The sequence below is a fragment of the Sarcophilus harrisii genome, chromosome 5, assembly GCF_902635505.1.
Source record: "Sarcophilus harrisii chromosome 5, mSarHar1.11, whole genome shotgun sequence".
Lineage (NCBI taxonomy): Eukaryota > Metazoa > Chordata > Mammalia > Dasyuromorphia > Dasyuridae > Sarcophilus > Sarcophilus harrisii.
This window is the reverse complement of record NC_045430.1, coordinates 186,876,295-187,020,473: the sequence shown is the minus strand read 5'-3', so window position 1 is coordinate 187,020,473 and position 144,179 is coordinate 186,876,295. Positions and strand designations below refer to the sequence as shown.

General features: G+C 35.2%; 1 protein-coding gene across 1 annotated transcript; it reads right to left on the bottom strand.

Annotated features, from left to right (window-relative positions):
* Positions 1-72,235: 72,235 nt before the first annotated feature.
* AKR1D1 (aldo-keto reductase family 1 member D1) lies at positions 72,236-143,915 on the bottom strand. Its single transcript, XM_012551055.3, has 9 exons — positions 143,776-143,915; positions 130,714-130,881; positions 123,651-123,767; positions 105,892-105,969; positions 103,047-103,169; positions 102,572-102,681; positions 82,176-82,341; positions 80,576-80,658; positions 72,236-72,575 (listed from the first exon to the last, which is right to left on the bottom strand). The coding sequence occupies exons 1-9, from the start codon at positions 143,860-143,862 to the stop codon at positions 72,533-72,535; spliced, it is 975 nt and encodes a 324-aa protein (XP_012406509.1). The 5' UTR covers positions 143,863-143,915; the 3' UTR covers positions 72,236-72,532.
* Positions 143,916-144,179: the final 264 nt, after the last annotated feature.

Genomic DNA, 144,179 nt, shown 5'->3' with positions numbered 1-144,179 from the left:
TCTTTTCATTTGATTCCATTTTGTAAACGTGGAATATAATGCAAGTGTCCTTTGAGGCATAGCAAATTGGACAGGAGATAAGCTATTAATGGGAAGTAGGGACTGAGCCAAATTTGATAATTTAATAAAATAGCCTGTGATTGATGTATTTTAAAAACTAAATCAAAAGAGCTGAACTAGAACCCCAGACCAACCCACAAGGGCAAGGTTGGACAAAGGAAGCCTAGAATGTTGCAGCTATAGGGTGCAGATCACCACCTGGTGGTTCATGCAGAAATTGTACTCCAAGTAGCTAGTCCAGTCAACATTCCTGGGAGACTTAATTTGCTGCGATTAGTGCCCTTGAAAGTTAGTATTAGTGTAAAGAGGAAATAGATAGAACTTTATATTAAAGAAAACCAAGGGTTGAGACTGCTCATGCCATTTGACTGTCAATCTCTACCCTTCTCTCCAATATCAGTCATTCATCCATTTTTTAATTCAATATTTTATTAAGCCACAACTATATGGAAAGCATTGATTTGGTATTAGGTAGATACAAAAATAATTAAGACATTTTCTCCACACTCAAATTGCTTTCAGTTTAGCAAAGGGACTGTGACTAACACATACCATCTACATTAACTATACAAGCCAAAATAAGATATCTGTGGTAGAGTACTATGTAGAGTTCAAAAAAGATAAGATTATTTATAACAAATAAAAGCTTTGTGGAGCAAGTGGCATTTAGGTGATGGAGTCAGGAAGAGCAGAGTTCAAAGCCAGTCTCAGATACTTACTAGGCAAGTCACTCAATCTGGTTTGCCTCAATTTCCTCATTTATAAAAAGAACTAGAGAAGAAAATGGCAGCCACTCCAGTATCTCTGTCAAGAAAACTCCAAATGTGGTCATGAAGAGCCAGACAGGACTGAAACTGAACACAACAAAGAATTTAAACTGAGTCTTTGAGGATGAATGTATTCCATCAACGTCTCTTGAGGAAGAGGGAACTATACCAGAAAAACCGCAGAGACAGAAAAGTATGGGACCAGTACAAGAAATTACAAGAAGCCCAATTTGGCTAGAGCATAACCCACCATGTTGGGGAATATTGAGAGACAGAACCAGAAAAGTAGGGAAATGTGAGGTCCTGTGGTTCTCTGAATGTCAGCTGAAGAATTATGGCCTTTATTCATTAGGTAATAGGGAACTCTTGGAAGGATTTCAAAGAGAAGACTGATCTGATTTCTACATGAAGAAGACAAATCTACTTAACTGTGATTAATTAAGTAGGTTAAGGACAGATAGGAAGAGGGACAGATTGGAGGCTTACGATCCCACCAATCAACTTAAACTGTTCTTTTCAAAATAAGAAACAAATCTTTTAATTGCTAAGTTCCATGATCTTTTCTCAGTCTTCATCTTTTTTTACCTTTCTGTACTCAACTTTTGAACTTGAAATATGTGATCCTCTTCTTCCTTGATTTTGTGATGCCATTTTCTTCTGGCTCTTTTGCCTGATCACTTCTTCTGGACCTCCTTTTCTAGATTATCATTCTTTTTTTCTCTCCAGCTATGGGCAAATTCTGCTCTGGATACTTTTCCTCTCTGTTTTCTTGATGATTTTAAAATATATATTATATATATACTAACTGCCACTCTCTAAATGACCTAGCAATGTGAGAATGACAGTAGCATTCCCAACAAGATAGTGGTGATTAGGTTGAGCTCAGTCAAACTCCAAGTCCCATTCTGATATCTAACTTTGTAGAGAATCTGGCTTAAGATGGATCTAAATCTTTGATGTCCATCTTTTGGAATTTGTCATGAAGGGCGAAACTGTCAGAATGAACTCGTCTCATATTCTCCTTGTTCCAATTGCCAGGGATAGTTGGGATTTCATGACCAGGCCTTGTACTTCATGCTACCCCCTCCACCTTTCCTTCTAAAGGTATAAAGGACTTATCTAGGGGTCTATAATTTGGGAAAATTCACTGGACATCCTCCAGGATGTTAAATTTGCTACTCTTATCTCAATTAAAGATGCTTTATTCCTCAACTCATGATTTTGATTTATTTCAGGACTTGACAAACTTACTGGCTGTATCCCTAATTCTGAATCTATTCCATCTCCTGACTCTATGATTGTATAGCCATTCTATAAATCTGGAATGTACTTTGTTATTTTGTGGACCTTTTAGCATCCTTAGCTTACTAATTAATAAATATAATATCAATGAATTAAATAAAGCAGAAAAACTTACTTTAAGCTCCACCTTCTGTAAGAAATCTTTCCTGATTCCCCCCCCATCCAGACTCTAGTTGTTAGTACTCTCTCTGATCAAATTATTTATATTCATCTTTTTACATGTTGTATCTCATAGTAAACTGTTTTGTTTTTTGTCTTTGTATCCCAGCATAGGAGTTTATACATAGGAAACACTTAATAAAAACCTCTTGAATTGAATTGAGGCTGTTAAAAAGCTTTTGCAGTAGTCCAGAGTGGTGATAATAAAGGTTTATACCAAGATGGTGGCTATGGGAATAAAAAGGATGGCACAAATGTGAGACATTATGGCATAAAAGGGATTTGTGGGGCCTCCGCTGCCAATTGTATTAATCCTGGAAGCTTGCCCTCTAGTTGAGTCATCCTCTATTCATGTCTTCACATACCTTTTCTATTCATCAACAGTGGTGGGACCAAGATGAGCTCCTCAATGCCTTTCTTTTCTTCCAGTCTTAGTCACAGCTGGCTGATTTCAGCAGGCTGTTACACAGTCTTAGAAAACAAGTTAGAGGGAAGCCTTTCTAACTCACTCCCTTCCTTCTCACCCTGCTAGGACTCTCCAACAACTCCTCTCTTTTGCAGGAAAATTCACCTACCATGTAGTAGTTTACTTAAACTCTTGACTATTTGTTCTTTTCTCACCCACTGGTGCTGAAGTAAGTTGGAAAGAGACAGGCTATGATGGCAAGACTGACCATTCTATTGGCAATCCCCAAGGTTCCTTTTAAATCTACAGGCCTAAAAGGAACCAGCTGTTTCTTAGAATAGGAGTTTCCTCCAACCTGACCCAAACCCAGGTGCACCTGTCAATGGAGAGAGAACCTCCAAGCCAAGTAAAATTATGCTATTGTAAAACAGCATTATTGTAATGCTAGTGTTAAATCTATTAACCTTTTTAATGAATTGGAATCTTTTCAATTCATGATTACCTCTGGCTAGTAAGAGGGAGCTGCATTAGTATAAAAATTCAAACAGCTATGAAAGGCAAGCCCACTCAGAAATGAGAAATCAAAGTATTTGATTATCTGACATTAAACATGGTTGGAGAGAGTCTCTTGTAATTTTCATTCCCCCAAATATGCAATGCTTTAAGATCATCTCATTAAATATATTCTAGTTACTAATAAATAACAAATAAAGAAAAACCAAAACTTCTTGAAAAATGCATCATCAAAGAGATTTTATTGTCCTACAATATGCCCTATGTCTGCAAGCTGCCGGCAGATCATTTTTACCACCTGGGGAGCTGCCTTCAATTGTATTGACTTTCAGTGACCTTCCTTTCTCATGCAAAAATATGGCCCTCTGTACTCTGCGCATTGTGTCCTCCACAGTCCCGGCAGATGGTCATTACTCTTAGTAATTGAATGTCAGGATCAGAACTGGGCACTAGCTTTTCAACTCTAAAAATCTGGTCCAAGGTCCCAGGATAACACATTAGTCACAGTTAGTAGATGTCTTCAGTTAATTCAGAAATAGAATTCCCATTTTGGAAGCTTTGAATGTTTTCAAATCATAGGTGGGGTTGTTTTGAAATAGTAGACAATAGTTGGCTTCAAAACCCAAGGACTTTTTAAAAAATATATTTAATAAAATTTTATATGATTCCTGTAATATCAGTAAATTAAGCAAAAGAAACAAGCAAATAAAATTAGAAAGTTAAAAATATTATTTTATTGACTACAAAATGACTGAACAAACTGGAATATGCACGTAGTAGAATATCATTGTGTAGGAATCAGTGACAGATAGGAATAATTCAGAGAAACATGGGAAGATTTGGATGAACTGATGTAGCATGAAATGAGCAGAATCAGAAAAAAACAATATTTACACCAACTACAATAATATAAATAGAAACATCCCTAAAAAAGAATTGTAGTCTGAGTAAATTGAAATAGGTAATTTTATTTTTGGAAAGTGAGTAAGAAAAAGGTTGTGTGATGTGTTGGAACTAGTGAATGTATTGGTTGTTTTTATCTTAACTAGTTTTCTTTGTTACCAGTGAAGGTTCAATTGGAGGAATAGGAGATTATATTTAGAATTGACTATAAGGTAAAAATAAAAGGCATCAAAAATGTATTTAAATGTTTTTAGCTGTAATTCTAGGACCTGAGGAAAAAATAAATTTAAATGAATAAAGAAATTTCAGTGGAAATTTTAAAGATATCTCCTGAGTACTGTAGGAACTTTAGGGATTATTAACATCAGTTCAAAGTTTCTGGATAGCCTTTATTTTTAAGAGAAAGGCAGACAGATTCGGTGTTTTCAAATGCAAAGAGCATCAGAAGACCAGAATTCTAATCTTTGAATTATTACACATACAAAAGAGACCTATCAAGTCACTTAACTTTTCTGGGCTTCAGTCTCTTCCCTAAAAGGAAGCTGAATTAGATCAAGAATTCTTAACTCTTTTTTTTGCTTATAGACCTGTGAGAAATGGATGGGCAGTTGGTTCCCATAGTTATGAAAATTAAATTGGAGAAATGAAATTTAAATTACAAAACTGAAATCCACCAGGACATCAAAGAATAATTAAGGGTAGAGTTTATCTCCCTCCCTCCTCCCCCCTCCCCCCCCCCACAAGAAAGTAAATTCCTGGAGGCAGGGACTGAGTTTTGTAATCCGGGGTGGCTGCATGATATTTGAAGGAAATCTTTTGTTCTTTGCCTTTAGCCCTAGAATGTAAGCTCCTTGGGAGCAGGGACTAGCTAAATTAATGAATGGTGGAGATTTAAGTCATGTACTTCTGTAACCTCCAATTAAAGAGAAATCAGGGGAGGGACTTGGATTTCAGGATAAAAAATAAAATGCAGCCTTTGGAGTTTCAAAGTTGTGTCTACTCACTTAGGCTTGCAAGAATGTAAAATAAATCTTTCCTGTATTCGTCAGTGAATCAGTGGAGTTATTAGTAAGATACTTTGTTTCTTAAAGACCTCTTTGGCAGTCAGATGAAGTCTATGGACCAAGTTTCTTAAAATCATGTTTTTAAATGCATAAAATCAAAGACATATAGAGAGTTACAAAGGGTAGTAAAAAATGAAAATGTAATTTTTTATCCCCATACAAACTTATGCACCTCCTGAAATTTAAAAATAGATACATTTAGGGAAGTCTTTGGATACAGACTGAGATAAGAGCCCCTATACTAGATGATTTCTTGAGTCAGTGATTCAGGGTACACTGAGTTTTGTATGTATGGAAAGGCTGACAAAGTTCTTGAACAGATTGACTTTGTTTTGTATTCACTGATTTGAGTTTTATAAATTTAATAAATAAAAGAAGCATGATATGCTAGATAGAATGTTGTACTAGGAAGCAGGAATAGGGATTCATGTCTCTCTTCTGATATTTACTAGCTGTTGAGGACGTGTGTTAGGTATGGTTGGTTAGCAGAAGAATTGATCCCTGAGCCAGGCAGGTAGGCAGAAATCTCTAATAGAGATCAGTTTAGTTCCATGGCCCCACCCTTTTAGGAGGTCTTCCAGTCTGAAGTCCAAGATAAAGTCAAACTCCTGAGACCCACCCTCTGTAGAGATCTCCAGCAATCTTAGCTTGCCATGCCCTATCAGGAATCTCAGTCATGTCACTGAAGTTAAATTTTTCCCTATAAAATCTACTTATGGGCCCTCCCATGGCTGCTGCCTTTTTTTGGGTCAGTTTGCCACAGCATTCTGCCTCATGATATCTTTCTTTTTAACCCTCTCCCCAAGCCATGTGGTATCTCCCCTTACCCTACGAGGCTGCTCAACCCTATTTCTCCTCTTTACAGCTAACTGTGAGACAGTGACCCTTATCTACTTTAAAATCAGAGACTCTCAATGCAAAAAAAAAAAAAAAAAAAGAATTACGATCTCGCAAGATGGAGGGTGGGACAAGAATGGAGGAAATGCCCACACACCTTTGAATCAGAGTCTTTGTAGTTAGGCACATAACAAAAGGAGAGAAACTAGGATAGTATACTCAGCCCTCATCTAGAATCTTGGGACTGCTGTCTCACCTGGATGTCAGCTGCTTCTGGATCCATACTAGCTGAACCTTGAGGTCCCTAGAGGATTCTGCCATTTACTCAAGAATAAGGATCAGGGAGTCCACACCCACAAGTTTGACAGCTGTTGGAGTAGTCAGAAGGAACCTGCTGCTTCTTGTCAGTATAGCAGAGACCTTTATTTAAAAGTCTCTAAACAACACATAGAAATGATCCAGCCACATAGAGCTAGGTTTAAACAATGCAATAACATTTTCCCCGCAACTCCTATAATTGCATAATTATGTTAAGTCAGGTACAGACCATTATTCCCTTGTGATTTTTGTCTTTATAACCTCCGCTGCTTATGACCACCCCTAGTTCAGATCTAATTGCGTTCCTAAGGATATTGTTAAGCCCTGAATAAAAAAAGTAAATCCCAACCCCCTTCCTTGCCATAAGGACCGAAAAACCTTGAAACTTTGACTGCCCTTACATACCACTGATTCATAAATCCCAGATGTTTTATCTCAATCCTTGCTAGGAAAATTCCCCCTCCTTTTGAGTATTGCCCCTCATCTTGCTGTCTCCTGTCCATAACCTTCTTATCTTGACCTCTATCCTGTTAGGATTAAGTTATGACCCTTTCCTGGAATTATGGCTTGTCTATCTTCCCAGTGTCCTCACCCTCCTTATCTGCCTTTGTTAAACCCTAGTTAGCTAAAACCATATATAAGTTCCCTGCCTCAGTTTATCTGTGCTGACTGCTTTGGACAAGAGTCCCATCCTGCTAGCTAATTTAAAATTCTTCACATTAAAAGATTAAAAACCAATCTTTGTCTTGCCTCACTTTCTCTATTATTACAATTCTTGTTTGTCTTCTTAAGAGTAATAAACTATGGTTAAACCCTAATTTTATTTGTCTTTCTAAGATCAAATTCTGAAAAAGGTTGACACTTACAAAGGTACTAGTGATGAGTAGGGCAGGGCAAGGAGTTGTGGGAACCCCCTTCTGGTGGTGCAGGTACTTTGTAAATGAATTTGCAAACCCGAAAAGTTAAACTGGCAAAAGAAGTTTATGATTAAAGATCTAGCAGAGAAGATTTCTAGCAGAGAAATGCAGACTGAGAGGTGAATAGGGTCATATTAGGGAAATGGGTGAGAGAGATAAAGAGAGGATAACGCTGAAAAAGAGAATGTCTTTCATCAGGCAGAGAGTCCCTCACAGGTAGCTATGCCAAGGGAGGTCCCTTGGCCTGGCATGATTCCTGTTTTGAGGTACTATGCTGCAAAGAGCCTTAAGATTAGCTGCTTCCCAATAAACTGGGAAAATATTTTTACAGTCAAAGGTTCTGATAAAGGCCTTATTTCCAAAATATATAGAGAATTAACTCTAATTTATAAAAAATCAAGCCATTCTCCAATTGAAAAATGGTCAAAGGATATGAACAGACAATTCTCAGATGAAGAAATTGAAACTATTTCTTGTCATATGAAAAGATGCTCCAAGTCATTATTAATCAGAGAAATGCAAATTAAGACAACTTTAAGATACCACTACACACCTGTCAGATTGGCTAAGATGACAGGAAAAAATAATGATGATTGTTGGAGGGGATGCGGGAAAACTGGGACATTGATGCATTGTTGGTGGAGTTGTGAACGAATCCAACCATTTTGGAGAGTAGTTTGGAACTATGCTCAAAAAGTTATCAAACTGTGCATACCCTTTGATCCAGCAGTGTTACTACTGGGATTATATCCCAAAGAGATTATAAAGAAGGGAAAGGGACCTGTATGTGCACGAATGTTTGTGGCAGCCCTTTTTGTAGTGGCTAGAAACTGGAAACTGAATGGATGTCCATCAGTTGGAGAATGGCTGAATAAATTGTGGTATATGAATATTATGGAATATTACTGTTCTGTAAGAAATGACCAACAGGATGATTTCAGAAAGGCCTGGAGAGACTTACACGAACTGATGCTGAGTGAAATGAGCAGGACCAGGAGATCATTATATACTTCAACAACAATACTATATGATGACCAGTTCTGATGGACCAGGCCATCCTCAGCAACGAGATCAACCAAATCATTTCTAATGGAGCAGTAATGAACTGAACTAGCTATGCCCAGAAAAAGAACTCTGGGAGATGACTAAAAACCATTACATTGAATTCCCAATCCCTATATTTATGCACACCTGCATTTTTGATTTCCTTCACAAGCTAATTGTACAATATTTCAGAGTCTGATTCTTTTTGTACAGCAAAATAACGTTTTGGTCATGTATACTTATTGTGTATCTAATTTATATTTTAATATATTTAACATCTACTGGTCATCCTGCCATCTAGGGGAGGGGGTGGGGGGGTAAGAGGTGAAAAATTGGAACAAGAGGTTTGGCAATTGTTAATGCTGTAAAGTTACCCATGCATATCCTGTAAATAAAAGGCTATTAAAAAAAAAAAAAAAAAAGATTAGCTGCTTCTTTTTATAATTGGAACCTTGGCTAGAAGCTGGGGACAGCCTCTTGGTAGGGAGCAGTTTGAGTTGGAATCAAAATAGAGAAACTTGGAATTGAATGACTGTCTCTGACCCAATAGTTGAGTCTCCAACTCAATAGGGTTGAATAGAAATCTTAATCTCCATCTCAGGCTAAGTAGGAATGGTCCTGGACATAATTAGTCCCACCCAAGTAGCAGAATGAAACCACTTTATCTTGATTCCCTGGGGCAGGTCTCTTAGGGAAGAGCTTAGCATTCCCCCCAAAGTCAGAGAGAAAGAGAAAGAGTTTCAGGGCTCCCCTCGTCACTAGGAGAGCACATCCTCACTTTCTCAATATGACCAGCCTATTTTTTTTTTTTATTTCTTTGATAATAATCCTTATAGTGGTTCTTCATAATTCCTTTTTTGCTATATGTTCATATACTTGCATTCACCATATAACTCTCAGTTATCTTTTGAATGATGCTGATTCTTAAATCTTTGTAGACAGTAATATTCAATGGGCCATACCAATATAATAATAGTGGAATAACTTCAGTATTAAAAAGTATTAAAAAGGTGGGCCCTCATCTCAGGAAAACATTTGGGATCATTAAAGGAGCTCTGCAATTTCCCAAAGGCAATTCAACCTGTTTTTCTCCTCCTATTTAATTATAGGCTTCACTCATAGTACATTTGCAGTGCCTCCTAGAATACATTTACACATAATAGGACTAACATTTATATAGCACTACAAGATTTAAAAAGCATTTGAAGTATGTATCTGTACATGTTTTTATGTGTCTATATATCAATCAATAATTTATTAAGTACCTACTTTGTGACAGGCACTATGCTAAGCACTGGGGATACCAAAAGAATCTTTGATCTCAGCAATTTACAGTCTAATTGAGGACATAACAGGCTAACCAAATGTATACAAAGCAAGCTATATACATGATAAATAGGAAATAAATAAAAGGAAGGCACTTAAATTAAGAAGGATTGGCAAAGGCTTCCTATAGAAGGTAGATTTTAATAGGAACTTAAAGGAGGGGGGGAAAGAGATGGGGTCAATGGATTGGAAGAGAGAGCATTCCTATTATGGGGGACAATCATAGAAAATGCTTGTAGCTAAGAGACGAAGGGTCTTGTTTATGGAACAGCCAGGAGGCCAGTTATACACACAGACACACAGACACACACACACACACACACACACACACTGATGAATAGGTTCTACAGGTTTCATAACTACATGTCCTAATCTGGACAATGGACATTCCTTGTTTACTTGATTTTTTCCTAACCATCTGTGTGGATAGTTAGGCTAAACTAAACTCTTTAGAGTGGTTTTGGATTTCTTCCAGGAGGCTCTGTAATGTTCCCAAGATTTAATGATGCAACCTGCAGTGTGTCATGTACCAACAATAATACCTGGAGTTTCTCATTATAAATTGTTGTTGTTGTTCAGTCACAGCTGACTTGTTATGACCTCATTTGGGGTTTTCTTGGCAAAGATACTGGAATGGTTTGCCATTTCTTTCTTCAGATCATTTTACTGATGAGAAATTGAGGTAAATAGGGTTAAGTGACTTGCCTAGGGTCACCCAAGTAGTAAATGTCTGAAGTCAGATTTGAATTCAGGGAGATAAGTCTTCCTGATTCCGGGCTTGGTATTATGTACTCTATTACTTGACTATCTATATAATTTCTATCATCTATAGAATTTCTTTTTAATCACTGTACTCTGTAGTCACTGCCAAGTGACTGTAGCATGAGCATCTTTGATGAGCATCTATTTTCCTGTTTTAAGGACAACCTAATACTATTGATCAGTCTGAACAAAGTTATCTCTGTTCTTTCAAGAAATCTTGCACAATTTTGGTGTGTGGTGCATGGGAAACACTTTGGTGTAAAAGAGCATTTAAGGTAGCGTTTTGGTTCCAAAAATCAACTACATTTTATAATCAAGAAGCAATACACATGAGGTTTGCATTTGCTACATCTTTCAATGAATTGTATATATCTATAAAGATGTATTCTTCTGTGGAATACTGTAATGTTCTTGGTGGGTTTTCCTGGAGGTCTTTGGGCAGGCTTTGTTTCAGTAGATTAATCACCACAAGAATAGCCAGATGTTAAAGTCCAAAAGTCTTTATTGTCTCCTTCGCCTGGTGCTCAGCTAGCTTTCTTGTGGCCTTCAGAGGGGACTTGGTTTCAGTGGAGAAAATGCAGGCGGACAGGCCACCATGGTGGTGTGAGATGAAGTGAGTCTGAGTCCAAGGGTTTGTGTTTTAGCCTCCAGCCACCATAAAGGTGGCCGATGGAATGAATCTGTCTCTGTTTCCTTTGGCTGAGTTTGTCTCAGCTTATATACTCTACACTGAGTATAAACCAATCATTAAATCACTGGGAAACCATTATTTGTTGTAAGATTAAATCAATCATCCTGAACTTAGAGAACTATTAATCACCATGCTAATGTAGATAACCATTGTCTTATCAACTCCACTGACTTAACATCTTATAAGAATCCTTGTTTCAGAGTTCTGACCCAAAACAGAATATCACTTATAAAAGTAGAGCTGTTCCCTAGTAAGAGTGTCCTCACTGAAGATGTCTTTTAGACATGTATATTACATTTTTATATAAGTTATATTTATATTGGAAAGTAGGTATGATCCAGCAGTGTTTCTACTGGGCTTATACCCCAAGGAGATACTAAAGAAGGGAAAGGGACCAGTATGTGCCAAAATGTTTGTGGCAGCCCTGTTTGTAGTGGCTAGAAGCTGGAAACTGACTGGATGCCCATCAATTGGAGAATGGTTGGATAAATTGTGGTATATGAATGTTATGGAATATTATTGTTCTGTAAGAAATGACCAGCAAGATGAATACAGAGAAGCTTGGACAGAATTACATGAACTGATGCTAAGTGAAATGAGCAGAACCAAGAGATCATTATATACGTCAACAACGATACTGTATGAAGATGTAATCTGATGGAAGTGGATTTCTTTGACAAAGAGACCTAATTCAGTTTCAATTGATCAATGATGGACAGAAGCAGCTACACCCAAAGAAAGAACACTGGGAAATGAATGTAAACTGTTTGCATTTTTGTTTTTCTTCCCGGGTTGTTTCTACCTTCTGAATCCAATTCTCCCTGTGCAACAAGAAAACTGTTTGGATCTGCACACATACATTGTATCTAGGATATACTAGGACATATTCAACATATATAGGACTGCTTGCCATCTAGGGGAGGGGATGGAGGATGGGAGGGAAAAATCGGAACAGAAGTGAGAGTGAGTGCAAGGGATAATGTTGTAAAAAAAATTACCCTGGCATGGATTCTGTCAATAAAAAGTTACTATAATTTAAAAAAAAAAAAAAAAAAAAAAGAAAAGAAAGTAGGTATGTTAGACTATGTATTTGGTGGGATATTTTTTTTTTTTTTTAGTTTCAATTTTATTAATCTCTCCTTTGAGTTTCAGAATTTTTAATTTGGTATTTAATTGGGGGGTATTAGTTTGCTCTTTTTCTAGCTTTTTTAGTTGTATGTCCAATTCATTGATCTCATCTTTATTTTATGCATATAACTGTTTAGAGATATAAAATTTCCTTAAAAACAGCTCTGGCTATATCACAGAAGTTTAGATAAGTTATCTCATTGTCATTCTCTTGAATAAAAGAAACTGATTGTTTCTATAATTTGTGGTTTGACCCACTCATCCTTTAGAATTAGATTATTTAATTTCCAATTGGCTTTTAGTTTATCTTTCCCCAGCCCTTTATTAAATATAATTTTTATTGCATTGTAGTCTGAAAAGGAAGCATTTATTGTTTCTGCATTTCTGTATTTGATTATGAAGTTTTTATGCTCTAATACATGGTCAAGACAAGGCATAGGTGCCTTGCACTGCTGAGAAAAAAAGGTGTATTCCTTTCTGTCCCTATTCAGTTTTCTCCAGAGTTCTATCATATTTGTTTTCTAGAATTTTATTAAACTCCTTGGTCTCTTTCTTGTTTATTTTGCGGTTAGTTATCTAATTCTGAGAAAGGGAGATTGAGGTCCCTCACTAATATAGTTTTGCTGTCTATTTCTTCCTATAATTGGTTTAACTTCTCCAAGAATTTGCATGCTCTACCACTTGGGGAATATACATTTAGTATTGATATCACTTCAATGTCTATAATACCTTTTAACAAGGTTGAGTTTCCTTCCTTATTTCTTTTAATGAGCTCTATTTTTACTTTTGCTTGATCTGAGATCAGAATTGCTATCCCTATTTTTTTGTTTTTTGTTTTTGCTTTGGCTGAAGCATAATAAATTCTGTTCCAGCCTTTCACCCTTACTCTATAGGTATCTCTCTGTTTCAAATGTGTTTCTTGTAAATATATTGTAGGATTATGGTTTTTAATCCATTCTGCTATTTGTTTCTGTTTTATGAGAAAGTTCATCCCATTCCCATCCCAGTTATGATTACCAGCTCTGTATTTCCTTCCATCCTATTTTCTTCCCTGTATATACTTTTGTTCTCTCTTCCCACCCTGTTCCATCTTAGTGGTGTTTTGTTTCTAACCACCCTGCCTTCTTCTTGCTCTCTCTTCTATCATCCCTCTTCTCTTCTCTTACTCCTTTCTCCTACTTCCTTATAGAATAAGATAAATCATTGTGATTACGTTATTCCTTCTGTGAGCCAAAACTGATGAGATTAAGCTACAGACAGTTCCTATTCCCCCTCCCTTCTTTCTCTCTATTGTAATAGGTCTTTTGTGCCTCTTTAAGTGATTTAATTTGTTACATTTAACCTCCCCTTTCCTCTCCTTCCAGGACAGTCCTTTTTCTACCCTTATGTCTTTTTCTTTGATAACACATCAAAGTCCATTCATATCCACACCCTCCATATATGCCCCCCCTCTAACTGCCCCCAAAACACATATAGTTCTCATGAGTTATAGATATTATTTTCCCATCTAGGGATATAAATCATTTAGCCTTTAAATAATATATATTTTCCTTATATTTATCTTTTTATGCTTCTCTTGAGTCCTCTATCTGTAGATTAAACTTTCTGTTTAGTTCTGGTTTTCTCAATAGGAATGATTAAAAGTCTCTCATTTCATTGAAGATCCATTGCCTCCCCTGAAAGATGATGCTCAATCTCTCTAGATAGTTCTTGGTTGTAACTCCAGGTCCTTTGCCTTTAAGAATATGGTATTCCAAAATTGTGGTATATGAATATTATGGAATATTACTGTTCTGTAAGAAATGACCAACAGGATAATTTCAGAAAGGCCTGGAGAGACTTACACGAACTGATGCTGAGTGAAATGAGCAGGACCAGGAGATCATTATATACTTCAACAACAATACTGTATGATGACCAGTTCTGATTGACCAGGCCATCCTCAGCAACGAGATCAACCAAATCATTTCCAATGGAGCAGTAATGAACTGAACCAGCTATGCCCAGAAAAAGAATTCTGGGAGATGACTAAAAACCATTACATTGAATTCCCAATCCCTATATTTATGCACACCTGCATTTTTGATTTCCTTCACAAGCTAATTGTACAATATTTCAGAATGATTCTTTTTGTACAGCAAAATAACGTTTTGGTCATGTATACTTATTGTGTATCTAATTTATATTTTAATATATTTAACATCTACTGGTCATCCTACCATCTAGGGGAGGGGGTGGGGGGGTAAGAGGTGAAAAATTGGAACAAGAGGTTTGGCAATTGTTAATGCTGTAAAGTTACCCATGTATATATCCTGTAAATGAAAGGCTATTAAATTAAAAAAAAAAAAAAAAAAAAAAAGAATATGGTATTCCAGGCCCTCCAATCCTTTATTGTAAAAGCTGCTAGATCCTGGGTAATCCTGACTGTTGTTCCTCGATATGCTCCTCAATATTAGAATTGTTTTTGTCTGGTAGCTTGCAATATTTTTTCCTTGAGATTATACTTCTGGAGTTTTGCAACAATGTTCCTTGGAGTTTTCCTTGTGGGATCTCTTTCTAGAGAACTTCAGTTCTAGTATATCAAGGAAGTTTTCTTTGATGATCTCTCTAAAAATGTTATCCAGGCTCTTTTTTTCTTGGTCTCCGCCTTCAGGTAGATCAATAATTTTTAGACTATGTATTTGTTGATGTTCTTTTGGGATTCACATATTCACATATTAGAATGTGATACTAGAATCTTACACTTTCCTTATTAATAAAAAGAGTTTGTTATAAAAAAACTATGGAAACTTTGGAAGTTATAAAAACTCCTTCCAGTTTTAACTTTAAATGTCCTATTTGATTTTACTTACCTTCCAAGTACTTTTTCTACTGATTTTATCCTACTTCTGCCTTTTTTATGCAAAGGTCTGACTCATAACGTTGCACCATGTTTCTCTGTAAGATGTAAGGAATTAGATTATGTTCTAAAAAGATATTATCCTTGGCTGCCATATCTCTTCTCTTTGGTCAATTATTCAATGATTTGTTGACTGAGGCATTTTAAAGGCTCTTTTGGCTTTCTTGTTATAATAATTGAAGTTTTCCATAGATAATAGATCTATAATTGAAGGAGACTTCAAAAGCTATCTAGTCTATCCTCTTTCATTTATAATAGAAAAAACTGAAGTCTGTGGAGATAAATGAACTTCCTTAATTTTCTACAGAGAGTTAGCTTCAGTGGTAGGATATGGACTTTCCTCCCTCTCAGATTCCCAATTTTGTGTTCTTTCCACTGTATCATATAAACTGCTTCCTTCAATTTGCATTGGCTAAAGTTCAGTATGAAACTGTTGTACTTTGTGCACAAGTAATTTCTTCTGTCTATATCCCATTTTTCATCATCAAAAACTTCTTTAAATAGGTCAGGTAGAAGTTACCTCAAGTTTAGTCTATATCTTGTTTCTTTTCTTTTCTTTTTTTTTTTCTCTCTTCTGACTCTTCTGAATTTGTACTAATTTTGACTAATTTTGATCACTTATCAGTTTGATTGTTAACAGACAACTGATTCAGGAATGACAGAACCTTCTAATTCCTTTTCAGAAGAAAGTATTTATAATTGATAGGTGTAAACCTTCTGTATAGTTTAGGAGGCTTTGGATTTTCTCATTCCTTATTTCTGAAACATATTTTCTCATGTATTTCTTTTTTCCCAATTCCAAACTTTTGCTTTGAAGCCCCTGAGTAGCTGGATATACAGTTATTTAATTGGGAGGATCTTAATCAAGTTCATTCTCTGTGATAAATATTGGTACATAAATGTCAATTACTTTGATAATGGCCTCTTTGCAAATACCTATAAGTACACTGATATAAGGGGAGACCAAATGTCCCATGAAATGGTGTTTCTTGTTATTGTTCAATCATTTCAGTCTCCATGGTCCCATTTGGGATTTTCTTGGCAGATAGCCAAATGCCTTGCTATTTCCTTCTACAGCTTATTTTATTTGTCCAGGATCACATGGCTAGTAAGTTTCTGAGGTTGGATTTGAATTCAGGAAGAAGAATCTTCCTGACTTCAGTCTTGATGTTCCTTTCACAGTGCCCTTGCTGCCTATGTGTGCACATTAAAACTAATTCTGCCGACAATTTTTCTTCTCCAAAGACAAATTGTGAGCCATCCTTCATTTAACTCAGCTTCCTTCTGCCTTCTGGTGTCCTTTACAATGAGAATGTAAAGATTGATTATGTAGCATGTCTGTTCATTGGTTATTAGACCAAGAAAAATCTATCAGCATCATCAACAAGCAATGATTAAGTGCCTTTTGTACACTATGCACCCATTTTAGAAGTTCACCTTCTAACGAGGAAGACAATATGCAAACAATTATGTTCATATGAGAAAAATTAATTTTAATGCTATCTCATTTGAAAATTAATACTAAACAGTAACATTACCTTCTCTGTCAAAAGATTATCTCTTATTGTAGCTTACAGAGAAAACTCACTTGATCCATTCTAATCGAGAAATGTCCTCATCTTCCAGCTTTTCTGGAGAGGCTTTGTTTTTCTGTTTGTCTTGAAAACAGAAATTAAACTCAGCTGATCTTATGACCCTGGTCCCTTCATTAGAGGTTGGGTTGGGCTCACTCACAAAGGAGAAAAAAATATCAGAGAGGTCAGGATCTGATGATTTCTGTTGTCCAGATGACCACAGGCAGCTGACTCTCATGACTAGGGCAGCTCTTAGCAGGAAGCGCTGAGAACTTTTAAACTACCTCCTCATTAAATGTCTACTAATCAAAGTTGCTTTTCCTTGGCAGGGTAAGTTCCTGTCAGAAGGAAAAGATCAGATTAAAAGTGTCTCACTTTCCATCTTTCATCACTGGAGAGATTACTGACCATCAGTTTACTGATTATTGGTTAGTCTAATTGATAAATTTATCTTTCATACCCAGAACTCTGTTTCTTTGAATTTTATTTGGGACACAATATAGATAATAAAAATGAGAGGAAATCATTCAAGGTGGGGGAGGGAAGACTGAAAAATGGAAAGGAAGCCAGGGAAATCTGGGGACAGACCACAGGTGAGGAGGTAGAACATTCCAGGTATGGTGGACATCCAGTAAAAAGACACAGATTTGGAAATGGGAGGTAGTGTCTAAAATAGTTGGATTGTAGAGGTACAGGAAGGGCAATAAAATATAAAAAGGCTGGAAAAGAAGGAAGGGACCAGATTGCAAAAAGTTTAAAATGCCCCAAAGAGGATTTTATAATTAATCTTGGAGATAATATGGAGTTATTGAAGTTTATTAATTAGGGAAGAGATGATATAATCAGACCTTTATGAAGATCAGTGGTAGTCAAGTGGAGCGAAGCTTCAGCTAAGCTGAAGTTTATATTTAGTCTAAAAAGCTGATTTTAAAAAAAAGGATTCTCTGTTCCCTTTCACCCCATTCTTTCAGTATTACTATAGAAGTAGAACAGAGCTGAATAAGATTAAATATTATTTATATTTTTCTTTTTTTAATGCATTGCCATGACCAAAGAATTCATCACTAAATGGATAGTGTACTGGTGATGACCCTCTCCATCCTTAGCTCTATACTTAGTCTGATAATTGTGTAAAGTATAAACTCTGACTCTATTTCCTCAGAATTAGGAAAATTATATTGCCTCTAAGAGTTGTTGGGTACTGAGAGATTTCTGGGGTATCTTGTTCTGTATTCTCATTAGCTCAACCCCCCAGTAGCTATCTATGTTCTATTCATTTAACTTCTCTTCCCTTCCTTGAATTGTTAACTGTGTCCCATCCCCCCTCCCCCCCAATGACTAGCATTGCAGTTCCATTTTAATCACTTAGCATTGATTAGCTTATTTAAAAGGATATTTACTTATTAGTAACCACAAAGAATTGGAAATTGAGGGGATGCCCATGAATTGGGAAATCGCAACAAATTGTGGTATATCATTATGATGGAATACTACTGTATTATTAAAAAACAAACAATGAGGGGATGGTTTCAGAGAAATCTGGGAAAACATCTTAATTGATGCAAAATAAAGTGAGCAGAACCCAGAGAATCTTGTGTACAGTAACAGTAATATTGCACAATAATTCAAAACAATTCCAAAGAACTCATGAAAAACACTATCCATCTTTAGAGAGAATACTAATTAACTCTGGGTACAGATAAAAACATACTTTTTTCACTTTATTTTTCTTGCTTTTTTTTTTTTTTTGGCAATATTGCTAATATGGAAATATATTTTGTGTGACTTCACACGTGTAAGTAATATATTGCTAGCTTTCTCAGTGACTGGAGGGAGGGAGAGAATTTGGAACTTAAATTTTTTTTAAATGTTAAAAATAAAGGAAAAAAAGAAAAAGAATGTTTACTTTAAAAACACAGAATAAACATATGATCATTTTCCAAACACTTCTAAGACATACTCTATCTTACATCAGTCTCTTAGGATAGTAAGATAAATTTTTCTCATTTCCTCCAGAGCACTGGTCCTACCAAATTTTTGTCTAGATGTAGCATGAATGCTGGACAAGACTCTATCTCAGGTCCTTTTAACCCAGGGTTCCAAAGGTTTGGAACTCCTTGTTTCTCATGACATTAATGCAGTACTGGATGTGAAACTCAGTCTCTAGAATAAGAGGATGCTGAAAAATGCTCTGGACTTTTTGAATTCTCAAAGTTAGAGATTCTATCTATTCTTTTTATCAGATGGTTTAAGGGAAGAAGTTCTCAAACTCTCCTAACCCCATCTCCAACAGCAAATGAGACACAAATAACAGATGAAGCTGATAGGCCTTTATAACTGCCATTTCAATCAAATAATCTCCTTTTCAGCCAGTGAGAAACAGTTATGGAAAGTTTATGAATGTTGCACACTTTCTCCAAAATACTTCCCTTCCATTATACCATGATTCTCCTGGAAACAGCTTTCTAGTTTGTCCCATAAGGAACAATGCCACTTTCTCTTTGGCATCCTCCACATGGGTACACCATCTGAAGTATTCTGAGCATGTGCTGAACCCAAAGCAGATTCATTCTGCTGCTGGGATCATACACTAAGTCATTCTAGCTTTGTGGAAGTGGACAATGCTTTTGCTCCCATGGGATAGACTATCGAAAATCTAAGGTCCCCTCCATATCACAATGATGAATGAGGGTAAGGTTTCTGGGGTTATATAAATAAATGTCAATTGTTATTTGTATTATTTATTTTCTTATTCTTAAAAATAATAATAATAATTTTAAAAAATATTACATGGTTGTTAATCACAATCTAATTTCTCCCAATATGACTTAGCCTGCTGTGACACTATTTGCTGATGGTGGTAGGCTGAGCAGGGTTTGGGGTATTTAGAAAAGCTTTTCAGCTAATATTCTATTGCTTCAAGGTCAGTGAGTCATTTAGTTTGCTTTTCCTTTGTTTTTTAAGAGAGAGCTACAAAAGGATTTCATTAAGTTTAAGAATGCTGTGATACTCAATTCTCAAATGCTATTGAAACATAAAGGAAAAACTAGAGAAATTTCTTTAATGTCTTCGTATTATTTGGGGGATTTTGCTTTATTTAACTTTAAGTACTTTGGAAATAAGGAATTTTAATCTGATTATCCTTTTTAAAATGCATGGGCCTTTTCACATCAAACAACAAACATAAAGCACATTTTGCTTAAAGAAAAAAACAGACCACAAAACACGAGATTTTTCTCTTTTTCTAAAAAAGAGAAAATTTATCCTAATGAAATGAAAGATTTGATTATACTCTATCTCTTAGAAACTGGAATGTTTGGAAAAATGATTTTGGCATGTGGTGATTTGGCATTTAGTGAGAAGACTCAAAGTTAGGAAGGTTCTTAGAATTTGTCCTCCTTTTTTGATAGATAAGGAAACTAAAACCCAGAGAAGTCAAGTGGCTAAATTAACACCACAGAGCAGTATAGTTTTTACATTTAGATCTGAACTTATTTTACCACATGACAATGAGTAGCCATGACAGATTCTGTCATTCTGTGCTTGATGCTCTCATTCAGTATGCAAAGTCCTTTACTATCTGGCCCTATCCTATCACTCTCTGCTCCTTCACCACTGAATCCAGACAAATTGATGACACTCATTACACCTCAACCTTTCAAAGACAATTTTGCTCCTGAACTTTTGTTTATACCATTCTCCCTGCTTGGAATGCCCTCCTTACTTTGCCTTATTTCATCCTTAATTTTATTCCAAGGCATAATTGGAAGTAGATTGTATGTGAATTATACAGCTGGGTTTGGGTTTTTTTTTGTTTGTTCATTTGTTTTATTTTTTACTGGAAGCAATATCTTTGTGCTTACTTCAAAATAAAAATCTGAAATATTAAAAACAAGCTTTGCCATTGCTTTTATTAAACAGCGTAGTCTTCCAAATCTAGCCTGCATATATAGTGTTCCAACCCTGAATAATGGCTGAAATAGATGTCTCTAGTGGCTCTGAGATGAGGCTTCAGAAATGGAAATTGATCATATTGTGTCATTGATAAAATGATACGGTAGGATATTAGCATTGGCACCAGCTATGCTGAGAAGAAATTGTGAGTCTTGCCTATGCATACTGAATTTCAAACAAGTGGTTCTCTAGGAATACAAGGGGTTTTGTATGGAGCTGAATGAACCTTCCACTGTCTGAAAGCCCATCTTCAGGAAACAAATATCCTGTTGCCATGGAGATGCTCAAGGTGGGTGAAGCATGGATTAATCAAAATACAGTAAATCCCTTATAGGAGGTTCATAAGAAATCCAGTGAGGAGTGAACCTTCTGGTTTTTTTCCTCCTCCTCCTATTCTCCCTTCCATCATTTGGGAAATCCACCAGTGGAGCACAGGGACCCTTGTTTATTGAGCTGCTTAGTGCCCTGACGCTGCCTGAATGATGCCCTCTGTTGCCTGTAGCATCAAAGTAAAGAAATGCCCAGTTAGAGAAATGATCATATAACAAAGGCTTCCAAAACACTGAGGGCTTTATTGTTGTTGTTGTTGTTTTTTAAGTATAAGAGAAAGTTTAAGAAAAATGTAGCTTAAACCATCTGCCATACTAGGGAGGGAAGTTAAGATTGTTAGAAACAGCATCTGTTTTCCCAGCTGATATATATATATTTGCTATTTACAACTGCCAGAGTCATGGTTCCCAAACTGCAAAGCTTTGAGGACATTAAATGATCAATGCTAACTTATTGGTTTCATTGTGCCTTTCTCCAATTATCAGCTTATTTGACCATAATTTTGATTATTCAGCTTAGTCAAAAAGTCATTCAACTCATTTCAAGTTAAGATATGACATTTCCCCCCACGATTCTTGAACCAGTTTGTTTTACACAATAGAGGATTATCCAATTTCAGATGTAGACTAGGAAATAACTGGAGAAGTCAATGAGTCTAACCCCCTCATTTTATAATGAAGAAAATTGAAGCTGAAAAATGTTAAGAGTCTCACTTGAGATCGCTCAGTGGCAGAAGTAAACTCAGGTTCTACAATTCCACTCTATCAAGGTTCCATTGTCTTGGGACATTTCTAATTAATTATTGAAAAGCCAGGACAGGTCAGAAGAGGACACGTGGATCTAGGAGTAACTTAGAGCTGTAACTAGAGTGGCCACTGGGAATTTGGCCCAGGATGAAGGCAGTAAAATGAATAGTACATGCATATAGCCCCAATTTACATGTGTAGTGTGTAATGATTCCCAGCTAGTGTGATAGGAAACAAACATTAGGCTTATACTTCTCAATGCATACAATCAAACTTTACAAATCAATCCATGCAATCAATCATGCATCGATCTATGTTCTCAGCTAAGAACAAGCCACTGACGTGAGTCTTAGAGATTCTGTTACAGTTCTAATTAGATTTGGGAATGGAGCAGATTAAGACATTTCATTTATTTTAATAATCCTATTGCTATTTATTTTTGTAGATGGCTTAATTTTACTTTTAGCTTTGTTTTTGTTCAGTCATTCGGTCATATCTGACAGGTTCAGTGGTCTATCCACTGAGCCATCCAGATGCCCCATAGTTTTCGTTTTTTTAGCTTTAGCTTAGATTTTCTGTAAGCATTTGAGTCTTCTTATAAAGTCAGTAATTGTAGTTATTCCTGGGGTGTTCTGTAGTCAGTTGAACTCGTTAATTTTCAACGTGAGCATTTAGATATCAGAAAACAACAATACTATCAATCAAGGTTTGATTTATTGCTTTGTTGTCGGTCTAGATTTAAGATTTAAGGATGCTATGGAGTAAATGTTAGTAATTCAGATAAAACTTTAAAGTGTGATGTTTGTATATTTTTCCCCCAGAGCTGGTTGTTAAGTGTTTATCAGCATACCTCTGATTTTTATAGGCATTTATAAGCATTATGTGGGATTTGGATGTTAGTCTTTTAAATGATTCTATAATAAAACTTGTTAAAGTTCTGCTTTTATGAATTAATGTATGTACTTCACACCTCTCAGATTGGCTAAGATGATAAGAAAAGATAATGATAAATGTTGGAGAGGATGTGAGAAAACTGTGACACTAATGCATTGTTGGAGTTATGAAATGATTCAACCATTCTGGAGAGCATTTTGGAACTATGTTCAAAGGGCTATAATGCTGTACATACGCTTTGATCCAGCAGTGTCACTACTGAGTCTATATTCCAAAGAAATCATAAAAGAGGGGCAAGGAATCATATGTGGAAAAATATTTGTAGCAACTCTATAGTGGCAAGGAACTGGAAATTGAGTGGATGCTCGTAAGTTGTGGAATAGCTGAATAAGTTATGATATATAAATATAATGGAATATTATTATTCTATAAGAAATGATGAGCAGGCTGATTTCAGAAAAGCCTAGAAGGACCTACATGAACTGATCCTGAGTGAACTGAGCAGAACCAGGAGAACACTGGATATAGTAACAGTAAATTATGTGATGATCAGCTGTGATGGACGTGGCTCTTCTCAGCAATGCAGTGATTAAAGACAAGTTCAATAGACTTGGAATGGAAAATGCCATCCTCATTCAGAGAGAGAAATATGGAGACTGAATGTGGATTGAAGCATTGTATTTTCACTTTAATTTTTTGTTTGCTTACTTTTTTCTTTTTCATGGTTTTTCTTTTTTGGTCTGATTTTTCTTGCACAACATGACCAACATGGAAATATGTTTAAAAGAATTACATGTGTTTAACTTATATCAGGGAGGGAGGGAGAAAAATTTGGAACAAAAATTTATCTAATTCTGAGAGGGAGAGGTTGAAGTCCTCCACTAGTATAGCTTTGCTATCTATTTCTTTTTGTAACTGACTTAATTTCTCTAAGAATTTGTATGCTCTACCAGTTAGTGCATATGGATTGAGTATTGATACCACTTCAATGTCTATGGTACCCTTTAACAAAGTTGAGTTTCCTTCCTTATCTCTTTTAATGAGATCTGTTTTTTACTTTTGCTTTATCTGAGATCAGGATTAGTATCCCCACTTTTTTTTTGCTTTGACTGAAGCATAATAAATTCTACTCCAGTCTTTCACCCTTTCTCTGTATGTTTCTCTTTGTTTCAAATGTGTTTCTTGTAAACAACATATTGTAGAATTGTGGTTTTTAATCCATTTTGCTATTTATTTCTGTTTAATGGGAGAGTTCATCCCATTCTCATTCCCAATTATGATTACCAGCTCTGTATTTTCCTCTATCCTATTTTCTTCCCTGAATGTACTTTTGTTCTCTCTACCCTGTCCTCCTTAGAAGGATTTTGTTTCTAACCCATCCCACTCTGTTCCTGCCCTCCCTTCTATCACCCCTCCTCTCCCTTTTCTCATCCTTTTCTCCTAGTATTTCTGCCCTCCCTTCTATCTGTTCCCTCATTTTCCCCCTTTCTCCTCCTATTTCCTTACAGAGAAAGGAAGAATTCTAAACCCAACTGAGTAAATGGTATTCTCTTTTTGAGCCAAACTGATGAGATTAAGCTTCAGATAATACTCATTCCCTTGCCTTCTTTCACTCTATTGTAATAGATCTTTTGTGCCTCTTCATGTGTTTTAATTTATCTCATTATACCTCCTTTTTTCTCTTTCCCACTCCTTAATGCTCTTTTCTTTGATATCATCACATCAGAGTCCATTTAAAATTACACTCTCCATCCATTTGATGCTCTATCTGCTCTGTCTGCCCCAATAACATACAATTCTCAAGAGTTACAGATAGTTTTCTCATTCAGAGATGTAAACAACTTAATCTTTAAATATTATGTATTTTTTCCCCTGCTTACTTTTTCATGCTTCTCTTGAGTCCTATGTTTGAAGAGCAAATTTTCTTTCTTTCTTTTTTTTTAATAGCTTTTTATTTACAAGATATATGCATGGTTAATTTTACAGCATTGACAATTGCCAAACCTTTTGTTCCAATTTTTCCCCTCCTTCCCCCAGATGGCAGGTTAACCCATACATATTAAATATGTTAAAATATAAATACAATATAAGTATACATGTCCAAACAGTTATTTTGCTGTACAAAAAGAATTGTACTTTGAAATAGTGTACAATTAGCCTGTGAAGGAAATCAAAAATGCAGGAGGACAAAAATATAGGGATTGGGAATTCTGTGTAATGGTTCATAGTCATCTTGCAGAGTTCTTTTGCTGGGTTAGCTGGTTCAATTCATTACTGCTCTATTGGAACTGATTTGGTTCATCTCATTGCTGAGGATGGCCATGTCCATCAGAATTGACTATCATATAGTATTGTTGTTGAAGTATATAATAATCTCCTGATCCTGCTCATTTCACTCAACTTCAGTTCATATAAGTTTCTCCAGGCCTTTCTGAAATCATCCTGCTGGTCATTTCTTCCCAAATAATAATTTTCCATAATATTCATATACCACAATTTATTCAGCCATTCTCCAATTGATGGGCATCCACTCAGTTTTCAGTTTCTGGCCACTACAAACAGGGCTGCCACAAACATTCTTGCACATACAGGTCCTTTTCCCTTCTTTAAAATCTCTTTGGGATATTAGCCCAGTAGTAACACTGCTGGATCAAAGGGTATGCAGAAGAGCAAATTTTCTGTTTAGTTCTGTTTTATTTTAATACAAATGTTTGAAAGCCTCTTATTTCATTTCATCTCCTCCCCTGAAAGATGATGCTCAGTCTTTGTGGATAGTCAATTCTTGTTTGTAATCCCAGGTCCTTTGCCTTCCAGAATGTGCTATTCCTGGCCCTCTAATCCTTTATTGTAGAAGTTGCCAGATCCTGCATAATCCTGACTGTCACTCCTTGATACTTGAATTTTTTTTTTTCTATCAGCTTGCAATAATTTTTCCTTGAGATTATAGTTTTGGAATTTTGCAACAGTGTTCCTTGGGGTTTTCCTCATGGGATCTCTTTCTGGAGGTGATCAACGAATTCTTTCAATGAGTATTTCTCCCTCTTGGTTCTCAAATATCAGAGTAGTTTTCTGATGATCTCTTTAAGAATGCTATCCAAACTCTTTTTTTTTTGATCATGGCTTCAGGTAGACCAATAATTTTTAAATTGTCTCTCCTGGATCCATTTTCCAGGTTGGTTGTTTCTCCAATGAGGCATTTTACATTTTCTTTCTTTTTTCTCTCTCCCTTTTTTTAAATTGAAGCTTTTTATTTACAAACATATACATGGGCAATTTTTCTACATTGACCCTTGCAAAACCTTCTGTTCCAAATTTTCCCCTCCTTTCTCCCACCTCCTCCCCAAGATGGCAGGTAGTCCAATACATGTTAAATATATTAAAATCTATGTTAAATCCAATATATGTATACATATTTATACAGTTATCTTGCTGCACAAGAAAAATTAGATCGAGGGAAAAAACTCCCCAAAAAACTAAGAAAGAAAACAAAATGCAAGCAAACAACAACAGAAAGAATGAAAATGCTATGTTGTGGTCTACATTCAGTTCCTACAGTCCTTTCTCTGGGTGTAGATAGCTCTCTTCATCACTGAACAATTGGAATTGGTTCGATTCATCTCATTGTTGAAAAGAGCCACAGACCAAGATTAGAAGGGAAGCAATAAACTGGGAAAACATTTTTACATTCAAAGGTTCTTTTGATAAAGGTCTAATTTTATATATAATATATATATATATATGAGAATTAACCCAAATTTATAAAAAAATCAAACCATTCTCCAATTGATAAATGGTCAAAGGATATGAAGAGACAATTTTTAAATTATTATTACAGCTTTTTACTGACAGAACATATACATGGGTAAATTTTCAACATTGTCCCTTGCAATCACTTCTGTTCCAGCTTTTCCCTTTCTTTCCTCCATGCCCTCCCCTAGATAGCAGTCATTTTCATACATATTAAACATGTTAAAAGTATATCTTAAATGCAATATGTGTACATATTTGTACAGTGAACAGACAATTTTCAAATGAAAAAATTGAAACTATTTCTAGTCATATGAAAAGCTGCTCCAAATCATTATTGATTAGAGAAATGCAAATTAAGACTACTCTGAGATACCACTACACACCTGTCAGATTGGCTAAGATGACAGGAAAAGATAATGACAAATGTTCAGGGGATGTGGGAAAACTGGGACACTGATACATTGTTGATGGAACTGTGAAGAAATCCAGCCATTCTGGAGAGCAATTTGAAAGTATGCTCAAAAAGTTATCAAACTGTGCATACCCTTTGATCCAGCAGTGTTTCTACTGGGCTTATATCCCAAAGAGATCTTAAAGGAGGGGAAGGGAGCCACATGTGCAAAAATGTTTGTGGCAGCCCTTTTTGTTGTGGCCAGAAACTGGAAACTGAGTGGATGCCCATCAATTGGAGAATGGTTGGGTAAATTGTGGTATATGAATGTTATGGAATATTATTGTTCTATAAGAAATGACCAGCAGGATGAATACAGAGAGGCTTGGAGAGACTTACATAAATTGATGCTAAGTGAAGTGAGCAGAACCAGGAGATCATTATATTTAACAAAATCTTGGGTTTTTCTGATGGAAGTGGTTTCTTTGACAAAAGAAAGATCTCTCAGTTTCAATTGTAATGATGGTGGAAGGAGCTACATCCAGAAAGGGAACACTAAAATGAGTGTAAACTGTTTGCATTTTTGTTTTTTGGTTATTTTTACCTTCGATCAATTCTCCCTGTGCAACAAAAGAACTGTTTGGTTTCTGCACAATATTTATCAAAATCTACTTAACCTATTTCATGTATGGACTCTTGCCATCTGGGGAGGGTGGAGGAGGAAGGGGAAAGTCAGAACAAAATGACCAAGGAATAATGTTGTAAAATAAGGCATGGGTTCTGTCAAAAAAAATTATAATTAAAAAAAAAAAAAAAAAAAGAAAGCCACAGGATGATTTCAGAAGTTCAAGACTTATTGAAGTAATCTAAGTAAATAAAATAAATCTTTCCCAAAATCCAAAATTAAAACACATTGTTTTTTTTTCCTTTGTTATTTTCACTTTTCAAGGGTTTGTTTCCTTTTTTTCTTTTTTAAAGTATTTTTTGGAATTTTTTACCATTTGTTTCCCTTTTAAAACTTTTTTGGGTTTTTGATTTACCAAGTGGGTTTTCCCCTAAGGCTTGGGGTTAAGATTTCCTCAGGGAAGATTTATTCAAATTTTGAATCTTGGCCCCCCTTTTTGCCTTATCCCGTGTTTTTAAAGAATTGATTTCTTCAGGCAATTTTATTTATTTATTTTTTTACATTTGGCCAATTGTTATTTTTTAAGGAATTTTTTTTTCCTTTTTCAAGCTATTGACTCTTTTGCATACCTCTTGTTTCTTTTCTCATTTTTTCTTCTACCTCTTTTATTGCCTTTTAAAATCTTTTATGAGCCCTTTCAAGAATCCTCTCTGGGCTTGAGAACAATTCATATCACTCTGAGATTTCTCTTGTGGGCATTTTGTCCTCATCTGAATGTTTTGGTCTTCCTTGTCACCATAGTAGCTTTCTATGGTTAAGGTTCTTTTCTCTTTCTTGTTCATTTTCTTTTCTTCCTTCCTTCCTTCCTTCCTTCCTTCCTTCCTTCCTTCCTTCCTTCCTTCCTTCCTTCCTTCCTTCCTTCCTTCCTTCCTTCCTTCCTTCCTGCTGGATCTAGGAGAGATAATTTTGTTCTCTCTCTCTCTTTCTTTCTTTCTTTCTTTCCCTATTTTTTCACTTTGATAGTTAAGTTCTAATTTGCTCTGCTCCTAGAGTGCACAGAGCTTCTTGTGCAGATCTGAGCTTTGACTTTCAGCACAGGGGCCCTTTGAATTTGGTGCCTTGCTCACAGCAGGGATAGCCCTAATTGCTCTCTCCAGGAAACAGCCTAGTTTCCCAGGCTGGCAATTTGCCAGGGATGCCTTCTGTTTGGTGTCTTGCCCACAGTTGAGGAAGCCTTACCTGTTCTCTCTGGTTTCCTGGGCTGGCAATTTGCCTTTTGCTCTAGGACTGGAGGCTGCCCCACTGATTTGCTTTGTTCTGTGTCAAGACAGAGAGTCTCATTTGTGGATCTGCTGTGATTAAGACCCTCTCACTGACTTTCCTGGATATCATTTGAACTGTGTTGAACACCCCTTTCATCCCAGTGTGACTGATCTTTCTGGAAGTCCTTCCTATCTATCTTGAGTTGGAGAGTGGTTTTATTCCTCAATTCAGATCCTTACTTTCATGGGGTTTTCAAAGGAAGCTGGGAAAGCTTGAGCAGCTTCTTGGCTTCACTATGCCTTCTTGGCTCTCCCCTTGAACTCTTTTACATATATTTGGGGGAAAAAAAACATGATTGAGAAAAAAATGAATTAATGTATGCTATTGAAATGGTCACCCATTTGGAAAAATGGGCGAGGTATCATGTTTCTCCTCCCTTTCTTGTGAGAGACCAGGGCCTTATGTACAACCCATAGCCCAAAGAAAGTCTCTAAGACAGAGGCCAGGAAGAGGACCAATACCATCCACCCAAAGAACATTAGTCAGATTGATTCTGTACAGATAGGCAAAGAATCACTAGGAAGGGATAATAGGGATCTCCATTTCCTGGATGTTGAGAGAAATGCTGACAGAATAAGAACTATACTGGAGAGATGCCTAGAGGCCCCTTGGAGGGTATTACTCATAAAGTGACAATGGATTTCTGACCTATGCTGCCCAAGGCCTCAGTAAGATTCATACAATGAGAAGCCACATTATCAATGATGTCATTTGCTGGGAGTTCTGCTCAAGATACCAATGTAAGTCATTAAGAACAGAAAGTCATTAGAACAGAGCTTATATGTGGGTCTCATTCTTTTCTTTCTTTAAAAACAAAACAAAACAAAAAAGCTTTTAGTGGTGGCAAGGAACTAGAAACTGAGTGGATCCATCAGTCAGGGAATGGCTGAATAAATTATGGTATATGAATGTTATGGAATATTATTGTTCTGTAAGAAACGACTAGCAGGATAATTTCAGAGAGGCCGGGAGAGAATTACATGAACTGATGCTGAGTGAAATGAGCAAAACCAGGAGATCATTGTACACAGTAACAAGATTATGTGATGACTGATTCTGAGGGACTTGGTTCTTTTCAGCATGGAGATGATTCAAACCAATTCCAATAGACTTGTGATGGAGAGAGTCATATGCATCCAAAGAGAAAACTGAATGTGGATTATAGCATAGTATTTTCATTTGTTGTTGTTGTGGCTTACTTGTTTTTTTTTTTTTTTAATTTATTTATCATTTTCCCCCCTTTTGATCTGGTTTTTCTTGTGCAGCATGATTTAAATGTGGAAATATGTCTAGTAGAATGGCACTTTTCTAACCTATATTGGATTACTTGCTGTCTAGTGAATGGGGGAAGGGAGGAGAGAGGGAGAAAATTTTGGAACACAAGATTTTGCAAGGGTGAATGTTAAAAACTATCTTTGCATTTATTTTGAAAAAAAAAAAACCTATTACTATTAAAAAAATAAATTTAAAAAAATTTAAAGTATTTATTTTTCTACTCCCCCAAACCCCCTAAAATAAAAGAAAATAAAATCTGTCCCTGTTACAAATATATATAATCAAGCAAAGCAAATCCCCATATCAGTCATATCTAAAAATGTATCTCTGTTTTTCATCTAGAGCTCATCATCTCTGTCAGATGATAAGTAACATGCACCATTAATCCTCTGATATGTGATTATTCTTCCAAAGTTGTTTGTTTTTACAATGTTGTTGTTTAATCATGTCCAATTTTTTGTGATCCTATGGACCATAACATGCCAATACTGTCAATGGAGTTTTCTTGGCATAGATACAGAAGTGGTTTGCTATTTTCTTCTCCAGTGGATTAAGGCAGCTAGTATGTGTCTGAATCCAGATTTAAACTTAGGTTTACCAGACTCTAAGCCCAGTACCCTAATCACTGACCCACTTGGATTGTTTTTTTGGTTCTGTTACCATCACTTTGCTCAGTTCATTAATGTCTTCCCATGTTCTCTGAACATGGGGATACCCTTTGCCATTTCCTCATATTCTCTCATATTCCTGTACTATATTTTGTTCAGCCATTCTCCAACTGTTGGGCACCCTATTTGTTTCCAGTTCTTTGCTACTACAAAAAAGAGTTACTATGGTTTTTGTAGATATGGTTTTTTCCTCTTTCTTTGATCTTTTTTGAGGTACTGGCATAGAAGTGTAGTTACTGGATCAAAGAGTATGCACAATTAAGGGACTTTTTGAGCATAGTTACAAATTGCTTTTCAGAATGGCAGTAATATTATTTTCTTTTTTTTTTTTTAATTTTTATTTTTATTTAATAGCCTTTTATTTACAGGATATATACATGGGTAACTTTACAGCATTAACAATTGCCAAACCTCTTGTTCCAATTTTTCACCTCTTACCTCCCCCACCCCCTCCCCTAGATGGCAGGATGACCAGTAGATGTTAAATATATTAAAATATAACTTAGATACACAATAAGTATACATGACCAAAACATTATTTTGCTGTACAAAAAGAATCAGACTCTGAATTATTGTACAATTAGCTTGTGAAGGAAATCAAAAATGCATGTGTGCATAAATACAGGGATTAGAATTTAATGTAATGGTTTTAGTCATCTCCCAGAGTTATTTTTCTAGGCATAGCTAGTTCAGTTCATTACTGCTCCATTGGAAATGATTTGGTTGATCTCGTTGCTGAGGATGGCCTGGTCCATCAGAACTGGTCATCATCTAGTATTGTTGTTGAAGTATATAATGATCTCCTGGTCCTGCTCATTTCACTCAGCATCAGTTCGTGTAAGTCTCTCCAGGCCTTTCTGAAATCATCCTGTTGGTCATTTCTTACAGAACAGTAATATTCCATAATTTTCATATACCACAATTTATTCAGCCATTCTCCAACTGATGGACATCCATAGTAATATTATTTTCATTGAATTTTTTCGTAAGCTATATTTGTTTTTTTTTTCTCTAACCTATAAATAATACTGTACATTCTTTGAGCCTTGTAAGTCATACACTTGGAAAGATAATAATAATGATGATGACATTTATCTAATGCTTTAAAATTTGCAAAGCACTTTTCATGTTATTTCATTTGGCCTTCACAGCAACCCTATTAAATAGCAGCTATTATCTCCATTTTATAGATTAGGAAATTCATATTGAGAGAAGTTAAGTGGTTTGCCCATCGTCACATAATAAGGGTGCAAGAAAGGATTTCAATCCATGTCTTTCTGACTGCATTTCTAATGCTCTATCCACTGTCTTACCTGGGTGAGTCATGTCAAATAGTGAAATTTCCAGATTATTTGGGTAAGGACAATAAACCAGAGTGAAAAATCCCCCAAAGTATACATAGATTCTTTGTGTTACATGAGAATCTTTGACACAAGTGTTACATATAATTATAGTTGGTCCTTCAAATCTTACTCTAAATTTTGTACCATCATTTTAAATAATATGCATGTTAATTGCCATTAATGCTTAAACTGAATCTTTTAAATACAGAATTCTGTTTTTGTTTTTTGGATTTTTTTTTTTGAAGGGGAATAAAAGCAATTGAGTAGAAAAGCTAGCAATTATTGTAAACAGCTCTGAGTATTTTTTTGGAAGGTCACCCCTTTATTCTTTTTTTAATAGCTTTTTATTTTCAAAATATATGCAAAGATAGTTTTCAACATTCACCCTTACAAAACCTTGTGTTCCAAATTTTTCTTTTTTCCTTCCCTACCTCTTCCTCTAGACAGCAAATAATCCAATATATGTTAAATATGTGCAATTCTTCTATACATATTTCCACATTTATCATGCTGCACAAGAAAAAAATCAGATTAAAAAGGAAAAAAAATAAGAAAGAAAAAAACAAAGAATAAAAAGGTGAAAATATTATGTTGTGATCCACATTCTGAATATGTTGATGCTTTTCCCTTATTTCCTCTTTCTTGCTGTTGCTGTTTTTATATTAAGTTCATAATAGTATTATGGGTTGGGGAGGAAAAATACAAAAATCTGATTTTCTTTATTTCAATGAGCCTTGTCCATGGGAGAGACACAGTTGGTTGTTCAGACCATAAGGATGTAATGAAGGTACCATTAACTACTTGGTGGCCTTCTATCCTAATTATAAAGTATCCAAAAACAAATAAGCAAGTTCTGTAAAATTAACCTTGCAAAATCCAGACCTATAAAATATACCACGTGCTGCCATTTTCTAAACCCCAAGCCTTTCTTGGCTTATACATTTGCTTTTGTTACCTTGATTGCAGAATCTATGAATCCTTGAGAATTCCATTGAGTTCACTTCCCTAATTAGGGAATACAGTTTGGCGCTCCAGTGGGATGAACTACCTGGGATTCTAGCATAAAACAAAATCCTTTCTGGATCAAAAGTGTTAGGAAACTGCATTATTTTATTGGTAGAGCAAATTCTTACTAGCTGAGTGATTCTGGGTAAGTCACTTTTAACCTCTGTCAGCCTGTTTCCTCATCTATAAAATGGAGAGGGAGAAAAAAGTTATTACCTAACAGGATAGCAGGTAAAGCTCCCAAATGAAGTAATTTGTCCCATGTGCCTAAAAGAGCAACAGAACTGGTTGGTACCTTCCCTGTAATTTAGAATATTAGAAATTGCCTAGAGCAGACATATCAAAGAGGCCATGGGAAGGCCAAATTTAACCCAATAGCTTAAAATTTAGTTCATATCTGATTTTAATGTGTTAATGTATTAATTTTTTAAAATGTGTGTGGTTTTCTAAGTCAATACATATTTCTACTTACTGGGATCCCCCATTTCTACTTGAGTTTGACTCACTGACCTAAACCATTGAGATATTATTAATTTGCCCAAAGTCAGAGGCAATATTGGAACCAAGTCTTTCTGATTGTGAGACCAGCTCTTGATCCATTATATCATCCTGCCTCTCTTGGCCCAGCAGACAGTTTTGAAATTAAAACTTGAAGTTGTATGATAACCTAGGTGTTGTAAAGACTGGGCCTCAGGCAGATCCAAATTCAAATTTGACCTTAAACATTTACTGGCTGTGATGAGGGGTAAGTCATTTAACCTCTGCCTGCCTCACTTTTCTCATTTCTAAAATGGGGATAATAAAAGTACCTACCTGTCAGGGTTGTCATAAGAATAAAATGAAAATACCATTTGCAAATTTTAAAGCCCTATGCAAACGCTAGCTCTAAGTAGTAGTATTATTAGCCTCTGTCTCCTTCAGTTTCCTCATTTGTAAAATAGAGATAATAATAGCATCTACCTCCCAAGGTTTTTGTATCAAATAGGAAACTACTTATAAAATTTACTTTGCAAACCTTAAAATGCTATTTACATGCTTTTTTTTATTCCTTAAAAAAATAGAATTGAAGAAAACTTACTTAAATCATTTTTGAGCCTAAAATTTCCCAAGGTTTCTTTATTAAAAAGACATGGAAAGCACAGTTATTTGGGAACACTCTTTGTGTTCCCAGTAATTAGGCTGTACTAATTACTCTCCCAGTCTATGCTGAGGCGAAGGTGGATGTCTGTAAAAGACTGAGACTCTGCAGTAACAATAACAAGAATGCTGAATGGGAGGAGGAGAGAGAGGAGGATTTGGCTGGCACTCTTTCAGAATCTTGGGTGCTTTGTGTCTGGGCTTATCAGACCCCCCGGATCCTTAGAGTGGTCTCTGAGAAAAATATTCTGTCACCCTGAAAACATTTCTGAAGTTGGTCAAGCGTGGGTTAATCATAACACAATGAATTCTTTTTATGAAGATGGGGGGGAAACATTCCAGATTGAAATGAATGCCTTGGAATAGCCTCCTATTTTAAACTGAAAAGCCTGGGAAATTCACTACAGAGCTTGTGTGACTCACTCAGCAGTAACATGAAGACTGGGCTAGTCATTTTCAATGCAATCCTCTTCATTCATCATGAGAAAGTTGGCAGAAAGTAGACAGCCTTTTGGATTTTCTTCTTATCTTGAATTATAGAATTTTAGAGATAGAGGGGATCTTGGAGAACATTTTTTTCCTCAGAGCAGAGGTTTTTAACTTACTTTGTATGTCTTAGATCTCTGTCAGTCTGGGAAGGCCTATGGTCCCTTTTTAGAAGAATGTTTTTAAGTGAAAAAAATAAAATAACCTGATTACAAAGGAAATCAAAAGTTAACAAAAATTAAAATATGATTTTTATACCCATCCAAGTTCACAGACACTCTGACATCTATAGGTTGAAGACTTTAAGTTAAGACCCCCTATTTTTGAGATAGTGTAGCCCAACTTTCTCATTTTACAGGTAAGAAAACTGAGGTCCACTGAGGTGATATGTCTAATTTCTGCCATCAAGAGAACAATAAAACTCGATTTGTATGACTAGCAGTTCAATGGCCTTTTTTTTTTTTGCTTGTTTCTTTTTACCATCTGACAACATCTTGAATAACAACATAAAAAAAAGCAGTTTTATATTGTATTTTTCTCTGTGTGAGTTCTATTTCTGTTGACAGTTCTTTAGGAGAGATACGTAGCAGATAAGGTAAAGGAGATAAAGCAAAATAGAACATTAGTCCTATCATCTTAATCTCAGGGACTGAGTTGAGACTACAAATATAGTATTTTGTTTCTCTTCTAGTCATTGACCTGTACTCTGTATATCATTGCCTTGTTAGAGAAGATGATTCAGCTTGTCAAAAATCTTTGGAGCCATTAAAAGAAAACTACCCTGGGGGTACTGACCTGCTTGTTTTGCATTGGTTTTATGGGAAACATTGTGATAACCTCCTTAAGTGAGCAGCCTAACAATAAGCCCATAGACTGTATTTGGAAATCAATGTCTTCCTTCCAATGTACAAGTGAAGGCAAATGGCTTTCTCAACCCTGCAACTTGCAAAGGAAAAGTCAGAGGTCTTTTTGAAAAGAACATGGCCCCATTTTTATCCTTGTCTGGCATGGATGTGACTGTGGTCAAGACAAATGATGAGTAATATTTAATAATAATTAAAATAATTTTTAATTTTATCTTTTAATAATAATTCAGATTTCTCTAGTGAAAATGGAGGGCACCCTTCCCCTAACCCCAATGATATGGAAGGGATAACTGTGGTTCTGGTGTATTAAGTGCAGGGAACTGGGAGTCAGGAGACAACCTTCTTGCTCTCCCCCTCTTTGCCCTTCTCTGTAACCTCCTTGCTGTGTGGCTTCCAGTCAATCGTGTCTGCTCTCTGGCTCTTGATTCTCTCCTTTATAAAAGGATAAATCTGAACTACCTGAACTCTAAACTTGCTAGCAACTCTAATCAGTCCATGAGCATCCATCAGGAAGCAAATATAACATTGCCCTCCTTTTAGAAAGCCTCAGGGTAAAAATCTGTAGCCTGGAGCATCATTTGTCCCAATTTTTGCAAAAAACTTTTCCTAGTCTTTCTTAATCTTAGTCCCTCTATTCTAAATTATCTCTGTGTCCCCTCATATCTTGTTTGTACATAGCAGTGTGTGGGATAATGACCCTTACCCAAATTAAATCAGAGACTCTCAAGGTAAAAAGAAAAAAGGGACATATTATGATCTTCCAAGAAAGGGCAACTCCCAACAGACAAGGTGTCAGTAGAGCAAGATAAAAGTTCAAATTGCAAAACACAAGATTGTAGACCAGAAGCTCCACCCTCCTTTCACCCATTGTTTGGGAGAGTCCAGGCTTACCCTCTAAATGTGGAAATCTATCCCAGAAACAAAAGAATACTAGTAAATAACAAACTCTTAACTAAAATTTTCCTAGAGAACTGCTATATAAGCAGATATTCTTGGAAGAGAGAATTCTGTTACCTGAATTCCCAAAGCCATCAATACCTTTAAAAGAAATACTTAAATGCTAATTAAGAGGTGTGTATGTAGGCAGAAACAGGAGGGGAAATGTTCATCCAAGACAATTGAACACTTGAAGCTTTTTAGCTATAGCTCAACTTGTTATTGCCAAGTCTGAAGTCACAATTAGGGCATAATTCAAGGCCACATTCCCATGAGAAGTCTTCACTCAGTTTATCCCATTCAGCAGTTAGCCTCCTCATCTCTTTGATTAGATTGTGAGCTCCCTGAAAGCAAGGACTAGCTTTTGTTTTTTTTTTGTTGTTGTTTTTTTGCCTATGCTAGTATTTCCAGTGTTTAGCCTAGCATTCCTGCATGCAGATGCTTCATTAAATATTTGTTGATTGACTATTTTCTAAGTAAGGATCCTTCTGGGAATTTGTTTTTTTCAAAATTAACACAACCTAAAGAAAGGCTAGAAGCACCTCCTCCCTTCCCCAATTTGAATAACCAGGAGAAAATTACTCCTCCAACACAGGAAGCACTTGGAGTTAGCTTCAAAAAATGAGGACAATTGCATATGAATGACAGTACATCCAATCATCTCTGAGAGCTAATAAAAAAAAAAATCTTCTGTGCTGAAAAACTGAAAACATTGAATATTCCTGTTTTGATAAACACCTAAGGCAATCATCTGAGGAAGAAGGCTTGGATGCTGAGAGGTCCTCTGCAGAAATTCAATATATCAAAAGAAGACCTCTACAAAGCTGAGAACATCCTCACCCTCAGCTAATTTAATAACCCAGAGTTATGGTCTGTCTTTCTTTCTTTCTTTCTTTCTTTCTTTCTTTCTTTCTTTCTTTCTTTCTTTCTTTCTTTTTTCCTGTTACACGTTACCTCTAGGACTGCGAGCAACCTATAGACCAACCTATGTATTTCTATATAGGGACAAGATATTGAACCCCTGGACTGAAAAACTGATAAAAATTACCCCTAAAAAAGAAATGTGTTAAAGGTAATCACAAGAACTGAGTATGCATGCTTAATGAGTTAATTAATATTAACTTCTCTTTCCCAAAGGTGGAGTTTTCCACCATTTTTGAAGATGGGTTGAATGGTTAGAGAAGGGGAACATGTGGAGGAGGAACATGCAGTGGAAGGCCAAGAAATCTGTTAATTTTGTCAGCCTCAGACAATTGTGGGGGCATGAGGAGGGACATTGAACTTGAGGATAGGAAATAAAAGGGTCATTCCCATATCAGAGTAAATTGGTGGATAATGGGTGCTTTTGCAAGAACTGTTAAATAAACCAACTTATTTCATATATTTATGAGTCCTTTTTATTTCTGCATCATACTTATAACAGGACAACCCATGAATTGATTGTCAAGTTCAGATGTTTTCAGTCCCCTTTGAATTAATATGTGAGGAGTCACCCTCCTTTCATCCCTCTCTCCCTGCCACCCCACAACATACAACTTGACTGAAAAGCTACAAAGATGGGCAATGTGTAAAAGTGGAGAGGGAATTAGACTTAAAATCAAGATTTCATCTTTTATTACCTAGGTGACCCTGGGCAAATCAATTTGCAACACTTTCTTCACCCATAAAACAAGGAGCTTCTACATGATACCTATAAAGGCCCCTTCTAGCTCTAGTTGGTGGTTCAATGATTTATTATCTTATAAGGTATAGCTAGGGTGAGGAGGTCAAGGACTTGGAATAGAAAGTAAAAGCATGGAAGAAAGCCCCATGTAGAAGGAAGAAAAAGGATAAAAGAAACCTCCCTAGATAATTAACTAGGTTGTTCTTGAAGGAAGGATTTTGAACCCAGAATGACTGAATTCCCAAATCTTAGTTGTTTTTTTGTTCCTCTTCCTTTTTGACTTTTCTATTGTTTTTGATATATTTAACTATTCCTTTTACTATATCTTTTTTTTCCCCTTGATCTCAAAGACATCATACTATCTTGGTATTCCTCCTACCCCCTAAATGCTTCTCTGTTTCTTTTACTATATCTTTATATTCTTTTTCCTCAACAGCATTTTATTTTTTCCAAATAGACACAAAGAGAGTTTTAAACATTCATTTTTGTAAGTCTTTGTGTTACAAATTTTCCTTTCCTTTCCTCAAGACAAAAAGCAATCTGAATCAGGTTAAATATGTGCAATTCTTTTAAATCTATTCCATATTTTTTGTATAGTACAAGAAAAATGAGATCAAAAAGGGGAAAAAACATGAGAAAGAAAAAGCAAGCAAGGAACAAACAAAAAAAAGGTGAAAATACTATGTTTTGATCCACATTCAGTCTCTATAGTTTTCTCTCTGCATGCTGATGGCATTTTCCATCCCAAGTCTATTGGAATTGTTTTGGATCACCACAGTATTGTTTGTCTCTACATCTTCAATTTTTTTTTTTTTTTAATATTAGGATCTCCAAATGTGTCCTTTGGCCACTTTCTCTTTTCCTATACATTCACTACCTTGACATTCTCATTAATTTCCCTAGAAGCTCCTCCTTTTTATTTTCCTATCTATCTAAATCTCTATTGTCAGGCATGGAGCTTACTGAGCTTGAAAACAGTATCTGCAACATTTTTCCCATCCTCTTCATACCCTCCTCACAGCCACCACCACAGTATAAAATCTCATTACTGACCATCTGGCCTTTTAAAATCTATTCTTAACATCATTGCCATGATAATTTTACCTATGTATAGCTCTGGTTTATGAATCATATTTCACAAGACTGATGATAAATTATTTTTTGGGAAAAAGACAACCATGAAAAAAATTTCACATCATCTACCAATATTTGTTGCTTACTATAATCACAATCTTGGGTGATTGAGATATCTATCACTCTAGTATTTTCTTGTTTTTTGGGAGAGTTTATCCCATTCACATTCACAATTATGATTACCAGCTCTGTATTTCCCTCCATCCTGTTTTCTTCCCTGTATATACTTTTGTTCTCTCTTTGTACCATTTTTTCTGCCATGCCTTTTTTTAAAAACCCACACCACCCACTATTCTATCTCCTATCACTCTTCTCCTCCCTCTTAGTAATGTTTTTTAAACCCATTCTACCTACTGCCTTATCTTCTATCAACCTCTCCCCCCCTTCTCTTATCTTTTCCCCTAGTGTTTCTGTCTTCCTATCCTGTTCCTCCCTTTTCTTTCCCCTTTCTCCTCCTACTTCTTTATAGGATTAAATAAATTTCTATACCCAACCAAATGATTAAGTTATTCTCTCTTAAAGCCAAAAAAACCCCCCAAACTGATGAGATTAAACTTTAGACAATGCTCATCCTCCTCCTTTCTTTCCCTTGATTGTATTAGGTCTTTTTCACTTCTTCATGTGAACTAATTGTCTCAATACACTTCACCTTTCCTCTTTTTCCAATACAGATCTTTTCCCACCCCTTAATGTCTTTTTCTTTGATGTTATCATATCAGGGACCATTTTCAATCTCACTCTCAGCCCATGTGATGCTCCCCTTTGTCTGGCCCCATGATAGATACAGTTCTCAAGAGTTACAGATATTGTTTTCCCATCTAGGGATGTAAACAATTTGATCTTTACATATATATATATATATATATATATATATATATCCTCCCCCACCATTTACCCTTCTATGATTCTCTTGAGTCTTATGTTTGTAGGTTAAATTGTGTGTTTAGTTCTTTTTAATAGAATAGTTCTTTTAAATAGAAATGATTGAAAATCACTTATTTCATTGAAGCTCCATCTCCTTCCCTGAAAGATAAGTCTTTCTGGGTATTTAATTCTTGGTTGTAACCCTGAATTCTGTCTAATTCTTCTGATTGTTCCTTAATATTTGAATTGTTTTTGTCTAGCAGCCTGCAGTACTTTTTCCTTAAGATTATAGTTTTGGAGTTTTGCAACAATATTCTTCCGGGTTTTCCTTGTGGGATCTCTTTCCAGTAATGACTGGTGGATTCTTTCAATCAATATTTCCTCCTCTGTTTCTAGAATATTGGGGAAGTTTTTCTTAATGATTTTTTGTAGAATGTTATCTAGGCTCATTTTTTTGGTCATGGCCTTCAGATAGGCAAATATTTTTAAAAGTATTTCTTCTAGATCTATTTTCTAGGTCAATTGGAAAAATTGGCTGTTTTGCCAATGAGTTACTTCACAATTTCTTCTATTTTTTCAGCCTTTTTAGATTGACTGATTATTCCTGTCTCACAAAGTCATTAGCTTCCATTTGTCCTGTTCTAGTTTTTTAATGTGTGATTTTCTTCAATTATCTTTTGTCTCTCTTTTTCCATTTTGTTTATTCTACTGTTTAAGGAATTGTTTTCTTCAGACAAATTTTTTCTTCCTTTTCCAAACTGTAGACCTCCCATTTCCTTTCTCATTTTTATTTCTACCTCTCTTATTTACCTTTTGAAATATTTTATAAGTATTTCCAAGAAGCCTTTTTGGACTTGAGACCAATTCAACATCAGTCTTTGAGATTTCTTCTACGGACATTCTGTCTCATCTCAGTTTGTGTTTTTGTCTGCCTGTCACCATAGTAATTTTCTATGGTCAAGATTCTGTTCTGTTTCTTGATCATCTTCTTTCCTTTTCTTTTGGTATTTCCTGTTTTTGTTAATTTTTTTTTTTTTTTTTTTTTTTTTACTTTTAAGGTCAAGCTTTGCTCCTGGTGTAAAGGTGGGTGCTGAGCCAAACTTCCTGTGCAGCTCTGAGCATTTGCTTTAAGCACAGGAGCCCTTTGTGTTTGTAGGGGATAGCTTTGTCTAATCTGTTTGGGAAACTGTCTGGTTACCCAGAGTTTGTCTTCTGAGCTAGTACTGGAGTTTTACTCCTTTACTGAGCCAAGACTGAGGGTCTTAATTGCTGATTTGCTGTCATTAAACCCCTCTCACTGGCTTTCCCAGAGTCTATCTGACCTGGGCTGAACACACTTTTCACCCCAGTGAGATGGACTTTTATTTTATTGACGTTTTTTCAGTCTGTCTTGAACTGGAGTGTGGTTTCACTCCATCACACTCTATCCAGAGATTTGGTTTCATCTATTTTAGGGGGAAACTGGGAGAGCTTGAGCAGCTTCCTGACTTTACTCTGCCATCTTGACTCCATCCCTCAGGCTTAGTTTGAGAATCGTGCTATTAATAAAATTAGAGATGTGGGGAAAGACAGATTTAGAAAGGTAATGGTTCAATTTTATTCATGTTGAATATTCCATCCATGGTGGGATGAATACTAAAACATGTGTGTCCATTAGGAAAATGTCATGTAGAAGGAGTGAGGGAAGTTATGATTTAGCAGCCTTTGGCATTGTGAAAGACAAAGATTGACATTAGGGATGAAAAATTTGAAAGGACTTGTGAAAAAAAGCTCAACTTAAAAGAAGAGAAAAGATAGAGATACAGATAGAGATGCAGATATTGGGGAACTCTGGGAAAGGTATACTTGAAGCAAGGATACTTATAGCAGGGTGTTTATTCAGTGTGATTGATGAAATAATGGTTCTCTAGTTCATATATACTTAGTGTGATGCAATGATGTAATCACTCTAGTTAGCATATATTTAGCGTGATATGGTGATGTAATGTTCTACAATTGGCAAATGTTCAGTGTGCTTTAATCATACTAAGGTATTTAAGAGCTGAGAGGACTTGAAATAGAAAGATTCTAGATTCCATTCTTAACTATCCTCCTGGTGGCTCTCCTGCCTTCAATACTTCTCCACCTAAGACCAAGGCCTGTCCAGAGATTCCCCAGAAATCTAGTCTAAACACTACAAACAATCACTAGAGAAAGTAAAGAACATGATGCAATGGGTGTGAAGAACATAAGCAGAATAATGTGAGAAAGAAGAAAAGGGGAAGCAATCAAGGAAAAGGAGGTTTAGGATATTGTTTCTCTTCCCCTCCTGCCCCCATCTTCTAATAGTTTTTAATTTTTCCAAAGACATGCAAAGATAATTTTTAACATTCGCCTGTGCAAAGCTTGCAAATCCGCCCCCCCCTTTTCTCCAATCTCCACAAGACAGCAAGAAATCTGATATAGGTTAAACATGTGCAATTCTTCTAACCATATTTCCATATTCATCATGCTGCATAAGAAAAGTCAAATTCAAAGGGGGGGGGGGGAAACCACAAAAAGACAAAAAAAAGCAAACAACAACAACAAAAAAGGTAAAAATAATGTGCTTTGATCCATATTCAGTATCCATAGTTCTCTCTCTGGATATGGATGTCTCTTTTCATCACAAGTCTATTGGAAATACTTTGAATTACCTATGAGGCTGCTTCTTAACTGTAGCTTTCTGCTTCTATGAGAAGGTAGTTGGTAAGACAAGGTATGTAAGACAAGTTGGCAAGGGAGGAAGTTAGTGAGAGAAGGGAAAGGAAGTTGGATGCCTCTATCAAGGAAAGTGAGAGCTCTTAAGTGGTTTGTTGAATTTACAAGTGGTTTGTCACAGTAGATTCCCTGGGAATCTAGTAGCAAGAATGATAAAGAAATACAGCAAGTATGGAGAGGAAGAGGAATTTCAAAGTTAATTACAAAGAATATGTGATGTTTCTTTTTTCAGTCATGACTAAGGGACAATTTTCTGTTAAAAGTTCCTGCAGATTGATTAAGATGACCAAAACCAAAAATGACAAATGCTAAAAGGGTTATGGGAAAAATGGGTATACTAATGCATTGTTGGTAGTGCTAAGAACTAGTCAAATCATTTTGGAAGGTAATTATGACTAGATTCAAATACTTATTAAACTGTGAATACCCTTTGATCTAGCAATTCTGCTACTAGGTCTATATTCCAAAGACATCAAAGAAAGAGAAATAAGACCCAGATGTACAAAAATATTTATAGCAGCTCTTTGTAGTTGCAAAGAATTGGAAAATGAAGGGGTGTTCATCATTTGGGGAATGGCTGAATGCATTATGATAAATGAATTAGATGAAACGCTATTGTGCTATAAGAAATGATGAAAGGGATGATGTTAGAAAAACATGGGAAGATGTGAATTGATGCAAATTTAAGTGATCAGAACAAGGATAATAATTTATCTAACATGAGAAATATTACAATCAACTGAAAGACTGATCAATACAATGTTGTTTTTATTTACTTGTTTCAGTCATGTCTCACTGTGACATCACTGGAGGTTTTCTTGGCAAAGATGCTGAAATGGTTTTTCATTTCTTTCTCCAGCTCATTTTACAGATCAGAAAACTGAGGCAAACAGGGTTAAATAATTTACCCAGGGTTGTACAATGAGGAAGTATCTGAGTCCACATGTGAACTCAGGAAGATAAGTTTTCCTGCCTCCAGGCTTACTACTCTATCCAATGTGCCACCTAGTTGTTCCATATAATACAATATAATATTCAGTTCCAAAGGGCTCATGATAAAGCATACTATTCATTTCCAGACAGAGAACTGATGGGCTCGTTTTGTAGATTGAAGCATACTTTCTTCTCTTTTTTTTCTTGACATGAGTAATGTGGAATTTTCTTTTGCATGACTGCACATTTTTGTAATGGGTTTTGTTTTTCTTCTCAATGAGTAATGGAAGGAAAAGGAGGAAAAAGCAATTGGGAGTGAAAATAAAAATATATAATTGAATTTTTAAAGAGAAAAGAAGATCAGCTTGAAGAATGCTTCTCCATTTTCAAAGTTATCAGAAAGAATTAAGTTGTTGGTTGTTTTTTTTTTTTTTTTAAATGAAAGAAGGGCTTCTATGTGAAAACAAATCAGAAAAAGGATCTGAAAAAGTAAAAGAGAGTCTTGATTCATGTTAGGAGATTAGAGGATAGATGAATGTCACACAGAAAAAAAAAAAAAAAGAAAGGACCATTGAACATTTACAACTAAGAAACAAAGATGAATATCCCTAGTGGTGGGAGGAAGACATCATGAATAGGAAGTTGTTGGCTCCACAGGTTAGGTTAGGTTTGTTGTTCTTTGTTCTCGAAGGGGAGCAAAAAGATATCAATTATTAGAGTCAAGTTACAGTGTGTAACTTGATCCGCTACAGTGTAGCTGATCAGACAAATATGAGCCACAGGTTCCACAGATTGGACAGAAATAGTCTCTATGAACATTTGGAGTGACTTCTCTAACTTTGCACATCTTGTACTTCTGAGCTAATTTAATTCTGCTTTGCTCATAGAGCACAGCACCTTCTTTGATGAGGACATGCCATGCTAACTGGTCCTGTGTCAGTGTCCCCCATGTCATAGAATCAATTCTAAAGTTTTTAAGAGAGATCCTGAAAGTGTTCTTGCATCACTTTTTCTGATCACCTTGTGAGCACTTGCACTATGTGAGTTCTCCATAAAATATTCTTTTTTGGGGAGCATATATTTTCGATCAAACAATGTGGCTAGTTGTACAGTTGATACTCTTGGCAATGTAGTTTGAAAAAAGATTTCACTGTCAGGTGTCTTATTCTGCCAGGTGATTTTCAGAATTTTCCTAAAACAATTCAAATGAAAGTGATTCAGTTTTCTGGTATGGGGCTAGTATACTGTCCAGGTTTCACAGGCATACAACAATCACATCAGGCACTTTCAGGTGAGAAGGAAATCAGAAAAAGTCAGAGGAAGTATGGACATGTAGTGGTGGATAATTACCTCTTGCTGAGGGATACTAAAATGCAAATGAAAACAACTCTGAAGTACTACCTTACATTTATTGGATTGGTTAATATAACAGAAAAGGAAAATGATAAATATTGAAAGGGGTAAGGGAAAATTCAGACACTAATGCATTGTCAGTAGAGTTGTGAACTAATTTAATCTTTCTGGAGATCAATTTGAAACTATGCCCAAAGGGTTATAAAATTCTGCATGCCCTTTGATCCAGCGATACCACCACCAGTCTGTATTCCAAAAATTTTTTTTAATGAAAAAAAAAGACAAAATATTTATATCAGCTTTTTTTGGTAGTGAATGCTGAAAAATTCAGAATTGAGGGAATAGCCATCAATTAGAGAATGTCTGAATAAGTTGTGGTAAATGATTGTAATGGAATACTATTGTGCTATAAACAGGGAGGGTGCTTTCAGAAAAACCTGGGAAGACTAACATGAACTGATACAGAGTAAAGTAAACAGATTCAGGACAACATTGGACACAATAATAGCAACATTATGTGCTAATCAAATGTGAATGACTTAGCTATTCTCAGCAATACAATGATCTAAGACAATTCCAAAGGCTTCATGATGAAAAATGCTATTTTCAAATAAAGCATTGACGGAGACTGATGAAGCATACTCTTTTTCATTTACATTTTTTTTCATGATTTCTTTTTTGGCTTCTATCTTCTTTCCCAACATGACTATCATGGAAAACATGTTTCGGATGATCACACATTTATAATCTATATCAATTTCTTACTATCTCAGGGAAGAGGAAAGAGTGAAAGGAGGGAGACAATTTGGAACTCAAAATTTAAAAAATGAATGATAAAATCATCTTCAAATTTAAGAGGGAAAATGAAATGTTATTTTAAAAATCCAAATGTGTATTTAAAAATTTCTCCTCCCTTTTCCTCTCCCATATAATTCTGATTTCTATTTTCAGAATTTGGTTTTTGAATACTTCCTATCTCTCTAAAGCTTTATTCACTTTTAGAGTCTGTGGCAATGCTCTCATGCCTATCAATTTTTGAACATATTGAAATATTCTAAAGAGTAAGGTAAATGTCTGACTGTATCCAATGTTCCTTTCATTGACTATTACAAACAGTTTGATATGGTTAATTTCTTCTAATATTCTTATTTCGTTTACTATGATTGCAAGGTGTTTTTTTTTTTTTTTTTTTTTTTTTAATTGCTCAGTTAAGACAGAGCAGTTGTTCACCTCATTGTTTCTGCTTCCCTAAGGAGAGCTGTTGACTCCGGGTACTTCACCTATTGAAAGTGAAGGAGAGCCTGTTACTGTTCTCTTTCACAATCTATTTCTGCCATCATTTCTCATAGGTTTCAATTCCCTCAGAGTCTTCTTTTATTTATTCCGCTCAAAAAAGGATGGAAAAAAGATAATGTTGTAGCTTCCAAGTGCTACTAAGGGTTATAGAAATTCCACCAATTGGGAGGTAACATATCACTGTTTCTTAATGAAAAGAGAAATATCCCTTCTCTAAACCAGCATTGCTATAATAAATCCTTATTATTTAAATTTAAACACTATTTTTCTTCAGCTGATTTTGTCCCAGAAAAGATTTTCAGGCACAAACAGTAATAAAAATATATAGCAAGAGATTTTCAGAATTGATTTCTAAGGAGCATCAAAACAATGCTTTTACATAAATATAAGATATTTTAGAACTTTGAAGTAATAGATTATTTCTAATGCTTTTAATTTTTAAAATTTACTTATTAGTTTTCAACACTTTTATAATATTTTGATTTCCATTTTTTTCTCCTTTTCTCCTTCCTCTCGTCTCCAAGATGGCAATCAATCTGATATAGGTTATACATGTACAATCATTCTAATGCTTTTTATTATAACCTCAACTAATATTCAAATACACAATCAGGAATGAAAAATGATTGTGTAATGTGGCTTTGACAAATGATCAGATTACCTAAGATGGAGGCATTCACGTGGGGGCCATTGTTCTGGGAAAAGAGATTCTATATTTACTTACCAGGAGGCTGGAAGCAGTCTTTTACTAAGGGCTTTCTAACTCTTGCCAGAATTGCCTTCTTGTTAAAATCTGTGAGACTGAGGCACTGTCAGTCTGTTTTTCTGGTGGTGTCCAGGCATGAAGATCTCATTCACCCCCCAAAGTAAAGTGGGTGAACCTTCCCTTTCCATTAGATGCTGTGGTCCTGAAAGAGATAGGTTTGGAGTTCTGTTTTTGTCCTTTATAAATCTAGGTTTAGGAATATATTCTCTGACTTGGAAGAGCCAACCACTGGGACCCTGGAACCCAGGATTCTGGGCCAGATGTTCTTACTGGCACACACTGAAAACTCTTGACAAGCACAGGGACAAAAGATGGTGGGGAATTTTGGAACTTATGCTATATAAGAATTTTCTTTTTGGCTATAAACAATACCCTTCTGCCTCCCAAAGATGCCACAGGATATTGTGTAATTAGAGAATTATTAGTCTTGGAGTGTTGGGGGGGAACATTTCTGTGTTTGCAATTATTATATCTTAGGAAACATTTCTGTGTTTGCAATTATTATATCTTAGGAAAAAATATTCCTTTGTAAAAGTTAATCTGATTGATAAGTAGTTAAGTGAATTAGGGTGCTTGTATCCCTAAAATCAGGGGAACACAATCAGTGTGGGCTTGAGTCAATGGTAGAGATGAGAGACCCCTAACCCCATTAGCCTCCTTAAGGGAACGGGAAATGTAATTTATTAATACAACAAATCTGGTCTTCAAGCAGAGGGATTCAGAATAGCCATTGTAACAATTCAAAAACTGCAAAGCAATACATGTCTTTTATTTAAGTACCAGTTCAAAGTAGAATATGAGAATGTTCTATGATTCTGACTTTTCACTCATTCAGAAATCCTTCTTTCCCACTGAGAGCAAATTAATAAGTAGCTAGTTTGATCTCCATTCAGTCATCAGAAAGAACAATATTTATTAAGCTGAAGTATCTCAGTGAGACTATATATATATACTCAGCCTAGCTAGAGGCCTTTTGGAATTGAGAGCCACTGTGTGACAACTATTTAAAAAACACCTACCGTTGATATAATGTTTTAAAGTGTGACTCACACTTATATACACATTCTAATAACCACTTCAACAATGTGGCGAGGTAGGGACTATGAGTTTTATTTTCATTTGTACAAATTAGGGAACCAAACCTCTGAGAAGCTTAGTGATTTGACCACAGTAAAACGGGTGTGGAAAGTAGAAAAATCAACCCAGAATATCCTGATTCTAGGTCCATTACACTACCCATTCTGTATCTCCATTAATACTGGAAAAAGAAAGGTCTTTAGGGAGTAGATTTGAGGCAATATCATTTATTACCGCAGACCCTGCCTGAAAACACTAGCTGAGAAAATTTGACAGCTTTAGCTTGTTTCCCGGGCATCCCTCCTTTAGGTTATTACTGTATGGCAGAGACAAAGTAGAATCTGAAGAAGAAGCCAGCATTCGTATTCAGTGTGTCCTCTCAGGTGCTGGCAAACAGATGTCTCTGGCTTCAGTAGCTGGGCAGCATTTGTGTGAGAGCAGGGCTCCCAGCCATTGTCCCTACAACCTGAAAACAGGGTTTCTTTCCCCAAGGCTGAGATGGGCAATCACATTCTTCCCCAGGTTCCTGGGAGGAGCCCACCCAATCCATCATCTTTCTCTCCCTCTTCCCTTCTCCCCTCCCACTGTCCCCTCCCCCATAGGGAGCAACCCTGGGGCTCCCAGAGAAAGCCAGCTGTGGAAGGAAGGTGTGGCCTTCTCACAGGACTTCATTTATGGAGCTTGTTTTAAGCAGATACAAAATCAATAAAGCACAGAAAATGGAATCAATGGCCAGTGTTTTATCTTCTCATACCCACAAGAATTCCCCTCCCAGAAGTGGGAAGTCTATCCAAGAGAGGGATGAAAAGCACACAGAACAGCCATTTCAAAGAGAAAGCCCCTAGCGTGCACAAAACCCTCGTTTGGGATAAAAGATGGCAGCTGCAGAGCTGGAATGGTAACCGGTTGCCATGGTTACCCCATCTTGGATTCAGGCACCACATGCCACCTGGTGGTTGTCAGGCTGAACAGTCCTCGGGGATGAGGTTAATGTCCAGAGCATTTACAATGGCTTCAGTTCTCCTTTGGAGTTGAAACCTGGTATGTGTAGGAGGATAGAAGATTCCCTGGCAGAGAAACAAAGCCTGGAGACCCAATCAGGCAGCGATAAAAGCCAAGATGGCTTCCCTTCTTCCCTTGCAAGTAATTACCAATTCTGGGGAATGGAATATTATGGAAGCTGGTTTCTGTTCCTGGGCAAATCTTTGGCATCTGGTCAAGGTGGATTTAGCATCCTGACCAGGAATGTTGATAATCTAGAAAACCTTCCAAAGGCAAAAGATGTAGTTTGCCAAACAAAAAATGACTACAAGATATTAGATTCATTCTTTTCAAAAAGGAACCTTTATAATTGGAGAGCCTAGAGAGGAATAATACTGTAATCTAGCCTTAAAGTGATTTCTAGCATTTTTTTTTAAATTTTTAAATGAAAATGAGTTAAAATAACCTTGTTTTGAAAAAAATAATGAAAATTTCACATGAACTCTTAAGATAAAATTAGGATATGAGAAAAACCTGAACAAAAATTCAGTATATTAATATATGAAATTACTTATTTTTCTCAACTTCTAATGTTTACTAGATTTCTTGCTAATTCAATGTAATTAAGTGATCAACTGAACAATAAGACATCTATTGTGTCTTAAGTTCTAGAAATAGAAAAAAAAAAAGGGAAAAAAAACCCAGAACTGGTTTTCAAGGAGGGCAAAATATATCAATATGGAGTAATGTGGAGGATTAAAAAAAAGATAAAAATAATCTATATAAATACATAGTAATGTGGAGGGTCTAGGATGAGATGATCACTAACATGTGGGGGAAGGGATTTGGTTAGAAAAGACCCAGGAGAACTAGTGAGATGAAGAAGATAATTCCAGGCTTAGGGAACTGCCAGTGCACAGGAACAGATGGACAGAAGTACTCAGGGGAAAGAAAGAAGGCCAATTTGGCTGGAACAGAGGATGCATGAAGGAAAAGTAATGTGAAATTACTCTTGAAAAGATAGTTTGGAGCCAGATTAGGAAGGACTTCAAATGCCAAACAAAGGAATTGGCATATCATTCTAGATATCATAGGGAGCTATACAAGTTTCTTGAGATGGAACCAGACATGGTCAGTTCTGTGCTTTATCAATTTGGCAACTGTGTGAAGGACACAATGTACAAGAGAGAGAGGAGAAGCGGGAAGAGGAGGCTTTTGCAATGGCCCAAATGCTGAAGGCCTAAAGTAGAGCAATCACCACTGAGTTGACACAACTGGATTTTTACAAGGGGTATTGTGAAAATAGAATTGATCAAATTTGACAACTGATTGAATCCAGAATTTGAGGGAGAGGTAGAGAATTTGGATAACTAGAAAGATGGTGATATACTACAAATATAGGGAAGTTAGGAAGAGGAGCAGGTTTAGGGAGAAATTTAATAAGTTTCAGTGTGGGAATGATGCGGTCTATTTTAGAATGTATATTTATCATTGAAATGGACAAAAGACTGATCCTTCCCCCCCACCCCCAACCCTGGGTCAAGGGGCCTCAGACTTATAGGCAAACGTTGATCAAACTAAATTAAGGGAAGAGTTATGTTCATACTGGACCCCATCCCCTGGTTCATGAGACCCTAGATTTTCCAAGAAATGGTTGAAGTCCCAGACTTTTGGAGAAGTGTGTACCTAACAGACTCAGGACAACATTGTAAAACATGTCGACAGGTTCTGTTGTGAGCTCACTCACATCCAGACATTTCCCTATTGTAAATGAGAAACTGTGTCAGTGCTTTCCAAAATCTGTAACCGCAAGGCTGTACCGGGATGTGGCAAACGCACTTAAAAGTGTACCTAGCTAAAGGTTCAGGGCTGATCTCCACCAGCCTGATTAGTGAGTCAGTCGCTGGCTGGCCAGCAAATAAATGATGTTTTAAATTAAATAATCTGATCTGAGCTGTCTAGCTGTGTCTGTCCATTTCATCATCACTTTGAGATTTGGAAAATTCAATGTTCAGGAGTTTTGTATACCTCTCAAAACAGTCCTATAATCTGGGTATTGTTATTGTTGTTTAATCATTTTAGCTGTGTCCTCCTCTTCATGACCTCACCTGCCGTTTTCTTGGCAGAGCAGTTGAAGTAATTTGCCTTTTCCTTCTCCAGCTCATTTTACAGAGAAGGAAACTGAGGCAAATGGAGTTAAGTGATTTGCTGAGGGTCGCACAGGGATTATCTGAGGCTATATTTGAACCCAGGAATATATATTGCTACAAAATAGTAGGAGCAGTCCTAAGGGAACAAGCTTAGAATCATAGCATTTCATTGTCAGAAGAAAGGTCTGAGATAATTTAGTCCAAGTATTCCATTTTACAGATGAGACTACTGAAGCCTAGAGAACTGAAGTTAATGAGGTCCTGAACAGTGTGGGTGTGGTTGGCCCAGAGAAATTGAATCATTGATAAATGCTTCAGGCAGGGAGAAAGCTCTAATAGAGATCAGTTTATGTCCATGATCCCACTTCATAGGAAGATTGTCCAGTCAGAAATCCAAGTTATGTCAAACCCCTGAGACCCATCCCCTGTAGGGTTCTTGGACAGCCTCACTTTGCCATGTCCTGTGAGTCCCTGAGGTTAAATTTTCCCTATAAAAATCTGCTTATGGCTATGCCACATTTACTGCCCTTCTTTGGGTCAGTCTACCACACACTCTGCCTCATGGTGCCTTTTCCTTTATTTTTCCCCCATGCCATATGGTGTCTCTCCTAACCCTAATAGACTTCTCAGTCCCATTCTCTTCCTTATAGCTAACTCTTTTAGGGTGCTAATCCCTTTCAGGATATAACCTGCCAGCAAAGTGCATTCCCCAGCCTTGTGGGGTATTTCTTTTTTCCAGGTGAATGGCAAGTTCTACTACAGAACTTGTTCTTTCCATAAAATTCCTTTCTATGCTCCCCCCAAATCTATTTCATATTTACCATTCCTGGTGTCTATCATATACTTTCATTTAGTCTATGACCTCTTCTCCTATAAATCTATCTTTTGCCAAAGAGAATGGCCATTGTGAATTCTTCATATGACTGAACATTTGGTGCGTACCATTATCTGGTGTCTACATCAGCCACATCAAACCGACTTTGCCAAAGTTAGCTCCCTAGTCAGCATCAAAATTGAGAATCAAACTTGGTCTCCTTAACTCCAAAGCCATTGCCTATTCATTGAGACTATTTCTTGTCAGGCAAGGGTACATCTATAAGATATACTAGATTTCACACTATAATGTCTCAACCCCCACTCTTGCAAAAAGATATTTTTAAAAAATCATTTTGTGATGTATTCTTTCAGTTTTAAATGAAAGCCTTGACATTCATGATTTTGTTCATTGAGCAAGAACGCGTTTTATGACAGAATTATAGATTTAAAGGTGGAAGAGCACTTTTAGACTGTCTAGTCCAATTCCTTCATTTTTCAGTTCAGAAAATGGAAGCCCAATTCCAAAAGACTGGGGATGGAAAATCCCACTCACATGCAGAGAGAAGCTATGGAGACTGAGTGTAGACCAAAATAGAGTATTTTGTCCTTTTTTTGGTTTGTTTTTTTCTTTCTCGTTTTTTTCCCCCTTTGTTCTGACTTTTCTTGTACAACATGACAAATATGGAAATATATTTTAAAAGATTGCATACAGTCAATCTATATCAGCTTTCTTGCTATTTGGGGTGGGGGGGAGATAAGGGAGGGAGGAAGACAAATTTGGAACATGAAGTCTTACAAATATGAACGTTGAAAACTATCTTTACATGTGCTTGGAAAAATAAAATACTATTAAAAATTAACCTTGGTGTTCTGTCCACTGTACTACATTGCCTCCTCACAAAATGGTGGCATACCAAGTGGGAAACAGCTAATAATTCTTCTTTGCCATAGTACTGACCCTAAATTTTGCATCATGGTACTAATAACTTTTAACTCTTTCTTCTTCCTTAGTCTAAATATTTTATCAATCAAAACAGTATTTGAGTAGGTGAGGTGGTCTGATTAAAAAATAACATAAACTACATTCATGGAAGGGGAAACCAAAATATAAAGGGAACATTCTTTTCCAATTGCTCTCTCCTTCCTTCCCATAGGAAAATGGCTTCTGTGATTCTTGAGAGTTAAGTGGTCCCAACCACTTTCCTCCAGAAGGGACTAATAACAGTTAACATTGATATAATTCTTTAAGTTTTGCAAAGAATTTTATAAAGAGCACTCTTTTTTTTTGCAGGGGGAGGGGAGAGAGGAAGGGCAGACCTGCCAGATTCACAATCTACTTGTTATCTTCAGCTTCTCACTTTCTCTCATCGTATCATAGCCAATTAGTTGTCTACTCCGATCCTTTATTCCCTTTGGAACATCTCTGTTATGGAGTCCCTTCTTTCCTGCCACTTTCAATGCAACCAACCAAGGTGGTAGGGCTTGATTTTACCACCTGATGCCTGGATTATTACAGTGATCTGCTGATTGGTCTCCTCACTCCAATCTATTCTCTACCTAATCTCAAACTGATCTTCTTAAAATGCAGATCTGACCGTATTATCCCCTATTCATCGAGGTATTATGTTTCCCTACTACCTCCAGGATCAAATGTAACATCTTTTGTTTGGCTTTTAAAGCTGTTATTAAACTGGGCCTCTTCCCATCTTTCTAGAGTTCTTATGGCATACTTTACCCTTACTCTGCACCTCCTTTCCCTCCAAACATTAGCCTCCTTGCTTTTTCTCCTACTAGATACTCTATCTCACCATTGAACATTTTCATTAGAATGATCCCCCTCCTTTTTTCTGCCTTCCCTGGCTTTTGTTAAAATTCAACAAATGTCCCACCTAAGGCAAGAAATCTTTCCCACTCCTTCATCTAAGGACCTTCTTTCTGAGGCTATCCTCAAATTATCCTGTATATATCTTGTTTGTTCATAGTTGTTTGCATACTCTTCCCCATAGACTGAACTCCTTTAGGATAATAACTGAGCTTTGCCTTTCTTTCTATCCCTCACATTTAGCATGGTCCCCAACGTAGTATATGTGCTTAATACATGTTAACTGATTGACTGATCAATCTAGTGAAACCTATGGACCTCTTCTCAGAATAATGGTTTTTAATGCTTAGAAGAAAATATGCAGAATTATGAAGGAAATTGCTTATATTGAAATAAAGATAGAAATTTTTTCCCTGTTTATGAATCACTTGAAATATATCTGTAAACCCTTCTATTGAACCCCAAGTGAGAAACAACTCTAGAGATGATTTTAATTTTGATTTCAACAAATGCCTTACATCAATCTTGTTAGGCAGATACTACTATATGAGGCTAGAAGCTATCTGACTAAGGAGTGGTCAGAATCAGACAGATTGGGTATGGAGTTTACTGAGACACTCCTCATTTTGCAGATGAAGAAATTAGTGAGATTCAATGACTTCCTTTAGGGCACTCAACTTGTATGTTAGAAGTGAGATTCAAATTTTGGTCTTCTTAACTCACTTTATCCAGTGAATCCATTGTGAATGGGTATCCCTATACAGTTCTTTGGATAGATACAGTTGTTTGGACTCTGGAAAACAGTTTAAATCCTGTCAGATCCACTTACTAGCTATGTGACTCAGCCTCAGTTTCCTTGTCTATAATAATCATAATAATAGCACCTGTGACAACATAAAAAAAGTGTTTTATAAACCTTAAAGTCTACATAAATACTAGCTATAATTATGCTAAAGAAGAATCTGGGCATTTTTTGTTGGTGGTGTTGTCTAGTTGGTTTAACTCTCTATGATCCCATTTGGGGTTTTCTTGGCAAATATACTAGAGTGCTTTGCCATTTCCTTGGCCAGCTCATTTTACAGATAAGGAAACTGAGGCAAACAGGGATGACTTGCCCAGTACTGATGTAATATGACTTTGTGGTCCCCTGACCTTGAGGGGCTTCTATTCTAACAATAAGTAGGGGCCTAAAACTTGTAGCTTTGGAAGCTGCCTCAGTAAATTCCATCCCCAATCTGTCTGATTCTGACCACTCCTTAGTCAGATAGCTTCTAGCCTCATGAAACTCTCACAGATCAAATTCCTAAAACAATAGCAAATAGACCACTTCAATTCATTGCTGACTGGTAATCTTGTCAGTAATAATCTGAGCAAAAGAACCAAATTCTGGAGACCACTTCTTCCTACCTATGAACCCCAGAATTAGCATACTATAATTGAAAGCTGGATAAATATATCTCCTTGCTTCTGTTTCTCTGCTAGATTCTAAGGGAATCCAGCCTTGTAATAGGTGTTACTATTGCAATAAAGCTTTGCCCATTGACTATGAAATGGGTTCAAGCCTGCAAATTCTTTTTTTTTAGTTAAAGTTTTTTGTTTTCAAAACATATGCATGGATAATTTTTCAATATTGACTCTTACAAAACTGTATGTTCCAAATTTTCCCTTCCTTGCCCCCAACTCCTCCCCTAGATAAACCTGCAAATTCTTTTGAGACACCTTGTGACACTGGTCTGGGACCCCAAACTTTTGGGGTCTCCCCTTCCCAACCTCAATAGTAACACACAACAGCTAGGAAGTGTGTGAGGCCAGATTTGAACTGAGTAAGATGAATCTTCTTCACTTCAAATCCAGGGCTACCTAATTGCCTTTTAGTTGTTTCATTAATTTATGAAAAGAGTTTAGCATATGAAGCACTCTTTGGGGGAGCTGAATTTTGAGACTAATGTCAAGGAGAGCTATGTGATTACATCTTCTGCTCTCCAGGTACTCCATCTCATGGTAGCTTCAAGAAAATTTTCTTGTATGGGAAATATCAGAGCTCTAAAAATTTTAGAATGGGCTTTTCTCTCTTATTAGCTGATAGGCTGGTTTCTTCAATTATAAGGAAATTGAGATTGAGTGGAAACCAACAACAAGAGGTTCCGGAAATGTAGAAAAGAACAAAGAAACCAAGAAGGATTTGGGGTAAGTTAGTTTTTCTAAAACTTGGGGGAGAATTAGAGTTAGATGAATTAGTGTAGTTTGTATTCCTCTCTAATATGTGTTCCTGAAAGCTACAACCAGGTTCAAAGTATGGTTTGAGTCGGCATCTACTCAACATCATGGGTCATAAGTCCCCACCAATGTTTCTCTTTTATTAGACCAAGCCGAAGGACCTATTGAAATAAAACTGTATTTCATTAAAATAATGACAAATTATATAATAAGGAAAATTTCTCTCATATCTATGGGATCATACTTTTGCATAACATCTCATGCTATCAATGAAAAAGGGAACCCATGAACATGTAAAGAGGGAAACACATGTGTCTTAAACAACTTATCCTCTTGGGGTTACACCCCACATGCAATAGTTACCGGCTTTTGAAGCAGTCACTAGCTGTTTTGAAGAGCTGCTGCCTTTATCTGTCCAACCTGGTGATGTCATCTGTTGGGCTCCTTTCTCTGCCCAGCTGTAAATTGTGAGCTGTTGGGCTAGCTCCTCTGTTCTATTGCCATCTACAGGACTGCCCTGAATTGCAACTGCTGATGACATTTCCTGGTTTGACTTTTTTGCTAGATTTTACCTTGCAAGCTTCCTGCTGAATGCAGCTGCTGTATAGTCTCTTTCCTCCTAGAGAGGGGTTACAGCTCTTCTGTGGAAATGATTCTAGGCTCAGATTATCTTAACTCTTTTATGAGTAAGATCTATAGAAGTATCTTTAGATCAAGTCTCTTTTGAACCTCTTTGCTTTTGCCCCAGTGCCCACCAAGCCCCTAGATCTGCTTCCAGTTCAGCTGCCACAGCCATCATGGAGGGGAAAGGAAGCCTACTTTCCTCGTCACTTCAATAGTAAAAACTGTATCACAAGTGACCCACAGGCAGATCAGCCCGGAAGCTCTGGAAAGGGCAGCAAACCCTCCTCCCCCCCCCCACCCCCCCAGTCTTGCTTTCTATCCAGGTCCCACAATCCTCTTACAGAGAAGCATCAACCAACCATCCTCATCAATTGACAACCAACTGCCAAAGGCAAACCAGCCTATTGGAAGCAACAATCCACACGAAGGGATGGAAAAGAGATATCATGGTCCAGACAAGTCAAATCACCACAATCTTGACCACCATGTCTTCTTAGAATGAGATGGTGACAATCCAGGACATTGAGCCCAAGATCCTAAGGAATAATCTTACTTCCAACCCAATGCCCTTAGCCAGCATCTTGGGAAACAATCTTGGTGGAGATACAATTGCAACTGCTCCTGTGGGTGCTATAGATGTAACTAGAGAAGAGTTAGAAAAGAAAACTCTTGCCATCAAAATCTTTGGCATTGTCAAGTGGTTCAAGATTAAAATTGGATATTTTATCAGTAGAAATGTCTGATTTGCTGTTGTCCCCTAAGGACCACAGGACCATTCCATCTTGCTTTGTGGCTGAAATCTTCCATGTGTGTTGTCTTTACCATTAAAATATGAGGTCCTGGAGAGCAATGATTATCTTATTTGCAGGTTGTATTTTTAGCCCTTAACCCTTAGCTTTTAGGTAAAGTTTAGCTAAAACCTTAGCCTTTAGCTCTGCATATATTAAGTGCTTAACAATTAAGTGCTTAACAACACAAGAATACTGACAAAAATATCTCCATATGATTTTGCTCAAATTCCATGTCTAAGTCTAGCATGGGTGGTGTGATACAGAGAGTCCTCCAATTTGTACCTTTAGACTACCCTGTCTTGTCTATCATGAGCAGGTGCACATCACTAGACATGACCTTTGATTTGCCCATCATTTGCCCATCTTTTGATCATCCATGTTGATGCATCTTTTCTGATCCTCCTGGAGGGTTAAAATGAAGATGTACCAACCAACCATATTCTGTAATTTACCATGTTTCTTGTGCATGTTTGCCACCAAATCCCAAATAATTAAGGCCTTGGGAAAAGGAAGCATCTGAGATCATAAGGAAGATTTAAGATCCACTTTATCACAGGGGGTCATGGACCCTTTAATGAAAGGCTATTGGCTTGGAGCTCTACCTCAGTGGGTTTTGTTTTGTTTTGTTTTTACTCAGCTAGGTAGGAAAGCATTTGGCTATTTTATTTTGTTTTTTATTTTTTTGCTGAGGCAATTGGGGTTAAGTGGCTTGCCCAGGGTCACACAGCTAAGAACACTGCACCACCTAACTGCCCCCATTTGACTATTTTAAATATGTCTCTTGAATGCACACCTTTCCCACCTGTTATTGCTTAGATTTTTTCAGTCTGAATTTTTAATTGACTTAGAATGAGAAAATTATTTCTCTTTTTCACTCCCATGATACAAATCATGTAAATCATAGGAACTGAGTAAAAAGAACTGAAAGGGGGAATTGACAATTTTGGACTCCACAACTAGTAACATTTGTCTTGGGTTTTTATAGTTCTGCTAGAATTGATGCTCTTCTTAGAAATGACTAGTTAACAACTGAAGGTTAGGGAGAAGAAAAGTACCTAATCATATCTAGGTGTTTGTATTTTTTTAAAAAATCTTACAATATAGCATAATGATTAGTAATTATTTTTAGCTGTTGTAATAGAATTCTTTGTAAATCAAAAAACACAATTGAATGGAAAAGCATGATGCAATAGCAAAAATAACCAACCCTCATGTTTGTATAGTTTACAGTTTATGAAACACTTTCACACTCAATCTCACAGACAAGGAACTATGTAGAAGTGGAAACTAAAATGTGTTGAAAGAGAATTGAAGGAAGAAGGTGCAAAATGGCAGGTAATTGTATTCAGCTGTAAGCTCCTCAATCATAACCAGCTGTGCTTAACTTCTGTTAGTATCAGGATTTTGGCAGGAATCTGCTAATTTTTAATCAAAAGCATATTGAACAGGTTTCATCTCTCAAGAAAAAGTGAGAAGACTTCAATCAACAAATAAATCCTCTCTTAGGAGGTCCTGGCCACTGAGTAACTAGTGAGGCTAACAGGTGTGCCTAAGAAATTTGCCATAAGAATTGGCTACAACAGCTACGAATCATAAAAATAGGGGTTGCTCCTAACAAGTTTAGAGGGCAAAGTGTATTCTATAGTATTTTATGATATTTGTCCTTTTGCCATTGCCAATTAACTACTTTTTTACACCAAGTACAAGTTGGTCTTTTTACTGAACAAGAATGGAATTAGCTTAGGTTATCAAAGAGGATGATTCTTGGAAAAATGGAAGCAATATTTTGAAATAAAGACAAAGAAGAAAAAAGGGTCTAAAAAAGTAGAAAAGAATTTTGATCTTTGTCAAGCCATTGCAGAAACAGGGAATTGTGGAGCAGAAAAGATGAAGAAAAGGAAAAAGAACTCTGAATACTAAGAGTTAAATAATATATATGAATTTCTTCCTGAAGTGGGGGAAAGGACACATATTGAGGAAACATGTGTGGGTAGGAGACACAAGGGTGTCTCATACTTTTCCTGGAGAACCACTGAAATATTCAGAGATGTCATCATGCTGCTTCTACTCTCTGCTTCCATTTGCAAATCTTCAACTATGATACAGCTTTATAGTAATGGAAGTATTTACCAGTAATTTAGCTTAGTGCCCCAGGGGCTTTATTAAACTCTTCTGTGATGCATACCCCAGACAACTGTATCTACTCAGCGAGGTAAGGAAGCACTTGACTATTTAAAATCTGTCTTTTCAATGCACACCTTTTCCACCTGTTATTGCTTGGATTCTTTCAGTCTGAATTCCTAATTGACTTAGAATGAGAAAATTATTTCTCTTTTTCACTCTCATGATGCCAATCATGTAAATCATAATAACTAGATAGAAAGGACTGAAAGGGGGCATACTATCTTTGTCCTATTTCTCTTTGACTCTGCATTTTTGACAGCCATGCAATTACTGTCATCCCTTCATAAATATTGCTGCTAGGAATATTTTTGTACAGATAAATCTTCTTTTCCTGCCAATAATATCTTTAGGGAATAGTCCTAGAAGTGGGTTCACTGGGTTAATAAGAGCTATAAAATTGTTCAGCTGAGAGCAGCCACGATGTTGTAGCTCTTATTGCATAATTTCAAATTGCTTTTGAAAAAGATTGCACCAATTCAGAGTTCTACTAACATTCTAATAGCATGCCTGTTTTTCCATTGCAGAGGCAATATTGAATTTTATCATTTTAAACTTTTTTCTTGTCTCTTTGATGGGTGTAAGCTGATATCTCAGAATTGTTTTAATGTAAATTTCTCTGTTAGTCATTGAACTCTTTTTTTTCCTGATATTGATAATTTGTGTTTCTTTTTATGGAAACTGCTTGTTTATGTCCTTTCACCATTTACCACTTATCTACTTACTATTTAAAAATTTTGTCAATTGCTTATGGATTTTTCGATGTCAGACATATTAGGACTGCTTACCACAATGCTTTTTTCCTTCAGTCTGGTTCTTTTTTTTTTTTTTTTCTGAAAGAGCTGAAACAAAATTTATCAACTTTCAAGATTATGAAGTACTAACTAAAGTTTCAAGTAAGACAAATAAAAATTGAGAGTCAAAAGAGAAAAGCAGGGAGACTATATTTTGTTTAAAGATACGATGAAACAATATCAGGAAATGTACATATCAAATGGCAAAGCATCTAAATTCTTAAAGGAAAAGCCAACTGAATAATAAAAAGACATTGTTAGTAATGATTATTATATTGATATTAATATTCCTATTTTAGATCTGGACAATTCTAATAAGAAGGAAAATATAGAATTCCATCAAAATGTTGGAAAAACAGGTTAGAAATCTGTTGATATCTGAAGGAAATAATAGAAACATTCTCCTTTTTGCAACAACAGTACTATTTTATAAAAAAATTAATCGTGTTTTAGGACATAAAGAAATCACAAATGTGACAAAAGGCAGAAACAGCATATGTGTTCTTTGTAGACAACAAACATAGCTATCCATAAAGGAAATTGTACTAGATGAAGCAGTATATAGAGTTATGGGCTGAATCAAGGAAGGCTTTAGTTCCAATCTGACCTCAGATACTTAACAGCTAGGTAACCCTGATTAAACTTCAGTTTGCTTCAGTTTCTTTATCTGTAAAAGGAGCTGGAGAAGGAAAATGGCAAACCACTCGAGTATTTTTGCCAAATAAATACTGAAAGGCATCATGAAAAGTCAGACATGATTGAAAAATGACTGAACAACAATAACAAAGATAACAAACAAATGAGAGAGCTAGACATAAAGACCATTGACATAAAAAATGTCCAAGCAGTTGTTTGATAGGTATTACTATCAATCATATTTATCAACTTGCAGAAGTATTTTAATGACCAGTTTGTTAAATGCTCTGAACATGGACCCATGGTATACACATGTCCCATTGTGTCCCAAGCATTAGGTTTTTTTTTGTAAGCACCCTTATATAGGTCTCAGGTTTAGTGCCCTTATAATGTTCATTTATTTTTGTCCTTCATATTTAGAAAGGACACACAGGGTATTAAATTAGCAAAATGGATTCAATGAAATTTTATAGAAGAAAGAAAAGAAAAATAAATATTGATCAACATCAAAGAAATTTATAAACTGGTCAGTAAACACTGGGGATATAATTGGAATTTGCAGGCTAACCATTAACACAAAGGCTGGTTATAGTATACCTAAAGGATCTGGGAGAACTTGTCTACTGTTGGAGAACTTGTTGGTTGAAAATGTCATTGATTGTGTGATTGTGGTTCTTGACTACCTCCTCAATCCACATTGTAAGGGGCAGTTATTAATACACCAGTTCCTTTTAAACATGTAACATTGAATTTATATATATATATATATATATATATTTTTTTTTTTTTTTTTTACTAAGGGATAGTTACTTCAAAGATCTAAAAGAAATATGTTACCTTATGGGTATACTAACACCATCAAGGTCTTTTTGTGGATGATGATTGGGAAAGTAGGTACAATTTAGCTCACTTCCTACATGATATTGACCCTACTAAATTCACATTCAAATTGGGCAATATTGTCGGTTGTTTTTGCCTTGGTCCTGAGATTATGCCCAAAGATTGTTTCTTGTACCCAAGGGCTGGTTGCAAAACCAACCCTGGACTTTTACACTTTGACCCATAGATCCCTTTTGTTCTCTCCTGACCTTCTGAAAGCATCTTCCTCTAACCTAAAACAAATAAAATAATATGATGGAGTGAAGTAAACAGGGCCACTGGAATGACAAAATAGATTAAGGACAGAGGCAGGGACTCACCTGAACTCTCCCAAATTATTTTCCAAACAACTTTTAAAATAATTCTTCATAACTTCACATGTGGTTTCTTATTGTGTTTGGGGATAGGGGAGAGAATCTAGAACTCAAAAAATTTAAAAACAAATGTAAATTTTTGTTTTGTTTTGAAAGTAACTAGTAAAAAAACACTAAATAAATAAATAAAATAATGCCTCAAAATTAATTCTAGAGTGGCAGAATCCACAAAAGGACAAAGTCAAACAATTTTCCAGCCAGATATAAGTAGAAAGTTGGCAGGATAGTTCTATCACAAAGGCTGAGAATAGAGCGCAGGAAATCCAGCAGTAGGCCTCAGGGGCAACTGAAGCCACAGAAGAGGCTTCTGGAGCTCTTAGCCCACAGAGAATAAGGATTAGACAAGTGGTCAAAAAAAAGATTAAAGGGGCCACTTTGCTGACACTGGATGAAGGACTCTGCTGCTTTGTCAGAAAAGGATTCAGGTTACAATTCCAGAGTATAGAGGAGCATTAGCACACCAGAGCTTGTAATCCATTACTGAAAGATCCTGTGATCTCAACACTGGCCAAGTTAGGACTATAGAAATAAAGTTAGGTAATTAAAGTTGTAGAACTACTAAAAACATTTTATCAGATTCTGGAAATGTTAAGATTTTTCATTAAGGAGTTTGACAATCAATCATTTTAAGAAAGCAAGAAAAAATTTCTGAGTCTGGTGAACAGCTTGTTTTAAAAATACTTATCAATTAATTTGGTAGTATCAATAATGTTCCATTTGTCTCTTTCCTCTCATGAACTTCCTTTTGCTCCTTTCTGTGAATTTCACTACCACACTTTTCGTTTTTGTTTTTTTTTTGAATCACTCCATTCCTCCTCCCACATTATACTTTTCCAAATAAAAGTCCTACTTTTAAAGAAATATAAAAATAAAATTAAAGAATAATGATGAGGTATTTGCTCTGTTTGAAGCCCCAGAACATGGGTAGTTTTAATTTATAAGTTAAGAATTAATGAAATGTTAACTGTTAGGGAAGTATCAGGAAAGATATTCAAACTCCAACTTGTTTAGTGCAAGTTTCACCTATTGTAGGTAAAAATGCCTAGGATTATAAATTTGCTGCTATTTGCATTTTGATTACCAGAATAGTTATCTGAATTGTCATAAAGCCAATAGTAGAAAATGGCATTTCCTTTCTTGTGGTGTAATCAGCACCATTTACTTTATAAAAATCCTTGTCTTGCTTTTCTAAGTTGTCAATTCCTTCAAGGAGCTTAACCTGCCTGCTGAGCGCATAAACCTCAGGAAATGGCTTTGCTTGAGTTGGCTCTGAATCTAATTTTTTTTTAAAGATGACACCATGACACTCCTCCATTATCTCAACAGAATGATTTTAGAAAAACATGGAAAGACTAACATGAACTGATACAAAATGAAATGAGAAGACCCAGAAAAACATCATACAAGTAAGAGCAGTATTGTTTGCCAATTAACTGTGAATGACTTGGCTATTGTCAGCAATACAATTGATTGCGGAAAGATTCCAATCTTTGATTCCCAACCCCCCTAGCTAATGTAAATTACCCTTTGACTCACAAATCCTGGTCCCTTTGAATTCCAATAGAAGATCAGACCTGTCCCAGCCCCACCCGGATCTGAGTCAACTTTGGGGCTACACCCCAAAGCCCCTCGAGCTAAGTCTCCGACTTAAAAGGACCACACTGGGAACCCCTCTTTGCAGAGATTCCAAACATGGTTGCCATGTGAGGACCCTCTGTCCACTGAACCCTCTGTCCAGTGCCCTCCTTATCGCTTCACCTATCTCCTACTTCTAAACTCAGTAATAAACCTCTTTTATTAATCTAGCTCTCTGGACCAATAAATGCTTTTATTGGGAATTCCGGGCTGCTACTAGACCTCATATACCGCCGGATCCTTGCCCCGAATCTAAAGGGGTTGCAGGGGAACTCTGTTTGACTCCCTGTACCCCAAACCTGCCACTAGACCTTAACTAAACCCTAATTTCATTTAGGTACCCCAAATGTAGACCTCAACATGTGGTCTACACCTCAACATTTGGTTCCTGACCTCAACACAATGGTCCAAGACAATTCTGAAAGACTTGTGATAAAAAATGCTATCCACTATCAGAGAAAGAACTGATGATGTCTGAACAGAGATTAAAGCATGCTTTCCCTCTTTTATTTATGTGTGTGTGTTTTCTTGCACAACATGACTAATTTAGAATTATATTTTGTGTGACTCATGTGTAAAACCTATAACAAATTACTTACCTTCTCAATGTGGGGAGCAGAAAGGGAGGAAGGGAATTTGTAACTAATTTTTTTAAAAAAAGATGAATATTAATTGCTATTACATATAATTAGAAAAAATATTAATTTTTTTAAAAAGAGAGAGAAAGAGAGTGCCTCTCAACCTGATTCTTTGCTTTTTATTCTGGATGTATTTCTTTTTGTTGAACAAAATCTGTTCATTTTTATGTGATCAAATTATTTCACAATTTCTTCTATTTGTTAAAAAGTCAAGATTTTTTTTAACCTCTAAAGCTATGAAAACTATTACTCCATCATATTATAACTGAAATTTAAAAAAAAAATTTATATTTCCTCTAATTGTAATTTACTGTGATATATGCTCTGAAATTTGACTGAATTTCATTTTTCCAATATATTGCTGTCTAATTCTTCCAATCATTATGAATGAATGAAGAATTCTTTCCCTAAAGTTTTATGAACTCTGATCTATGGAACACTAACATCTTTTTAGTTCAAAGTAATCAAATTTTTTTCTACTAATCTACTTTTCTGTTCTTTTAATCAAATAGTCAAATCTCTCTCTTTCTCCCTAATAATCTTATCTGACTTTTGTCCAAGTACTCCCATAAAATGACAAGAGGCTTACACTGTGTATTAAAAACTTTCATTTCCCCTGATATCATGATATCAGAAGAATATATGAGGAGCTCTTGGGATGAAACCCTTTCATCTTTTGCCTTGGACATGACTAGCTCATTAATATATATATAACTTTTTTATTATAAGCTTGGCAGTCATCAACAAACATGAAGGATAGAAAGGGAATAGAAGGTAGGAAGAAAAGTATCTAAAGAATAGAAAAAAAAATTGTATAAAAATTGTAAATTTTTAGTGTATAGCTTGTTTTTAAAATATTAATCAAAACTTGGTAGTACTAATAATGTTCTGCCTGCCTCTGTAGCCTTATGAACTTCCTTCTGTGAATTTAAAATATATATAATATATATTTCATTGACACTCTTCTTTCTTTCCTTCCTTTTTTTATCCTTCCATTTCTTCTTCCCCATTATACTCTTCCAAATAAAAGTCCTACTTTTAAAGAAATGGGTACAGTAAATAGATTTATGTTGTGTTGGTAATAGCTCAAAATTTATATTTCATTCTATATCTCTAGTCTACCACTTCTCTGCCAATAGGTGGGAAGCATGTTTTATATCAGTCTTCTTGAGTTGTGATTGGTCATGATATTTATCAGAGTTTATAAACCTTTCAAAATTGTTGTCTTTTACAACATTATAATTAATGTATAAATTGTCCCCTTGCTTCTGCTAAATTTACTTTGCATCAGTTCAAGAAAGTCTTCCCAAGTTTCTCTGAATCACTTCTTATGGCATAATAATATTCTCTTACATTTACATACAAGAATTTGTTTAGTTATTCCCCAGTTGAAAGGTAACCCTTTTGTTTACAGTTCTTTTGAGCTTTACCTTTCTGAAAAATCCAAAACTTGGACAGAATATCTTAAACCTGGGGCAGATTTTAAAACTCATGATTTGAGAGGAGAACACAGACATAAGATGTTACCTTTGCATGAGAAGATTTTTGCTCTTTGGAGAGAGTTACAGAAATGTGTGAGTAATCACTATTTCTCAGGGAGATACATAGGAGTCATAGTCTGGTATATAAGAATCAATTTTTTAAATTGAAGCTTTTTATTTTCAAAACATGTGCAAGGATAATTTTTCAATATTGATCCTTGTAAAATCTTTTGTTCTAATTTCCACCCCCTTTCCCCCCACCCTCTCCCCTAGATGGCAAGTAATCCAATATATGTTAAATATGGTAATATATATATATATCAAATATAGACATACATATTTATACAATTATCTTGCTGCATAAGAAAAATCTAATCAAAAAGGAAGAAAAATGAGAAAGAAAATAAAACAACAAGCAAACAACAACAAAAGAAGTGAGAATCCTATGTTGTGATCTACACTCAGCTCCCATGGTCCTCTCTTTGGATGTAGATGGCTCTCTTCATCATAAGACCACTGATAACTGGTTTGAATCATCTCATTTCAAAGAGCCACATCTATCAGAGTTGATCATCATATAATCTTGTTGCTGTGTACAATGATCTCCTCATTCTGCCCATTTTGATGGGGGTGAACTCTGAAACTGTGTCTCCTTTAGTTTGTAAAAGAAGGGAGATTTGGAGTCTCAGGCCCTCCCAGGAAGGCATATCTCCTCAGACAAATTAAGCATTGTCATTCAATTGCAGATCTTGAACAAATCACCAACCCACCCCCACCCCATTGATCTTTTGGGATGGCCCAGATCTTCAGGAAATTCCAGACTTTTAAAAAAAAGAAAGAGGCCTTCAAATTTCATTCAATTGGAGAGTGGCTTGAAACTCCAAGATGAGGCCTGGGAGCATTGGCTCTCTTTTCAACTGGAAGCCTTAGCCTCATACTGTTATAAAGGACAATTCTAAACTTCAAATCTTTGCAGAAGTCCGAATAGGATTATACTTTGCCAAGGGGCCTCTCCTCTTGTGAGACTCCTGCCTGCGTGAAGACATTCTCGTCTCAGTGATAACCTTTTCTTTTTCTCTGCCAGGACTTTGCCACTCAGAAGTCTGTCTTGCTAGAAAAGCTGGCTTCTCAGTGTCAATAAATTTCCATTTTGCCATTCAAACTTTTCGGGTTCGTGAATTCTTTTCACGTTGGACCTGCGTCTCCCACCAAAGAAGAGATTCTTGCATCAATTCTCACATCAACTCTCGGCACTGCCACTAGCCACATCAGTTTCACTCAGCATCCATTCGTGTAAGTCTCTCCAAGCTTCTCTGAAATCATCCTGCTGGTCATTTCTTACACAACAATAATAAGGAATCATTTAAAAAAAAAAAAGTTTGTTGATTGATTGTCCAGGAAGTAGACACAGCGTGTGGTATTGGCTATATGGCATGGCAATATGGAAAGAAAAATAGTGTTCAGGGTAGCATGTGACAGTTGTGAATGATTAAAATGCAATGGTAGAAGTGCAGTCTGAGTTGATGTATGTGAAGAAGGGTCTCTGTTCTAGACTGGACCTGACTTGGGCCAATTTAGGTCTGATTGTAATGCCAAAAGAAACTGAGCAGGACAGAGATTAGAGACCAATTCAATAATTTATTAAATGGAGAGAAATACTGGGACCAATGGATCCCAGGGCTAGACAAGACTATCATCTCACAGAGTCTAGCCCCGAGTATCGGGACAGCAAGCCTTTTATGGAATAACAAGAACAATGACATAATACAGAGACCTAGGTGGGGACAGCCTCATAGATGGAGGTTACTGATATTCTAATGACATTAAGGAATGTCTATAACATCTTTATCTCAACTATTAAGAGGGGACAGTCATGACCTTAAGGCAGAATTATGAAATAGGACAAATGGAGGAACTGGTCACTCCATTAAAAGTGACCTTTGGCATTACATGATGATTGAACAAAATGAGACTCCTGTTGATCATTCAACCATTAACAAAAGGGATTTATTTAAGGATAGCAAGAAAAGGCTTGGGCTACTAAGGAAATGATCTCCACAATTTACATCTTTGCTTCCCTGAATCAGTCATATCTTGAGGAAAGTATCAGTATCTTTTAAGAAAAGACTAGGTTTTCTTGCATGGGGAGAGGAATTAGGATATTGTTCCTACCATTTTTAACCTGCTACAAACTCAGGAGGAGAACATGAGCTCTTTCTCTGGTAGTTGGCTTTGGGGGGCCTGGTAGGTGAGAGGAAGAGTAAGTAAGTGTAGTAACTGTACAGAGATGTATAGTGGAGATCCTTCTCTTCTATGGGCACCAAATGTGGGTACAGGCTAGGAATTACAGTCCAGTTGTTAGCGCCAACTTTGTGCAGCCTATAGTAAGACAGAAGAAGCAATGATGAAGGCTGTCCTCCAGATTTCTGATGTGGAAGGAGCTGTCCAGAAAATTGGCTAGGGATGGGTAGAGCTCAGAGTAACATTATTACTCTTTACAGGGTAAGCTAAATTATCTCATCTAATTGTCTAAGTTTTAAAATATTATGCAGAGAAAGATTGTCTCAGTTGTTTGTAGCTGCTTTTTGGAGAATCAAATTGGCCAAAAATGCTAAAAAACAAAAAACAAACAAACAAACAAACAATGAACCTTGATTTTGGCACTTTTTACTTTTATCTAATATAAGATGATTCAGTTAAGACAATCAAGGTCTCAGGGATCGTGGACATCTAGGAAATAGGGAGACAACAGATATTTAGAGGTGTAGGATATATCTAGAAAGTCTGTAGTGGGGGAGTGCAGGTCTTGAGTGAGATAATCATGAGACCATAGTGGGAGGAGAAAGGATGTCAGTTAGCATGAGAGAGGAAGGCTCTGATGCAAGGGCTCTGTTAGTAGGAATGGTGTAGTAAGACTCAAAGGAGATAATGGATAGAGGTTTGCACTTTGTAAATCTTAAAATGCTATGTAAAGGGCAGTTATTATTGTTGTTATTATCATTTCACTAGCCTACAGTCATCAGATTCCTAATATAATGATGACTTTATTACCTTAGCCTTTTATTACCTTTGCACTTCTGTGGAGTTCAAACAATCTTTATAGAATAATTCTGGCATGTGCTGGTAAATATTTACCTAACAATTCTTCCCCCCAAATGTATATACCTACACTTTTAAGTTTAAATTTAATATGCTTTATTAACATTTTATCCAACACATTTTTTTAGATCATCAGCAAAACAGTCAAAAAAAAAAAAAAAACAAACAAAAAGCCTTGTTTGCTGATTTCCAAGGTGTAAATTGGTCACAATGAAAATTTAACCATTGGAAACTTGGGATAGAAAATGCCATCTGCATCTAGAATTATGAAGAATGAATGTGGGCTGAAGTATATTATTTTCACCTTATTTTTGATTGGTTGTTTGCTTTTTCTTTTTCATGTTTTTTTCCTTTTTTGGTCTGATTTTTCTTGCATGATATGACAGATATGGTAATATGTTTAGAAGGATTGTACATATTTAACCTACATTGGATTACTTGCTGTCAGGAGAAGGAGGGAGTAGAGGGAAGAACGGAAAAACATTTGAAACACAAAATTTTATAGAAATGAATGTTGAAAACTAACTTTACATATTTTTTAAAAAAATATTGTTGAGGGAAAAAAATTTAACCATTGATTCACAGGAACTGGTCTGAGCCAGCTTCACCTGGTTTCACATCACATTTACAAAAGAGGGAATGTTGTATGGTTTGGAGAAAGATTGTAGGTATGGGGGGAGGGGGTTCAAGAGAAGGTCATGGGTGAAGATAGCAGGTAGGAAGAGAAGTCCATCTAGAATAGAAGTAGCCTTGCCCCCAAGAATAGCTAGGTTCCTTATTCCAGAGGTTTTTCAGGCTGCCATCAAGGGGGAACAATTGGACCTATAATTTCACTGGTCAGTGGAATTCTGGGGTGAGAAAACTCCCATCACTATTTCAAGTTAACAACTTCTCCGAAACTTTTAGCCTTTAAGCATTGCTTGTACTTGCTCTGCAATTAAGGGATGTCTCTGAGAGTTTATGGTTTTCCAGGATCACATGGCAGGACAAGACAGAAACAGGTCTTGAATCTAGGTTTTCCCAATTTTACAGCGGGGTCCCTATTCACTATGCTAAGGTAGTTCCAAAATCATAATGTAGAGAAAGGGAACAAAAAGGTTGTGATGACCACATTAGCACCCAGGGTAGTTTAAAATCAGCTGGAGTCAGGATAAACGAAAGCCCTTGATCTTTATTCTTTGTGGAGGTAAAGGGTAATGGAGATACGAAGTGAGAGCAATCGTGACATGAATCTGGCCAGGAGTGATTCTGGCATTCTCACTCCACCCACCAAATCCTCCACCCCATCTCCTACACAACACATCAAACTTGCACAGAGTAGTGGGCAGGGCCATTCTTTCTCCAACCATATATTAATAGAGTATTGCCCAATTGGTAATTAGCCATAAATGGGACCTCAGTGCATCTGCTCAGCTTCAGCCCATTACAAAAGGTGAATACAAGAAAATTCTCTATATAGCAAGCATGCCAGGAAATACCTGTTCCATAACCAAGTATTATTGCTAATCAGCTGGCAGTGGTAAAGCATTTTCCCTATCTAGCTTTTCTCAATCCTCTTCCCAAGCAGGTTGCCAGTGGATGGATAATAGATACAAGTCCAGGCTGGGTATAGCCACAGTTTATTTCACTGGATTTTCAGAGTGTAAGGTTCACTTCATATTGCATAGTATTATAAGCCATTCTTCTTCCTTGAACTCTTTTTTCTGGAATGTGAATATAATACATACAATGCTTTGCATTTACCTTTGCTTTTCAATATGTACCACAAATCTCCTTTTTAATTTTTCTATTTTCCTCTTCAATATATAACTTGCTCTGAATTACTTAAGCTATTTTGTGCTGAAGTTCTACATATTTATTTTGTATATTTGCTATTTTACAATAATGGGGAAAGGAAAATCTATATCTATTTTGGTGGTTTCTTGATTAGAAAGTTCTTTGTCAGAAAAGATCTTCTTTTGAAGGCTTTAATTTTTTTTTCCTAATGCTGAAATTCTAATGAAATGTATACACTGGTAGGGCTTTTGTGTCTGGGGCTCAGAGTAGACTGTGGTACTAGTATAATAATTGGACTCACATTGGAGGAAGGAACAGATAGAGACAGACAGATGGGAATAATCTCAGGAAGGCTGAATTTCCATCTTTGTTATGAGTAGGACAGGAATGGCTGGGCAAGTATCCCCTGGCTCTTCTATTTTGTATAGGGATTTGTATAGATTTGTATAGAAATGAATGTTGAAAACTAACTTTACATATTTTTTTAAAAAAATACTGTTGAGGGAAAAGTAGGGATTTGGGATTTAGAATTATCTCTCTTTTATACAACTGATATTTGAAGTATAGGGTATTGATTGGGGGGGAGGGGAGATAATGGAGAGAATTCTGGATGAAATCACTTTACTTAGCTACTATAAAAAGGGAGAAGTTCTACCTTACCTAAGAAGTTTTTCCATCTTAACAGCTTAATCTTGGTTGGTTTAGCTTCCTCTCCCCAGTATTATTACCCTTCCTACCCCATCCCCCAAAAAGATAATCATGGACACTAAGCTAATATATACATCAAAGTAAGCTTGTAAGACAATAATCAGGGAAGCCATGTGGATTTGTTTAGTTGATAGAATACTCAAAAGACTTATGGAGTTCTATGATACAGAGTGAAATAATTTTTCAACTCAGTTAGGGAGAAAAATGATCTCATCCAATGAGTTTTCTCTATAAGTGTTGAGAACCAAGACACATGTGGAGGTACTGGCTTTTCAACCAACTTTAAAAGTTCTCACATTCTTCATTCAAAGTAAGATCAGAGAAGATCTTACTTTCTCCTATTTTTCTCTTCTTCCTCCTTCTCTTTGTCTCTCTTCATCTAGTCTTCCTGTTTCTGTCTCTCTTTCTCATTTCTAAGCTAATAAAATGTCTTGCCTATCATTGTACTTAGGATCACAGGGGTGTTTTTCAGGGGACAGTCAAATCCATCAAGGATCATGGTTATGCTAGTATATTAATCATTTATTGCTTTATGATTTTTGACAGATTTAAAATCATTGGTTCTGCATGAACAATTCTAACAAATCAGAATATATGAAAGAGAAGTATAGTTCTGTTGTCCTTTTCCATTCAGACTGGAAGAAATCCTCAGGCTTAAGTTTTTGGCACAGGCTGTAGTAAAATTCAGCACAGATGTTTTCAGATATCAGTATTCATCATGAAAAGGATATTCAGGATGTTCACACCACCTGTTAAAAAAAAAAATCCTTGCCATAGAAGAATTTTTTACAATGAAAATTGTATTAATGTAGCTTCCCATGATAACTATTAACAACCACTTTTTTTTTTTTTTCCTACACATACTATCCTCTTTTTTCTTCTACTTACTTGTTCTCCTCCTGAGCTATTCATTCATCTCTTCACTTACTTCCTTGTGGCCACCCACAAGTTCATGTACCTTCTTAGCTTTGAATTCCACCTACAGGGTCTTGACTAGCAGCTTAAAATGGAGATATCAACATATAATAGTGATAGTTCTTTTTGGCAGCTAGGTGGCACAGTGGATAAAATCACTGACCTTGGAGTCAGTGTTGTGCCTCAGTTGTCCTGATTAAGTTTCCTTAAATTGTCCTGCCTCGGTTTCCCTGAATTGATCTGCCTCAGTTCCTAATTGTTCTGATCAATTCTGTAACAACACCACTCCTCCCTCCTAATCATGATGCTCCAGATAAGGAGAAAGACCTTCTATCTTAGCCATCATCAGAATGTCTGGTGCCTCTCCCCACCCTGTCAGAACTCAATGCTCTGACCCCGCCCTGCCTCGGTCTACCCCTGTAGCTGAGCCACATGTATATAAACTTCATGAGAAGCACACATTAGTGGCTGGATGTTTTGGACATCAGCCCTGGGGGCAACATGCCCCCAGAACAAACTCTAATCTCTATTTTGCCTCAGTTTCTCTGGCATTAGATCAGGAGGACCTGAATTCAAATTTGGCCTCAGATATTTACTAGTTGTGTGATTCTGGACAAATCACTTAACTCCAACTGCCTCCAAAAAACCACCACAACTAACACAAAAAAAACAAGAACAAAACCCAAAAAACAAACACATCAACCACCCCAAAACAAACAAACAAACCAAAAAAAACCATACAATAATGGTAGTAGGTAGTAGCCACTTAGATATGTCTCTTTCTGACTATTTCCTTTTTTCCCAAATACTCTAAGGTTTTCAAGTCCTAAGATGTTACCTGGCCAGTGTTTAATTTCCTTCCCAGCCCAGTATGCCAGTAACATTTTCTAATGAAAAAAAAAAATTGCAGCTGAAAAGGAACATTGAAATGCAAATATGAAAGTGAAGAGAAAATGTAAAAGGTAGAAAAGGGACTTTAGGAGATTAAACTGTTTATGTTCTAAGAGAGAAGGGGAATGATAAGAATCCTTTTCAGAAATATAATATCATAAAAGGTCATACAGATAGTAAAAACAGCAACAACAAAAAAAAAATCTTCAAGAGGATTTAAGTTTTTATGATGCCAAAAAAAAGAAACAAAAAAGGGAAGGGGAAAGTATACTTTGGGGCGAAATTGGAGGAAGGAGGGGGAACACTTCACATAATTGGGGGTGCAAAAAGGATATACAAACATGGATATTATGGAAGGGATGGAATCACTTGAACTTCATTTTCAACTAAGCTGGCCAAAAGAGGGGAGAACATATACATTCACATACACACAGATACTAAGAATTTAGTGTTGACTGATAAATGGTCAAAGGCTATGAACAGACAATTTTCAGATGAAGAAATTAAAGCCATCTGTAGTCATTTTTAAAAAATGCTCTAAATCACTAGAAAAATGAAAATTAAAGACAACTCTGATGTACTACCACACACCTCTCAGATTGGCTAAGATGACAAGAAAAGATAATGAAGAATGTTGGTGGGAATGTGAAACACTAATATATTATTGGTGGAGTTGTGAACTGATTCAACCAATCTGTAGAACAATTTGGAACTATGGCCAAGGGCTATCAAACTATGCACAAACTATGCAGTATTTCTACTAGGTCTGTATCCCAAAGAGATCATAAAAAAAGGGGAAAAGACCCACATGTGCAAATGTTTGTAGCAACCCTCTTTGTAGTGGCAAAGAACTGGAAACTGAGCGGATGTCCATCATTTGGGAAATAGTTGAATAGGATATGGCATATGAATATAATGGAATATTATTGTTCTATAAGAAATGCTGAGCAGGCTGATTCGAGAAAAGTCTGGAGAGACTTTTATGATTTGGTACTGAGTGAAGTGAGCAAAACCAAGAGAACATTCATTGCACACAGTAACAAAATTATGTGATGATCAATTTTGATGGATTTGGCTCTTTATCAACAATGAAATAATTTAAGGCAATTCCAATAGATTGGGGATGGGAAATTCCATTTGTATTCAAAGAGAGAATTATGAAGACTGAATGTAGATCAAAGCATATTATTTTAACCTTTGTTTGTTCCTCATGTTGTTCCCTCCCCCCCCCTTTTAAATCTGATCTTTCTTTTATAACATGACAAAAATGAAAATAGGTTTAAAAGAATTGCATATATTTAACCTATATCTAATTGCTTGCTATGTTGGGGAGAGGATAGAGAAGGGAGAGAGAAAAATTTGGAACACAGTCTTACAAAAATGAATGTTGAAAACTATGTTTGTATGTATTGGAAAAAATACTATTGAAAATTAAAAAAAAAATAGGTGGTGGGATATTCAACTCAACAGGCATAGAAAAAGGAAGAGAAGAGGGAAAAAGAGAATATACCAGGGAAAGCAGATCCATTGAGGTATTAGTCACCCATCTTTAAAGAGAATTAAAAAGGAATTTAAAAAAAAAAAGAAAGAAAAGATAGGAATCTATCTATAATAAGGGCAGGGATAAAGAAAAAGTATAAGAAAAAAATGGTGATAAGCAAGCAATTGACTATCAACTATAAATGTGAATGGGATGAACTCAATCATAAAACAGACTATATAAAGGATTAGAAAGCAAAACCCAGTAATATATTCTTTACAAGAAATCCCTTTAAGACACAAAGTTGAACTATAGAATTGGAGTAAAATCTGTTATGTTTCAGTGTACTACAAAAAAAAGAAAAGAAAGCAATTATGGCTTCAGATAAGGCAATAGGAAAATGGACAATTAAAAGAACCAGGGAAACAATATCTTGCTGAAAAATACCACATATATAATATATACACATATACAATCATTTTCAAAACACAATAAACCAACAAGCATATTATCCAAATGCTTAAGGAAAAGTTTAAGTGAATTATAAGGAAAAATAGATGGGGGAGAAAGGAAATCTTCATGTATCCTTTTTTGGGCTGAAAAAATAAACAAGACATTTTTAAGAACCTGAATAAAATTTTTAAAAATTTAGATATGAATACCATGCATGACCTATTTAACATGTATAGGACTGCTTGTCATCTGGGTGAGGGGGGGTGGAGGGAGGGAGGGGAAAAAATCGGAACAGAAGTGAGTGCAAGGGATAATGTTGTAAAAAATTATCCTGGCATGGGTTCTGTCAATAAAAAGTTATTAATTAAAAAAAAAAAAAAAACTTAGGCAGGGGAAATGATTAAATCCTAAAAACTTTCCTTCTTCTTCTTTTTTAATTAAAGTTTTTTATTTACAAAAAAAAAAAAATTAAATACGATAGACCTCTAATGATGAAAAGGATTATATTTATTTCTCAGCTATGCATGGTGGTTATAAAAATTGACAAAATATTCAGGCATAAGACCCACAGAAACAAATACTGAATAGTAGAAATATTAAATATATTTTAGAAATTAAAATACAACAAAATTATATTAAGTAAAAGGTCATTAAAATTATTAAAACCAACTGTTGAATAAATGTTAATATTAAAGAATTGGTAGGTCAAAGAACAAATCACAGAAAGAGGTCTTTTAAAGATTATGATGGAAATGAGACAATATGCCAACATTTTTGGTTTGTAACAAAGTAGAGGATAAAATTTTTAACTCCAAACAATTTAATTAACAGAAACAGAAGAATGGATTAAAAATCAAAAATATATTTAAAAACAAACACAGAAGACAACAAATAAACTGCAAAATAAAAAATCATGAAAATTAAGGTAAAGATTAATGAAATTGAAAGGAAAAACCTTTTTGAATTAATAAATAAAACTAGGAATTTTGGGGTCAGGGCAATAAAATAGGAAAACAATAAATCAATTTGATTTTAAAGAAGAAAGAAAATAACCAAATTACCAGTGTTAAACATTAAGAAAAATAATTGACAATAATCACAGGAGAAAAGATATTAAAAAAACCACTTAGCCCAACTATATGCCAATAAAATTCAAACCCTAAATGAAATAAATTAATATTTATAAAATTATAAAATATCAAGATTAACAAAGCAAGAAATAAAAAATATAAATAGCTCTATCTCAAAGGAAAAAAATGAACAATTAATAAATAAACCCTTGAAAAGAAGGAAAACCTAGGACCAGATAGATTCAATTGAATTCTATCAAAATTCAGAAAAAGATTAAAACTAATATTATCTAAACTGTTTGAAGATTTGCAAAAGAAAAGTTTCTACCAAATATCTTCTATGAAACATATACCATGTTAATATGTACAAGAGGGATAGTAAAAGAGAAACAGAAAAAAAATTGACTAATATTCTTAATAAACATTGACAAAAACATTTACATAAAATCATAGTAAAAGGGTAAATCAACATGTCCCAAAGATTAGAGAGTATGACCAGCTAAGTTGTTTTAATATTAGCCAAATCATAATTATAATTAGCCATGTCAATTACTAAAAATTACATGATTCTTATATATAGAATTTGAAAACTTTTGATATATCATACCCATTTTCATTAAAAACACCAGAAAATATAGAAATAAATGGACTTTTTAAACGTGATAAATAATATAGATTTGAAGCAAAGAGTCAGCATTATATGTAGTTGGGGTAAATTAGAATAATTAGAATGTTTTTCAATAAAATTAGAGGTGAAACTTGTGCCACAGTTCTCTTTTATTGTCCTGACTCAGTTTTCCTAAATTGGTTCTGCCTCAGTTTCTCTAATTGGTTCTGCCTCAAGTTTTCCTAATTGTTCTGCCTCAGTTTCCCTAATTGGTCCTGCCTTGGTTTTCTTAATTGTTCTGCCTTAATCTCCTTACTTGCAAACCCCACCCCCTCTGGTTCATGAAGAAGACTGATATAACTCAGGTCTATTTGCTCTAAGGTTATAAATTGTCAATGAGTAAACTCAGAAAGGGGGACTCCAGACTTTGTGTCTATAGTCAGATATTATCTTGAACTCCCACTTTGTTAGAATTTATGGTCCTACCCTCCCAACCTGTCAGAGCCGAATTGATGGTTCCTGCCTGGAGATTCCTGCTCACCAGAGTTCGAACTCTACCCCCCTGCCTTTGCCTAGCTACTGTGTATAAATATGTCATTGAGAACTCACATTGGCTGCTGGATGCTGGCTGGATGCTGAATTCTTAGAGACAATAGTCTCATTCAGCCCTAGGACGAAACCATGGATCCATTTGGTCCCAGTAAATTTTTCCCTTTCAAATAAAATATTAAAAACTCTCTAATCTCTATCTTGCCTCAGTTTCTCTGGCACTACAAAACAAGAATATCAATTGTCAGCACTTCTCTTTGATATAGTCACTAGGTAAATTGGCTATAACAAATAGACAACAACAGCAACAAAAACACGACACCTAATTTTATTCTATTACATTCCAAAAACAAAGAAAATAAAAGATCACTTTTCCCAGATGATGTGTTGTAGTTAGGGAGCATAGCGTCAAATGAAAAATTAATGGAAATAGTAACTTATGCAAAGTTTTAGGACATAAAATAAATCCTCACAAACCATCAGCATTTCTCTAGACTGCCAATAAAAGCCAGCAAGAACAGATTAAAAAGAGAAATTTTATGTAAAATTATCACAGAATATATAAAGGGAGCCTATTTTCCAAATACACACAAGAACTATATAAATTCAACTACAAACCCCTGTTTACAAAAACAAAACTAGACCTATATTTTGGAGAAATATCAATTGCTTATGGATAGAATAAGACCATGTAAAGAAAAAGTAATACCACTAAAGTTAACTTATTTATTAAGTGCCATAACCATCAGACTTCCAAAAGATTACTTTATAGAGCAATAACATTAATAATGAAATTCCTAAGAAGGCACAAAAAAATCAATCTCAAGGGGAATAATGAAACAAAGTGGAAATAAAGGAAGGTTAGTAGTATCACATCTAAATCTATACTACAAAGCAGCAATTTTCAAAATAATATGGAACTGGTTAAAAAATAGAGGTTGATTACTGGATCAGATTATATATACAATTTACAGAAATAAACTCATTTAGGAGCTCACTATTTGAGAAACACAAATCCCCAGCTACTGGGGAAAGGATTCATTTTTTTGATAAAAAAGTTCTGGGAAAATTGGACAACAGTATAGGAGAAATTAAATTTAGAACAGTGCCTCACACTGTGTACCATATAAAGTTCTGAATGAATATTTCATCTAGATATAAAAGGCAACAGCAAAAACAAATTAGAAAGTAAAAGGAAAAAAATATTGATCAGATATGAATTGAGGAAGAGCTTATGATTAAACAAGGTACAGAAGAGCACAAATGATAAAATGGAAAATTTAGTTTATAAAATTAAAAACTTTTGCACAAATAAATTGAATAAGATTAAGGTTTGAATGGAATCAGTTAACTGGGGGGGGGGGGGAAGGGGAAATCTTTGCAGCAAGTTCTGATAAAGTTCTTATTTACAATATACACAAGAAACTGATTCAAATTCATGAGATTAAGGGCCCTTCCTCAACTGACAAATGGTTTAAGGATATGAGCAAAGAGTTTTCAAGGAAAGAAACTTAAGCTCTTTATAACCATATGAAAAAAATGTTCCAAATCATTAGTCATTAGTAAAGGAACTCTGAAATCTTATCTCATAATCATAACATAGAGAAAGAAAACAAAAAAAAAGTTCATAAATTTTGAAGAGATTTCAAGACAAAACGCATATTTATGAGTTGTTGCTGGAGTGACACTACAAATGGGAAACAAACCTGGAAAACAATTTGGAGTTATGCAAAAGAAGTTATTAAACAATGCATATACTATTGTTAAGTCTACACCTCCAAAGAAAAAGTTCCTATATGAACAAAAATACCTATAGAAATTTTTTGTGATGACAAAGAACTAGAAACAAAATGGGTGCCTGTCAAGTGCGGAACAACTAAACAAATTTTGGTAGAAGAATGCAATGGAATAATACTATTGGACTGGAAGAAATGAGAAAAAAAGATGATTTTAAAAGAAATATGGAAAAACATGAGTGAAATGATTCAGTGAAGTAAGTAGAACTAGAACAATTTATCCAATAATATAAATATCATACAAATGAATAATTTTGAAAGACTAACAAAATCTGATCAAATGATCAATTGAGTATAGAAAACTGATAAGGAATACTGTCCACTTTCTAACAAATTTAACAAGAAGGAAAGAAAAAAAAAGAATGCTAATAATTAAAAAAATTTTTTTAACATTATCTTTTGCAAAAAGTCTTTCCTGATCTTTCTCTTAAATCTAGTGCCTTCCTTCTATTGACTATATCTGAATTATCCTATATTTATATTATTGTACAGAATTATTTGCATGTTGTCTTTCTCAGATTGTGAGCTGATTGATATCAGGAATTTTTGGTTTTTTGGCTTTTGTTTTGTTTTGTTTTGTTTTGTTTTCCCTAACTCTTAGCACAGTACTTGGAACTTAGTGGGTACCTCCCAAGTGCTTGTTGACTTTACTTGTATTTCTGTTTATGGATATCTATTTATATTAAAAATAAAAATAATTTAAAAAAGAAATTAGAGAGATTCTGTATTTCATTTTATCGATGAGGAAGCTGAAGCCCAGAGAGTTTGGGTGATTTTCCCAAGATCAAATAACTGATTTATGGCAGAACCAAGATTAGAACTGATGTGTTCTGAGTCTTAAGTCAGTACTTTCTATTATATCACTGCTGCCTGCCCTATTAATTTTCTCATGCAGGCAGTATCTATGTAGTTTATGAAAGAGGATTTAGTCTTGAGGGCTGAATCTCCTAAATCAATGGCATCTGCTACAGAATCCCCCAGAACTTACATGAGCATTTGCACAAAGCGAGCATTTTTATTCAAGGCTTCAATGTTCTTTATTTCTTCATCAGTAAGTGAGAAGTCAAAGATCTGATATAAGAGAAAAAGAAAAAAGTAAGATAATTCCAGGAGCATCATAATATACTTTGAGACTTTTAAGTAGGATGATACCTGACAGTACAAAACAATGTTTGGATAAACTCATAATCCTAAATTTTGAGGCTCCAAAGGGAAAATTTATGGAAATTCTAGTACATGATTTTCTTGCATTTTTTTTTTCTGATCCTCTTTCAGCCTTAGTGCTCTTCTCTACTTTTGTTGGGGGGGAAGCTAAGCAATATGGGAAAATCATACTTTTCTATGGTATTGGATTGGTGAATACTTAACAACCAGCTCTCTTCTCTATATCCCAATGACAAACTTTAAAATGGATTTGCTTTATTAAACTTTTCCCCATTATGCTCTTAAATCTAGACAATTAATAAAAAAAGATAAATCCAGTCTGCTTTGTAGTATTTGCTTAGTCCCCCCTGAAAAATCAACAACTTCTCTTGAAATACAATATGAAATGGCTTTAGCACACCCCTGGAATCTACCTTCATTTCAATCAAGTCCTTGATTAACTCAATCTTCAAGACTAGTGAAAATACAGGATGAGCAACTTTTCATCAATATAGTTTGCATTTTGTAACCTTAAAGGCAAAATGCTGCCTAATATTTACAAGAGGGATAAACAACAAGCCAAGTTATAGTTTACCCTTTTGACTTCCTTTCAGTTAAAAAAGGTAATTGTTCTTTGGCTAAGATGTTCTATTTGGATCATAGGCTTTTAATTTCATCATATGAATTGATGATAAAATATAGTTAAACAAATAACATTTCAAATGCAAATATCCTCAGGTAACAACCTAAGAATTTAACAGAATTATGAATAAAATGATTAATTATGAATTTAATTGATTTTTCATTTTGGTCATAGACATTACCTAATATTAGATTTTTAGCTGAGCTATTAACATAACAAGGATGATTCAATAACTCTTAGTTTATTCCTTCCTTCTCATTTAATCTGACTAATTCTTTCATTTTTGTTTTTACTGCACAAGAAGATGCTGGCATTATAGAGTTGGTTATCAGTTGCTAACGCTGAAGCAGACAGGTAGTTGAAATCTGGATGATCTTCAAGTCTCATTAATATCTCTCTACCTTTACTAAACTTTCTTTTTTTAAATACAGATATACTAACAATTAGAAATTTTGAATGATAAAGGTTTCAAGTTTTTTACCATTCTCATTTAACAAATGAGAATTTTCCCCTTCTCACTTAACAAGCAACGGGTAAGACAGAAGAAGACAGGAAAATAATAGAACAGGATAATTCACAAATTAGAAATTCCATCCCTGAATAATTGATCATTGGCTCTAATTCAGTCAGATTAAATCTAGACACAGAAATGACTCTTGGTAAAAATCACTAAGAAAACAAATAGTGTACTGCTTTTTGAATACTGGTGATTCACTTTTGCCATTCTTATTGTCAGTCTCTATGTAAGAGGTAGTGCCCAATATATTGACACTTTTTTATGCAGTTTCACAAATTCTCTTACCTGGAAGTTTTCTTTTATCCTTTTAGGATTAAAACTTCTCGGAATGACAGCCATCCCTCGTTGCACATTGAATCGTAGAGCGATTTGTGCTGCTGTCTTATTGTATTTTTTACCCAAGGAGATTAGCAAAGGGTCTTCCAGCAAGGGAGGAAAATCTGTGTTCACCCTGTAAACAAGAACAAAACATGTGTGAAATTTAGATCAAGCTAAAAATCAAACAGAATAACTTACCTACCACCTTCCCCCTCTCCCATTGGATTATCTACAAAGAAAATCCAAATGAACGGAAGGCAGATATTCCTGAATAGGTTGTTCCCCAATAAACCTTCAAGTAAGAGTTCTTCCCTGCTCCAAATTGCATATAACAATTGCTGGTTGCCAATTGTTCATCAAATTGTGAAAGATAAGGTGGCTGTTCTCTGGTTCTAGCTTATAGTCATAGCGTCTGTATATTTCTCAGTCTCTGTGTCTTGCCAGTCTTTGGGGATGTAATTAGCTTGTAATAAAGAAAATCACCTCCTGCTGCATTCCAAAAGACAGAGATGAATAAAATGCTATCCAAGGGCTCAAAGAATAGTTGAAATGGCATAGCTATAATGCAAGTAAAGTACAGTGGGTTTTTTTTTAAAGTATGAACAAAATGCTACAGAAGTTTGGAATTGGTTGGATGAGTTGAAAAAGACTTCTTAAGAGGTGTCTTATGAATTAGGCATTGAAGCATGGGTCAAATTTCAGTAAGTCAGTATGGGATGGAGGGCATTTCAAGCATAGGAAATCTTATGAGCAAAACTACAATGGAGGAGAAAGTATTATATTAGTACCTTTTTTTTTTTTCCTGAGGCAATTGAAGTTAAGTGACTTGCCCAGGGTTACACAGCTAGGAAGTGTTAAGTGTCTGAGGCCAAATTTGAACTCAAGTCCTCCTGACTTTAGGGCTGGTGCTCTATCCACTTCAACACCTAACTGCCCCCTATTTTACTAGTTCTTAAAGCATTAATTTAAGGTTGAACTTTTTTTTTTTTTTTTTTTTTAAATCATGTCATGTTCCCACCTTCATGGGCCCATTTGGGATTTTCTTGATAAAGATAATGAAGTGATTTCTCTTTCCTTCTCCAGTTCATTTTACAGATAGGAAAACTGAGATAAACAGGGTAAGTGACTTGCTCAGGATCACACAGATAGTAAGGATTTGAGGCTAGATTTAAAACCAGGAAGATGAGTCATTTCTGACTCCAGCATCAGCACTGTTCACTGTGCCACCTAGCCTCTTCCAAGAATTAGAGAAAAGCAAACAATTCAGATTTGAATCTTCAGAAAGAATAGGAAATGGTATCATATATTAATTCTTTATTATGTAATTATTATAGATCATTTCCTTTACTATATAGGTATTGTTAAACAAAGTGGGATACAGAAATTGAGAAAATTCTGAGAAATATAATGAATTATACCATTTAAAATAAGCACCATCTATTTGTTAAAGAAAAATATCAACATCAACATTCCGGAAATAGTCAATATAAAAAAGCTTAAAAACTTATTTTAAAAAATCAAATTTCTTCTCTTCTTTATTGATCTTGGTATACAATATCTTTTTGGAGGAACACATTTCTGAAATATAAGTTTTTTTTTTTAATTTGATCTATTTCAGTTCTTGACTGCATTTCCTTAAAGATCTGATCAATTGATACATAAATTTCTTTCTTTTTTTTTTTTTTAATTTTTTATTTAATAGCCTTTTATTTACAGGTTATATGCATGAGTAACTTTACAGCATTAACAATTGCCAAACCTCTTGTTCCAATTTTTCACCTCTTACCCCCTACCCCCTCCCCTAGATGGCAGGATGACCAGTAGAGATACATAAATTTCAAGAAATTGTCTTTGTTTCAAGCTCTGAATATATCGAAGAACACTGTAGATTTTTAAAAGATATTTAAGTGAAGATTCCTTCTCTTTTAAAGATGTAAATCTTTGGCATCAATTCAAACTGTTTTTTCTTATTTTTCATCTGTTTAATTTGATGAGGAAAATGTTCCTCATCAAAATAGTAATAGTGCTAACTTCATGTAAAGCATGTAAAAAATAACTTATGGAGGACAATTTCTTTACCATTCTGCAAAATTTTCTCAAAATGAAATTTTTGTTCCTCTAATTTTTCTCTTTCTTTTTTTTTCTCTTTTTGCTGAGACAATTGGGGTTAACTGACTTGCCCAGGGTCACACAGCTAGGAAATGTTAAATGTCTGAGGCCAGATTTGAACTCCGTCCTCCTGACTTCAGGGCTGATGCCACATAGCTGCCCCATTCCTCTAATTTTTCAATAAACAAACACAAGGTCAGGAAATTGTTTAAGAAGTTTTTTGAGGAATATCTTTTTTTCAGATTTGCATGTTATGCCATAGTTCTCTTTTATTGTCCTGACTCAGTTTCCCTAATTGTTCTGCCTCAGTTTATAATTGTTCTGCTCAATCCTTCAAAATCTCCCCTCCTTCTTAATCAGAATATTTGATAAGGATAAAAGACTTTATATTTTAGAATATCAGAATGCCTCTCCCTATCCCAAGCTATCAGAATATCAGATACCATTTTTAGAGGATGCCTCTCCCCATTTCCGGGGTGCCTTCCCCCATTAGGTCATCCCATCTCTGGTGACTTGCCCCACCCTGTCAGGGTCCCATTCCTGCTCTCAGCACCCTGACTCCATCCCTGCCTTGGGCTATCCCCTGTGTCTGAACCACGTGTCTATAGGTCATTGAGAGCTCACATTATTTGCTGGATTCTTGGAGATGATAGTGTCATTTAGTCCTGGGACCAAACCATGGATCCATTTGGTCCCAGTATGTCCTTCTCTAAAATGTATTGTTCTCTGGGAGCAGGTTTCTTGGGGGGCTTCTGGGAGCAGCCTTAGTTTCAGTTCAGAGTAATAATCTCCTCAAATGCAGCCAGGGATTAAAGTCCAAATCCTTTATTGTCTCTTTCAAAGTCTTGTCTCCTTCCTTTGGGGCTCGGCTAGTTTTCTGGAGGCCTTCTGGATCTTGGTTTCCGCGTTCTCCAAAGGAGAGCCTGCCCCCACTTCTTTGTCTTCTTAGTTCTGCCCGACTGCCTTCTCTGGCTTCTGAATCTCCTCAACTTCCTAAGGTTTGTGCTTGAGCCTCCAGCCACAGCAAAGGTGGCAGATGGAATGAATCTGTCTCAACCTCAGAAAGCTTCTAGTGTGCTTGTCCTTTTTGGCCCCAATAGCTCCTCCTTATATATCCCACACTGAGTAAATACCAATCATTATATCACTAGGAAACCATTATTTGTGGAAGGATTAAATCAATGCTAAACTAGATTTAACCATTGTCTCCTCAATTCCACTTACTTAGCACCTTGTTTTTAAAACATAGGTGGTCATGACCTCCCTGACTTCTCAAGGAGGTGAGAACCCCAAAAAAAGAGATGATCACACCTTCCCTGACTGCTCAAAAAAGGGAAGAAAACACCATAAAAAGGAAGTGATCTCACCCTCCCTGATGTTTCAGGAAGGGAGATGAAAACACCAAAGGAAATGGAAAATCAAATCAGATTAGTGGGTTTCTGAAGAGCTCACTTGAAACAGGTATACATGAATCCATCAATATGGGAGGTATTACACATAATTACATAAGCAAATAGCAATATAACACAGGCTAGTAGTGATGTAACAAATAACATAAATCAACATAAGAAATTATACATGTCCATAAGTCCTAGAAATAGTCCAAAAGGAATCTACTGTCCATTAGTTCATATGCCAGGAATCCAATAATTCCTGCAAATTTTGAAGTCCTGCAATAGTCTCATCAACAATTTTTCATCTCAAGGAATCCTCTTCAATTGTAATCCCTTTCTCCCATCTGATTGCTTTTTTGCTGATTGATCACATCAGAATCCTGACCTTCTAAAGGTATAACCTTGGCTACCATCATGCCTCACCTATTTTTTTATTGAGGTCTTGGAGCTGGGTCCCACCTCTCATTTCCCTGGGTCAGTCTACATTCTGAGGCCCAGTGGAAGTCCTTGTGGCATTTTGGACATAGGGTTTTAGGTCTTCTCTCACCCTGTCTTCTCACTCTGTCTCTATGCCTACATTGGGCTCTCAGATGTCCTATTTTTCCACACTGAAAATATCAACGACTCTCTCTAGAAGTCTCTTGCCAAGAGGGACCCTGTCTTCCCATATTCATCATAGTCTGGGTATAATAAGCACTTGTGCCCACTGTGGCACAGCGTCTTATGATCTCCTCTAAAGGAGCATCTTTGTCTAGTCCCCATATAATTCTTCTGTAAACCTCACTGGCATTTTCCTTAGCCAGTTGCTGATCATTATTTCTGTAGCTGAATTCTCTCCAATGGTTCTTGTGACAGCTGTTTGCAAACATCCCACAAAATCAGCAAAAGGTTCATTGGGACTTTGCTCTATTTTTGTGAAGGCTTTACCTTTGCCTTTCCCTGGGAAGGAGCCCCAAGCTTTTGTTGCAGCAGTAGCAATTTGTTCATCCACTCCTATGGGGTAATTAATCTGTGCTGAATTCTCTGCATACTGACCTTCACCTGCTAGTTGGTCAAAGGTGACTTGTATATTAACTCCTGTTTGCTTATTTCAATAGGCTTGAATCCTACATAATTCATGATACTCCGAAAGCCATAACAAGTTTTGTCCAGGTTCTAAACATGTCCTTGTTATGGATTTCCAATCACTCAGGGTTAAGATTTCATAAGCCAAATTATCTAGTAACATCTTAACATAGGATGATGTAGCCCCATAAAGAGTGCAGCCTTTTTTCAAATCCTTAATTTTTTTTCAGATCAAAAGGAGTCTTCTTTTTTGACCTGAAGAGTCAAGTTCTTCAATCACAGAGTATGCATTTATTTTTTTTTTTAATTTTTAAAAATTTTTATAGGTTTTTATTTACAAGTTATATGCATGGGTAATTTTATAGCACTGACAATTGCCAAACCTTTTGTTCCACTTTTTCCCCTCCTTCCCCCCATTCCCTCCCCATGATGGCAGCTTGGACAATATATGTTAAATATGTTAAAGTATAAACTAAATACAATATAAGTATACATGTCTTAACAGTTATTTTGCTGTACAGAAAAAATCAGACTTTGAAATACTATTAGCCTGTGAAGAAAATCAAAAATGCAGCCAGATATGCATTTATTTTAAAATAAGATATATCCTGTCCTTCTCTCTTAGCCTTAACCAATGCCTTTTGTAATCTTGTCATAGGCTGCTTCATGGGTGATGCTGATTGTGTCACTGCCTCTCCCCCTCCTCCTTCTCCCTCCACCCATGAAGAGTTAGTTGAGGGACGTAGGTCAGGGGATGGGGAATGACCTAATTTCTCCTGCTGTGAAGCACCACACTTAAAATTGTACTTAACTCCATTCTTGATTCTTCATCCTTTTCACCTAGTTTATTTGAATTCTCCCTCTCCTGCTCTTTATTCTTTTTCCTTATTGTATAACTTATATAATTTCCTAAAGCCAGTTGTATTAAATTATATGTATAAAATGTATCTTTGGAAATTGAGTCAGATCCATTTTCATTGTAGTATTGACATAGTTGCTCTCCCACTAATTTCCACTCATTTGGATCCAATTCTTTTTCCTTAGAGAACCAAGGAGATGTGTACTGTACAATTTTTAAATGATTAATGATCTACTCCCAAGTTACAATTAAACCTTGATTTTTTTTTATCAGTTTGACCATACTTTTGACACATTTTCCTTGAAGAGGAAAAGAAGATGTTTTCTAAATATCTGTCTCATTTTAGCTGAAATACTATTTTGGCCCTTTAACAAAGTTTCCTTGTTGTACTCATCCTAATTTCTGGGTCACAGACAAAAGTTCTTGGTCCCACGTTCTGGTGCCAAAATGTAACATTCTTCTCTAAACTATAATATTCTCTGTTGGGGTTTTCTTGGGCTCTCTAGAGGCAGCCTTAGTTTCAGTTCAGGAATCACAAGTGCAGCCAGGTATTAAAGTCCAAATCCTTTATTGTCTCCTTCAAAGTCTTGTTGTCTTTACTTGGGGCTTGGCTAGTTTTCCTGGAGGCCTATCTCTCTCCTTGGTTCTGAGAGACCTGCCTTCTCTGGCTTCTGAATCTCCTCAACTTCCAAAGGTTTGTACTTGAGCCTCCAGCTACCACAAAGGTGAACAATGGAATGAATCTGTCTCAGCCTTAGAAAGCTTCTAGTGCGCTTATCCTTTCTAGCCCTGAGAGCTTCTCCTTATATGTTCCACACTGAGTATACACCAATCATTATATCACTAGGAAACCATTATTTGTTGTAGGATTAAGTCAATACTAAACTAGATTTAACCACTGTCTCCTCAATTTCACTTACTTAGCACCTTGTTTCAAGTTCTGGCCCATAACACCAGTAAATCTCTCCTTTTTAAATAAATTATTAAATATTCTCTAATCTCTATCTTGCCTCAGTTTCTCCAGCATTAGATGCACTCTGAAGGACATTTATTAAGAAGGCATGATCACCTCTTTTTTGGGGTTCTCACCTCCTTGAGAAGTCAGGGAGGTCATGACCATCTATGATCTAAAAACAAAAGAAAGCAGGAGATGTTCTCCTTCATGTATAGAAGGCAACAACCATAACCTAGTTTTGGTCTGATAGAGAGAAGGCATTTAATGGCTATCTAATGTCTTTAGTATAAATGACAATATCTGCATGATCTTCTTGCTGGTATTTTTCAATAATAGATCTCAGAGTAAAATGAGAGGTAAAATTTCCATATGAGGTAGGGAAATTATGACAGTGATTCTGTGATTAGGATTCTTATAAGTTTCCATAATTAGCTTTCTAATTATTTCATAGACAATTTCTGCAAAATGTGTTGGATCGAATTAGTATTCAAGAATTTTAAAGTATACTCTAACAAATGGAGTATGTTAATTCAACCTCAAAGTTATGTGCTTATTTTAGAAAGATCATAGCACCTAAAAGGAACATAGATTGTAGTGAGGAGAGACTTGAGGCAGGGAAGACCAGTCAGCAGGTTATTGCAACAATGTATATATCAGATTAGCTCTCAGCCATGACTTGGCTCTCCTCCTTTCCAGTTCTCCATAAGAATACTGACAGGTTGTGGACTACTCTAGCCCCAGCCTATGCCTTGTCCCTGTTTTGTAATCTTGTAATCTGACATCTCTAGCCTGGAGTCAGGGTGGACTAGTTTCATAAGATTCTCTTCACTAGTAAATAGAATGTATGATACAAATGTATCTATTCATTTCCTTCTGTAAATTAAACCTACTAGCTGAAAGATCATGGACAAATCACATGATTGCTGTTTGTATCATTTCCCTCATTTATAAGATGAAGGATTTAGACTTTTTGGTCACTAAGATTTATGATCCTATATTTGCTGCTTTTCCAGCAATACATATTTAAGAATTATTTCACTTCCTGAAAGCCATGACCAAAAAAAGAGCCAGTATATCTTATTTCAAGAAATCATGAAAAAAAATTCGCCAGATAAACTAGAACAAGAGTGTAAAGTAAAAAATAGAAAAAAGACAAAACAAAACAGTCATTTCCTGAAATTCCAAAATGAAAACTCCCAGGAATAGTACAGCTGGCAAAGAAAAAAAGAAATCAGTCAGAAATAAAGAATTCAAATATAAGTTCATACAAGATTTAACAATTACCAATATAAAGGAGCAGAGAACATAACGTGATATATTCCAAAAGACAGAAGACATGTTTATAACCAGAAATAAATTATCCAAACAATGTGAGTATAATCCCCTGGGGGGAAGAAAGGGAGAAGAATGGGTCTTTAATGAAATATAAGACTTCCAGATAAAAAGACCAGAGCTGAGTAGAGATTTAAAAATATAAACATAGGAGTGAAGAATGCACAAGAAGGTAAAGACAAGTGAGCATTTGGAAAGGATTTCATTAAAATGTTTAGTTAAGAGTTATGACATAAAGGTTCCTTTAAAACCATAATGCCATTGAGGTAAACTGTGTCCCTTTGATCTTTGGAGGGGGGGTGGACCTGGATTGGAAAGACCCTGAATCTTGACCCCTCCTGATCTTTGGGACTGGGCCCCATCCTCCTATTCCTAGAGGAAACTCCCATGGTGATCTCCACCTACAATTCAAGTGGAGATCTTGGCCTGGGGCATAATCACCACCCTTTGTTGAATTGAAAATTAGTCCTTAATCACTCTCTTGCCCCAAAGCATAGAAAGTTAATTTTAAAAAAACGACTTTATACCCCAAACCTTTGTTAATTTCCTAACAGGATTTGGCCCTCTGGAAAGTTGTTTCTCAATGTAAACCCATCTTTGCCAAAAACCTACCTTTGTCAATTCCTTTCTGGAACTGGCCCTCTTGCAAATTGTTTCCCAAGGTAATAAACCCTTTTTTTTTTTTTTTTTTTTTTTTTGGCCAAAACCTTGCCTGCAGATCAAGACTGTGAATTCCTTCCCAAAACTTGTGACACCAGTCTGGGGACTCCATTGCTATTAGAGTATCTCTCACCCCTCATTTCTCTTTTTTTTTTTTTTTTTTATTTAATAGCCTTTTATTTACAGGATATATACATGGGTAACTTTACAGCATTAACAATTGCCAAACCTCTTGTTCCAATTTTTCACCTCTTACCCCCACCCTCCCTAAATGGCAGGATGACCAGTAGATGTTAAATATATTAAAATATAACTTAGATACATAATAAGTATACATGACCAAAACATTATTTTGCTGTACAAAAGAATCAGACTCTGAATTATTGTACATTTAGCTTGTGAAGGAAATCAAAAATGCAGGTGTGCATAAATATAGGGATTAGGAATTCAATGTAATGGTTTTAGTCATCTCCAGAGTTCTTTTTCTGGGTATAGCTAGTTCAGTTCATTACTGCTCCATTAGAAATGATTTGGTTGATCTCGTTGCTGAGGATGGCCTGATCCATCAGAACTGGTCATCATCTAGTATTGTTGTTGAAGTATATAATGATCTCCTGGTCCTGCTCATTTCACTCAGCATCAGTTCGTGTAAGTCTCTCCAGGCCTTTCTGAAATCATCCTGTTGGTCATTTCTTACAGAACAGTAATATTCCATAATTTTCATATACCACAATTTATTCAGCCATTCTCCAACTGATGGACATCCATTCAGTTTCCAGTTTCTAGCCACTACAAAAGGGCTGCCACAAACATTCGTGCACATACAGGTCCCTTTCCCTTCTTTATAATCTCTTTGGGATATAATCCCAGTAGTAACACTGCTGGATCAAAGGGTATACACAGTTTGATAACTTTTTGAGCATAGTTCCAAACTACTCTCCAAAATGGTTGGATTCGTTCACAACTCCACCAACAATGAATCAATGTCCCAGTTTTCCCACATCCCCTCCAACAATCATCATTATTTTTTCCTGTCATCTTAGCCAATCTGACAGGTGTGTAGTGGTATCTTAGAGTTGTCTTAATTTGCATTTCTCTGATTAATAATGACTTGGAGCATCTTTTCATATGACTAGAAATAGTTTCAATTTCTTCATCTGAGAATTGTCTGTTCATATCCTTTGACCATTTTTCAATTGGAGAATGGCTTGATTTTTTATAAATTAGAGTTAATTCTCTATATATTTTGGAAATGAGGCCTTTATCAGAACCTTTGACTGTAAAAATATTTTCCCAGTTTATTGCTTCCTTCTAATCTTGTCTGCATTAGTTTTGTTTGTACAAAAACTTTTCAGTTTGGTATAATCGAAATTTTCTATTTTGTGATCAGTAATGATCTCTAGTTCTGCTTTGGTCATAAAAACCTCGCCCTTCCACAGGTCTGAGAGGTAAGCTATCCTATGTTCCTCTAATTTATTAATAATTTCATTCTTTATGCCTAGGTCATGAACCCATTTTGACCTTATCTTGGTGTACGGCGTTAAGTATGGATCAATGCCTAGTTTCTGCCATATTAGTTTCCAATTTTCCCAGCAATTTTATCAAACAGTAAGTTCTTATCCCAAAAGCTGGGATCTTTGGGTTTATCAAAGACTAGGTTGCTATATTTGTTGACTGTTTTATCCTTGAACCCAATCTATTCCACTGATCAACTAATCTATTCCTTAGCCAATACCAAATAGTTTTGTAACCGCTGCTCTATAATATAATTTTAGATCTGGTACAGCTAAGCCACCATCATTTGATTTTTTTTCATTAATTCCTTGAAATTCTTGACCTTTTGTTTTTCCATATGAACTTTGTTGTTATTTTTCTAGGTCATTAAAATAGTTTTTTGGGAGTCTGATTGGTATAGCGCTAAATAAATAGATTAGTTTAGGTAATATTGTCATCTTTATTATATTTGCTCACCCTATCCAAGAGCATTTAATATTTTTCCAATTGGTTAGATCAGACTTAATTTGTGTGAAAAGTGGTCTGTAATTTTGCTCATAAAGTTTCTGATTTTCCCTTGTCAGATAGATTCCTAAATATTTTATATTATCAGTAGTTACTTTAAATGGAATTTCTCTTTGTAACTCTGACTGTTGGATTTTGTTAGTGATATATAAGAATGCTGATGACTTATGTGGGTTTATTTTATAACCAGCAACTTTGCTAAAGTTGTGGATTATTTCTAATAACTTTTTAGCCGAATCTCTGGGATTCTCTAAGTATACCATCATGTCATCTGCAAAGAGTGATAATTTGGCTTCCTCATTGCCTATTCTTATTCCTTTAATCTCTTTCTCAGCTCTTATTGCTATAGCTAGCGTTTCTAATACAATATTAAATAGTAACGGTGATAGTGGGCAACCTTGTTTCACTCCAGATCTTATTGGGAATGGTTGCAGTTTGTCTCCATTACATATGATGCTTACTGATGGTTTTAAATAGATGCTGCTGATTATTTTAAGGAAAAGTCCATTTATTCCTATACTCTCAAGTGTTTTTAATAGGAATGGATTTTATCAAATGCTTTTTCTGCATCTATTGAGATGATCATATGGTTTTTGTTAATTTGGTTATTAACATGGCCAATTATATTGATAGTTTTCCTAATATTGAACCAGCCCTGCATTCCTGGTATAAATCCTACTTGATCATAGTGTATTATCTTGGAGATGATTTTCTGTAGTCTTTTTGCTAATATCTTATTTAAGATTTTAGCATCAATATTCATTAGGAGATTGGTCTATAATTTTCTTTCTCTTTTCAGCCTACCTGGTTTAGGTATCAGTACCATGTCTGTGTCATAGAAGGAATTTGGTAGGACTCCTTCATTCCCTATTTTATCAAATAATTTATATAGCATTGGGGCCAATTGTTCTTTAAATGTTTGGTAAAATTCACATGTAAATCCATCTGGTCCTGGGGATTTTTCTTAGGGAGTTGTTTAATTGCCTGTTCTATTTCTTTTCTGAAATGGGACTATTCAAGCAATTTACTTCTTCCTCTGTTAGTCTGAGAAGTCTGTATTTTTGGAGGTAGTCATCCATTTCACTTAGGTTATCAAATTTTTTGGCATAAAGTTGAGCAAAATAACTCCTTATTATTTCTCTAATTTCCTCTTCATTGGTGGAAAGTTCTCCCTTTTCATTTTTAAGACTACTAATTTCATTTCCTCCCTCCTTTTTCTAATCAGATTTACCAAAGGCTTATCTATTTTATTGGCTTTTCATAGAACCAACTCTTAGTTTTATTAATTAGTTCAATAGTTTTTTTACTTTCAATATTTTTAATTTCTCCTTTTAATTTTAGAATTTCCAATTTAGTATTTGATTGGGGGTTTTTAATTTGGTCTCTTTTTAGTTTTTTTAGTTGCAAGCCCAATTCATTAATCTTTTCTTTCTCTGTTTTATTCAAGTAAGCCTCTAAGGATATAAAATTCCCTCTTATTACCGCTTTGGCTGCATCCCACAAATTTTGGTATGATGTCTCATCATTGTCATTATCTTGAGTGAAATTATTAATTGTATCTATAATTTGCTGCTTCACCAATCATTCTTTAAGATGAGATTGTTTAGTTTCCAATTACTTTTTGGTCTATTTCCCCTAACTTTTTGTTGAATGTAGTTTTATTGCATCATGATCTGAAAAGAAAGCATTTACTATTTCTGCTTTCTTGCATTTAATTTTGAGGTCTTTATGTCCTAATATATGGTCAATTTTGAATAGGTTCCATGAACTGCTGAGAAGAAAGTATATTCCTTCTATCTCCATTCAATTTTCTCCAAAGATCCAACATACCTAATTTTTCTAATATTCTATTTACTTCTTTAATTTCTTTCTTATTTGTTTTGTGGTTTGATTTGTCTAATTCTGAGAGTGCAAGGTTGAGATCTCCTACTATTACAGTTTTGTTGTCTATTTCTTCTTGCAACTCTCTTAACTTCTCCTTTAGGAAGTTGAGTGCCATACCACTTGGTGCATATATGTTTAATATTGATATTGCTTCGTTGTTTATGCTACCCTTTAGCAGGATGTAGTTACCTTCCTTATCTCTTTTAATTAGATCAATTTTTACTTTTGCTTGATCTGAGATAAGAATGGCTACCCCTGCTTTTTTGACTTCACCTGAAGCATAATAGATTTTGCTCCAGCCTTTACTTTTACTCTATATGCATCCCCCTGCTTTAAATGTGTTTCTTGTAAACAACATATTGTAGGGTTCTGACTTTTGATCCAGTCTGCTATCTGCCTCCTCTTTATGGGGGAGTTCATCCCATTTACATTTACAGTTAGAATTACTAAATCTGTATTTCCTGCCATCCTAATAACCCCAGATTGTGCTTTACTTATTCTTGACTCCCCCAACCCTCACCCCTCATTTCTCATACCTCAACACCATCAGTGTTCACAGAGGGCTTCAAATAAGAACAAAAGCCAAGGAGTGGTTTCACTATATTTTCATGATATTGAAAGCAGGAGAGAAAGGAAAGAATAAAAGAATATACTAGGTCAGTGAAACGGGAAACTGAGGATTTCGCAGAAGAATAACCTTAGGTAATTCAAGACTCAGCACTAAGGGTCTGTTTAGTCATTAAGGCTCTGGGAGAAGAGCAAAGATTTACTCTTCCAGCAGAAAATACCTGAGGTAATCCCTTTTGACCCTTGTTCAAACTTAAAAAAGAAAAACCTGACCAATTATTTAATGGCCCTGTCTCAGAGAAGTCTCCAAAATGGCTATCTCTATCTGTTCATTGATTGCTTATCTGAAGTAAAATAGACCAACTTTTGGCTTAATTGATTATTAACCTTTGAAGCAAAACAGACCCCTTTTTCTTAACATTTATTGCTTAACCAAGACCGTGCTACCATAAAAACTCCATCTGTATTCCAAAGACAAATAAGGACTAAAGGTTGAGTTTGTCAATGATTTTAAAAGGATTAAGAGGAGATGGGTGGGTGAATAATTTCTGTAAAACCTTGACTATATAACTATGTTCCTTACTACAGTAAAATTGCCTTTTCCTGCTTTAGACTTTTTGGTGAAATGACTGCCCTGCTTCTTGAAAGAATCAAAATAAAGAAACTTTTCTATTTGGGTTAGGATCTTTGCATCCCACACATAGGGGGAAATAAACAAAGGAGGGAAGATGAGACAAATTATCTGACAGAATCAGAAGGAATGAATAAAAGTCTATTCAAATATGGAAGAAGTGCATGTGGATTGGAGGGAGCAGCATCCCTTGGATCTCACTTTCATTTGAATTGGTCAAAGTTAGGTAGAACACATATACATACATAAAGAATTTGTAGTAGAAATATGTTTAATTCTCCAAAGAAATAGGAAGCAACAGGAAAGAGGACAATAAAGGGGAGGGTAGATTTAGGAAAGGAATGCCCAATCATAAAGAAAGATTTAAAATTAAAATAAAAGAAAGGGTAGGAATCGGCAATAAAAAGGAAGACATAATTATAATTGTGAATGCTAATAAGATGTACTGATGGAAGAAGATAACAGAATGGACTAGAAAGCAGTATCTAGTAACATGTTATAAGAGTTAGAATAAGGAAATATAGCAAAATCTGTTATGCCTTAGCTGAACACAAAAAAGCAGATGTAGCAATTATAATTCCAGTCAAGGTGACAGGAAAAATAAACTTAATTAAAGGAGATAAAAAGGGAAATCATTTTGCTAAAAAATATCATATATAGTGAATTAGATTCAATACTTAATATATATGTGCCAAATCCCATATCATCAAAATACTTAAAGAAAAAAAAAGCATAAAACACAGCAAATATGCATAAAACCACATTATTAAATACATTCATTATCACAATCCAACAAAAATTATTTTAAATAAGGGCCATTAAAGAGAAAACTAAAAATCAGTGGGCAACTAAATGACTTAATACTGGAAAATTGGTGGTTTAGAGAACAAATTATAAAAATGATACATATATATTAATAATAATATCAAAATTATTGGGAATTTACCTACAACATTTTTAAGGGAAAACATATTAATTTAAAGCATTTCATCAACAAAAAAGAGAACAGATTAAAAGAAAAAAACCCTGGAACCCTAACTAAAAACATAATAAAAGGCTAAAATAGATATTCTGAAAAATACAAGAATAGGTGAAGAATAATGAAAGGAAAAATAAGTTTCTAATGGCAAACACCTGGAAATGAAAAAAAATTATTCATCAGGTGAGGAACAGCTAAGCTAATTATGGCTCGATACTATTGTGCTAAAAGAATGAAGAAAGCAATGATTTTGGAGAAAACTGAGAAAGTCTTGTATGAACTGATGGGAAGGAAATAAAAAGAACCAGAATAATTTAGACTGTGATCCCAATATTATAAAAATGAATAATTCTAAAAGACTTTAATACTCTGATCAATGAAGAGATCAATCAGGATTTCAGAGTACTGAAGATAAAGCTGTTCATGGCTCTACAAGGAATAATATGCATAAACTAATATGCAGAATGAGACACATATGTTTGTGGCTAATGGGGGAACTTGTTTTCACTATATTGTGTTTGTCACAAAGGTTTTATATTTTCTTCTCTCCCCAAATCAGGCATGAAACAGATGGGAGGGAAAAAAATGCTTGATGATTGAAAAATTTTAAAAAATATATTTTTAAAGGGGAGAAATAAAGAAAAGATTTAAAATGTTTAGAATAGAATGAAAGGAAGTTCATAGGAAAATACAGATAATCAGATTGTTTTGAAAATCATGTGAAATTTATTATATGCTTTAAAAAAAAAAAGCAAATGCCAATCAATACAATGATCCAAGCCACTTTTGAAGGACTTATCATGAAAAATGCTATCCATCCTCAGAGAAAGAATTGATAAAATCTGAATACAGATCAAAGCATATATTTTTTACTTTATTTTTCTTGGGTTTTTATTTTGGTCTATTTTTTCTTTTATTACATGACCAATAAAGAAACATGTTTTGCCTGGTTATTTATGTGTAATCAATATCAAATTGCTTGCTTTCTCAGTGAGAGGGTGAAGAAGGAAGAAGAGAATTTGGAATTTAATTTTTTTTCCTGAGGCAATTGGGGTTAAATGACTTATCTAGCATCCCACAACTAGGAAGTATTAAGTGTCTGAGGCCAGATGAACTTAGGTCCTCCTGAATTCAGTACCGGTGCTCTATCTACTGTGTCATTTAGCTGCCCCTGGAACTTAATTTTAAAAATGAATGCTGAAAAATTGTTTCTACATATAATTGGGGAAAAATTAAATATTACATAAAAAGATTTAAAAAACATTAAACAAACCGGGGGCAGCTAGGTAGCGCAGTGGATAGAGCGCGGGTCCTGAAGTCAGGAGGACCTGAGTACAAATTTGGCCTCAGACACTTAACACTTCCTAGATGTGTGACCCTGGGCAAATCACTTAACCCCAATTACCTCAGGAAAAAAAAAACAAAAAACCTAATAAAGTTAAACAAACAAAAAAGCCATATATACCTCACATACAATCCTTGTACTCTGCTGTGTATATGGAAATTCTAATTTAGTGTGTATATGTGTGTATGTATGGGGGGGGGGAGAAGATGGAGAGGAGTGTTAAATTCAGAATAATGTATTTTTTAAAATTTTGAAACCATTTTTAAATTTTAATTTTAACTTGTAAACTTTGTAATATTTTAACTTGTAAAGTCAGATTTAAATATTCATTTTTCCTACCTTAAAATTATTTATTTAAAGCTTTTTATTTTCAAAATATATACATGGATAATTTTCGACATTCACCCCTATAAAACTCTGTGTTCTAATTTTTTCCCCTCTTTTACTGCCACCCCTCCCCCAGTTAGCAAATGATCCAATATATGTTAAATGTGCAAAAATAATATATTTTTAAAAAATAATAAATCAATTGAAATCATCAACAAAACAAAATAGTCTACGCAAATGAATTACTAGACTTTCAGGATTTTGTGGCAAAAAGACTTGAACTTAAAAACTTGACATATAACATCCAAGAGAAATTATGAGGTAAACATCAAAGACTAATTACAAGAGACTCAGTAATGAAAAACTTTTTATACGTGGAAATGTAAATCATATGTCTAATATTGTCATTGGTAATTGGGTAGTTCAAAAGCAAGATTGAGGTAGAGAGCTAAATTATGTTGTAATTCTAAAAAACAAAACAGGTAGGAAAAGATAAAAAAAGAGTAATTCTTTTATATAAATGAGGTGTGTGAGGAAGAATTGACACAGAGGAATTAGATGGGGGAGCAGGGCTGGTAGTTCTGAAACCCTACTCTCATCAGGAATGCATTAAAGAGGGAACAATACATACATACATACATACATATATGTGTGTATATATATATATGTGTGTGTGTGTGTGTATATATATATATATGTATGTATGAGGGTATAAATGTCTTATTCAGATAGGACTAAAAGGCCAAGGGAACATGAAAGGGGAAGATAATAAAGGAAGGATTTTTAGAGGGAACCCTACTTATATTGGATCTGGTTCAAAGAGAGAACACATATACATTTAGAAGGGAATAAAAGTCTTCTAATTTCAGACAGAAACAGGAGATCAAGCAAGGAAGGGGAAAGGGTTAGGAGGGAGAGAATAAGGGATGAGAGGTAAGATAGAAAAACAAAGCAGCAGATAGAAGTAAAGCAGAGGAGTCAGGAGGAATAGGAAATATGAAATACAAACAAACATAATAAAGATCGGGAATAAAATTTATTAGGTTAAAAAAAGCAGGAGTAGTAATCATGATCTCAGAGAAAGTTTAAACTAAAATAGATTTTCTCAAAAGAGAAAAATAAGGAAACTATATTATATGCCAGCCATATTAATATTGTTTTAGACTATTTAAAAATAACTAGACTACATAAGGTTGGAATATTACTATAGTATAGGAAATGATGAATTGATAGATTTAGAAAAATATGGAAAGACTTGGACTTAAGAAGGAAGATGTTATCTACTTTCAGAGAAACAGAAGACAAACAAGTCTATCATAGTTTTCCATAGATGCATATGAAGATATGTGTATATATATGTATAATTATAAATATCTATGTATATGTATTTCATATTTATACACTATATATTATATATATACATATATATGTATGTTCATATATATCTACAAATGTATCTGCTTAATTACAGCTTTCTTGGGGGTGAGGGGAAGAATCCAATCAGTGGTATTATCCTGTTGCCACTATGTCTACCCTGTATAATTAAATTAGTAACCAGAATAGTTCAACGGTCCCCATCAAAATATTGCATACAGAAGAAGCTATTAAAATGATGATTCTTCAGATAAAAGACTGGAATGTATTAGAGAGGGATTGTGAACTTGATAAACAATGTATATAGATATGTTAATTGATTTTGAACAGTGTGTAAGTTCTTCATAGAAATATGATAAAAATCATTTACACATTACAAGGGGGGAATTGTATGGAATAGAGAGAGAAAAGGTGAAGAACTTACAGGAATGTATGAATTCTTTTTCTGTATTTTATTTTCATTATTTCTGTGTTTCCCCTATGACCTGTATAATATGTGCAGGCTCATATCTATTTGAGCCTTGGCCAGCTAGAAACATATTTACTTAACCTGAGCTGATGACATTTATTGGTATTTGACATTTATCGATATTTAGTCTATTAGCTGGATCACTATCTGCTTGATTAAGCCTGAAGGCCTAACTTTCTGTTTCCTTGAAATCAGGAGATTTCAGGGGAACAGAAACCTTCCATTCCAATCTCCCCAAATAGCAACAGCCAATTAGATGCCTCCCTCTCCCCTTCTCAATGCTCTCTTACTTGTGGTGTAATTTCTTGTATAAAAGCTATGTATCTTTACTACTTCTTTAGCCCTCCTACCGTGAGCTTTCTCTTTCTTATGTCGCCATGGGACGACTCATCCTTCGGAGGTTTTCAATAAACAACTTTTCTACCTTCTACTGAGTGATCTCTGAGTAGTCATTTTAGGTAAGGGTCTTCTACATCCCTCACAGATTCGCAAACAAATCCAGGCAATCATTCAAAGAACTGTAACATGTCTAATGATTGATAATGACTAAAAATTATATTGTATTAATGTAATAGAATATTATAACAGGTGGAAATGATTAATACGATGACTACAAATTTTTATTAAATGATCCAAAGTGAGATTAGCAGAACCAAAATAATAAATATAAAGACTAAAAATGGCATACACCTTTATTATATTAATAATAGTAATGCTAATAATGATAGTTAACATTTATGTAATATTTATTATGTACCAGGTACTCTTATAGGCAATTTACATTCTATATGTACCATATGTATAGTATATGTATATACACACATAATGTATATGTTGTTAGTTATATATTGATATTCTTACAAATATTTCATAATGTGAAGATTTGATTTTATAGATATATTATTATTCTAAATATTATAATAAATGCAAATATTTATTATATATTGCCAATGTATAATATTGAAATATTACTTTATAAATATTTATAATATATTAACATATAATATAAACTGTTATAGCCTTTTGCTGTATATATACATGTGTATATGTGATACATATGTATTGTGCATATATGTATATAGATAAACTACACACAGACCTACAGGCATATGTACTATATACATACATGACTTTGTTTTCATGTATGTATGTATATATATATATATATATATATATATATACACACATACATATCTACGCACACACACAAACACACATACACATGAAAACAAAGTCTATCAGATAAATTCAGAAAGAAACCCAGAAAACTAATTTTTTGTTTGTTTGTATTTTACATATTCTACATATGTTATAAATTTTGGGGTTTTATCCATGATTTTATTATTCTTCTCCTTTTTTTCTTTTTTTTTTTTTTTTCTTCTTTTATACTTATTGGACAACTTGTTTTTGTTGATAGTTACATTTATAATAGATAAATAGATTATGTGATCTAGTGGTGAAATTTATAATATGAAAAAAGGACCATCCTTTAGCTTGACAATTCCCAGCAACTTTTATATTAAACATTTTATATGAGTGAAACCTTTTAAAGGAGTTGAAGCTTTTTTATTTTTCTGAAAATAGAGATGTACCCAGTGTCCTTGAAGTCAGGACCTTGTTTATCTGTTTTGTATCTGTATTCCCAAGATAGGATTTTCACATAAATTTGTTTGTTGAATAAACTTAGAAGTCATTGGAGAGGTCATCTAGGTCTGCTAACATTTTGATCTCTTAATCTATATTATCGATGACTAGTAGAGGTCTAGTCCTAGCCTTTACTTGAAAACATGGCAAAATACTTCTAACAATTATAACGAGTAGGCCAGGGGTTGTGATTCTGCATCTTTCTCTCTCTCCACTAAGGGGCCTCCCATGGACACATCAACCACATTCAGTCTGGTTTTTAATAAGATAGGTTAAGTTTATTTTCTCATGTTCTTTGGCATTTTACACTTCGAACCAAGAAGACAATTACTTGAAGCTTAGTTTGGGGCTCATGTTTAGTATTTTCACAAAACAAGGAGTAGAAAGATACTCCATGGAAAACATGAATGAAATGTGGGATGGTTATTTATTTCCATTATCAAAGGAAAACTAAACAGATAAACTCACATATGCCTCAATAGGAAAACTTGAAAAAGCAACAGCAATCACTTATATTACATTAAAAAAACAAAAGTAATTACTATTATAATCAGTAGCACAATGAAACATCTTGTAATAGTTAACCAAAACAGTTCAATTTCCTCCTGCACTGGTAATGTCATTTGTCATTAAAAAAAGAAATTGGCGCCACCCATATAGCAGACTGTATTGTCCTTAATTCTCCAATTCTAACCCTAACCCTAAATTCAGATATGAAACCCCATACCTGATATGAAAAACGTCACTTACCACATTGGGTCTCTATTGGTCCCCAAAGGGCTATATGCCACAATGACAATATCATGGCTTTGACAAAATTTCAAGAGCTTTGTCTGGATGAAGTATGGATGGCATTCAACCTGTGTGGATGAAGTATAAAGCTGAATGAAAGATTAAAACTTAGAGCATTGAAGTAATTGATGCACTGGCAGAAAAGATAGGAAGATGCCATTGATCCTATTCATAACTTGAATGGATACCGGGGTAATTGTTGGTAGTCTTCTCTTTCCAACATCTGAGATTCTTTACATTCTGCAAATTTTCTAGGAAAAGGGAGCTATGATACTAGTTTTAGAGAACACTTGGACTTGAGAATCTTCCCTCCTCCCCCCTCATTGTGGATTCTCATAGATTCCAATTCATATATTTTTCTACTAGACTCATAGGTACTAATAGTTTTTTACCAAAAATATTTCTTGTTGTAATGCACAGTAGGAAGAAGTACCTGGTTGCAGACTGGCTTATACTTGAGTCCTGGCTTATTCAGAATGAGTTCCAGCTGTCTTCTATTGAAATTAGATACTCCAAGGGACTTCACTAAGCCACTGTCTTTGCAAGCTTCCAGAGCCTGGGCCAAAAACATCATAGCATCATCGATTTTGATTGGAAGGGATTTTAGATATCATTTGGTCTAAATTTTTCATTTTATAAATGGTGAACTTGATACCCAAAGACACAGATGTACTCAGTGATTTCTTTACAAGTGGCAAATGGAGATGAAGAAAAGGGCAAAGGCAAAGATCCAGGTGTATTACCCTAACTATATTCTGCCCAAAGAATGGTAGGGTTTTCTCCAATATCACAGTATGATGCACATTGGCAGAAAGGGCAGCTAGATGGCACAGTGGATAGAGAGCTAAACCTAGTATGAGGAAAACCCTATCTATCTATCAGGAAAAATCTATCTAACCCTAACCCTGAGTTTAATCTTCCTGAGTTCAAGTCCAACCTCAGACACTTACCAGCTATATAACCTGGGTAAGTCACTCAACCCTTTTTGCTCAGTTTTTCATTTGCAAAATGAGTTACATAAGGAAATGACAAACCACTCCAGTATCTTTGACAAGAAAAGCTGAAATGAACACTAATGACTTGTTGGTGGAGTTACAAAATGATCTAGCCATTCTGGCTTTATGCCCAAAGGACTGTAAAACTTTGACCCAGCAGTGTCTCTACTGAGTCTGTATCCCAAGAGATCATAAAAGAGGAAAAAGGTCCCACCTGTGCAAAACTGTTTGTAGCAGTCATTTTTATACTGACAAGGGGCTGGAAATTGAGTGGATGTCCATCAGTTGGGGAATGGTCAAATAAGTTATAGTATATAAATGTAATGGAATATTATTCTTCTATATCAAATGATGTTTTCAGAAAAGGTTAGAAAGACTTACATGAACTGATGCTAAGTGAAGATAGCAGAATCAGGAGAAAATGGTACTCAGTAATAAGATTATGTGATGATCAACTGTAATGGACTTGGCTCTTCTCAACAATGTGGTGATTCAAATAGACTTGTGATGCAAAGTTTCATCTGCATCCACAGAGAGAACTATGGAGATTGAATATTGAAGTATAGTATTTTCACCTTTTTGTTTGTTTCTCTCATGGTTTTTCCCTTTAGATCTGATTTTTCTTACATAACATGACAAATATGGAAATATGTTTAAAAGACTTGCACGTTTTTAACCTATATCAGATAACTTGCTATCTTGGGGAGGGCAGAGGTAAAGGAGGAAGAAAAAATTGGAACACAGAGTTAAAAAAAAAAAAGGATGTTGAAAACTATTTTTACATGTATTTGGAAAATGAAATATTATTATAATTTTTAAAAACCATCCCAGATGGGACCACAAAGAGTTGAACATTATTATAAATCATCCCTTTTCTTCACCTATCCCTTGACCCTTTCTCCCTTACCACAGCCTCTAAATCTCATCCTGTATTGAAAGGGACCCTAATTGTTGTCACCCAATTTATTTTCCACAAGAAAGCAAATTAATGGAGGAAAAGAAGAAAATCCCCATAAGGATTTTTTTTTTTAAATGGGAAAGACAGAATTTTTTAATAGAAAAAGACTTCCTGGAAGTCGAGGCTCTTTCTTTCTTGTAACCAAATAATTATCTCTCTTTCAACAGAAACCATGAATAAGCTATGATATATGAATGTATTTTAGAAAGCTATTTTAAATAAAATGAATATTTGAAACTTATTTTCAACAAGATGATAGGAAGAGCATTCAATACAGGTCAGCTCTTTAAAATCTGAGATAATAGAGACAGCTAGATGGTGCAGTGGATAGAGCACTAGCCCTGAAGTCAAGAGGATCTCAGTTCAAATCTGATTTTAGACACTTGACACGTCCCAGCTGTGTGACCCTGGGTAAATCACTTAACCCCAACGGCCTAAACAAAAATAAATAAATTAAATTAAAATAAAGTCTAATTTGATAATTGTATTCTCAGGATGACTCATAAAGAAGTCACCTAATTATTGAAATAAAACATCAAAAAAGGCTTTGTGATAGAATTCAGAACAGCTGTAGCCTGATGGTAATTAGTGAAGGCTTTAAAGTGGAAATTTCATTCTTTTTCATCTCTTTTTGTGCATGGACAGTCATTAACATTCATTGAAACACTGTTCCATCTTCACTTTTCTTGACCTGAACTAAATAAGAAAAGTAATTGCAATTGTTCCTCCTCTCTCCCTCTCAAAAAAAAAAAAAAAAAAAAAAAATGGAAAACAAGATTTAGTATTTTTATTCTACTATATAACCTGTAGGGTAGATATTCATTGTGGAGAACAAACAAATGAGATTCCTTTGATCAAGGGTGTGTGTTAGTGTATGCATGTGTATTTGTGTGCATGCATGCTTGTGCTTCACCACTTTATAGTCTTCCAACAAGTCTGAGGTCCTTCTAGAATTTTTAAAAAATAATTTAACCCTCTTTTCCCTGAACACCTTTAAACATTTCACTTGTGTTTTCTCCCTTCAATAATGGGCTACCTATGTCAATATCCCTGCAAATCCATTTCATTCAATGTCTCCTAGACCCTATGCATGTTAAGAAAAAGGACAAAGTGAAAAAAAATCAAAGTACAAGCAAAATATAGAAAAGCCTGCTTACACAGAGCAAACAGGTATTAAAATTTTCCCAAAGTAGTTGCTCCATACTGCTCTATCAGTATCAATCAGAGCAAATCCAAAACATCTAGCTTCCCACTAATAATCCCCCAAATCCCAAAAGAAAAGCAAAAAAGGAGTTCAGGCAATGAAGAGCAGGGCTCAGTCTTACCTCCCAGGTGTGACACAGATTTATGTTATGGAACAACCAATTTCCCTTTTCATCCTTGGGGAAAAGGACATTTCCAGGCTGGAGGGGGAAGAGAGAGATTAAGTTCTTTGTTATTCACTTCTTGATGTTGGAATCAGAAAATTAAAATGAATATATCATAAAATGTTAGACTTGGAAACTGGATAAGCTTAGAAAAAACTTAATACACGGGTTCCAGTATTATGGAATCTGATCTGTTCTCTCTTTCTAATCTATCAAATCATCTTCAAAGGTAGATCTTCAAAGTTCTGACCTCAACATTCTCCCTCTTCTAACTCCCAAGATATTCCAGTAGTTCCCTAATGCCTTAAGACAAAAATGTATGTGTTAACTCCATGACTCCTTTTTCCCCTCCCATCTCCTGGCTATCTGGAATCAATCTATCTGGCTTTTTTTTTTAACCAGGTCTGTGATTTCTATACTAAAAACACATACCAGTAAAGAACTCCCTCTAGCCAACATAGGCTGGCACCAGCTTTTCAATTTATGGTGTCAGAGAGTTGTCTGTAGGCATCAAGTAATTTTCTCAGGCTCAAAAACCACTACCCATTATAGGCAGGATTTGAATCTAGGTTTTCATGACTTTCAGCTTTCTTCAAGACTGCCTTTCTCTAATCTGTCTTTTCAGCCTTAATTCTTATTATTCCTTTATACACTCTTAAATTCCAGACACAATGGACTGGTTGTTCTTTGAATTTAATGTGCCATTTCCCTTTTCAGTGAAATTGTACATGATATTTTGCATGACTAGAATGCTCTCTACTCTTTTCTTATTCCTTTTATTAGATAAGGATAGCGTTTTGGACAATCAAAGATGATAGAGTAGGAAGAAACTTTATAGCCTAGCTACTCTCACATCTATTCCAACAATGATCTAAAAAAGATGTCAGATTAAGAAATCAAGAAAGAAACTACAGTGGTCATTTTTCTAGCTCAACATTATAAATTTGAATCATTGCACTATCTGAAAGTCCTTTTTCACTGAGAAAGAAGAAAGAAGAGGAAGGGAAAGAAGCAGGAGAAAGGAGAAAGATTAGGTATCATATTTCATGAAATTATGAGAGGAAATTGTACAGACAAGAGGGCAAAATGGAAACAGAAAGAACCCACCAATTACTTTCTGAAAGAAAGATCAAAGTGAAAACTTCTAAGAATTCCATAATCAAAGTACAGAGCTTCTGGAAGAGAAGGTAAAAAAATGTTGAAAACAGACCTCCCAAAAAGAATTAAAATACCAAGAAATCATATTCAGGATCACACAAGATGTTCTATTATCACTCTAAAGGAGTGGAGAAGCATGCAATACCATATATATTCCAACAGTCAAAACACATCGATTTACAATCAAGAATAACTTTAAAATGGACTTGTAATAAAATAGAGAACTTACAAAAAATATAGAAGAAAAGATTGGAGCTGAACAGAACTTTGAAATACAAAAATGGGAGTAAAGAGAAGCATAAAAAGGAAATTCAAGTGAGCAATTGGAAGACTTGCTAAAGATGGAGTATTGCATTTTAATGAGGCTGTGTGTGATACAAGAATTCCCTAAGAGCTATAATACCATTGAGGGCAATAGAGGAGGGTGGAGGGAGAATAAGGGAAATAAAATCAGATTTATGGCCGCAGAATAATTTTTGTCATGTTTTAATTATTTTAAAAGACAAGAAAAAAAGACATACTAGGGAAGAAAAGAAGAGGAGTGAAGGGAATTTATATACTCAGGGGTTCAAGTAAAAGTTTATACAAAAATGAAAGCAGACATTACTTGAAATTCATTGAGCCTAAAGAGAATACAATACACAAAAGCACATGTACTCCTTAGTGTGGAAGTAAATTTAACTCGACAGATATAAGGGAGAAGGGGAAAAATGAATAAGAAAGATTCAATAGGAGATTAGTCATTAGAACAAACAACTCCTAAGTATGAATAAAAGAATTATAAAGTGAGGTTTAAAATAACACAAAAAGAATAAGAACTCATGATTGGTTTGGATGAGAAGAAAAAGAAAAGAAGAGTTGAAAGCTGTGCATATCAAATGTAAAGCATTGGTATTCTATGACTCTTTTTACATGTGAAGAAGGATTGGGGCAAAGAAAGAAAAAATAGAAGAAAATAAAATGGAAGGAAATAAACAATGATCACAACTGTGAATTTGAATGGATTAAAATCCTTAAAATAGAAGAGGCCTATAGAATCCAATAATATGTTGAGTGTGAGAAACATTTGAAGCATAAAAGATTCACGCAGAGCTAAAGAACTGTAGCAAAATCTATTGTGCTTCATCTGAAGTTTAAAAAAAGGGCAGGAAAAGTAATTATGTTCTCAGAAAATAGCAAAAATACACACAGACAACATATAAACTACATTTTGCTGAATCATGAACAATAAATCATCTCAATACTTAACATATATATAACATAAGTTGTATAAGTACTTAATACTTAAAGGAAATAACTAAATGATTTATAGGAAGAAATAGACAGTAAAATAATAATATGAATGCTCTCAAGTTATTTAAATTCTTTCAGAACTATGCAAATTTAACCAAAAATAAGCAAGAAAGAAGTTGAGGAACTTAATAGAATTTTGGAAAAGTTAGATACAAAAAGGATTTTGTATATTTGGGAGGATTATTGGATGAAAATAGAAAGGAGTATTCTTATCCTTGCCAGTGTATGAGACTTTTACATTAAAATGACCATGTACATTTCACTTTATCAGCTCATATAAATCTTTCCAGGCTTTTCTGAGAGCATCTTGACCATCATCTCTTATAGCACAATAGTATCCTATCATAATCATATACCACAATTTGTTCAGCCATTCCCCAATTGATGAGCACCCCCTTAATTTCCAGTTCTTTGCTATAAATATTTTTATACATGTGGGTCCTTTTTCCTTTTTTTTTTTTTTTTTTAATCTCTTTTTGGATATAGACTTAGTAGTGGTATCGCTAGGTCAAAGGATTTTATTACATGGTTTTATAGCCCTTTGGTCAGAGTTCCAAGTTACCCTACAGAATGGTTGAATCATTCACAACTCCATCAACAGTGTATTAATGTCTTATTTTCCTCATATCCCCTCCACCATTTGTCATTTTCCTTTTCTGTCCTATTAGCCAATTTAAGGTATGAGACAGTACCTTGGAATTCTTTTAATTAGCATATCTTCAATTAATAGCAAGTTAGAACATTGTTTCATATGGCTATAGATAGCTTTGGTTACTTCATCTTAAAAATGTTCACATCTTTTAATCATTTATCAATTGGGGAATGACTTTTTATAAATTTGACTTGGTTCTCTGTATGGTTGAGAAATGAAGCCTTTATCAGAGAAACTTGTTTCAATTTCCCCCCCACAATTCTCTCTCCATCCTATTTCACTCTCCCTTTTTTATTCTATTCTCTGCCTCTTTTCACCTTGTCGCTACTCAAAAGTGTGTGTGTGTGTGTGTGTGTGTGTGTGTGTGTGCGTGTCAATTGGTTAAATGACTTGTCCAGAGTCATACAGCTGCTAAGTGTGTATCAGATTTGAACTCAGGTTTTCCCAACTCCAACACTGGTGCTCACTGAATCATCTATCTGCCCTCCTCAAAAGTATTTTACTTCTGACTACCCCCTCTCCTAATCTGCCCTCCCTTTTATCATTCCTCCTTTACTTTATCCCTTTCCTTTCCTACTTTCCTGTACTATAAGATAAATTTCTATACCCAATTGAATATGTATAATATTCCCTCTTTTGAGCCATTCTGACAAAAGTAAGATTTGATTATTCTCCCCTTATCTCCTCCTTCTTCCCCTCCACTGTAAAAGCTTTATTTTGCCTCTTTTTAAGTTCATTTCCTTCTAACCTCTAAACTTGTTGTTAGATATCTTCCCTTCATATTCAACTCATCCAATGCCCTCTCTATATACGCCCTCCTTCTAAATGCCCTAAAAATGAGAAAGTTTTTATGAATTACAAGTATCATCTTCCCATGTAGGAATGTAAACAGTTTAACTTTATTAAGTCTCTTATGATTATCCTTTTCTATTTACCTTTTTTATACTTCCTTTGAATCTTGTATTTGAAACTCAAATTTTCTATTCATCTCTGGTCTTTTCATCAAGAATACTTGAAAGTCCTTGCTTTCACTGAATATCCAGGTTGGATTTATATAAGGAATATAGGATTTTTAAATATTAGGAAACTAATAAGCCTAATTAACTACATTAATAATGCAACAAAAATAGGATTATGTCAATAGATTTAGAAAATAGGTTTTTTCACAAAGACAACACCCATTTCTATTTTCATTTTAAAAAACCATAGAAAACCAAATAAATTGCTCTTTTCTTATCATGATAAATAATATGTATGATGTATGTCAAAACAAGATTTACCATTATATTCAATAGAGATAAACTAAAAATCTTTCCAGGAAATTCAGGGGTAAAAAAAAAAGGGATGTCCACTGTCACCCATTCTACTTTATAAAGTGCTAAAAATTGTGGCTATATGGAAAAAGAAATGGAAAAAATTAATCAAAAGTAAAGAAGAAATAAAATTATTACTTTTTTGCAGATGATATGATGGTGTACTAAAAAAAAACCTTGAAGAGTCAACTAAACATTAATTTAAATAACTTCAGCAAAAATTGTAGGATATAAAATAAATCTACACAACTCACTATTACTCCTACCTACTACCGATATTATCCAGCAGAAAAAGATCAAAAGAGAAATTCCATTTAAAATTACTACAAAATATAAAAAACTCTTCAGAATCTGCCTTCCAAAATACACACAAGATCTAGGTAAAAAACAACTACAAAATGCTGTTTATAGAAATGAGGACAGATTGAAATAATTAAAAAATATATTAATTGCTCATGAGTAGGATGAGCCAATGATATAAAAATGACAATACTTTCCAAATTAATTTACTTTACAATATGCCAATCAAAGTACAAAACAAACTATAAGGGGCAGCTAGGTGGCACAGTGGATAGAGCACTAGCCCTGAAGTCAGGAAGACCTGAGTTTAACACTTCCTAGCTGTGTGACGCTGGGCAAGTCACTTAATCCCAATTGCCTCCAAAAAAACAAAAAAGAAAGAAAGAAACTATAATAGAACTAGAAAAATATTAGCTAAATTCATATGGAAGAAAAACAGGAATTTCAAAAGAAATAATTAAAAGAAGCAGGAATTAAGTGAGTATTCTAGTATTAAATATGAAATTAATCACATAGCAGTAAGCATGACAATTTGGTTTTGGTTAAAAAATAGAGAGCTGATCAGTGGAATAGATTAGGTATACAACATTTGGAACCAAATATATGTAGCATTCTAGTATTCAATAAACACCAAGATATAAGCTACTGGAATAAGGACTCACCATATAACTACAACAAAAAATTGGCAAAATTATATAGTACTACATAGATTTTCCCCATGGGTTTTGACTAGGAAAACTTTTTTGAGTTGACTGTAGGCTCTTTAATTTTCTGGGGATCAGTGCAATCAGCACAATGTCTTCCACAAATAAGAGTATCTAGATAATTCACATGATATACATTATATACTTCAACAACAATACTAGATGATGACCAGTTCTGATGGATCAGGCCATCCTCAGCAACGAGATCAACCAAATCATTTCTAATGGAGCAGTAATGAACTGAGCTAGCTATGCCCAGAAAAAGAACTCTGGGAGATGACTAAAAACCATTACATTGAATTCCCAGCCCCTATATTTATGCACACCTGCATCTTTGATTTCCTTCACAAGCTAATTGTACAATAATTCAGAGTCTGATTCTTTTTGTACAGCAAAATAATGTTTTGGTCATGTATACTTATTGTGTATCTAAGTTATATTTTAATATATTTAACATCTACTGGTCATCCTGCCATGTAGGGGAGGGGGTGGGGGGGGGTAAGAGGTGAAAAATTGGAACAAGAGGTTTGGCAATTGTTAATGCTGTAAAGTTACCCATGTATATATCCTGTAAATTAAAGGCTATTAAATAAAAAAAATTTAAAAAAAAATTCACATGATATAGGAAATCTGTTTTCTCTTTCAAATTATGCTAGATATATTTTGTGACTGTAGTAAACTCTCTTCTCCTCTTTTGGGGGTGCCATACATCCTTTTTTATGCCTTGCTTGATGTCAGTAAGCATAAGATCAAAACTTTTATTTCAATTGTTAATACTTTCTAATACTCTTGTGTAATTTTTCTCATAAGTCCAAGGGAAAACTTGTTGAAGGACAGCCTGGAAGGAAGGAAGCATTTAGTAAGTGCCTACTTAGTACTAAAGGCTTTACAAATATGATATTTTATCCTCATAGCAATTCTAGGAGTAAAGTCATCAATTGTATTCTGTTCTACCAAATAAAATGCTTTTTAAAAACAGTTATGGAAGAAACTACTTTCTTCAGGCAAGATGTGATCAAAACTTTTTTATTTTAAAAAAGAAAAAAACCAGCTGCCTAAGTTTGGAGACATGGCTTCTTTTAGGAAAAACAATATCTCCCAGCCTATAAAGAATAAAACTATCTTGGACATACCAGCAAGCAGTGGGTGAAATTATGTGAGGAATGGGTCAGGATATCTATTAGAGCCAGGCATCTTCACAATGTCTGAATTGAGATCTCCAGTCATAAATCATCAGAGTTAGTGAGGCAAGGGCATGCATTTAAGGGTTACTTAAGGGTCATTCAAATTTGGTTGATTTTAACAGCTGGACACAATCTTCCTGGATATGGGAGAATAGAATGTGTGGGAAAAATAAAAGTACTGAAATATATGCTTCCTTGCTTCATTATCAAAAAGACTAGTTTAAGATGAAAGTAGCTAAGTTGCATTCTACATAGTTAACAAACAATAAGTACAGTGGGATCTTAGGTGCTCTATATATATCAATGAATTGTATGACCATAAATGTATGGCCTATGTCATTTGCAAAAGCCTGCTCATTTTCTTCATATACCTTCAAGATTATTTTTTTAAAAATTTGTATGGGAAAGTTGGCATATGGATAGCTAGTTAATTAATCTTTTGTTTACCTTTTTTTGTTTGTTCATGGCCCAAAACCATTCTTCTTCTTCTTATTATTATTATTAAAGCTTTTTATTTTCAAAACATATGTATGGATGATTTTTCAACATTAATCCTGGCATAGTTTTGTGTTCAAAATTTTCCCCTCCTCCCCCCCACCCCCTTCCTTAAATGGCAAATAATCCAATATATATTATACATGTTAAAATATATGTTAAATACAATCTATGTAAACATGTTTGTATAATTATCTTGCTGCAAAAGAAAGATCAGATCAAAAAGGAAAGAAAATGAATATGGAAACAAAATACAAATGAACAACAACCAAAAGAGTGAGACTATTATGTTGTGATCCATCTTCAGTTCCCACAGTCCTCTTTCTGGGTATAGATGGTTCTCTTTGTCAAAAGATAATTGGAACTGGACTCAATCATCTCATTGTTAGAAAGAGCCATGTTCATCAGAACATGGCCAGAAACTGGAAACTGAATGGATGCCCATCAATTGGAGAATGGCTGAATAAATTGAATGTTATGGAATATTATTGTTCTGTAAGAAATGACCAGCAGGATGATTTCAGAGAGGCCTGGAGAGACTTACAAGAACTGATGCTGAGTGAAATGAGCAGGACCAGGAGATCATTATATACTTCAACAATAATACTATATGATGATCAGTTCTGATAGACATGGCCCTCTTCAACAATGAGATGAACCAAATCAGTTCCAATAGAGCAGTAATGAATTGAACCAGCTACACCCAGTGAAAGAACTCTGGGAAATGAGTGTGAACCACTACTTAGAATTCCCAATCCCTCCATTTTTGTCTGCCTGCATTTTTGATTTCCTTCACAGGTTAATTCAAAGTCTGATTCTTTTTGTTCAGCAAAATAACTATGGATATGTATACATATGTTGTATTTAACATATACTTTAAGATATTTAACATGTATTGGTCTACTTGCCATCTGGTGGAAGGGATGGGGGGAAGGAGGGGAAAAGTTGGAACAAAAGGTTTTGCAATTGTCAATGCTGAAAAATTACCCATGCATATATCTTGTAAATAAAAAGCTATAATAAAAAAAAGGGCTGCTGCAAACTTTTTTTTCCATACATGGGTCCCTTTCCCTTCTTTAAGATCTCTTTGGGATATAAGTCCAGTAGCAACACTGCTGGATCAAAGGGGATGCACAGTTTGATAACTTTTTGAGCATAGTTGCAAATTGCTCTCCAGAATGATTGGATCCATTCTCAGAAGCCATTCTTACCAAACACTTTTTTATATTCATTAATGTGGAACAAAGACAGGTCTTCTGCTAGTTATATGCAGCCTCCTATTCCAAAATATGTCCTTTGTAATACCAAATTCTTTATGATTCTCAGAGACTTGAATATCTCTATCCTTCCTCCCTTTTGTACATGACAGTATCTATATTTTAGTCTAGGGAATTGATGCATTGGTGTGCAATATGTAGTTATGTGGATGTGTATATTTATATAAGTACATTCTTTTTGTTTATCCGGAAGAACTCTAGTAGTTTATTTAGGCTGGTTGGCTGTTGCCCTTAGTTCTCAAAGAGTGTCGAAATGACATTACACTGTGTGCAACTGTGGCTGATCAAAACGATACACTCAGAATGTTCTATCACAGATTGGACACAAATGGTTTCTGTGAACAAATAGTTTCCAAGAACATTTCTTCTCTAACTGAGCACCTAGTTTCTTCTGAGCTAATTAAATTCTGCTTTGCTCATAGAGTGTAACACCTTCTTTGATGAGGGCATCGCATGCTAAGTAGTCCTGTGCTAGTGACACTTGTGTTGTAAAATCAATTCTAAATTTAAGAAAGATGTTGAGAGTGTCCTTGTATCACTTTTTCTGACCGTCTTATGAGCACTTGCCATGTGTTAGTTCTCCATAAAACAATCTTTTTGACAAGCATACATTTAGCATTCAAACAATGCAGCCAGCCCAATGGAGTTGTATTCTTCACAATAGAGTTGGAATGTTTAGCAGTTTAGTTCCAAAAAGGACTTCAGCGTCTGATACCTCATCCTGCCAGGAGATCTTCAGGTTCTTCCTAAGGCAATTGAAATGGAAGTGATTCAGTGTCCCAGCATGGCGTTGGTATACTGTGCAGGTTTCACAGGCATACAACAATAAGGTCAACACAACGGTTTTGTAGACTTTCAGTTGGTAGTCAGTCTTCTCTCCTTTCTCACATTTTCCTTTGGAGCCTCCCCAATACTGAGATAGCTCTGGCAACGCGCATGTCAATCCCATTATCAATGTGGACATCCTTAGAAAGTATACTGCTAAGGTAAGCAAACTTTTCCACAGCATTCAGAACTCTACCATTTACTGTAATTGATGATTCCACATATAGATGGTGTGATGCTGGCTGATGGAGGACCTGTGTTTTCTTGGTGTTAATTGTTAGGACAAAATTATCACAAGCAACAGAGAATTGATTCATAATTTCCTCTTGGCTTTGGAGGCTGTATTGAGTATATGATCATCTGCAAAAAAAAAATCATGCCCCAACACTCCCTTCACTTTACTTTGACTTGTAGCTTTTTCACGTTGAAGAATTTACTATGAATGAGGCAGCTGACTTTGATTCCACATTTGTCCTCGTAGAAGGCATTTGACAACAAGGCTGAAAACATCATGCTAGTTCCAATGATTTTGTGATGAAGAGAACTATTACACCCAGATACAGGACTGTAGGAATTGAATGTGAATCACAGTATAACCTTCTCACCCTTTTTGTTGTTGTTCACTTGCATTTTGTTTTCTTACTTTCTTTTTTTGATCTGATTTCTCTTATGCAGCAAGAGAATTGTATAAATATGTTCATACATATTGGATTTAACATATATTTTAACATGTATAACAAGCAATTAGATTGCTTGCCATCTAGGGGAGAGGGTGGGGGGGAAGAAGGGGAAAAATCTCAAACACAAAGCTATGCAAGGGTCAATGTTGTCAAATTATCCATGCATATGTTTTGAAAATAAAAAGCTTTATTTAAAAAATCATGCTAAAAAGCATGGGAGTAAGTACACATTGTTGTTTCACTCTATTGGTGACTGGGAAAATTCAAGAGCATTGTCTATTGTCCAGAATGTAGGCAAGCCTGCCATCATGAAATTGTCATGCTATACTGATGAATTTCTCTGGGCAACCAAATTTTGACATAATTTTCCATAAACCCTAATGACTAATAGTGTCAGAAGTCTTGGTTAGCTCTACAAATGTATACAGATCTCTGTACTTCTCCTGGCATTTCTTCTAGAGTTGTTATGGAGTAAACACCATATTGATTGTGCTTTGGTCCTTCTAGAGTCACAAAGGCTCTCAGGTAGATGATCTTTTTCAAGGTGTAGGGTGTTATGGGCCAGAACTCTGCATATGAAACAAGGATTCTTACAAGGTGCTAACTAAGTGGAATTGATAAAACAATGGTTATCTAGTTTAGCTTGGTGATTAATTCTCTAGTTCAGTATGATTGATTTAATCTTACAACAAATAATGGTTCCCTAGTGATATAATGATTGGTTTGTACTCAGTATACTGAAAATGATCTAATTATAATAGAGCATATAAACTGGGACAAACTCAGCCAGGGTCAGACTCAGAGACACATTTGTTCCATTTCCCATCTATGTGGTGACTGGAGGCTGGAGCACAAGCCCTCGGACTCAGAGACAGATTCACTCCATCTCACGCCATCTTGGTGGCTGGCCTGTCCTCTTGCATTTCCTCCACTGAGACCAAGCTAGCCTGGCCCCCAGGCAAGGAGACAATAAAGAATTTGGACTTTAACACCTGGCTATTCTTGTGGGGATTACTCTGCTGAAAAGAAGGCTGCTCCACAGACCACCAGACAACCAACCAGAACACTACAGTAGGGTAAGCCTATCATGGAGAACTCTGGCAACAATCTTGCCAGCAATGACTAAGAGAGAGAGACCCCTGTGATTGTCATAGGACAATCTATTCCCTTTACCTTTATAAAAAATGGACAATGGAGGCATCCTTGAACACCTGGGACCTAACTTCCTCTTGTCATACAATCTAGAAAATTTCAATCAGCTTTTTAATGAGCAATGGACACCCCCCCCCCCCCACATACACCTTGTAAATCTCAGTTGGAATAGAATCAGCACCCAATGCTTTACTACATAAAAATAGCCTAATGGCAATCAAAACCTTTTCTTCCTCTGAACTTCAGTTAGGGAGCATTAATTTCAACTTGGGGAAATGGTCAATAGTTTCAGCATTGATTGATGGCAATCTATTGAGAATACTATGGTAGTGTTCAGCCCATCTCTCCAGTCCTTATCACCAATCAACATGGCACCATCAGCACTGAGTAGATAAGATAAACCATAGGTCTTTGGCCCATAAATAGCCTTCAGTGCATCATAAAAAACACTTTGGATTGTTACCATCAGCATAAAACCAAATTTCATCTGCCTTCTTACAAAGCCAAGAATTCTGCATTTCTCTAAGTTTCAATTGTGCTTTACTTTTGATGGATTTAAATTCTACCTTCTTAGAGATGGATGAATTATCCTGATGATATTTTTCATTTAGTAGCTTCTGAATTTTCCCTTCATTTTCATCAAACCAGTCTTGATGTTTGTGAGTATTCTGACTCAGATGAACAAAAGCAGTGCTGTATGTACACCAATTCTCTGAAAGCTACTCACTCCTTTTCTGCTTCATTGTTGCCAACTAGTAGTCTTTTTGCTTTGGAGCCACCACTTTTTTTGGATGCAAACAATCAGCTTGGAGAGGATAAGTCAATGATTAGTCCAGCACTCTGTACCATACATTATCTTGGTCATGCTAACATCCTGTCTGTCTCTTCTCCTTTCAGTCACATAGTCTATTAGATGCCAGTGTTTGCTGTGAGGGTGAATTCATGAAATTTTATTGCATTTAGGTAAATGGAATACAGTGTTGGTAATAAGAAGGTCATGAGACGCACCAGTCTTCAAAAATAAATGATCATTGCTGTTGCTGCATTCCTCCCAAGTACTCCCTGCCATGTCTGAAATTCTGAATCTACTCTAGCATTAAAGTCACCTAGAATTATAAGCTTATCTTCTTCTGGCACATTGATGAAAAGGGTTTCCAGATCTTCATAAAAATTTTTTTGACCTTATCAGAGTTCAGACTTGAGATGCAGTGGACGGCCTTCGTGTCTTTGATATCTACCCAATATCTAACTGGGAAACTGTCATCATATGGTCCCATGAGTTCATTTTAGGAAGTCCACTGAATATGTTGAAGGTATTCCTCTTATTCTCTTAATATCACAATGATTCTAATTTTCTGCTATACATTGATTATTTCTTGCTTTTGTTAAGTGATGTTCCCATCATATTTTGTATTACATACTTCTTTAATGGTCTTCATTATATTATTTCTCTTATGTAGTTTCCATTTTTCTTTTCTTTTTCTTTCTTTCTTTTCCTTCCTTCCTTCCTTCCTTTCTTTTTTACTGAGGCAATTGGGGTTAAGCGACTTGCTCAGGGTCATGCAGCTAGGAAGTATTAAATGTCTGAGACCAAATTTGAACTCAGGTCCTCCTGACTTCAGGGCTGGTACTCTATCCACTGTGCCACCTAGCTGCCCCTAGTTTTTCTTTATAATGTATTACATCTTGCTTACACTTATCATGTGTCTCTCCATTGTCTTTTACAAGATCACCAAATTAAAATTTTTAGAGATTGTAGCTTTTCATAGCTCTAGAAGAATTTTGGTATTAAAAAGACAGGTCATTGATCCAAGGAGAAAGTTGGGATCATTAACAAGAGCTTCTCTATAATTAATGAGGCTGTACCTCACACACTTGATATAGATACTATTACTTTGAATGTAATCAAAACCTTTCCAGCAAAGTACAATATTCCAGAACTTGTACTTTGAAGACCTTTTGGAATCCAGAGTGACTTGTGTGTCACAATAAGACTTTGTAATAGGATTATGTAGAAGTCAATAAAACCATGATGCAATTACTGAAATACAATACATTCTGTCTTTTTTTCCCTATTCTATTGTGAATCCAGTTCATTGTCCACTTGCCTGGTCTAAGGTAATTACTTATGGATGATTGGTATATACATAGTATAGAAGTTCCTCCATGTCTCAGTGCAGACTCTGCATATATTTGCCCTAAAGATGAACCTAAGCCTGGAGATATGATAGATTTTTAGATGAAGGCCAGTGTATATATAACCTCTAAGGTTCTTTATATTTATATAATATGTACGTCTGTGTGTGTGTGTGTGATCTTTAAGGTCAAAACATCTTGAATAATTTATCTTCAGGAACCTAGCCACTTCACTAAAAATAAACAATTTGCAAGAGTCTCACTGAGGGGGCTGACTACCTGCCCAACACAGGCACCTGGGAAAATTTGGCTGAGAGCTTTCTTGATTGGCACTAAGCCTTCTTTGTCTAAAGTAATACATAAGTTCTTTAAAGCAGAGTCTCTTTGGAATCTCACCTATGAAGAGAACAATCTGTCTGGGACCTTCCCAATTGGGACCCTGAAAGCTGTGACCTGATATTCTCCAGATAGTTGACTCAGGGGTGTTTCCCCGAATTGATGATGTTTTTCTTTCAATATTATTACTTCTATTTCTATCTTTGCTATTACGCTTTTCTTTATAATATTACTATTGTGTTGTTGTAGTTGTACTATTCCACTTTTATTGTAATCATTAAACTATCTAATTAAGCTAAAAGTGGTGATATTGCATGAGTGAATCTGAACCACATACATACACATAATCCCTTAACCAGACAATGGATGATCTCTTTTGATTGTTCATAAAAGTAAATATCTTAATCAAGACAATAGATATTCCTCATCCATTTGTTTTTTCCTGGGTAAATAGATCAAATTCTTTTGAATAATTACAGCTGTCATTTAGAAACCATAATTCTAAATTATTTGTCAAAAATACAAAGTTAAGTAGAACTAAAATGTCAATTCTTCATTTTAGGAAATGACAATGTCAAAATTTTGCTCCTTTAATTCTGGTCATGTAGAAGATTCCTACATTAGATAAATGAAAATGAAATGAAATGACATGAAAAACAAATTACTAATGAAGTAAAAACTTTAAAAGGATATTAATTATTACATATAAAGGGACAGCTAGTTGGTATAATGGATAGAGTACCAGCCCTGAAGTCAGGAGGACCTGAGTTCAAATCTGGTCTCAGACACTTAACACGTCCTACCTGTGTGACCCTGGGCAAGTCATTTTACCCCAATTGCTTCAACAAAAAGGAAAAAAATATATTATATATAAAATGTGAATCTTATTATGGATTTCACTGTATGGTCAAAAGTACCTAATATAGTCTATGAATGTGCTGGCATTAGGGACATGAAGATCAAACAATCCCTAGTCGTAATATAGTTACATTCTATGTTGGAAACAATATGTATAAATATACACAGAATAAATGTAAGGCAATTAGAAAAAAGAACACTAGCAGTTGGGGTGAGTAGAAAATCCTTCATGTAAAAGGTGGTATCTGAGCTACATCTTGGCATCAGTGCCAAGAAGAAGGGAGGCAGGGATTCTCTGGGGTGAAGGTAGGAAAGGATTGTAGTCTGAGTATGGAATATGCCTAATGCAATGGCACAGAGCTGGAGGATGGAGTGCCATTTCTGAAGAAGAAAGACAGATTCAATTTGTCTAGACTATAGAATACAGAAAGGAGAGGAATATATGATGAAGCTGGAAAGGTAAAGAATGATCTTGTCATAAGAGGTTTCAAAACCAATTGAGGGACTTGTTTCATCTTAGAGGAAATAAGAATCCACCAGAGTTTTAATGTGTAGGGGAATTATACAGTCAGATTTGTACTTTGGGAAAATGACTTGGGCAGTTGTACACAGGATAGATTGGAGGAAGGAAGCAGAGATACTAATTAGGAGTCATTAACATAATCTAGGTGAGTGGTAGTAAAAATTTAAACTAAGATAGTGGCCATGAGAGAATGGATCAGATGCAAGAAATGTGAAGGTTGAAATGTTAAAATTAGGCAAGTGACTGAACATATGGGATAAGGGAAATTAGCTGAAACCTGGAACACTAGAAGAATCATGGTGCTTATCTTATAGACATAGATAGTAGGTTTGACATAGAAGTAGGTTTTTAGGGAAAAATAATTAATTTTGTTTGGAACATGCTGAGTTTGAGAGATCTCTCTAGCATCCAATTTACAAGATGAAACAAGACCAAAGCTGAGTAGAGACTAGAATGTGATATCTATCTATCTATGCACACACATATGTAAAAAATATATAAACATATGAGAAATGTAGCACCATGTGTGAAGAAGAAAGACCGATTCAATTTGGTTAGACTATAGAATTCAGGAAGGAGAGAAACATATAATGAGGCTAGGAATGTAAAGAAAAGCCGCATCATAAAAAGTTTAAAAACCAACTGAGGAATTTTTGATTTATCTTAAAGGAAATAAATATATTATATGTAAAATATATAATAAATATATAAGTATATATGTGAATTATCTGCATATAATTATGATAATTAAACTCATGATTACTGAGGAAAGAAAGTAAAAAACAAAGAGGAGAGAGCCAAGACAGAACCTTGGAGAGCACCCACAGTTTGTAGGCATGATATATAACAAACTAGCAAAGCATACTGAGAAAAAGCACCACAAGAAAATAGTGTCATGAAAACTTAAGAGGAGAATATCCATGATTAACAGTATCAAAAAGTCAGAAATCTCAAAAAAGATTAAGTCTGAGAAAGAATGTAAGATATTTCAATGGAGAAGAAATTGATCACTTTGAAGAAAGCAATTTTAGTTAGATGATGTGACTGGAAGCCAGACTGCAAGAAGTTGAGACGTGAACTAGGGAAAAATGAGTGAAGGCTATGTAGATCAATAGATTTTTTCTAGGAGTCTGAGAGAGAAAAAGAACATAATTGCTTGAGATGATATTAGGGTCTAGTGAAATTTTTTTTTTAATGATGTGGGAAATTTGGGCATATTTGAAGGCAATAATGAACGTAATATGGGGAGATAGTGAAGATTAGGGAAATGGGGAATGATTGAGGGGACCATCAATAAGAGAAAATGAGAAGAGCATACACAGAGAAATTGACTTTTTTTTCAAGAAGAAAAGTCACTTCATTAGAGACTGGAGAAAGAGATCAGAGATTAGACAATGATGTTGATAGGGTTTTGAGATGAAGAAAAGAGGAGAGGAGAGAGCCAATGGCTTCATTTTCTTAGTAAGATAAGACGATATTCTTTTGAGAGGACAGAGGGACAGATTTCACAACTTTCTAGAGAGAAGTGCTGGGAAAGTTTCTATGGGGAATGATATAGGAACTCAATTAGAAAAGAATAAGCGGAATAAAAGAGCACACTTGAGGTTAGATAATATGAATTTAGAGAGCATTCAGTCATCCCAGGAGTGTGACTTCCTACAACTCCATTCAGCAGCCCACAAATAAAAGGAGAAGAGACATATTTGGGAATAATATAAGATTTAATTTTGGCAAGGAATGAGTGATTGGGGAAAGAAAATGGGGTAGAATAAGGAATTTAAGAATAGAGGACAGTGTGATGAAGGTGTGACCTGATACAAACATTTTGTAGAGCAATTTGGAACTATGCCCAAAGGGCTATAAAACCATGTGCAACCTTTGACCTAGCAATACCACTATTAGATTTGTATCCCAAAAGAGAAAAAGACAAAAACAAAAAGGACTCATATGTACAAAAATATTTATAACAGATCTTTTCTGGGGGCAAAGAATTGGAAATTGAGAGAATGACCATCAATTGGGGAATGGCTGGACAAATAGATTACTGTTGTATTACAACAAACAATGATCATTATGCTCTCAGAAAAACCAAGAGCTCACACAAAGTAAAATATACTGTGTCCAAAGTAATAGCAATACTGTAAAATGCTCAATTGTGAATGACTTAGCTAGTCTCAGCAATACAATGATCCAAAACAACTCTCAGAGACTTATAATGAAAAATCCTCTCCATCCCCAGAGAAAAAACTGATGGTGTCCGCATGTAGAATAAAACATATTTTTAAACTTTAAAATTTTTCTTTTTTGGTCTGTTTTCTTGTACAATATGTCAATTATGGAAATGTTTTGCATGACTACACATATATAACATATATCAAATTGCTTACCTTCATAATGAGAAGGGTTTGAGGAAAAGGGATTGGGGGAGAGAAATAAACTCAAAGTTTTAAAAACAAATGTTAAAAATTGTTTTTACATGTTTTTTACATGTAGCTGAGAAAAAAATAAAATACAAAAAGGAGTAAAAAAAAAAAATATAGGAAAATATACAGTTCAACTGGCTAACATTAACATAAGAATTGGGAAAGGAAGAGAGTTAAACCAGATCACATGGCCTGAGAAATGCATTGAGGAATGAAGGAATTGGAGATTACAATGGGAACAAATAGTAGGTTTAGGAAGGAAAAGGTGTAAGAAAAAAAAAATGGTGCAATAGAAGATTGTGGTTAGGGTTCCTTAAACATATTGAACTCATCTTATATATTTTAGTGTTTCTATACAGAGGTTTAGGCTGTGGGCAAACCAGGTGGCCTATGGGAATTTCTATTTACCTTTAAAGCCATTGGCATCTCTATGATGTAAAGATCAATATAATCAAGTTGAAGATTGTTGAGTGTCTTCTCTAGAGTTGGTCGTACCATCTCTGGGGTAAAGTAAGTAGACCATAACTGAAACAGAAAAAGGAAAATGATGAAACAAAGTTATCTAATATAAAAAATTCCACCTTTCATAATACCTGATGGAGTTAAATAAAGATAAAATAAAATTTTATCTATTTGTCAGAGAGCAAATAGATTTAAAGAATGCACATGGGTCTCTAAAGAAAGTTTGATCAAATTTGTCTTTGCCTTATCCTGAATGGTGTCAATGTCTCTAATGCCCTGGCCAACTGTTCACTTTATATGGTGTTGCTGGTGAAAAAAAAATCATTAATTCAACAAGCTTTTGTCAACTTTCCTATATATTACAAGTGGTGCTAGGTGTTGCGGTTTTAAAAATGAAAACAAAACAGTTTCTTTCCTCAAGAGGTTTATTTTTTTTCAGTAGAGTAAATAGAATAGAAAAACACAGACAAAATATTTGCAAAGTAATTTAAATGGAGAAAGCACTAGAAACTAGAGGGAATGGTCCTTGTGTAGTAAATGGCACCTGAGCTATGCATTGAAATAAGTTACGGTTTCCATAATGAAAACAGAATATTCTGGGAATGGGAGACATAGAGGTAGGAGATGGGATGTTTATGTTCAGGTAAATCAAGGGACTAAACAACCACAGGCTTTATGAAGATAAGCAACTGGTTGGTCGATGAAATCCTCACATTGGCCTTAGAGTGTGCACAATTAAAGTTGGCTAACTATGTAAAGAAATGAACTTTTGGTTAACTACTGAAACAGAAAAAGGTGAGCATTTGAAAGACACTACTTAGCAAACTTCTGTCTCCCTTTCTCCCAAATGAGAGAAGATATGCTGTAAGCTTTTGGCAAGAGAAGGGGAGGGAGATATCTGGGCTTTTAATCTAAATTTAAATGTAGGAAAGGACCCACATTTAACTGTGAATATAGTTCTCTTGTTCTTTGAATCTGTTCTTTCCTGTTCTTAAATGAAGATGTATCCATCCAATTAGGTTACTATCTTCGCAGATTTGAAAAGTTGAGAAATTGAATCACCAAAAGTCTAAGTCAAAATTTTTGGACACCTGAAGCCAGTAAGAAGTTCTAAGATACCTAATTGGTCCAGTTGAGCACTGGATTTGAAAGCAGCCAAGAGAACGATGATGATACTTCCATTGGCTACATTATATTTGGAAGTGAAATCCCTAGGGTGAGTGAATACTATGTAAAAATTGTTTTATATAACCCTCCTCTCCTAAAGGTAGAAAAGAGAAGAGAGTGTGCCTCTGGATGTTTGTACTTATTTTATCTTTTCAGTTAACATTTCTTTATAAAATCTAAGTGATGTTAATTGATTAGATGATATTTGGATGCTAATCACTAGTAATTGACATTGGACAGATCACAATGGAATTGAGATCTAAGGCTGAAGCATTAGAGAAAAATCACTTCCTCAGATTTTCTGTCTTCACCCAACTTTAGGTCTCCGAGGAAGAGATGGATCATTGCTCTGGGAGACTCAACTTGTCAGTCCAAGTGGAACATTCTTAGTCATTATAAAGATTTCATAAATGATAAGTGCATTAAAGGCTTATCATAAGGCCTCCTTTGTCATGAACTGATAATGCTAACATATTAGAGAGAAGAAAGAACCCTTGGAAAGATGAAATAAATAAACTAGGAAAGAAATCAGGAATTAAAAAGTTCCCAAGGATATGTAAAAATAAATGAAGTTATATAAAGTACGAAGCTATCAAGGTAAAGATAATAACACAGAAAATTTCTGTGAGAAATTCTGCATGACTGGAGTTAAGCAGTATGTTTAGGTTTTTTTCCCTCTCATACAGGGAGAATTTGGATTTCCTGAAGGAAAAAAACAACAATCTCATGCTCAGTGAAAAAATGAGAAAGAAAAACACTGATGTGTTCTTGGAGATCTATTGCAAAATAAAGAGAAAGATACCATCATGTCAAGAAGTCTGGAGGCAAAGATATGTGGGGAAGAAAAGAGAACAAATAATAAGGCTCTACTTTTTGCCAGGCACCGTCCTAAAAACTCTATATAAATATGTTTACATTTGGTCCTCACAACAACCCTAGGAACCAGATGCCATTGTTATCTTTATTTTAAAATTAAGGCAACTGAGGTAGACAGAGATTAAGTGAATTGTCCAAGAATTGCTTCATAAGTATCTGAAAGCAGAATTGAACTCTGCCAGGTTCTGTGCCCTATATACTTAGCCATCTAGTATCTTGAAAAAGAAAGTAATCATCAGAGACAATGGTACAAGTGGCTATCTAACACATGTATGTCTAAAATGTGAATTAGTAGACGGGCTATCTCTATGGAAGCAATAATATTTTGGAGAACTAATAAAAATGCATGAAAATGACTGATCTCTGCTTACATCTACTGATTCTCTTGGAAACAAATCAGAAGCAGCTTATCCCTGGTATTTGTCTCGTGATTTTGCTCTCTGGGGTTGAAAATGGAAAGACTTTGCCACCCAGGAGGTATTTTCATGTATTCTAATAGAAGTCCATGTTTTGATAAGTCATGCAAAATATATTTATCAGATATGCAAATATCACAAAGCTGAGAAAGAATAACAGATATAGTGGATGAAAGAACTCCTCTTTGAAATGATCTGGAAAGGTTGCAGCTTTATCACCAAAGATGAAATTTAACAGGAAAATAAATTCAAAACCCACTGTTTTTGCTCTAAATTCTAAAGTATGCAAGTGCAGAACAGACATATTAATTAAATATTGTGACTTGCCAGAGACTACTATATGAAAATCCATTTATTCTTCTGTGATTGACTTATAGTCTTCATAGCAGTGTAGTATTCTAAACCAGAGGAGACATATTTGAGACACATGCCAGTGAAGTTGAACCAATTTAAAATGTAATTGAAAATGTTTAACAAAATAAATAGGGCAACTATACGGCACGGTATATATAAAGCACTAGCCTTGAAGTCAGGAGGACTTGAGTCCAAATTTGACCTCAGATAACATTGATTAGCTGTGTGATACTGGGAAGCTCACAACTGCCTTATAAAAATAAACAAAAATATAATACAACATAAATGATGTTAATTTGTGGTTTTCTATGGAATCTACTTCTTTTTGAGATTGATATTATGGTTCTAAATTTCTTCTCTTATATCTCCTATTTTCCTCTACCATACAAGCAAAGTATTATGTCTACTACTTAACTGAGAAAAGAGAGGCCATTTATTTTTCTCATCTCTCTTCTAGATTTCTCTTCCTTTGTTGCATCCTCTAAAGAAAAGATGCTATAACTTCCCGTCTGTGAAGGAACTGAGAGAAGTAAAACACCAAATGGTATATGGCAATTGAGTGAGCTGAACTGACTCCATTTTATGACTCAATCCTAGCTCAAACTGGAGCTTGTTCAGTTCCCTTTCTATTCAATTATGGGTCCAGTCCAATTTCTGTCTTATGAGGAAACTTTATTTAATTGTGGGAATTGTGAGAAAACTTTATGACATGCTTTAAATCTTGTCTTGCATAGTTGGGAAACTGGGCCACCTCTGCCTGCTGCCTAAAGACTCTTAACTAAGGACCTAGTTTATGCTGACTAGAAACTTGGTCATATCTGAAGAATGATGCAAGGAATTTTCTCACAATTATATATTTCAAAAAGCTTATGTATCTTATCTGAAAACTAGTCCCACATTATGCAATCAGTTATTATTCCCATATTCTTTGATCATTTCCAAACACTTGTGGGAATTGTATTTGTTTGTTTTTTTCTCTTCCCAACTTGAAAAGTTCCTAATATTTCCTAATTAGAAATCAGGTCCCCTAATGTTGTATCCTGGTTAATTATTTCCTTTTAATTAATTGATCTTATTTGCTTAATTGCTTTAATGTATAAAAATCTGTCTCTCCCTATATTCATGATTCATTCCCAAAGCTGAGGAAGGGGACTGGTCCCCTTGGACCAGTTGAGCAATTGAGGTACATTTCTTAATAAATTGATATTTTTGGAAGCTTGAACCTCTGTTTCTATTATTTGACTTATCACAGTTTTTGGTGACCCAAACAAGATTGAGTAAATACATTGACCTCTGGACTAATAGTCTTCTAGAAACATCTGCTGGAATATTATATATATTTATAAAATTATTATTATACTTTTTATTTACAAAACATATGCATGGGTAATTTTTCAACATTGACCCTTGCAAAATCTTCTATTCCAACTTTTCCCCTCCTCCCAATCCCCTCCCCTAGGTGGCAGGTAGTCCAATACATGTTAAATATATTAAAGTATACATTAAATCCAATATATGTATACATACTTATAGTTATCTTACTGCATAAGAAAAATTGGATCTAGAAAGAAAGAGAAAAACCTGAGAAGTAAAACAAAAATGCAAATCTGCTAGAATCTTCCAGTTAATCTTTCACTAAGAAAACTGCATGTGAAAGTCCAACTCTTGCTTTTGATCCCTACATCTTCCAAAATCCAATACAGTTTTAGTTTAAGCTCAGAGTTAAAATTTAACATATATGATTTGTTTAGATTAACTTTAAATTTAGGAATAAGTTTGTCTCACAATTGAGGGGTTCCATAAGGGGAAGGGATTTTAGCATTAAGGTTAAATTTAGTATTAAATTAAGGTTAAATTTAAATTAAAGATTAGGTTTTCACCTGGTGAAGAACAATAGTAGCAACATACCAGTGGGTTTCCCCTTGAATGGATTTTTGGTAGCATGGACCAGGAAATGTTCCCAATAGTTACTAGAATGAGTACATAGTACACTATTGGGTTATGTAACATCTTGCATAAGAGATTCAAGTAGTAATTTGTTTGTCCTTCCTCCTACTTTCACCCCCCTCCCCCAATTTAGCTCTTTTCATTACTACAAATTGGATTGTTGACTATCACATACCTTCCATCACATTATGTTCTATCCCAGGCCTCTCTTTACTTGTTTCCTCCTTTGCTGTGGACATCCCTCAAGGCTCTGCCCTGGGCCCTCTTCTCTTCCCTGTTTTTACTTTTAGTTTTGATCTGATTAGATTCATGCCATGACTATATAAATGACCCCCAAATCTGTATAACAAAACCTTATCACTTGCCCTTGTCTATTACTTGACTATCTCTGTCTGCTCAAGTTCGACATGTCCAAAATAGAACTCATTGTATTTTCCCAGAAACAAATTTGAGTGAAACAAAAATGAAACAAATTTTCATGTCTATTTCAATCTTTTTAATATCTTTTAAGATGAGTAAAGTCCCTTGCAATGTTTGCAAAATTAGGTCTCAGTGACTATATAGGGAAGGCCAGAATCTGAAACCATCCCTAGATGCTATGAGAGTAGAAGACTTCAAGGACTCTCCTGGTCAGTTCATGTATCAAAGACCTCCGTGATCTTCTTTGCTTATGCTTCACAAAATAATAGTAGGAAAAGTAATTACTTAACCATTTGTACACACTTCAGTTTGGGAAAATAGCTAATTCTTACAAAAATGATTTCCTTTTCAACCCCTTACTCCATATCGCTATAGATTAAGGAGCAGATATTGACAATTTGATTCATCATAAAGCATCCGTTGGTTTTACCTGCAGTAAGAAAGTGGGATTTAGAGTTATGACATTAAGTAAATTCAAAATATGTAAAGTTTGAAAATGACAGACTGACATCTCACAAATATATTAAAATACAAACTCCTTTATTTCTATGTGATGCAAAGTAAAGGCAGAGATTTTTCTGAAGAGCATATTGATTCTTTGAAGCAAGGGGTAGGGGAGATGAACCAGCAGTTAAAAGCTTGACAATAACTTCATAAGTTAGGGAGTATTTCCAATCCTATTCATTTCATAGTTTTAAGAAGTTACGAGTTATCTGGTCTAACCCTTTCATTTTTCAGCTGAGAATACTGTAATCTATGAAAAGTTAAATGAGTTAGTCAGGGTAGCATTTTGAGTAAGTATATTAATCCAGAATTCAAATCCCAGTCTTTTATTAGTCCCAAATAGAGAACTCTTGCTTCTGTAATACAATATATTTCAAAAAGATATAGCCATACTACATCAGAAATGATGGATTCAGGAATTAATCTTTACTTCATAAGATTGAAGCATGTTTCATTCCTTTTACAAAAGAGAAAATGGGGTTTTGGTGCAGAATGAAATATATGTTGTCAGACAAAGCTAAAGCATTGATTTGTTTTAGTTAATTTTATTTTATTTTTTGTTACAAGGCAGGGCCCCAGTGTGTATATGAGAAAGAGAGAGAGAAAGAGAGAGAGAGAGAGAGAGAGAGAGAGAGAGAGAGAGAAAGAGAAACAGAGACAGACAGAGAGGCAGACAGAGACAGAGACAAAAAGACAAAAATGAGACAGACAGACAGAGGGGTTATTGCAAAATAATAATAATGTGGGGGGAAAGAATCAATAAGTCATTGAAATTAAAAGAAAATTTTAATGATATTTTTGGGCAAGGTGAAAAATGTCTCATTCTTCCCTCCATAATTTCTCTGATCTATCTCCCTTTTATTTCCTGCCCTACCTCCTACCCCTAATCTTCAACTTACCTAGTTTACAAGTTTAGATTTTCAAATTACATTTTTAAAAGCAAAATCACCTATGAATTCAGACCTTGAATCTCCCTTATATTTAGAGGGGTGAATATTCCCCATTCCAGCAATACTTGTGAAGAAAAGATTAAAAGAAAGGATAAATCATTCCCTTACATATAAAATAATAGTGATATGGTAGGAAAATTATTACTGTTTTTTTCTTTTCAAGGATACTAGAACCTATCCCTCTCCTAATTTTCCTTCTTTGGATCTATATGGTTCAAATAATGGTCTGGATTTCTTGAAATGGTTTAGCATAGTGACTTACATAAGATTGTTTTCAAAAACAAGTAATTGTTAATAGCAATTATTTTTTAAATTTTCTTAGCCCTGCTCTGTCCTATTAATATAAAAGGAAGCCATGACAGAATAAATCCTTACTTTGCCACAGAAGAAGACGTCTTCTCGTTTCACTTTTCCTTCAGCAATTTTCTCTTTGATTGCACTTCCCACATCGCATTCATTGCCATATATGAGGGCACAATCAAAATGGCGGTATCCAACATCAATGGCAATCTTAACAGACTCATGGCATAAATTTCTAATGCTCTGAAATAACAAGAGGGAAAAAAAAGATGAATTAGACTTGACTCTAAATTGGTTATTTCTTTTCTTTTGTTTCTAAATAATGGCTTTTTATTTTCAAAATATATGCAAAAATAGCTTTTAACATCCACCTTTGCAAAACTTTGTGTTCAAAATTTTTTATCCCCTACTTTTCCCCTACCCCCTTTCCTAGAAAGCAAGTAATTCAATATATGTTAAGTATGTGCAATTCTTCTAAATATATTTCCACATTTATCATGTTACAAAAGAAAAATCAGATCAAAAAGGGAAAGAAATGAGAAAGAAAACACCAACATAAAAGGTAAAAATACTATGTTGTGATCCATATTCAGTCTCCACAGCAGATGGCTCTTTTCATTACAAGTCTATTGGAATTAGCCTGAATCACGTCATTGTTGAAAAGAACCACATCCATCACAGTTGCTGCATCACATAATCTTCTTGTTGCCATATACAATGATCTCCTGGTTCTACTCATTTCACTTAGTATGAGTTCATGTAAGTCTCTCCAGGTCTCTCTGAAATCATCCTGAGGATCATTTTTTTATAGAACAATAATACTCTGTAACATTCATATACCATAACGTATTCACCCATTCTCCAATTAATGGACATCCACTCAGTTTCCAGTTCCTCACCACTATAAAAAGGGCTGCCACAAACATTTTTGCACATCTGGGTCCTTTTTCCTTTCTTAGGATCTCTTTGGAATAAAGACTCAGTAGAGAAACTGCTGGATCAAAGGCCATACACAGTCTGATAGCCCTCTGAGCATAATTCCAAATTGCTCTCCAGAATGATTGGATCAGTTCACAACTCCACCAATAATGTATTAGTGTCCCAGTTTTCCCACATTCCCTCCAATTTTTACCATCTTTTCCTATCATCTTAGTCATAGATTGGTTATTTCTAAATACATTTCTTTCCTTATATCAACTAAAATTGCTAATTGCCAACTCCATTTCTGTGTGTATTGTGTGTATATGTGTATATGTATGTGTGCCAATTTATATCTATTATTGGCCTTCAAAAATGCTCCAAGCTACTTCATTTATGAAGTCCCATTTAAACTTGGTTAAACCAAGGTATTGGTTAAACCAAGAGGATGTAGTAACTTCACACTGGTAAGAAGATGTTTTGGGATTCCAGAAAAAGATGAAGCCATGGAAACATAAAATCAACTAACTCCACAGTTGGTTCAAATAAGGTCATGTCCACCAACAAATTAAAGTACAGTATGAATGGTGTCAGAAGGAGTTGTGTGACTACAGACTAATTTACTGTGTCACTTCAGTCCACACTTCTCTAATATTGTTTCCCCATATGAATAATAGGGATAATAATAACTCTCATGTATACTTCACAGAGAAGTTATAAGAATCTGAAGAGGTAACATCTAAAGTGACTTACAAAATTTTTAAAGTTATATGAAAGCCAAAATTTTTACAATGATTAGTATTAACATTATTTCATAATGGATAATAATAATAAATGGTCTCAAAATGTCAGTCTTAAAAACAGGAAGTTCATCCACTGCCATGGCCATCAATACTCAACTTGGAACAATGACCTTAATGTTGAAGAGTTATCCAGTGCTGGAGATCTGATCATTTCATTATTTTTAGTCTCCTGGGAATGATTATTCACTATTCTACTGCAAATTATATGACTTTGCCTTCAGTTTCACCTAATAATGTATGAAAATCCTTTGATTTAGCCTTCATATGAGGCTATATATCTCTCTTTGGATTAGAGTCTTGTGCACTAATACAAGGGACACTTGACTTTGGGTTCCTGTGAAAATAGGCATACTAATAACTGTATCTGTAGGTGACAGAAGAGTCAGGGGACCTAGACTAATGACCACAGATTTTGCTATCTAAGGTATTATTTGTTATCGATATAATGTAGCTTCTATCCAGGAGAGATGATAATAAAATATCCTCTCAATCACTTTCTTATTCCTTGATACGCCCTCTTCAGCATGTTATTAAGATGAAGATCTTTTTGACAGTATAAAAGAGGTAATCCAGAAGCAAGTTAGAAAAAAACTTTTTAGAAAGTGGAAAGAAATTGAAATCTGTGTCAGAAAGCTGGGAAATGGAAAGATGGCAGACAGAAAACAAAGGTGAACTGTTGGAGCTAAACAATATTGAAATTTGATTGCATGTCTTATTTGATCATTAATATCCATATTTTCCTTGGTGCATGTAACAAAACACACTCTAAAATCTTCCAAACACTCTACTGAAGATAGAACATGATGTTCTTGAAAAGGATGTTTGTAAAACAAGAGCCAAAATAATTGGCTATTTTCAACTGTAACCACTATGTAAACACACTTACTTTTTTTCAATAAACAAAGTTTAAATCAACATTAACAGAAATGAGACATCTGAGTGAATTAATTCCAACTACTGATAAATATTACAGTGTTTATTTAATGCAACATGAACAAAAAGCATCAAACTGGAACTATCTCTTCAAAACTGATAGGAGTATAATCTGTCAGTTATCATCAGTTAACATAAGTGCATGATACAGATAAACTATGTTGTTCTCATTGTTGTATTTGATTTTCAAGTGGATAAAAAAGTAAAATAATCTTTGTATGGAAATTGAAAGTATATTATCCATTATGTTTCTCAATATTGTTAATTTTGGTAAATATAACACAAGAAACTATTTTAAAATTAGCTACATTAAAAACTGAATTAAGCTGAATAATAATAGATAATTGCTTGAAAATTTCAACAATCACATTTAAATTGTCTACATTTGTCGTCCCTAATTTTTGAAAAGTGAAATGATGTCCCTTTGATGGATATATATACATAAGAATTTAAAGAAAAAATTCTACTTGAATTGCTAAAACTAATACCATTAAAGACAGTAGAGACAGTTTAAGTTGCAGAAATATTATAAAGTAAAAAGACAAATTACGGAAAATACCATCCATTTTATTTATCATTGTGATTCATGAATATTAGCATTAACAGAGGAGAAAGACTCCTTCATTTGCTACAGATAAAGGTATGCTGGAGCCAGGTTTAAAGGGCTTAAAAGAGCCAATTATTTAATTTTCAGCATGAGCATTTACAGTTCAGAAATTGGCAAGTGCTACAAATGGGGCTTGATTTCTTATTTGTTTAATTTTAGGCTTAAAGTGATAAAGAAAATGCTCCCTATGGTCCCGTGGATTCAATTAACCTTTCTATGCAAATGATTCCCAAGTCTATATATCCAGTTCTTAACTCTTTCCTGAGTTTCAACCAACTGCTTGCTAGGAAGAACTAAGGAAATTAGAGGGGAGGCAATACTAATTAAGTTAAATTCAATGTAAGAGATATTTATGAAATATGATGATCTCAAATTTCATGAATTCAACTATCCTCTCTACACAAATAATTCCTAAACATCTCAAGCTCAACACATTCCAAACAAAGCTTATTATTCAGCTCTAAAACACCTCTTTTGTTTACTTTCCCATGGGGAGGAGTACCATAGGTTTTCCAATCACTTAGGTTCAAAACTTCAAAGTGGTCCTGTATTCTTTACCTTCTTTTATCCATATTCAATCAGTTCTTGAATCTATCTTTACATCCTATCCAGTCATCCACCAGGAAACTATTGCCCACTCAAAATGGTTATCTACTTTGCATAGGTACTTTGTATGTATTCCTTTATCCTATTAGGAAGAGGGAGCTTTTGGATTTTGCCCTCCAGAGACTAATTCCTAACCTGGGGAAAATAATCCATTCATCTATATCACTTGGCACTGGGACTGAGCTATCCAAATTGATGGGTGAATGAAAATTTACCCAACTACCAATATCCAGGGCTTCCGAAAATGTGCCAGAAAACCAGGGCCTGCCCAGCATGGCCATTTTATCACGCAACTTGTCAAAAGAAATTTGTAAATTACCCACTCATCTGCCCTCCATCTTTTTTGCTGGAACACAATCAAATCAATGGAACTAGAAAGAGTATAACTCTTCTTCGGTTCCATTCATAATCTCCATGAATCTCCAGATCAAAACTTCCTTTTCTGACCACTAATATATGTGTTATCTCATCCATTATAATCCATAATAACAACCCATGATTATCATACAAAGTAATCTTCCTGAGGCCAGCAATGGTCATGCTTTTATTATTTGTATCCACAAATATTGTATTTGTATCCATATATATTTTTTATTTGTATCCATAGATCCTAGTATGATGTCAAGTATAGATTAGGCATGTAAATGCTATTTATTAATTGGATAATATGTCTCAGATTTATTCTCTTTTCACACAATCACTCACACAATCACTACCCTAGTTGAGTAGTCTTCATTACCTCTTTCTTATATTACAGTCACAGCATCCAATCTCTCTAATTTATTTTCCATACAATTATCAATTGAATTATCAAATAGAAATTCCTAAAACCCAGGTCTAACCATATCACTGCTCAGATCAAGAAGCTTCAGTGACTTTCTGTTGTCTAAAGGATAAAATATAAATCATTCTTTATGGCATTGAAAAATCTTGGCAATCTGATTCCAACCTCTCTTGCCTGATTGATTATACATTATTTCCCAAGGATATGCAAAAAAAATAAAGTTATATGAAATACAAAACTATCAAAGTAAAGATAATAACAGAAAATTTCTGTGAGAAATTCTGCATGACTGGAGTTAAACAGTATGTTCAGTTTTTTTTTTTTATTTTCTCAAATAGAGAGAATTTAGATTTCCTGAAGGAAAAAATAATCTCATGCTCAATGAAAAAATGAGAAAGAAAAACACTGATGTGTTCTTGGAGAGCTATTGCAAAATAAAGAAGAAGATACCGTCATGTTAAGAAGTCTGGAGGCAAAGATATGTGGGGAAGAGAAGAGAACAAATATTAAGAGTCTACTTTTTGCCAGGCACTGTACTAATCTCTTTATAAATATGATTACATTTGGTTCTCACAACAACCCTAGGAACCAGATGCCATTGTTACCTTCATTTTAAAATTAAGCCAACTGAGGTAGACAGAGATTAAGTGAATTGTCCAAGAATTGCTACTAATAAGTGTCTGAAAGCATAATTGAACTCCCTGATGCCAGGTTCTGTGCCCTATCTACTTAGCCATCTAGTATCTTAAAAGAGAAGGTAATGAAAAAAAATAAAATTTGCATAAATGTAAAATGTATGCAGTTGATATTTTGTTACAATCTCTCATGGAGACAACCTATTAAAGTAACATAAAATTGTAATCTTCATTGGCATGATGACCTACATTGATGAAATAATGAATTTTCTCAAGTATTGACTTCAAAGACTGAGTCACATATGCTAAGTGTACATGTATAGCACAGTGCCTGCCATGTGCAATTAATAACTATTTAAATTATTATTGACATGAGTTTCATATATCAACTCCTCAAAACATTTGTATTTGTAACTTTAAAAAAATCTTGGATTATGAAATGAAAATTTTCACACATCTCCGAAGTATAGAATTAGAAAGGATCTTGGAGATCATTTAACCCATTCTCCTTTTTTTTTGACAAAGTAGGAAACTAAGCAAAGAGGTATCTACATGCATGGGATTACACAGTAAAGCCAGGTATTCTGACATTCCTTCTAGAATAGCCCCTCTGCTGGGTCTCCCAAAAAGACATTAACCCCATTGCAACTTCAAAAAGCAGCTTCCAACTATCAACAAATGTGTGGGGAGAAGTTTTTGAAAGCCAAGGGCCTGGAAATCAATCCACTAAAACTGTGTGCTCAAATTAAATTTGATTTCATACTTAGGGTGATTGAAGGAATATATCAGAAGTCTTTGGGGTCTCTTTCCCTTCTATCTCAGGCTTTCTTGGGCTACTCTCAATGAGAGAAAATTGGAAGCCACCTGTATTGTAATTTCTGGGAATGTGTTTCTGGGAGTTGTTGGCATAGAGACTCCAGGATGAGAGCTGGAGGGACATAAGTCTACTTTTTGGGACTCTGATATTCTACCCCCTTTCTACTCTCTTCTCTGCTCAACAAGATCACAGGCTTGGGCTTCCTCTCCCTGTCAAAATTCTATCTCCAAATTTCCAGGTGTTTTCTTTTTTTTTGTACTCAGCATTCTTTGATGTAGTAGTTTTTATTTTTTATTTAAGAGGAAAACCTCCTTTCTTCATATCCTAGAATGCACCATTCACTTCCTAAGCTATTTCTCCTTCCATTACCCATTTCTAAAAACAAAAAGAGTGTTAGGATGAATTTTGTTCATTAACAAATTATACAATTAGTTTCTATAACCCTTTTATGTCTTACTCTCTAATTAGAAAGTTAATGTTAACATGAATTTCTTTTGTATTTCTACTCTCTACCAGGGGGTAAAGAATATTTTATTTCAAATAAAGAATTTTCCTCCACTCTTCCACAGAAAAATGTCAACTACTTCATTCTAAAGAAGGTCTAGGGGGAAGCAATAAACTAGGAAAAAAATTTTACATTTAAGGGTTCTGATAAAGGCCTAATTTCTAAAATATATAGAGAATTGATTCAAATTTATAAGAATTCAAGCCATTCTCCAATTGATAAATGGTCAAAGGATATGAAGAGGCAATTTTCAGATGAAGACAATAAAACCATTTCTAGTCAGATGGAAAAAAGTGCTCTAAATCATTATTAATCAAAGAAATGCCAGTTAAGACAACTCTGAGGTACCACCACATACCTTTCAGATTGGTTAAAATGACAAGAAAAGATAATGATGAATGTTGGAGGGGATGTGGGAAAACTGGGACACTAATGCATCAGCATCGAATTATATATGTCTCTGAGTGATCAGGGGAGCGAGGGGTGGAGTCCAAACATTGAGAGCAGAAATTTCCAAGAAGGGACCATTAAATCCAGTACTGACAGGTTGGGGGTAGGACCATAAATTCTGACAAACTGGGAGTAAAGGGGGTAGTCACTAGATGCAGAAAGTCTGGAATTTAGAGACAGAGGATGTCAATTAGGTATTTGAGATGGGACATCTGGAGTTTTATCTTTTGAAATGCCAGAATGGCCAGCTCTCTACAACTCTGATTATTTCAGTCCTAATGGTCAGGAAGGAAAGATTGCAACCAGGGGGAATGAGGCAGAACAATTCAAGGAACTGATACAGAACAATTTAGGAAAACTGAGGCAGGACAATTTAGGGAAACTGAGGCAGGACAATTTAGGAAAACTGAGGCAGAAGAATTTAGGGAAACTGAGACAGGACAATTTAGGAAAACAGGCAGAAGAATTTAAGGAAACTGAGATAGGACAATTTAGGGAAACTGAGGCAGGACAATAAAAGGAAACTATGGCACAACAAAATGAGCAGAACCAGGAGACCATTATACACAGCAACAGCAAGATTATATGATGATCAATTCTGATGGACATGGCCCTTGTCAATAATGAGGTGATTCAGACCAGTTCCAATGATGATGATGACGGCTTTTATGATGAAGAAAGCCATCTGCACTCAGAAAAAGCACAGTGGGAACTGAATCTAGACCATAACATAATATTTTCACTCTTTTTATTGTTTGTTTACTTTCATTTTGTTTTCTTTCTCATTTTTTCCTTTTTTTGATCTGATCTTTCTGGAGCAGCATGATATTTGTGGAAATATGTATAGAAGAATTGCACATGTTCAATATATATTGGATCATTCGCCATCTGGGGGAGGCAGTGGGAGCAGGGAGGGAAAAAAAATAGAACATAGGGTTTTGTAGAGGTGAATGTCAAAAATTATCCATGTATATATTTTGAAAATAAAAAGCTTTAATTTAAAAAAAAAGGCCTAAGGATTTATTTGAAGCTGGTAGAGGCTAATTGATTTGTTTAGAATAGAGAGCTTACCTGAAGTCACAGAACTAGAAGACTCAGATTCTAGAAAACATGGTTAGAAATCTAGGTCTAGAAAAGTTGTTGAGATCATCTAGTTCAGGCCTTCTTAAATTGTTTCCATTTGTGACCCTTTTTCACCCGAGAAATTTTTACACAAGCCCAGGTATATAAGTATATAAAATAGGTATACAAATCAAATATTTATTGATAATAAATCATAATTTTGCAACCCTTACATTCAATTCTAAGATCCCATATGGGGTCATGAACCATAATTTAAGAAATTGGGATCTACTCCATCCTTTATTTTATAGACAAGGAAATGAGGGCAAAGATTAGGTAATTTGCCCAAAATTGCATAGGTGGTAAGCCCAAGAGAAATCCCTTGATGCTCTTCAGCCAGAATTCTTCCACTGTATAAGATCTCTCTATTTCCAGGCTCAGTTCCCTATTCCCTACACTGTGACACTTCTATTGAAAATATGCTGAAAAATCCCAAATAGCTCAGGAAATAGATAATTGAGCCTGGAGTTCAGAAGACTTTCATTCTAATCTACACTTGCTAAATGTGTGATTCTGGGTTCACCTAAGTTTTCTCAATTGTAAATGAAGATAATAATAGCACCTCCCTCTCAGGGTGGTTATGAAGAACAAATGAGATAATAATTGTAAAGGCATTTAGCACACATGGCTTGGCACACAGTGGACACTTAATAAGTGTAGTCTCCTTTCTTCCTAAGTCTCAAAGATCTGAACATTCACAGATACAGTTCTGATACACTTTTCCCCAGATATACCAATATATGATCATGTCTATAATTGTTATGCCACAGTTCCCTTTTATTGTTCTGTTTTCCTAATTTTTCTGCCTCAGTTTCCCTAATTGCTCTGCCTCAGTTTCCCTGGTTGACCCCCCCCCCCCCTTTTCTGCTCATTAGAACAGAGATAATTTGAGCTGTGGAGATCTGGCATTCCAAAAGATAAAACTCCAAATGTCCTATCTCAGATTTCTAATTGGTTTCTCTAAGTTTCAGATTTCCTGTCTCTAGCTGGATACCTCCTTAACTCCCAGTTAGTAAGAATTTATGGTCCTACCCCCAACCTGTCAGAACTGGAGTGATGGTCCCTGCCTGGAGATTCCCACTCACCAGAGTTTGGACTCCAACCCCCTTTGTCTTCCTGAGCTTAGAGTCATATATATATGTCACTGAGAACTCACATTTGCTGCTGGATGATTTGGGCATCAGCCTTGGGGACAACATGCCCTGAACACAATCTCTCCCTCTTAGAAATCCAAATAAAATCTTAAACAACTCTCTAATCTCTATCTTGCCTCAGTTTCTCTGACATTACATAATCAATCACCTTTCATGTGAAATGGACAAAAGACTGGCCCCCTTATCCTTGGGTCAAGGGGCCTCAGACTTATAGGCAAACGTTGCTCAAACTAAATTAAGGGAAGTGTTATGTTCAGACTGGGCCCCATCCCCCAGTTCTGAGACTCTAGATTTTCCAAGAAACAGTTGAAGTCCCAGACTTTCCAAGAAGCGTGTACTCACAGAGTCAGGACAACATCGCAAAACATGTCAACAGATTCCATTGTGTGCTCACCACACAATGACATTTCCCACTGTGTCAGTGATTTCTGAAATTTGTAACCACAAGGCTGTACCAGGATGTGGCAAATGTGATTAAAAGAGTACCTCGCTAAAGGTTCAGGGCTGTCTCCACTAGCTTGTCCTAGTGGGGTCAGTCACTGGCCAGCCAGCCTATAAAGGATGCTTTAAATTAAATAATCTGGTCTGAGCTGTCTATCTTGGGTCTCCATTTCATATGAACTACTGATATAACCACAGTCATATTGGAATGGCAAGCACAGAGATACTTTCACACACAGCCACAAATGTATTCTCTTCCCTATGCTGCTATGTGATCATACAGTCAGTATCCATCAGAGATAGAACCTGGATTCATATTTTCCTGACTCCGTCCAGTCAGAAGGAATCCATCCAAGAAGCTAGGCTGACTCTCAGTTTTCCAGGTATCTCTAAAACTGGTAGAACTCAGTTTCTAGTTTATACCAGTAGAGATTATTTCCATTCAGATCACATGCTCACCTGTACTAACAATAGCTAGTATTTATGACTGCAACTACAATTGTACTTTCTCTCTATTGATATAGATCAATACCTCTACGTTTCGTAATTGTAAGAGCAAGAGACTAGAGAGTCTGTCTATTTTGCCTCACTTTGAAGGCATAAATTCTTCATTCTCTGTCTCTGATAAAATAGGAAGTCCATAGCTTCTTCAAACCCCAGCATAAATCCTACCTTCTCCAAGAAGTCCTTTCTAATCCTACAATTAACAGGGATTAGTGCCTCTTAATTGATTATATCCTATTTATTCTATATACAGACTGTTTGTTGTACTTATTTGCATATTGTTTCTTTCTTTAAATAGTGAGATCCTTAAGAACAGGATTGTTTTTGGCCTTTCTTTGTATCCCCAGCATTTAGCACATTAATAAAAATGTATTGACTGACTTCTCAGAGCTTTCCTCTCAGTCTGAGGAAAAGTGGTGGTTGGGGTATGCAAAATGATGTGACTTGCTGGACACATGTTGCTTCTTTTCTCTCCTCCGTAGTGTCTTGCTGATAAGTGAGACTGGTCTGGCTGTGCACTTAAGTGGCTGGATCAGCAGAGAAGCTGATCAGTGACACTTAGTCATTCTCATAACATAGCCAACCAGATTATTTCTTTCTATGTCTCTCTTCTTTTTTCCATCTTTTCTTTGTCTCTTTCTCTCTCTGTCTTTGCTCTCTTTCTGTCTCTGTTGTCTCTCTGTGTCTCTCTGCCTCTGTCTCTCTGTGTCTATCTCTCTCAGTCTCTGTCTCTTTCTCTCTGTCTGCCTCTCTCTATCTCTGTCCCTGTCTATCTCTGTTTCTCTACATACCTCCCTCACATTCTGCTTCATATATTCTTTTCAAGTTTCCTTAATCTCTAAAATTCAAGCACAGGAACCAATAGTGAGCTATTACATATACCATAAGCACATCCCAGATATGAGAAATGGATGGGAATTTGGTTTTCACAGAATTATGAAAATTAAATTGGAAAAAATGAAATTTAAAGTAGAAAACTGAAACCCACAAGGACATCAAAGAATAACGAAGACTGGAGGTTTTAGATTTGAACTGAAGCCCTCTAAACTTTGCTCCATAAGAATGTAACCTCCCTGGGGAGAAGGAATGAATGGGATGGATTCACATTCTGCAATTTTTCTAACAATTAATGGAGAATCAGGAGAGAAACTTGCTCCTCAGGTAGGAAATAGAACACAATCTTTGCAGTTCCAAAAGGGTTTACTAACTCAAGCACCTATTCTTGCAACAATGTAAAATAAAATTTTCTGCATTCATCAGTGAGCCAGTGGAGTTCTTGATAAGATATTTTGTTTCTTAGACCAGAATATTGAATAACAAATGAAAGAGAAAGCCTTTGAAGAGAGTTAACCTTTCTTGAACCATTTACTTATTCTAAGTTTAAAAATAATTCACATAAGAAAATAATGACCTCAATGTATATTGCAGAAAGAGCACTTAATTTGGAATCAAAGACCTTGAGTTCGAATCTCAGTTCTGCCACTTACTTTTCAAGTGTGATAGCAAAGTCACTTAACCTGTTAGGGACTTATTTTCCTCATTTGTAAAATGAAGAGGATAGCCTAGATGCCCTAAGTTTCCTTCAGCTCTAAATCTATGACAGACAGCTCATAACTCCAAGCAGCATTTCTATATTGTCTACTGCAGTGCTTCTCAAATATTTTGACTTCAGGACCTCTTAAAAAGTGTTTGAAGACCTCTCTCTCTGTCTCTTTCAGTCTTTTTCTCTCTCTCTCTCTTTCCCTTTCTCTGACTCTGGGTCTTTGTCTCTCTTTCTATGTCTCTCTGTCTTTGTCTCTCTGCCTGTTTCTATCTCTCTTTTCCTCCCCTGTGTGTGTGTGTCTATCTCTGTCTTTTTTTCCTCCGTTTTTTTCTGCGTGTCTCTCCCTCTTTTTTTTCTGTCTGTCTTCTTCTGCTCCTTGGCTTGGAGCTCCAGGCCTTCCACCCCACTTTTACTCCTCCTCCCCACTAACCCCCACCAAAAAAAAAGTGTGGAAAAGACCAAAGAACTTTAGCTTATGAGGGTTATATCTATCATATTTATTATATTAGAAATTAAAACTGATGAATTAAAAACATTTACTAATCCATTAAAATAATTAATGAATTAAATGTTAATAGAAACTGATGAGGTCTGAGTACCTGGGTGAGGCTGACAGAGAAAGCCTGAAGTAGTGATAAAATTACTCCCACAGGCAAGCAGGGAAAGGCACCGATGGGGGATCAATTCAGCACTACAGTCCTACTCCTATGAAGGTCTTGGGAAATACCACCTTACTGTATTCAATCAGAAAGCCCAAGTTATGATATCAAACCCCTGAGGTTAAATTTCCTCTATAAATCTGCCTATAGACTGTGTCATATTTGTTGAAACTCTTTTGGGGTTTAGCCTGCCACAACATTCTGCCTTGTGGTGTCTTTCACTTCCTCAATCATACCTCCTGGTATCTTTCTCCTTGTTAAAATTAACTAACTTTTTTAGGATACTAAACTGCTTTATGGATTTAGTCTGTCAATTATTGACATACTCCCAGCTCATGGCCTATTCCCTTTCTCCTAGTTACTTGTGAGTTCCACTGGAAAACTTGTCTTTTCCATTGTTAATTGTTAACACTCCTTTCCTTGAAAACTATAATGATCTTTATAATCTAAAAGAATATCAGTAATTTTCTTTAAAGTAAATACTTATCCCTTTTCTTATTGCCCACAGAAAATAATAATAGTTCTTTGAAATTAAGTTTATGCAAAAAAGTTTAGGACTCTATTCAATCTATTCAAAATAAAGTTTAAACAAGTATGTCTCAAAAATAAAGTTGCTATAAGAATATCACAGGAGGGAAAAACAGAAATCATCTTACTTTCTCTGAATAGGTACCAAGCCCAATGACAGGAATACTATTTCCATCATTCAAAGGTATTCGGTGATTACTGGCAGTCAGATTCATGGTGCAGAAGGTGACAACCAAAGCTTGATTTCTAAATTGTTGCCAACATCTTGAAGCTTTATGTAAACCTTTTGGAAATAGGGGCGGTGCTGATGGGGAGGAGTGACAACTAGAGGGAGGGAGAAAGAAAGTTAAATACCAATTTCCTAATCTTTTCCATGCTAGAGAAACAGAAATTATTGCTTCAATTTGATCTGTTGTTTTTTCAGAGGAAATAGTAAAAAAAAAAAAAAAAAAAAAGTAAAACATTTTATCCAAGAAAATTACTGCCACAATAAAAGCACACCAAGGTTAACTTGGATCAGCCATGCTCCCTT

Bases quoted from the DNA above. Each gene is read 5' to 3' on its own strand.
- AKR1D1 (XM_012551055.3), bottom strand. From the start codon at position 143,862: ATGAATCTGACTGCCAGTAATCACCGAATACCTTTGAATGATGGAAAT. The intron at 130,882-143,775 runs GTAAGATGATTT...TTGTTATTTCAG, and splicing joins TTGGTACCTATTCAGAGAAA to AGCATTAGAAATTTATGCCA. The intron at 102,682-103,046 runs GTACTTCTTCCT...TCATCCACACAG, and splicing joins ATAAGCCAGTCTGCAACCAG to GTTGAATGCCATCCATACTT.